Source organism: Drosophila takahashii, chromosome 3R, assembly GCF_030179915.1.
Source record: "Drosophila takahashii strain IR98-3 E-12201 chromosome 3R, DtakHiC1v2, whole genome shotgun sequence".
Classification (NCBI taxonomy): Eukaryota; Metazoa; Arthropoda; class Insecta; order Diptera; family Drosophilidae; genus Drosophila; species Drosophila takahashii.
In genome coordinates, this window is record NC_091681.1 from 23,305,097 (window position 1) to 23,434,158 (window position 129,062).

The 129,062-nt window shown below is 40.6% G+C and overlaps 3 protein-coding genes and 1 long non-coding RNA gene across 14 annotated transcripts; 2 read left to right on the forward strand and 2 right to left on the reverse strand.

Moving 5' to 3' along the window:
* Positions 1–9,710: 9,710 nt before the first annotated feature.
* Positions 9,711–34,306, reverse strand: abd-A (abdominal A). Of its 2 annotated transcripts, none has more exons than XM_017138076.3 (6): positions 33,531–34,306; positions 31,171–32,174; positions 29,915–30,171; positions 26,037–26,084; positions 12,803–13,026; positions 9,711–12,723 (listed from the first exon to the last, which is right to left on the reverse strand). In XM_017138076.3, the coding sequence occupies exons 2-6, from the start codon at positions 32,052–32,054 to the stop codon at positions 12,352–12,354; spliced, it is 1,785 nt and encodes a 594-aa protein (XP_016993565.2). In that variant the 5' UTR covers positions 32,055–32,174; positions 33,531–34,306; the 3' UTR covers positions 9,711–12,351. The 2 variants fall into 2 exon arrangements, with proteins under 2 accessions (XP_016993565.2, XP_016993549.2); XM_017138060.3 differs by having other exon boundaries at positions 33,100–34,301.
* A 1,173-nt stretch (positions 34,307–35,479) lies between these two features.
* LOC138913428 (uncharacterized) lies at positions 35,480–109,156 on the reverse strand. Of its 9 annotated transcripts, XM_070217170.1 has the most exons (7): positions 109,002–109,091; positions 102,721–102,776; positions 84,200–84,277; positions 68,479–68,516; positions 53,377–53,490; positions 39,802–39,824; positions 35,481–36,831 (listed from the first exon to the last, which is right to left on the reverse strand). In XM_070217170.1, the coding sequence occupies exons 3-7, from the start codon at positions 84,202–84,204 to the stop codon at positions 36,679–36,681; spliced, it is 333 nt and encodes a 110-aa protein (XP_070073271.1). In that variant the 5' UTR covers positions 84,205–84,277; positions 102,721–102,776; positions 109,002–109,091; the 3' UTR covers positions 35,481–36,678. The 9 variants fall into 9 exon arrangements, with proteins under 9 accessions (XP_070073277.1, XP_070073279.1, XP_070073271.1 ...); XM_070217176.1 differs by lacking the exon at positions 53,377–53,490 and having other exon boundaries at positions 35,480–36,831; positions 109,002–109,103; XM_070217171.1 differs by lacking the exon at positions 84,200–84,277 and having other exon boundaries at positions 109,002–109,065.
* Positions 39,938–40,839, forward strand: LOC108054961 (uncharacterized). 2 transcript variants are annotated; one of them, XM_070217168.1, is made up of 4 exons: positions 39,938–40,199; positions 40,252–40,475; positions 40,532–40,584; positions 40,669–40,839. In XM_070217168.1, exons 1-4 carry the CDS (start codon positions 40,008–40,010, stop codon positions 40,764–40,766), a joined length of 567 nt encoding a protein of 188 aa, XP_070073269.1. In that variant the 5' UTR covers positions 39,938–40,007; the 3' UTR covers positions 40,767–40,839. The 2 variants fall into 2 exon arrangements, with proteins under 2 accessions (XP_070073269.1, XP_016993590.2); XM_017138101.3 differs by having other exon boundaries at positions 39,941–40,199; positions 40,532–40,839.
* Positions 99,203–100,299, forward strand: LOC138913429 (uncharacterized). Its single transcript, XR_011419172.1, has 3 exons — positions 99,203–99,402; positions 99,782–99,883; positions 99,938–100,299. It is a non-coding gene; the product is annotated as an uncharacterized lncRNA (long non-coding RNA).
* Positions 109,157–129,062: the final 19,906 nt, after the last annotated feature.

Genomic DNA, 129,062 nt, shown 5'->3' on the forward strand with positions numbered 1-129,062 from the left:
AGTATATTTTGTAAGCGGCACTTGGGGACGACAAAGGTCGTAATTAACACAGAACATCGCGACAGCGACATTTTTAAAACCCCTCCACGCAATAATTAATTCCCAGCATTGCAACGTGTCAGCGACATTGTTGTCGGTTCTGTTGAAGTTGCCGTGTTGTGTTCATTAGTTCAGGTAGAAACCACTCCGACATCGCGATGATGAAGTTGACTACTGAAATTTATCGTCGGATCGAGCAGGTTAACTATCGCGTTCTATCTGATTCGGGCCAACATTTTTGAGTGGGCGGAAAGGTCTCGTTTTCGAGCTAATTACCAGCAGTCGCCTATTGTGCAATGCGCCGAGAACATGATCTTTTTAAATTAAGAGGTAGGCCAGCTTAATAATTTTCAAAAATTAAAATTATTAGTCTTAAATGCCAATTGTTTTAAAAAATAAATTACGAAATCGTCGGGATATGGCGATCCATTTTTGGACTATTTGTTGATTTGTTATAAACAAAACACTATTTTTTTGGCCTCGAAGTCATAAAACTTAAATATTTTGCTAAGTAAATGAATGAAAACATTTTAGAGATTTCAATTTGGCTCTACAAAATTTTTCATATTTACTTTCACTTTTTTTGCTCGAATAAATCACAATCACTGTTTTTGAATTAGGGCGCCATGCCATCTTCCGGTCTGGCAGCACTGGTTTCGATAATTGTTTTAGCCGAGACACGAACCATTTCGCTGCGTCAATTTCGGTGCGTGTCTCCGCTTAGCCGAGACACGAACCGTTTCGCTGCGTCAATTTCGGTGCGTGTCTCCGCTTAGCCGAAAGTGCTCTTCCGGTCTGGCAGCACTGTTTTGGAGAATTGTTTTTTTTCAGCCTAAAAGTATGCACAAAAAAGATATGACTTGGCTACCTTAACTGCTTTGTCACTGCTTGCGAAGTACACACACCCTTATGCGCCCTCTTTCGATCAGTAGCAGAACCCTTTCCTGGCTTTCCGCTCTACAGCTACCGGCCAAAAGGGTCGTCTGAGTCGATTGCGACATCTGTGTTTCGAGTTTAATCTGACTAATTTAACCCGATCTGGCAACGACCCGAAAATCGTGGAAGAGGAAGAGTGTTTGGCGCTTTAATTCAAATATTAAAAAAATAAATCGAAGAGAACGAAAACATCAGGAAATAAATGCATAGAATTGAAAAAACAATATTTAAAAGACCACCGAACATTTTTTTTCTGCTTTACGGAGATAATTAAATTAGGTAATTTGAACTAGTTCATCTAAATTATATTTTTAAAACCCCCACCACCGAGTTTTAAATGCGCTACTTACATATCCGTCAAAGTCAATCTCAAATTCAGATAGACATATTTTTAAAATTAGCTAAGCCATATACGAAAATAAAGAAGAAAACATGAAGTGAGTCAATTAAGATATCGCTTATCATCACTTGAAACACGGGTGTTTTCATTAAGTTACTTTGGAATTCAATTTGAGATGGGCACTCCCTGGCAAAAAAGAGTTAATTAGTCCGCCCCTTTAATATTTCCGAATTATGTATCAGCTCATCAAAACGTGCACTTTATGTGTCCGATTATAACCTCGGTGTCCATAAAATATTAATAAAACCCATATGGAGTCGTGAAATAAAATCATTTGAATTGCTTCGTTGATTGTATCTTGAAAATGCGCGAATTGCATTTGCTCAATTTTGCGACTTAATTTGTACCTCAATAATTTAAGTCAATTTAAATTGTTTATTTCCATTTCAGTAACCATGTATACAAAGTTTTGCTTCATTTGAAACTGGTTCTAGCGGGATGTGAATATTGAAAACCGCTTTGCCATTAGATATGGCTGAAGCGATGACTAAGGTCGAATTGGATTTTAAATTTAAAGGTATATACATACATAATAAATAAATAAATTTTTAAATTCGACATTTTTAATATGGTATAATTACCTAATTATTTAATTACGCTTATTATATGGCTTTTAATTAAGAAATATTTAAAATACCAATAAAAAATTGTAAAACATGCAAAATGTTGATTTAAATTTTATCTACTCTTGTTTCAAAAGCTGATTGACAAATCGTTTGAATGAACTATTCCCGCAGAGTCTAATAAAGCATTGAAAGTGGCGAGTGCCGAGCTGGAAGACAAAAGCCCGCAAAGATGCAAACAAGTTTGGCTTATCGGGAGAGATAAAGCTAATGGCTCCTACGACATTTTGCTTTCTTCGGATGTTTCTGCGGCCCAACTCGACCGCTCCCTCCATTTGTACCCGTCGGATGCTGATGCCAAGTTACAACGGCCAATCGAGACGACAGCTGGGGATGTGGGGCGAGTATCTCAGCGCTTTAAATGAGCTCCATAAAAATGATTCAATTGGCGGTTTGGCTGATATAAAAGCCGCCAACGGTTTTCAGTGTTGTTGGCTCGGAAACAAGTTTCCATTTCCATTTTAAACCAGGCCTTGCAGTTCGATTCTCTGTTTCTGTTTCGGTCTCGTTTCTCGCTAAATGCCGACTTATAAGTATAATGCGCCTTCGATAAAGACGGCGACAACGACTACGTCGATGCGAAATGTTAAAATAAAATAAATTTATGTTACAATTAATGGCAGCGATAAATTTGTGCCTACGACATGTTGCGGTCCATAAAAACACTGCAGAGAATCGAAATCGAGGGGCAGGGGCTTCGGGCTTTGGGGCTTTAAGGCCCAATAAGATTAACACATAATCAAGCTAACATGCGCGACATTTGCATATGGAATTGAATTAAATTTAATCCGAATTGAATACAGACTCACACGAACAGAGACGCGGACACGTCAGGAACAGTTACAGACGCGATTTAAAATTTTAATTAGTTCGAGCGCCGAGCGCAGGAAAACTTTTCCCCAGAATTTCGAAAACGAGCCCGGCCGCTTCCTCCGCAAAAGTAAAGGAAAGGGTTAAGAAGTGTAATCCGAAACCGCATGGCAAAAACTTTTGTGGCAACACTCACCCATACATTTAGCTGTATATACAAGGACGGCCAGGAGAACCGCGTTTCTGAGCCAGCAGTGACACAAAGTTGAGTCTGGGTTTCAGTTTGTGGTGCAAGTTTTCGGTTTGTGGCCATAAATTATCACAGACAAAGTCATTCGTTCCATTTCGAGTGAAGCGGGAAGAGTCAGGGGCTGATGACGAGGAATGGAGAGGGGTTAGCGGATGGGGACTTGGCACTGAGTTGAACAGGCTTAGTCGGGGTGCACAGAACCAAAAATTAAGCCCCAAAATCTTTTAATAAAATATACTTTTTAGTATTTCTAAAATTACACTTTTAACTCTTAAAAAAAATAAAAATTTCATTTTTTTTTTACCAATTAAAATATTAATTTAAATTATTTGCTAAAAAATATAACCCGTAAAAAAATCTTCAAAATATGTCAAAAGTTTTTCCCACCTTATAATAATTAAGATTTTTATCACAATTTTGTTTAGTTTATTACATTTGCAATATAGGATTCCTTCAATCTTAAAGGACTCGTGTCCGTGGAAAAACACTTTTTGAAAATGTTAAGTTTCAAATCATAAAAATTATTATAATCTAAAAATAATACAAATGATTTTTCTCGATGTAAGCATGTGGTCTGAGTCTTCGCCGCGGTCTCGTATCTTCGGAATCACCATTCCGTTTTAAATTAAAACCGAAACCGAACGCGTGGAGGCGCATAGCCAGAAACCCAAGAATCGATGCAGGGTGAAGGGAGAGGGGAGAAGGGGAGAAGGGGAGGAAACCGAATACAAAAGACCCCAGCGGACGAGACAATGGCCAAAAGCAAGATGGCCCATAAAGGGGCTACAAATAAGATAAATTGCGTCTTTGGGATCACACGCACAGGTAGAGAGGCTAGAGGCCCAAGCGTGGATACATAAAAATATGCACATGATGGCCGACTTCGGGGCAAAATGCGGGAGATTCTCGGCTCGAATTGCACGGGATTCCGCTGACAGGGCCCAGTAATCCGAGCAGATCCCACCAATGCGTGGAATTTGGTGTCACTCTATCTCGGAGCCGAAATCAACCTGCCATCGGTTCGGGTGAAAGAGTTATCCGACTATTATGCATGCATATCGTTCAATCGGCTTCATCGACCCATAGAAACCGGGCAATAGCCGCCGCCATATCTGTCTCGTTTAGTGCTTTTCTTTGTATCTTTTTCAAAGCTAATCTACATATCAAAATAAATACAAAGAAAGGAAAATAAACAGTGATAATATTCAATTTCAAACTGTGTTTGAAGAGTGTAAAAAGCGTTTATGAGCTTAGTAATTAGGTTATTTATTTATTATTTTTAAAAAGGGAAATACTTTTATTTTTATTCTAATGGCATTCCTTGGCCAAAAATAAAAACGGGGAAATATTGGAATTTCATGAGTAAAATTATTCGTTCAGTTAAAATAATAAGTTTTGACAAATATTATTGTGGTTTGAAAGGAATAAAGTCAGTAAATATCGAAAAGCATTCAAGAGAGATTATTATCAATTAGAGTTGGTTTTAATAACTTTAAAATTTTTTTTTTGTTAGTTTATATTACTTTTTTTTCGTCAGTACAAATATAAATTTTTGGAAATTGGGAGAAACTTTGTCAAACGAAATCTTGAACAAAGTTAAACGAAATAAAGTATTTGAATAAAATTAAAGCAAGTTTAAGTGGCGATGGTAATCAAATTACCCCTCTTCGTAATGATTAATTCTACAAATTGCATTTCGATGGGGTAATTTCTCCGGGGCACACGCGTCGGTAATGAAATCCCCGGACATAGGAGCATCTTCCAGTAGCGTGAGAGTTCATTTTATGAACTGTTTACCGCCGTAAAAGTCAGTTTAATGTGCCGTCCGCAGTCATAACTGTCGCCAGTGATGGCTGGCGCTGGGAAATAGCGGAAATTGCCGAGGTGCCGACCGAGATCTTCGCACAGGAACAGAAACAGAAATCGAAACAGAAGCAGAAGCTGGCCAGGATCAAATTCGAGAGGCGTTGCGTTCCCAAGGAAGCACTTGGGATCCGAGCTGCCGATGGATGGGCGACAGTTTATCTTCTGTTTACAGTCGTAAATGCCGTTCAATTGCCAGCCAGTCAGCGGATATGGGCATCTATGTATGAACGAAGCGGAATGTTTTTTTCAAATGTAAAATGCCCACGGCAGACAATTAAAATTATAACCAGTGGTGGGTCAGGGGTCAGGGTTTTCTCGCTCTTGGGAGTGGGGGTAGGTGAAGGGTAGAGCCAACCAACTGCCATGTTTGTGTGGAAGGCAGCACAATGGCCGTGTCTTGTTGTCATCCTCGCTCACCACACTTTACGACCTTTCCGTAATCTGACAGATACGTCACGGCCGCTCCCCGTATCTTTGCTATCCTCGCTGCGCAGCTCAGGTAACCGAATATCTCACAGTCTGGCCCCGAAACTCCAAACTCCTTATTAAATATGATTGTATTGGGTGAAAGTCAAGAAATTCGCGCTGACATCTGTTCAAGTGGCTGGTCGGTCGGTCGCCTTCAAAAAGGCCATCGGATCGCATAAAAATTATGAGAACGGTTAGTTGGCACAACAGAATCGATAACGGCCGGGGGATTAGATATGGAGGGGCAGGAGTTTTCCCGGGAAAAACGCCGCCGTAAATTGCCGCAGATCAAAACAATTGGAGTCGGTGCAGGGCGAAATGTTTATTGCGAGAGCAGTTGGCAAATTGCGCTCCCTGCTCCTCCAGCGACGAGATGGCGATAACCGAGGCAATTTTCAGCTCAGCAATATTATGCAATATAAATCAGCAAATGGCAGCGACACACTAACACCCACAAACCCACCAAAAATGGTGGCGGGTGGCCAAATCCACCCAACGGATAAGGCAAGGTGAAGGCCTCGGGAGCCGGGAAGGGCAACTTTAATTCGAAATGATAACAGAAGTTCCGAAAATGTAACAAGCCACCGTGAAAGCGAAGGGCAACGAAGCCGGGCGGCCGACCAGAAGGTACAGTGGTCCTTGCATGGTCATCACATGCCACTCGATGGGTTATGATATGGGTTATTTTGCAGACCATCAAGGACAGCACCCCACCATCCAATCAGGCAGTTAGGCGGGTTTCCAAGGACAAAATACATATTTTTTAGCACGGGATTTACAAAGAAAGTTACCAAAGGAAGCTAAAAATAGTTTTTTAGGAAACATCGTAAATATTATTGGCATAAAGAATTCTTTTGAAGGTTGTTTTAAACCTAAAAGTCGCTTGAAATGTAGTTTAATTTAACAAATCAATCAGTGATTGCGAGGTCTTACGAATTCAAAAGTAATGCCTTGAAGAAATGTAGTATATTGCATCCTTATTTATTATTTATTTATTTTTAAGGATATAGGTATCCTCTAAATATTTATTAAATTTCTTGCCAAAAAATCTAAAAAAAAGTCATTTATAAAAATGTATTTTGTAGACTAGATAAATATATTTATAATCCCCAAAATATCCCACTGTGCAGCCAACAAGGATGGCTGCGTTGTACCTGAAACCAATTCGGCCTCTCTCCTCGGCTACCAACATTCCATATAAATTAGTCTCGTGGGTGCAATTTTATTAAATCAACAAAAATTTGCAATGTTGGCAACGTGTTTCAGTTTCTGTCTCAGTTTCAGTCCTAGTTTCCCCGCCAGCCCTTGTCCCCGGAATCAGAGGGAGCACTAAGTAGCCGTTGTGAAAGTGCCAATGTCGAACTCAGGGTGGAAGGTTGGGCGGATGGGGATGTCTATGGGATTTGGGGTGTTTTCGGCTCTGGGGTGCTCGTATTAGAAAGATTGTGTTCCATTTGAATGCGGTGCACATTTGTCGGCTGGTTTCTTGGCGGATTATTATAATATATTGAAGATCGCTTAGTTGAAATTTAGTGTTAATGTCAATGGGGTCTTATGAGCGCAATAAGAGCAGCAAAATGACGGGGCAAATGGCGATGATTCACATTTTCTTACTTCTGGATAGTAATATGTCTGTTGGTTTTCTTTGACTTTTTTTATTTTTATAGGGTTGAACACGTTTGGAAATGACAATGGCCGTTTTAAAAGAAATAACCATTCTATGATTGGGTAATATACAAAGGTATATTTTCCTTTTTTTACAAATTATTTTTTAGGTTTTATTGAAATGGCCATAGACGCTGACAAAGATTAAGACTCATTTGAAATGAGAACTAGTCCTAAAATATTTATACTTTTAAATTTTATTATGGAGCCAGAAATTGTCAAAAAAAAAACAAACTTTCATAAAATCCATATAGTTTTAAACTAAAAATTAAAAAAAAGGGTTTTCTTGTGAGTTTTTATCTTAACATTTTATCTCGAAAACTACAAATGTTCAGCAAGCCGATACCTGAAACCCATTTGTCTAAGCAGCCATTTTTCCAGTTCCCGTTCACCATTTTCAATTAATCGAATTGAAAACTCCACTTTCCGATTTCCCCTGCCGCACTTTAAATTGAAATTGAAAAGCGAAAATTGTGATAAACGAGCGCCAGGGGCTTTAAACAGCGCCCGGCGAGTGTTGGGCACACGGAAAAAAAGGCAAAAACTCATTTCGCAGTGTTAATAAATTATGATGTAGCAGCGCGGCGGGATGTGCAATTTTGCAACAAAAGATAAAGGTGGAGAGCAGACAACAACAGCAGAGGCATCAGCCATATCCATTAAGGCCTACCCGGAGACATGGCCAATCTCTTCCGGCGGAGGCATGAAAAAGTGCCAGGGGATAAAATCAACCTGTGCATTCGCAATGAGCTGTGAGCTGGGAGAAGTGACATCTGTGGAGTGGGGATGGTTAGAGATACCAACGCATCTGATACGGATTGGGTTTGTGATTGGGACTGTGACCCTTTTTGCACTTGTTAGAATAAAAATCACCCTTCGCAATGGATTCTCCGGGGTGGGGACGCCATCGAACAGGGTGTTTTATGCCTTGTTTTATTTATGCAAAATTATGTTTCAATTAAACGCAACGCGCTTGGTAATTGGCCGCCATTTTGTCGGTCTGAAAGCCAGAAATCCTGAAATCCAGGACTCCGCGGATGGCAACATCTGCGATGCGCTGTAATTAGGCCTCGCATATGCCGCAGCATCCACAATTTCAGGCGCGGGGATGGAATGGAATTTAAAGTAGGATCAGCGTTTGCGGCTTTGTTTGCCCTGTCAAAATATTGTAATTCTTTTTTGGCCGGGCTCAGCCCGCGAACGAATTTGAATGCCATAAAGTTCCAGAGTTTATGTGCGATTCGGCATTAGAATTACACGGCCGACTAACGCCATCCGCGGATTTGCCGAATCGCGCAGTGCTGGATACACAGTGGAATAAAACATGAATAAAACATAGGCCAGGAATGGGTGTTTCAGGGCTATTAAATCATGGATAGCGGTAAACTGCTAGCTACAGTCCAAGTGTGTGATTATAAAATGACAACCAATTTTAATTAAAATTTATAAAATAAATAACAATTTTAAGGCTGACAAATATTTTTAAACATTTTATATTTATATAAATAAGAGTTACTGGAGTTGTTCAAACAGATATAGCAGCAAACGCTTGATTTTGCCTTTCTGCATATACTAATTATAGAATATTTATTAATCAGGGGACAGTTTGCACTAAATGGTTCTTGCCGAGCACATGAAATAAGAAATATATACCAAGCGCTGCCTTATCGCGTCGATGATCGCCTTTTGGGGCAGTTTGAGCGACGCAGGAAAACTTTTCCAATAACAGCATCCAAATGTGAACTTATGCCCGGCCCGTCTACGTGCTCGGAATGGCGAGCGGCGACATCCGCCGTGAACCCAATGGGAAAGCTAGGACCCAGCCTCACCCACATTCCCCCATCAATGGGACAATCTTTGGAACGCCATTTTGACGTTTTCGAAAGTTTCTTTTATTGCATACATGAGCCATTTGGGTGCCGGGGCTTCCGTTTCCGCTGCCGAGGACTCAGCTCGTTGACGCTGCCATTACGCTGTCGCAGCTCCGAAAACAGGATGAGTACATCGTCTGGCCTCCACCTCCGGCCGGGCTTCGAACCCAGGCCCTTCCTAGGTCCTTAGACCTTCGCTTCGGTCGCACATGTGGGCGTGCCGTAAATGGCGTCGTTATGTGTGCGCTTATTATCATAATCCGTTGAGTTGTTGGCGCATTAATTAAATTTAATTAAAGGCGTTTTGCAACATTTCCGGATACGTGGCCACGCTGCCAATTGCACATCTCAGGCGAAGAGGCCAGAATCTCCCCTTGGCGAACTGTAACCCCAATCGTCCCTGCCGACGAGGCATGAAATCAATTTGCGCAAAATGGCATTCGTTAATTAATATTTGCGGCAGCGGCATTAGCAAGTGGGAATTTATGCCCCCAAATAAGAATATATTAATCTATTGAATGGTCACGATACTAAACACATGCTCTGATATATGATGTGGATTATTAGGAAGAATGCATTAAATATATCACGCTTAAAATCAGTATACAAATTATACTGGGGAATATGTGAAAATATCTCTGGATGCATTTTTCATAATTAAGATCTTAAAAGCCTTTGTTAAAGGCAGATGTTTTCCATTCATTCCACATATTTCATATAAAAAGTAATCCAAGATGTAATTCACAAATGGTGCACCCAATACTCAATTAGTTTTAGACAAATTCCTTTGATTTTATTTATTTATTTATTCTTCACTGCAGTTGTTGGCTTATGCTAACGTTAATTTTCATTTTCTTTTTTTTTTGGGTTCGCTCATAGTTTCATATTTTATTAATCCCCTTGGCTGAAATCTGTTCGAACGCAAACGAATTGTGACCTCTAGATTTTTATCCAGTTTCTTAACATAAGTAGTTGTCATGCAGTTTTATGTACAAATACGATGGCAAATATTTGGGCGCCCCTCGATCGCTCTCTCTCTGCGATCGATCTAATACTAGGATCTGTTTAAAGTTCGAATATAATTCAGTTACGTATATGCGGGTTCTTGATCTATCGCAATGGCCGAATATGCTCGGCTGGGTGAGTAAACTTGGTTGGTTAGTAATAGTATCGACTTGATTCTACGTATATATGTTCGTTAGGCATTAGCTAATGTTTAGTTTGATTTGAAGTTTTTGGACCTCGTTGAAAAGGTCGGCGTATGGATGGGTTCTCGTTGCAGTTGCTTCCCAGTCGGAGTGAAACAAAGGTAAGTTTTAATTGTTTTCGCATTCATTTTAAAATCGCATAAAATTATATAATACACAATTCGTCACAACTAAACTTAAACTAAAATTAACAGAAGTTTTAGCATAATGGTTCAAACAAAATATAAATTTACGCGCTAATTTGCTAGGCCGTCCAAATGAGACTAAACATTAAACTTAAACTTAAACCAAAACAGAAACTGAAACGCAACAAAAACAGAAACGGAAGCGGGAACAGAAACAGAAAGCACTCGGTTTCCTTCAAGAAGGTCGTGAAACAAGGCAAAGGCTGTCACCACCCGGGAATATCACTCGAAACAGGGGGACTCGGAAAATATAGTATTCCCGTTGAGAATTCAGAACTGAGAATTGAGAAAAATATGTGCGCTGGGTGGGGATGCTGATTTTTGGTGGTGTCTGGCTTTTGGGCAAAACGTGACTTTAACTTTGACTCGACTGCTTTTTGTGTTAGCCATACTAGATACACATACATTTAGGTATTTATACATACACATATAAGTTCATAGTTGTATATATTTGTAATATATATTCATATATATTTTTGTCAATAATTGTTTATGTAAATACGCGCTGTGTAAGCCTTCCGCTCCGGTTGTGTATAATAAATAGATTTTGACTTTAGTTCAACTTGCAATCCGCGGGAGACTATGCTAGGTAAATTTAATTTGGGGAAGTTTGAAATCTACGTATATGGGTTCTGCCGCTCGTCCTCTCCATAACTATATATCTCCCCCTACTTTTTCTTCCTCGACAGTTTGTCTGTTGTTGCAACCTTAAGCTAATACGTATTTCAGAGTTTCCATTCTGTTTGTTATTCTTTTAGTTTTGTAGATCTGCAGGCCTTTCATTCGCCGCCTCGTACATTCCTCGCTTAATGGTAGTTAATTTAAAATTTTAGTCACTGGCAAACGACATTTAATTTCTCAGCTCCTCTTACTCCAATTTAGTTTCATGCTTCATTATTATTATTACGTATTTGAAATCGTGATTATGCTTTTGGGTATGTTGCATACCGTTTGTTCTTACAACTGGTATTTATGGAAATATTTGCGCAATTGTTTTGCTTACTTGTTTACTTGCTTTCGAATTAAGATTAATATGGCATTGAAGAAATCATTGTATTCAAGCGTTGGCATACAACGAAATACAGCAAACACACAGTAAACACATCACTTGAACAAAACATTGGAAGAGGGTTTTTTTTCGAAAAACATAAACATAAATTTCCAATAAATAGGTAGATACAAAACGTACGCTCTATAACTCTATAGGTAAGTATCTTTAATCTGTAAGCATATCCATATATTTATGTATTCATATACCGTTTAACATAGTCGAACGTGGCTCTAAATATCGAACTAGGTTATCCTACAGCAGTCGCAAATAATTTTACACTCGAACCCCGCGAGTCGCCTTCCCCCAAGAACCAATTCTCATGGAAATTAGTCGATGGCTGGCAACGGAGTTCTCTGACTATCAAAAATCGCTCATTTCGTCAATATTCATTTATATAGATCGCGTCTCCTGCTAACTCCTGCCTTAAGCATTTACCGCTATTCTAAGTAGTTCAAGTTATCCATTAATATTACCGAATTGGGCCCTTTGGCCCAGAGGCTCTGCACTGCTACTGGGGGTTGAATTGCCAATTTAGGGGTTGGACTGCGCCAAAAGGGAAAAGTATGGAAGAAATGCCGGATACACAAGTTCTCACTGGAGATCTGGAAGGGAATCACATGCGTTGCACTATCAAATAGGCCACTGCACTCGGGGAAACCTCAGAAAGCTTTGATCCTAGGCAATCCAACTCAAGTCCAGTGAATCGCCCCTGGGCCATCGAACTCACTCATTTGCGTGTATGTAGGTTTGTAGACTTATGCAACTATTTACTATGTAAAACTTTACGTATTTTAGTTATCGAGTTTATCTTCTGCTTGCTATCTCGCTCGCGTTACACAGACGAAGAGATGAAAAAGAACGCCGGACGCTGATCCTGGCGGTGGCTGCGGTGGTGGTGGTGGTGGTGCTAGTGGAGCTAGTGGTGCGGCTGGTGGAAGATTGGCTCGTTGGCTCGGCTGGGCGGCTGCGGTGGGTCAGCTTAGGAGTTGACCTTGCTGACCGCCTTCAGCAGGTCGTGATTGCTCTTGTCCAGGGCGCTCATCATGCCCAGATTGCCGCCCAGTCCACCGCCGATGCCCGGCCCAATGCCGCCCACTCCGACGCCCACGCCCATGCCAAGGCCGAGCTTGAGATCGTTTTGGCCCACCACCGAGTGGTGCAAGTGGCCCGGATTGTGTGCGATGATCGAGTGGTGGTCCTGCGGCTGTTGTTGCTGCTGCTGGTGCTGCTGTTGCTGCTGCTGTTGCTGTTGCTGCTGCTGTTGTTGCTGCTGCACTTGCTTGTTCTGCTGGGCGGATTTCATCGTCTCCTGGGCCTTCATCTTCTCCTGCTCCTCGCGATCGCGTCGAGCCTTAAAAAAACAGAGAAAGAGAGGGAGCAAGTCAGTATTGATTTTTTTGGCGCCCCCGGGGGGACCGAGACCAACTCACCTGTTCGTTTATTTCCTTGACGGCGCGCAACTCCTTCTTCAGCTTCATGCGCCGGTTCTGGAACCAGATCTTAATCTGTCGCTCGGTCAGGCAGAGGGCATGTGCGATCTCGATGCGCCGTCGCCGGGTCAAGTAGTGGTTGAAGTGGAACTCCTTCTCCAGCTCGAGGGTCTGGAAGCGAGTGTAGGTCTGGCGACCGCGTCTTCGGGGACAACCGTTGGGGCCTGCGGAGGAGGAGAAAACGGAGAAAGTCGCGTCAGATGTTGGTGATGGTTTCTTGTATTTTTTGGGCAACGCCTAATGAGCTGCAAAGTCTGGCTGTCAGCGGCAACACATGTCAGGCGTCGCCACATGATTTGTGCTGGGGGATGGCGGATTGGGGAGCTTCGCTGCACTGCGAATGTCTGCGAATGGCTGCAAATTATGAGCCAAACAAACAGTTTTTCCAAGGGGTAAGAAAGGGAGTGATCTGAGGCCACATCTGACGTCAGCAGCCGCCGCCCCAGGACATCGGCTCCCCGGGGTCCATTGCGGACCTGATTCCGCTGCGGATTGGCATCGCACGCAGTGCGTGGAAGGGTGAAGCAACCGGCACCGACTCGCCCAGCGGCAGGTCTCGCCCTGGTGGCCAGCCAGCGCTTTTCCCCGATTTTCCCTGCATTCCTTTCTCTACTTTTTTGTGTTGTTTCTTTTTATTTCCCTCTTGGTTTTTTTTAGCAATTTTCCATGCTACCTGTGCGAATTTTTTGCGCGACGGTGCGAAGATGCGCCTGGAATGGGCACAGGCTCCGTGTTTATGTTACGGAAATCAAAAATTCGCTATCTACAAATTGCTGTCCCAGTCCCAGCAGCCTCTCACTTTTACCCGCTTGCCGTTTTATGGCCACCGTGTCTCTCTTCTTTTTTGCCGCTGCTGCCTTTGTGTCGAGTTTTTCTGGTAAAAGGTTTTCACGTCAACGACAATTTTTTATGGTTTTCAAGTTGCGACTTTCCAACGGCAACCGGCAGACAAAATAAAAAAGGGACAATTTTTACGTAATATTATGAAAGGTGCAGATTTTGCAAATCTTCCACGGCTGCAGTTGTAAATCACTGGGGTTTTTTCCTAGTTTCCGTTGCATTTTTTATGAGATTGAGCAGTTGGCAAAATATTTACGAACGGATGAGTCCGTGACATTTGGAATTACCTGAGCCGATAGGCAGTTTAAATGACTCATGGGTGCAAAAATAAAAAACTCCCTTATCGGCACTTTTTAAAAAGATGCAAAAAGGTATGTTATGTACAAATCTGAATTGAATGAAAAAAATAAATTTGTGATTGGTAAAAGAGTTAAAGTTTCACTGTTGGTCAATAAATTTGGTCTAGATCTTTTGTTTTAAAATGGCTTTCAATTTACCTGACATAAACCCATTTTAGAAAAATTAAATTCAAATCAAATTACTTTAAATTAATTTCTTGTGCCACCAACGCTCTACTCTAGTTTTAATTTGAGGAGAGCAGCCATAAAATGAGAAAAGCATTGACTGCGTGGAGTGGTCGGAGAATAGAAGGAAAGGGGGCAAAAGCAATTTCAATTCTAATCAACCTCCTTTCCCGCCTCTCCCCTCGACTTGCGGTCCTGCGACCAGGAATACCAAACTAATCTAAATTATTTACACGCTACAATGAGCAGCTACAATTCGTCCCATAAATCACGACTCCCAGGACACACGCGCCCCTAAACAAGATTTACGACCCCCGCAATGGCCGCCGTGGCTGGGTGCAGGTGCGAGCGAGATGGCTGATCGCTCGCAGGACGGAGTGATGGAATCCAACATGGCTGCCGCAGAGTCTGCCTTTCACACAGGTAGACAGAGAGAGCGAAAGAGAGAGCGAGCGTCGGCATGGCAACGCCTGAGTTCTTTTTGTTAGTGTGAGTGGTGAGTCGGCGCAGCCAAACCGGAATTCCAAAGAGAGCACTCACACGTGGATTCGGAGTGGACTTGGGCGGAGAGGAAAGTAAAGGAGAACGTTTGACTCAACGGCTCTACTTTGTTATTGATTTTCCAACGCCACTGCATTTCCACTCAATGCACGAAAACTATTTAGAAAGCCTTAAATCCGCTTGGGAAAAATATACAATCGACAATTTCAATTCTGGTTTCGGATTTTTGAGTATGTCTGGGCAAAGCGGCTTTGTGGGGGTCTGTCAGGGTTCAATGATCTTTCCAAACAATGAGGAATTCATTAAAGTTATGGAGAACATTATTTATATTTTGAAAATATAATCGGAGTATTTAAAATATCATCGAGAGAAGAATTATAAAAAAAGAAAAAAATATTTGTATTTTCCAAGTTTAATTTAAAGATTGAATCCTTTTTTGATCATATGCTATGTGATTTTAATGTTCATTTAATTTCAATGTTACAGTAATGTTTATCTAAGGTTTTGTAAACAATCAAAATTGTGCAATCCAATTGATAGCACAAAGAAATAAATAAAATAAATAAATAAAATCAAATGTATTTATAATTTGAATTAATCATTAATTGCTAGTCATAAATCAACAACCAATTATTGGAATTCTCTGCCCATTTTATTTATTTACTCTACACTAGCGTGAGTCATTTTAGACCAGCTGAGTCAGCAACTTATTTTCTGCATACCATAAGATCGCATAACATAAAATCTCCCAAGATTTAGGGGGTTTGATGACTTTCAATTGCGCACTTGTCGATAAATTAGCTGTAAGCGCTTCGATAGATTTGACAAGCGCTAAGCGGCTATCTTAAGTTTATATTTTTTTTCAATTTGAGGTGGCCGGTCGAACCGGTCCGTTGCACAATTGCCAAGGAAAACCATTTTCCAATTAAAAATCAATTAGCGCACCATAAATCGCGGCTGCAATAGACTGAATCGGCGGTCGGGTAAACAAAACGGCATGGAAACGGTCTAGGGCCAGAAATCAGTTTCGGAATCGGAGGAAATTCCAGACGCGGTGGCGTTGGCGGGCCAAAATGGAGCGGATCCGAATGGGCCATTCCACTGTATATTCTACGGATTGGCCGAGGGAATCCGAGAGGTGACAAGACGGCCAGGAAAGCCGTCCCAAGGCGCCGCTGTCAACGGTGCAAATGGGCCTGGGAATGGTTATGTTATTCGAACGAGAATGGGAATGGAAATGGGAATGAGAATGGGAATGGTTATGGCCCAGACCCGGGGACAGCGTCTATAACAATGACATTAACAATTAAAAATATTAATAATCATAAACGTAATTGTTCAATAAACAGCGGCGCGTATAAATAAGCACAAAAACATACGAAAACGAGAAGCTGAACAAAAAAACACAGCGCAGACTGAAACTTATGATGACATAAAAATCATAAAAACAATTCAAAGCGTACAATAAAGATACACACACACACTCTCAAAGGGGCGGATGGGGGAGGGGGTTTTGGGCAAAAGCGCCATAGTTTGCCCAAGTATCTGGCTCTGTGTGCGTGAGTATCTGTGTGCGCATTCGAAAGTGGTTCCGTGGGGACGCTGACAAGTCTTCGAGTCTTGTTTATCAAGCGACACAAAATTGTACAATAAACAAACATTTTGCCGTACAAGTATTTCGTGTTTAGTGTTTGGCTCCTATTTTTTTGTCTGCCCATCCCTTTCTAACGTTCTTGCTTTCGTTTTTTGGTAAATAATAAACAAATTTACATATCACTTGACAAAGAACTTTGAAACATTGTGGCGTGCTCTAGCGCTTTGTTGTTTCAGTTGCCGGCAATTAGTTTGAATTTCAGTTTCTAGCTGGGTCAAATTGTTTGCCGGCAAATAAATTTCCTGATTTTGCTGCCGTTGACCATTCAAGTTTTCGGGGGTACTGGATAACTTTTCCCGCCTTCGAATTGTTTGTTGATTTTTGGCGCGCAAATTCCGTTGTGTATTTGTCTTCGAACGGAATTTGTGGAAATCTTGTGGGGCTTCGAACACTTTATGGGAGAGTCTGGGGAATATTTAAATATTGCCGATTCAGCTAAGCGGCCTTTTATTGCGGCCCGAGGGCATTTTACATTTTAATGCTCTTATTTGTGAACAGAAGAAGTTATGGGAATTAAAGATTATATAAATAGGCAGCTTACATTTTATAACTATATTTGATCAAAGTTTGACAATGAAAACAAGTTTTTAAAGTCCCTTGACAAAAGATAAACTATAATTGCGATCTACAAATTCAGCCAGTAGCCAATAAATGTAGAACATATTTAATAATATTAAGAAATTAACAAGAAAGGAAGCTACCTTCGGCCAGCCGAAGCTTATATACCCTTGTAGATAAAAGAATACTCACTCGGTGCAGTTCCAGGGATTCCAGATTCAGCGTTTCGATTTATTTCAATTTTGTTTTTAAGTAGTCAAGAATCAAAACGCCTACTTCCTACAAAGTTACAATGAATTTTCTTATATTTGTTTGGGAGCCTTAAGATATAGTGGTCCGATCCGGCTGGCTCCGACATATGTACTACCTGCAATAGAAAGAAGACCTTCGGGAAAGTTTCATAGCGATAGCTTTAAAACTGAGAGACTAGTTCGCATAGAAACGGACAGACGGACAGACGGACAGACGGACAGACGGACAGACGGACAGACGGACAGACGGACAGACGGACATGGCTAGATAGACTCGGCTATTGGTGCTGATCAAGAATATATATACTTTATGTGGTCGGAAACGTCTCCTTCACTGCGTTGCAAACATCTGACTGAAATTATAATACCCTCTACAAGGGTATAAAAATCCGAAATACATGCAAAACATTTTACTTTACATTTTTGTAATCTTTAATAGAAGACATTTGAAGACAAGACCCGAATAAGGAATAGGCATCCACAAATGTGTATGCATACTTATGCCGCCTTATATTTATTTCGTTCTTCTTTTTTGGGAGAGAAGAAATTTCACTGGCTGCGTATGTTTTATGCTGATTTGTTTATATTGGGTATGAATTTTCGAAACTAACTTCCCGGATGGCATGTTGAGAGATATATAAACAAAGGGCCGACATTTAACATGCCCGAAGATATAGCAACCAACCAACTCGTGGAAGTGAGGAATGTTTTGGGGTCGCGAGGATTGGGTGATGGCTCAACAAATTCTTCCCTCCGCCATTCGAGGGAGTTCATTGTATTGCGGAGACGATCTTTCGGGCATTTAGCGCAAATTGCAATGTTCCCCGGGTTAAATGACATCCCCGGGGACCTGTCCCCAGCCCCCATCCCCCTCAGCTCCTCTGACAGGGATATGCAAATGCGTGGCATTCTCCGAGCGTCGAAGACTAATTAAACTTTGAAAGAAAAGCCGCTTAAACGCTGTTCCGACAAGACTCACGGGCAACATCTGGTGCCTTTGTGTGGCTTTTAGCGAAAAGGGGGAGGGTGGGCTGGATGTTAAGGATGTTCAGGATGTACAGGATATTCGGGGGTGTGGCAGGTAAGCGCCGCCATTAAATTGCGCTCATGCTCGACTTTTTGGGGGTGGCTAAATGTGGCAGCAGCAGCAACTCCTGGCTGCCATTGCAAATAATTTATGTTTATTAAATTTATTTAAATTTAATCAGTCGCACAGGCATTTCGTACGCCGGAGGGCGAGGAAAAGTGGGTGGTGTCTCGTTTGCGGAAAAACCTGGCTGTGGAAAAGCCTGCGTTAGGGGGATGCTACTTCTTCTTCTTCTGCAATTTATGTGCAGCGCGTTGCCAATGTTGTTGTTTGTGCTATCAGATCTGCCACGCCCCCAACTCCCACTTCCCATTTCCCCTGCTAATTGTGTGCTTAATCTTGGAAAATATATGGCAAGCTGTCGCTGTCTGTTGTGCTCTGTTCTCCTCTGGCGAAAGCGGAGAAAATTCCTGGCAAATGTTGCAAATACACAGGCTCCTGAGGGATTAATATATTCTCATCAAATATTTCACGCCATTATTGGAATTACTCCTCGTTGTTGCCCTAGCTGAAAATGAAGGGATCGGCGATGTAAGGGAAGCGGACTATTTGAATTTGCAATTAAATTGGTACTCTCAATGGTGCTGTCGGAATAAAGGATTAAATGAAATGGAAAATAGTTTTAAAAAAACAATTAGACTATACGTCTTCCCCAAGAGTTAACATTTAAAGGCTTTAACTAAAAAGGAAAGGTCCATATAAGATAGGGATTTTTAAATCAGTGGTATGAAAAAATATTATTTTATAAATATTTTGCGAAATTTCTTTAATACATTTTCTGCGTTTTTTTGCAGCCATATGTTACTATCACTTAAATCTTGACAAAAGAATTCCTCACCGTTGCATTATCGAATGTAATGAATGTTCTCATATGTTTTTCCCATTATCTCGCCAGATAACCATTTGCAGGGCCGAACTCTCGGATATTCGCGCTGTATCCCTGAAAGTGCAGACAGCCCTTAATTCTCACTCAAACCAGGAACCATGGTAACTCGAGCCAACATGGTAACAGCCGGAGTTTTCCTTTTCCCGTTTTCCTTTTTTCGTTTAGCACACAGTCAGAAAGAGAGAGAGCGAGAGAGAACGAAAGGGAGAGAGAGAGCGCGAGTGGGATGGCAAATAACGGCAACGGCAGCCATTAGAGCCATTCACCCTTACTGTCTTTATGGCATTTTTAATCTCGTGGGTGGTTGGCGGCACAACCTTACCGCCCACCTCCCACCGCCCCTGGTATTTTTTGCACGCACTGCAAACACGAGGGTGTGATAAGACAAAATACCCGACATAAATGTGAAAAATATATGGCCAAAAGTGAAAAGGGAAAACGGAAGAAGCCAGCCGCAGAATGTGTGTGTGTGTAGGTTTGTGTGGGGTTGGCGGAAAGCCTTGCCAAAAGGAAACCGGAAAAATCAGACTCTTTCGGGCCTCTCCACCCCCTCCCCTTTAGAAACCATCTCTGCGAAGTGGTTCCAATAAATTTGTTGGGCCACCCGGAGCGAAAGAGAGGAGAAGAAGAGTTCCGGATGGGGAGCCCAACTAATTTTGGACGGACGGACAGCTGTGGAGCATTTGTAGCGATGGCCTATAAATGGCATTAGGCGTCTAGAATTGGTAATCCGCAAGATTTTTGCAAACGGCGTCTGTTCCAGGCGTTCTCTATTTTTTTCTTGTTCCGGGGGACACGTGTCGCCAACTGACCGCAACTCGAGCACCCTCATCGAATCCGTATCCGTATCCCCGACTATGTAGCTTACTGTTTCTGTATCTGTCGGCTTTTCTAGTCCCGTCTGTGCGCCGCAATTTAATTGCAAATGAAAGGCGTTTAATGTGCGCCGCCTGCGATTAAAATCGCCGCGAATCGATGCGACACAATCAACGGCCATTCAATGATCAAAATGAAGTGGCGCCAAAGCGACTGTCTCTCTGTATGTGAGTGAAATTAGCTGTCCGTATCTGTATCTGTATCTGGAAAAGTATTTGCATCGGTGGGTGGCCGGGTTCATCAACACTTTTGGGCTCCTTTGTTGGGGTTTCTTTTCGGTGGATAAACAAAGACAAAGGGCAATTGGTAACTACCACTAAGATTAAACCTTGTAAGGCCGTTGGAATACCCTTAAGATTTAAATTTAACAATTTAATCCATAATATTGTAATATGTACAAGTATTTTTTTACGAGTTTCCAAACTGGTCTTTCGAATAATTATTTTTATGAAGCTAATTTATATGGAACTACGAAATTTAATAGATAAATTCTCACTTAAAGTATGTCCCATAATGTAATTTATTATTCTGTAGAGCACACTGACCGATTGTATCTGTAGACCACCCAAATTTCAGATAGTGAAGATACCCCTTTGCCAAAGATGCAGGGTACCAAAAAGGTTCTGAAGCCGTAACCCAACTGCAATTGGCCTCGTCTTGCCCTTTGGACGGCTCATTGGCTTTGGCGTTTTGGGAAAGGCGAGGAAACTGAATTGAAATTGATTGCCTTCATTGGCTGCCACCGTCGGGTTTTTTCTTTCTCCTTTTTTGTTTCTGCGGCCGTTTCCAAGTTCATTTGGTCGTTCTATGAACCTTGGCAAGCATTATATCGACTTTTATTGAAAATACATATAAATTGAGCCAACTGCTTTCGACTGAGAACGCATTTTGGTATTGTTTTTTGGTGTTTTGTTTGCTTTGGTTGGGTTTTCCTTGCCTTTTTCGGGCCCGTTTTCCCAACTGCGTTCACGGCCCAGTGCACACGGGTCCAAGCACTCGGATATATATACCTATTCCTATTTGGTGAAAACAAACACGAACTCCGGATTCCTATTCCCATTCGAATGCAGAACTTGGGGGCAGATGTCGGCCATAACTTAGATTGCGTGGGCTGACTTGAAACGATGACGTATTAAAACGCCATTCGGGGAAGCACCCCCGCCCACACCCCTGGCATCTCTATCCCCCTCTAATCCCCCCGCCTACATGATTCCCCGCAAACGAGAACGTGACACTTAAATTCGTATAAAAAGCATCGATCGATCGATGCGGGTTCTATATTTACCTAGGCGTGCGCATAACTCATGCTTATCCCCCTCGGTTGGAAATTTCATTATAATACCCACAGAAAGAGAAACAGAAACCCCCTCGAAAAGGTGTGGTCCTGTGGGCTCCTGAGAACTTGATTGTTGTCGCCCTGTCTTCTCCGCAGACCACAGAGAACGCACCTCACCTATTAGTGTTTCCAATCTTGAACTTCCCCTGGAATTCTTCGTGGCTGACAAACTTGATTAATGGCTCACACACACTCGCACAGTTGGCCCTTTGTTAATGGCTGCACGAGAGTAATTTGAGAAAATGGTGGCTGCTGGGCTGCCATGATCCCAGATGAAAAGTCTTTTGTCACCGACAGGTTTTTATTTCCCCCATTGTTGTGCCCTTTCAAGTTTCTTCCTTTCTTCACAACTAGTGCATGCGAAGCTCTGGAGTAACTCCAATTACCTGAATTGCTTCATTAGGAGAAAGAGAGGGTCGAGGGAACGGAAGGATTCCCACAAAAGCCAACAACTGGAATAACGAGTTCCTTTAGGGGAGTATTCCAAAACACAATAGGCCTTTTATTCCTTAAGGGAAATCGAGGAAAATTTCTTTGGAATTGTAGCATTCAAAGGTGTCATAAATATTAAAAATGAAAACTCGAATTTCGAAAACGCTGAGATAAGATCCTACCAATAAAATTATTTAATTAATCGGATGAGGGAATGTCTAAATGCCTAAAGTAAACTATATTTCTTCTTAAATGCAACTACCTCGTTACCACTCTCATTACCCAATGATTATGGCGCATCAAAAGAGAACTGAGTGCATCGTAAACACTCTAATCTCGGCAATTAATCAGAAGAAATAATAAATTTAGCCGCAGGAATGGCACAAAGGAGTGCATTAACCGACACCGCCAGCGACTTGTTTAATTCCGCGATTAAATTAATATTAACTACGCTCTGTCTTCAAATTTATCACAACCGGAAAGTGGGGGGAAATGGTCACAGTCACGCATTGCACGCGATGAGGAAAATGGAAAATGTCGCACGCCAGAGCCAAGTTCTAAATAAAACTTTTGTGTAAATTAAATATTTAAGTTAATGGAAATGGGTGAAGTTTGCCTAGTGATGGTTTTGTTGGTTCTCACACATGTGCACTGGGAAAAAAATAAGTGTATGAAAATAATAAGGAACTTTAAAAAATATTTTAAAAAATTATTTAGGAAGGAAATATCAATTCCTCGAAAATATGTGGAGTCAGATAATTAGTATATATCTGATTGTATTTTAATACAATTGTGCTTTGACCCTATTTTTTCTGGCTGTGTGGCATGTTAGAGGGGAATAAACTTTGATTAAGCGCCGGCGGTGGGTGGGGATCGAGTCGGCAATTGTCTGTGGAACGTGTGCGCTTTTAATTTGATTTTGTCTGGGCCAAATTTACATGTCTGCCGGCCCATTCCAAGTGCCGAAAATCCGCGCCAGTCTGGCTGCCATTTTGTCCTTGTCTGTGGTTCTGTCAGCCTGTCGCCCATCGTAGTGCCCCGCGCCCCCGAATCCTTGTAATCCAAACCCCTTTTTTGCCAATTTGCGGCACTTGGGCATTAAAACCGCAGATTAACAGCCGCACGGGGTAGTTAAAAAAAGGAAAGCAACAACACTCGGAGAAACGTGTCATTTCGAATTTTCCGCTGCCGCAGGGCGAAATGAAAAAACCAAAAAAATAATACAACGACAGAAAACGTGCCGATAACACGGTGTCGCACACTGCCCCCTTCCCCCACCCCAACCTCATCAGAGGGAGATAGAAAGAGAAAGAGAGAGAGATGGAGAGCAAATGTAAATACAACAAGACCAAATAAAAAGAGGAAAACAGAAAACACAGGGAATCGGAAATTAAACAAAACCGAAACGAAATGGAATTCGCTTATCGCGCCTCATAAATTAACCCTTGCCAGCCGTCGTCCATGTTTCGAGCGAGATAGCAGCACAGATGCAGACAGAGAGGGATGCTAAGTGGGTGGGTGGGGGCGGCGGGTGCTGAGGGATCTTAACCCCACTGCGGGATCAACGTTTATCGGCGAGATGGCGGATCTTCGCGCCCCCAGAAACCCCTGCCAATGACATTGAGCTCGCCTCCACAATTGAATTTAAACATTGATATTGCATTGATTCCACGCGAGACGAGTTCAATCCCAAAGACAGTGCTTTGAATTCAGAAAGAGACGGCCAGTCGGGCGAAGAAAGAGACGGGGCTGCGATAGATAGAAAGGTCTTTGTGGCAATAACTCAATTCCCCGGCGGGCGAGCTTATCGCGAGCCGCAATTATGGCTTGTAAAATTAATAATAATAATATATTTTATTATTCCATTCGCGCCGTTATCGCTGTGCGGCGAATGCGAATAAATCATGCCATGAAGATAGATAGTCACTTTGTAGACTTTGAAAAAATCTAAGTGATTTGTTTTGAAAAACAGTCGGGTCATTAATTGTAAGTCTGTCTATGAAACTTGAGAAGAACATTTACATATTGTTGTACTATTCAAAACTGAATTATATTATTATAATTGTTTAGAGTAAGTTGTCATACTTAATATTACTTGGTTGAAATGTTTGTGCTTATGTTATTGAATGTTTGCATATTTTAATAAATCTATTTAGCAATTCTTGAATTCTTGTGAATAAAATATGATGACTGAAAAACAATAAAAATTTAACATAAATGCTCTTTTACCACGGTTTTACGGCATTTGTTTAAATAATTCGTATTTGTTATTACTTGTGTTCGAATGTTTATTATGTTTATGTTTATTTTTAAGGTACACATAAATTATTGAAATTGTTGAATATTTTTTAACCAAACAATTCGACACTTTAACAAACGTTTCGTATTGAAAACTAGCTGATTGTAATACTAAACCCAAACAAAAAAAACCACCACAGCAATTCTATGCAGAATGGCAACTGAAAGTCGGTGAGTTAATTACTTGTCAAACAGCGGCTGTTAGTGCTGTAAATTGCCCGAATGACTCCGCTCAACGCCAACGCCAGTGATTTATTTACAAAACAAACACCAGAGGATCGCCAGTGGCAAAGGGGAAGCCCGGGGGGCTTGAACCCGCTCGAATATCAAACGATCTGTGACGCCAAAAGCTGAGCCGTGGCACGTACTTCTGCGGCATCGAACTCCGGCACGAACGCTCCGATTTCATTCCAGGCCCAAAGACCAAATGCCAAAGACGAGGGACCAGAGGACCAGCAGGCCCTCAGACCGCCGGACCAAAGAAACCAGCAAACCAGACTATTGGGACATTGGCCGCAATGTTTGCCCAGTGGTCGAGCGCAATTAAACGGCTCGCAATTACATGCCACACCAAAAACAGGGGGTAGATTGCTAATGTCACCGGGGGGACCACTCTGCGTATGCGCAATGTACACAGCTAATGGCTGAATTCCATTTCCTAATCGATAAAACATCACTGTGATTTTTGAATAGTGATAAGGGAGGCTAAGGTATCATGAAATACATCAAAATAAATATAAATAATAGAAAGAATTATTAAATTCAAAATTATATCACTACCCTACATCTTGGCAATATAACGCTGTGTTCAATTAGCATTACAGTCAAAAACTAATTGTAAATTGCTTTTCGAAATTGTGGGACCCGCTTTAATCGCGGAAATAAACTAGGCAGTGAATTAATAAACACACTATGGCTCCCTATTGTTATTCGACTACATGCCTTATTCAAAAACCCCAACTAATGGGAAGCGCCATTAAGTCAAGTGAAATGTGAATGGGCATATAGATGGGATCGGAATTGGGATTGGGTATGTGAATGTGAATGCCGATTAATGACCGGCTATTGTAACCAGCAATTGACAGTGGCTACTCGTGTTTGCGGCTGCCCTTGTCGTTTGTCGAACTAATTAAACGCGGCGGTGATTCGCCAAACAATCAACGCCATTATCGGGCCCATAAAACTGGGATCGTACGGTAGTGGCCGCAACATTACGATCGTTATGCACGGCACAAGACCATGCGTAAAATCGTAAATAGATCATAAAACGCCCATAAAAAGCCGTTTAACGAGGCCCAGAACAACGGACCCATCGCAGATCGACGATCATACAAATCGATCAATCGACGAGTCCAGCTTTGAGTGAGTTTTTTTCTTTTACACCGACTCTTGCGACTCTTGAAGTATTCGAGTAATTGCTATGGCCACCAGCAGCTTGAATTTTGGGGGGCCCCAAACAATACGGATGGTGATTTACGATCTTGGACGAGTACTTGACCGGCATGGTTGAGTTACCGGTGCAACTTTCACGGAGCTGACTAAATTAACATAGAGAGTGAACAGCAGTTGCCGGATGCCCTCGGATATTTGCCAGAAAATGACTCCGATAAACAATGAAATTGCAGAATGAATGGGACAAAGGATGAGGGATTTATGACGGGACAGCGGGAGTCATGTGACGAATGAGTTCGGCAGATTGCAGGCTGCATTTTACACAGAAGGGTTCTTCTTTCGTTCGTTCGGCGGGTGAAAGTCGCCTCGCACCCAGCAGGTAAATCATATTTTTCAAGGCCATCGCGGCAGGCTCTAAAAAACGGCCCTTTCCGTCATATTCCACGGCTGGTTAGACCGATCACCCATAACCCATTGGCCCATGGCCATTCGGGATATTAACTTCAAGGGTTTCCGGTTAATTGCCTAATTGTACTTACCGTTGAAATCGCCGCAAACGACACGCTCGAAGGGGCTTCCCATCCAGTCTGAAATGAGAGAGAGAAGGAGGAAAACAATTAGCTTATGGATTTTCTAGCAGTTTTCATTTTTTACTACTTAGTTGGTAAGGAGTTGTGCTCCCCATATGTGAGCTGCTAATGCGAAATTCCGCACCAAACAGCCTTGAGCACATCCCGCTGAGTAATGGAGCGACGATCCCTCAAATCATATGTGTCCACTGGCCCCTCGGACATTTGTGCCACATGGCAGCTTTCATAAACCACTCAATCGGGTCGTTTTCAATTTAGTTGTCAGCGCCAGCCACAAAAAGCAGAATTAGCCGGGCCACTGCAGTCGGCAGACGGCAGTCAGCGGACCACCGGCCAAGTGAACCTCTGGCCAGTTGAACCGGCTCCGCTTTAAGTAGACCACGATGGGCGATTCGGAGGAGGAGATGGCGGAGATATGGAGGGAGATATGGAGAAAATACTGGGAAAGATGGAGGGTGGGGTGGGTAGAAAAGATGACTGCGAGCCAACGACCAGACCAGACCGACTCCTCCTAATTAATAAGCAGATGAAGCTGCTCGGCATCGTTGGCGCATTTTTAATTAAAATACACAAATTTCTGTGCATTCGCCTGTCGTTGTTGCCACTTTATTTGACACACGGACGGACGGGCAATCTCTAATATGTAAAAGATTCTGCAGATTCTGAGACTTCTTTGTCGCATTGATGATTGCACAATTTATGGGCCAGACGCTTCTTATCTTGCCAAGGCAGTGTTCTGGCTGCACATAGAGATTTCATAGGCATATGATAGTAATGAAAAGATTATAATAATATTAAAGGAGAAAATATTGAGGGAATCTATTTTCTGATTTTAACATTTAAAGAATGTCGCAATTAATTTTGTTAAACGAATTTTTGATTTTTTATTGAATATTCTATCTAGGTTTTATCAGATTCTTTCATCTATTTGTTCTGCAGAAAATGATATATTCTTTAAATAATAATAAAAAATATTAATATTATGTAATTTATTTAAGAGCCTAAAACTACGTCTTTATATCCCTCAGTGCAAATCTTTCCCCTTTTCTTTTCCTTTCCGCCCACAGCACGTGCTGAGTTTGCGAATTCGCAGAGTGGAAGACGATGGGAAATGCTTTCGCCATTTTCATGCTTTGTCGGGCTGCGCTTTTCCAGATAATTAAGAAAAGTTAACCTCTTTGCTTTCTTATCAGCATAATCAGGTGCAGGCGCGCCGCTCCACCCATTTTCCAGCTTTTCCCGCTTTTCCCTCATCTCGGCCCCTTCGGCAACATTGTTGATGTTGCTGCCGGAGTCGGTGCAACGATGTGAAAATGAAAATTCATTCAGACGCTTTGGCGTAAAATATTAAAATTCATTAGTTAAATTGCATTTGGCAAGCATTCAGCTGTAAAACGTTGCCGTTGTTGCAGCAGCAGCAGCAACAGCAACACCAACAGCAATAGCAATGTTTGTTGCAGTTGCTGTTGCAGTTGTTCATGTTGCTGGTGCGTCCGGGTCTGGGTCTTGGTCTTCGTCTCTGAGTTTTTTTGGGTGGGTTCGCAGGCTTGGCAAAGTGAAAGCCAAACGAACAGACTTTTCCGAAGGAGGAGAGGCGATTCTTGTGCGATTCACATGCAACTGCCGGGCTATAGCATATATATATATAGCTAAAGCTATATATGTGCAAATGTATATGAACATCTTTATGTATAGTGTGTGCATTTAAGGAGTGGAGGATGAGGGGGGCTGCGTCGACGTGTCGCGCACTTGGCTGCCATAATGGCGTCATGCTCGTATTTACTTTCATCGCCGCCAGTCGCGTCTCTATGATCTCGTTGACAATTTTATCGCCTTGGCGCTGTGAGCGGGAGATATGCAAAATATTTCATTGTGCGAAATACCGTTTATCTTCCCAACCGGCCGAAGCGGTGGGTTTTTTATTCAATTCTTTTTCGCGCCAACAGGTTTGTGTGTATCTATTTGCTTGCCGGCCAACTAGGTGTGTTAGCCACCTATGAATTCATATTCTAAGCGAAAGACCGCACTAAAATAGAGGAATTGATTTTTAATCTGCATAGATTAATAAGAGCGCTGGTTATCGATTTATTGACACCCAAATCTGGCTAATATGTAAATTGTATGTGCAAAAATAGATGTTCTAAGTTTTTGTTCTAAAATAAAATAAATGAAAATTCTTCAGTTTAACTTTTATCCCTTTTTCAACTGATAAGACATAATAATGCATAATAATTTTCTATGATTAATTCCTAACGATTAAAAATTACTCAGACTGCTTAATTAACATGCCTGTGCCGTAAATTCAAATGAAATCCCAGTGATTCCGAGTAAATCCATTGGCCGATCTTTTCTCTATTCCGGCGACCGATGTGCAGTCTATAACTCAGGCCAATTGACAGTCTATTCATATGGTGTCTGCCATTAATCAGGAGGCATTCAACCCGCGGGGCAGTGTGGAAAACTGAATTCGTTCAATTTCTTCTTGTGCACTGTGGAAATCGAGTGGCCAGCAGAGAAATGATAAATAAATCTGCTGTGCAAAAATGCGCGGAAAAAAGCGAGCGGATCGCGTAAATTAAACTGACCCACATAAATTTGAAGCGAGTTCGCTCGTACTACGTTAGCCGCATAAAAAGAGCGGCGTCCGCAAAGTATCTGTATCTCTTTATGTATCTGTATCTTGCGGCGGATATCTGGATTTCGTATGCGCGGGGCACATCCCAGTGGTTTTTTGGCTCTTGGTTTTTGTGTGGGGCAACCTTGAGGCTATTTAAATTACAAATCGACGCGCCAAACAGCACGACAGACAAGAGAAGCATTTTTCAAACTATTTTCATTTTTATTTACTGCCAACTTTTTAGCTCTTCGCTCATTTCGTTTTCGGATTCGAATCGCGCTGGAAGACTTATGCGAAATAAACGACTTGGAAGTGCCCCGCAAAGTGTTCATTATGGATTGGAATTGGAGGCGGAATGGCGGTGGAAATGGGAATGCTATTGGTAAATGTTTGCGCCACGTTTATCTATTGTTTATATGAGCCTGGGTAATTGGTACAGAGTAACCATTCACACCACTACACTTGGAATAAGCGTTTGAAAAATCGGAAAGAAAGCTTTAAAAACGATAAGTTTTAATACATAAATATAAATTTTAATCTGTTTAAATGTGCGATAATTACTCAACCGAAAATAAGAAAAATATACTAAAATATTTAAAAATATAACAATTATTTGTTTGCATTTAAATCATTTTTAAAATTTTCTTTATAACTTCTAAATTTGTTTTTCGTTTCAGTGTAAGTGGCCATGATTTATAAGTACACAAAATTCTAAGAGATCGTTTTGTTGATCGTGAAGCAAGTGTATTCTTTATTTAAGACGATATACATTCCTTGAAATACACGGTTTCTTTGGGTTTTTATTATGATTGGGATGATTTATTATACAAAATACTGAATAGATAGACCCTAGATTTTATATGCAGTTTGTTTGGGTCAGTGTAATAAATATTTATGTATGCTATTGAGTTATTCTTGACCTTAGATGCTTAAAGAAGCTTTAAAGATCGTTATTTATTTACAAAGGTCATTGATTTAATTCCAACAAATTTATTTATTGGTTATAACTGATTAAAATTGGACTTAGGAAATAAATGTTTGGGCTTCTAATGCAATAGATCACTTCTGTAAATGGTTAAAATATTTTTCTTCTTTTCCCTTGAAATTTCCGATCCAATATTGTATAGAATTTGTGATCTTGTTTTTGGATTTTAGGGAAGGGAAGGGCCCTTGCTTATTCATACTTTTTCCCCTGAGATCGTTGACTCACCTGTGAGCGTCATCCAGGGATATCTCGGCAGATCGGCGATACCGGCTCCGCCCGCTCCCCCTGCCCCCGGCATCACCCCGGAGGCGGGCTGTGTGCAGGCGTTGCCCAGCGAGTCGACTCCGATCGCTCCGGCACTGGCCGCCGATACCGCCGATGCGGCGGCGGTGGCGTGTTGATAGAACTGGGCAAACTGCGCGGAGGCCGAGGCAGGTACGCTCATCGACTGGTAGCTGTTCATCACGGTGTCCGTGTACCTGCTGCAGGTGAGAAAGAGATGGGTAAAAGTTGAAAGAGAGAAAAGGAACATGCATGTGATCCCTAGTTCTATAGAACCATTTCCAACTTCCTCTCGAAAGTCAAATGCTAATGAGCTGCCCATTTGCATTTACCCGCTTCCAACTGCGGTTAGCTCTAATTGCACACTAATCCCGAACACGCCCACGCACAGCAGGGTTCACTGTACATGCACAGTGGTACTAATATGCAAATGGCCACAGCGGAAGGTCAGCGTGCGTGCGAATCTCGTGGCAGGCGACAAATTGCCACCGGCCACCGCAGGCTGCTCTAATTTTCCGACTTTATGGCCATTCAATATGAATGGCCGATGGCCGAGGGCTAGAATAGCCTGGCCACGAGGACCCTGGTCCCCAGGACCCGATATTTAGAGCGCATTCGAAACGGATTTGCGGTTTTGCGGTATTTGCAGATTTTACCGAAGGTCTCGACAGGCATTTCCGTTTGCCAAAATGAGAGCATGCGAAATGGATTCTTGGAAGCTGACTCAATGTTCCTTGTTTTCCATTTTAAAGAAGGTTCTGTTGTAATTGCATTTTATATAACGTCAAGTTTGAGATGAATAATATTATTAAAACCTTGTGAAAAGGATCAAAGGGTGCTGTCAAAAGACAAGAAGATAAAAAAGAACAGTTGAAGAATTCTTTAAGTGGTCTCTATATACTTTAAAAATAATGCGGCGTGAGAGGCACTTTGAAATATGGCCGATAATCTATAAATTAAAATAAAATCAGCGAGGAAAGAAAATATTAAAAACAAATAGTGAGGACATCGAAATAAGAAGGTCTAGTTTCATGAATTATAAAACATGTTAGGATGCACTTACTTAACACTAAAGATAGACCGAAAATTTTAAAGATTTAAATGATCTCTCTTTAACTAATTTGTAATTCTTGCTTTATAGTACTTGGAAATGGTATTGGTAAGGGATAATATATTTACAATTCCTTCTTCTATCTCACCTGCAGGACTTGTCCTCCAATCCAGTGAAGCCGGCCATTCCGGAGAGTCCTCCGTGGCTGCTCGGGTGGTTCGACACGTACGGATACATCTTGCTGGTGGGGATGGCAAACGAGGAGCTGGCCGCAGCGGCGGCGGCGGCTGCAGCGGCGGCAACGGAACTGGCCGCGGATGCGGATGCCGAAGCGGATGCGGATCCGGGCGAGTTGTCGTTGAGACTCCGGTGCAGCGAGGAGCTGCCCGATGCGGAGGGCGACGGAGAGCAGCTGCTGTCGCCCGCTTGCGAATTTCCCGCCGACGGGGGCGTTAGCAGCAGTTGCTGGTGGGCGTGGCCGTGCGAGGCGACGGCAGCGGCGGCTAGCTTGCTGATGTGGTGCTGTTGCTGCTGCAACTGAAGGGCGGCCGAGAGCGAGGAGTACTGGTGGTGCTGCTGCTGCTGGTGGTGGTGGTGCAGTTGCTGCTGCTGCTGGTGGTTCAGGTGTTGCTGCTGCACCTGTGGGTGGTGCTGCTGGAAGGGCGACGACGAGGAGACCGGCGAGTGGGGCGATTGGCCTAGATGTTGGCTCAAATGGCTCGACGGCGAAAGGGATCCTCCGCTCAAGTTGAGATTACTGTTGTGGTTGCTGCTGCTGCTGGGACTACTGCTGCTGTTGTTGTTGTTGTTCGTGTTGCTGCCACTGGCGCTGTTGTTGTTGTTGTTGTTGCTGTTACTGCTGCTGCTGCTGGCTGAAACGCTGGCGGAGGCAGAGGCGGCGGCGGCGGCTAGGGCGGCGGCAACTGCTGCAGATGACGAATTCGGGGGGGTGGTGGTTAGGTGGTGCGAACTGATAAACGGCTGGAACTGTGGATACTTTGGCAGCATACTATCGAAAACAAATTTTGACATTGCACATATTTTGCTCTCTGGCCGAGGATCGGATCTTCGGAATTTTGTTTAGTCCACTTTTTGTTCTTTTTTCGTTTCTTCGAGTTCGATTTATTTATCTGAGTCGTTCGGTTAATATGGCTATATAGAGTATATCGTTTTTAGGATTTCAAGCATTCTCATTGTGTGGCTTTAACAAATTTTGTTTGAATTCAGCGTAGGAAAAGCGCTTTTAGTTATGATTTGACAAAAGTTTTGACTATTCGAAAAATCATTTTAAATTCAATCTTCTAAATATTTTAAAATAAGAATAGAAATGTGTTCTCTAATCAAGAATCTATTATTCAATGTTCTTCATATTCTTATAGTCCCTAAATTAGCAGGAAAAGTTCAACAGATTGTTTTACTTTAAACTTTCCCATAAATTTTACAGATTTATAACCCAATATAAAATGTATTTATGTCTAATGAAATATACTTTATTGGCAAATCAACTAACAAAACGGGTATTTCATACTCCCGTCTCGATTTGACTTTACTGCCCTATAATCCAATGCAAACTACAATAGAATCACTATATAAATCACTCCCCAAATTGATCGAATTAAAATGTACTAAAAGCAAAAATAAACTTGGCGTCAAATAAAAGCGCTGCATCAAATGTGATAAGCAAAATGAAACAAGGGAAAATAAAAAATATATACTGCTTAAAGAAATTGCTCGGAAAACATAAAAAAGAACATTAGCCAAATTGAATATGTTTAGATTGAACATAAATCTTTCGGGTAGCGCGATACAGAACTCAAGTGGAAAATATATATAGTCCTGATGTTTTATATATCTTTCAGCTAGATTTTCCTGCACAATGCCAAAGGGTTAGTATGGGAGCTATGTATGTACTTTTAAGGTTCTTTTGGTGTTAAACCCAAATTAGTAGACAAACTTGGTGGCAAATAGTTAGTAGCTTTTTAGATAGATTCAGTGAGATAGAGTTAGGAAACTTTGCCACCTGCCCGACTTTTTAGCTACTTTTCTCGATTCGGAGAAGTGAAATGCATTTCTTTACCTTTCTCGGGTTTTCTCTAGCGAACTTTTGGCGAGCAGTTTGTATTTGCAGCTTTTCTGTTTCTCTTTTTTCGCTCGAAGCTGGCGAATTCACAACGAAATTTGTTAAATTTGCATATGGTCTCGGGTTGCGTTGTTGTTGCAGCTGTGGCACAAGTGTGTGCGTGTGTGTGGGGTGTGTGTATATTTTATTTGTTGTAAAAGCAATTAAAAGGCGGCCATCAATTACGCGGAAATTCGAATGGACGTTGTGCCGGCGGGATTTCGTACGTGTGATTTATAGGCGCGCGATCTTTTTTAATGGCACTCTTGTATTTTTATGGCAGAGTGAGTTTCCCTGCGGCTTTTAACGACTTCTCAAGTGTGCGTGAGTGTGCGACAGTGTGTGTGTGGCCGGAGAAATGCTTTCTCCCTACGTTTTGCTTTAATTACTTTGTTTAAAATGCCATAAAACACTTTGCAGGTAGAACTATCGAACTCTGGAACAGCCGAACCTTTTACGATGTCAACTTTATGGCTTTTTAATTTTTATGCACCGCACACAGAGAGTTATAAACCGAGTGTTTTGACAGTTTCTTCGGTTTTTCGGTACGGATTTTTCACACAATATTATATACTTTATGCGCTCTATAACAGTTAAGTGACAATAAGCCGGCGGCCGAAACGGAACAATAAACACGGCGAATCGGAAACTGAATCGTTTGGTCGCACAGTCGTATAGCTGTATAGTCGTATAGTCGTATAATCGTATAATCCGAATCGGAATCGGAGGGCCGGGAATCCAAAGAGTGGAGAGCTGAGTTCCGCAGACACTACTGCGCGCCACGATAATAAATATTATAATAAAACGAAATTTTTAAAAGAGTATAAAAATTTCGTGTAATTGGTAATTCTTGCTGCCGGCGCGGGCAGCGAAGTCGGCAGAGGCAGCGGCTGAGGCAGCGACGGCGGCGCTTTGAGTCGTTGGAGACTTTGAGTTTTGTCTGTCTGCTGCGGGGGGTTTCTTTCTATATTTTTTTGTTGTATAATTTTGTTGTATTTTTTTTGTGTGTTTTGGGGAGACCGCTTTACGCGCGAGAAGAGAAGCGAAAGCGAAGGCCGCTGCGAAACGTCGAGCGTTGTGGCGTTACGAGCAGCGAAACGTTTATGGCGCAATACAAAAGCCATGCGAGCGTTCTTATGGGCAACTGGATGCTGAGTTTGTGACAATTCATTTTGGCTCACTCGTTGGGCGCCAAAAACACTCGACGTCGACGGCGGCAGCGGCGGCAATAAGAAAGATGGCAACGCAGCCGGATCGTATGTCCGTCCCGCTCTGGCGCGCTCTCCTCTCCGGCGGAGCATGGCCACTGCTCTCGCTCTTTCTCTCTCTTTCGCATGATGGCCGCCTCGCTGTGGCTTTGAGTGAGTTTTTTTTCGTCCCACTTTGAGTGCCTTTTAAGTGCTCTCCTAATTTGCCTCTTTATAACGTGAGAACGAGAGCCAGCCGAGTGAAACTATTTGAGCCCCGCTTTGAGTGCTATGCTTTTTTAAGTGTTTTATGCTTTGTTTGGCAAAATGTTATTGTTGATCAAATTACCCTGCATTATTCATGCTGAGTGCTGACTTTTGAGTGAGTGCTTTCCGATACAAATTAGCCGAAATTTGTATTTCATTTTTTATGTGCCCACCCTCTAGTGGCATTACGAAAAATCCATAAATTTCGGGAGATGAAAAACGCCGACTCTGCAAAAAGTCAGCTCTGCTTCTTCACTTTTTGTCGGCCGCCGCCTTTTGTCCGCCTTTCCTTTCTCTCTTTTCTTTTTGTCGCTGGAATTGCTGTTATGACATTTTTATGAAAAATTTCAAATTTACGATTGGAATTGGACAGCACACAAGCATTTCTCCCACCCCCTTCCCGTTGCTCTCTATCTCTCCTCCTCCTTCGTTGCGCAAATGTGTGCGGAAATAAAGTGAATCTGCAATTTCTTAACTTATCCACTTGGAGAACATTGCTATCTGACATTTTAAAGGATTTCGAATAGAGAGTGAGAGAGAGAAAAAGGGGATACAGATTGAGTGAAATGCTGTGTTATAATTTTTCGGATTTATAAAAAAATATTTATTACCAATCAGGAAACAAAATTATTATATGGTTTGGTTTAAACAATATTAAACAACAATATTTATTATTTTATAATTTTCATAAGGGTCACAAGTGTTCAAATTGGACGGTTTAGTAATTCAATATAAATTGTCAATGCTTTAAAAATAATATTTAAAATGTTTACTACATAATAGCATTGTGCATTTCCATCGTATAAACTGCCAAGAAAAAATTATTTACCTGAAAGAAAGATTATACACAACAAAAAAAAAAAACAATAAATATTTAATTTTATATTTTTATTTTTATTTATGTGTTTTATCTTTTTTTTCTAAAACTTCAACATATTAATATATTTTCGTATACAATCTACATTTACATATTCGTACAATACATTTTTATTCTTATTTAATAGTTTTTGTTGTTAAACAAATTTGCTTAAATTCCTTAGCTCCAGACAGATTAATGGGCTTCCTACCTAGCTGTTTAATCAACTAATTCTTTTATAATTGACTTTCGCGTAGTTTTATGGCTCTTGCTCGAATGCGCTTACCAAATCTTGGGCGATAACAATTGAATAATTGATCAATCATCGGATTGGCTAAACAATCAATTTTTGGCACACTGGCTTGTTAAATCTTTTATGGCCAAACGGCGTTAACGGCCGGGAGAGTGCTTTAAAATTAATTGCTCATAAATTCCAAATTAAACATTTTGCCACACTTTGGTTTATGTTTATGGGTCATACGGCGAGTGCGAATGAGTGGCCAGCACTGAGTGCACTAGAATCCACTCATGCAGTGAAAAAAATCATGATGAACCATAAATATTTTTATAAAACTAGAATGTTCGTGTTTTTTTTGTATTCTTTGGTAAGATTTTTTAAATATAATAGTAATTCTTAACACCTATTAATATATTTTAATAATTAATACAAATATTTAAAACTTTTTTTTATATTTTCCTAATCTAAGCTTAAAATATTTTGTAAAATCATACTTGTCTAGAGGAAATCAGATGTTTGCACAAGTTAGGACTAAATTGCTATAAACTATGTCACGATAGCTACCATACAATTATAGAGAGTTTCTTAAGTGAAGGATTGATATTTTTACAGTGTATTGCTGCCCAGATACTCAGCCACTCACAGCGGGCTGTGATTTACTGCCCTTGCCCCGGGGTTATGGGATATGGGCTATAAGCTGTGGGTCCGTGGCAGGTGGGCCGCCCAACGACCGGAAAAATGTAAAACGCCCATTTTGATAATCAAAACAAATAATAAAACAACTTCACACGTTAGTCTGACACAACTACTGGTGCAACAATAACAAAAACAGCATTAAACGATAATACTCGTAATAAACATATAAAAATTGAAACTGGGTGAGAGTGAGTGAGCAGCAGAAGTGCAGAAAAAAAAACAAAATAAATAAAAGAAGCGTAATTTTCAACAATAAAACACTATTTTGAGTTGCCGGGTGGGAGAGTCGACTTTCAGTTGAGTCGAGTTGTGCGTTGAGTCGGGTTTTCCTGACTTCGGTGGTTGATTGCGTGGGATTGCGTGTGATCCTCAGGACCGTTAAACAAAAGCGGAACAAACCATAAAAGAAACAGCTCCGTTGTAATCTCTCGAGTGACAGGTTGTATCTAAAACAAAATAGGCATAAAAAAGGGAAACACTTGTAAAAGAATAAAGGCCAAAATATTATAAATAATGGGTAAATTAACGGTAAGATAAAGAAGAAAACCTGGTTTTTTAGTTCAATTTTAACAGATTTGTTTTACGTTTCTTTATTTACATTAAAGTTTTTTTTACATGATTATGATATTACCTCTATTCATTTTTCTTTTGCTTATTTAAGACAGTTTTTATGGACTTATTTATTTCATTTTTTCGGGGCGATACATTGAACTACATCTTTAAAGAATTCTTACACTATCTACACCCAAAAAAAAATGATCATAGAAACTAAACTAATCGTACATTAAAAGTAAACTATTGAGTGTCAAAAATTTCTCAATACTCTGAGTATTAACCTAATGACTTCGAAAGTGTTAAAATGATACTTTTGGAAAATGTCAAGATTAAACTAACGAGTATACAGTTTATACTCACCCAGTGTACTGAAAATTGGGCTGGTAGTTTATTTTGTATACTATTTAGTGTAAACGGTACGCTATGTGGTCTCAGTTTTATACTATTTTGTGTACATATTATACTAATTTCGGGTGCTGTAGTATACGTATTAAACTATTTATCTAGATTGTTAGTGTACATTTGAAACTATTTCGTATAATACCTATACGATTTCCCCGCTACCTGTAGTATACAATTTATACTATTTAGTTTTTTGTGGTATACAATTTAATCCCAATAAAATCCCAATAAAATCTCGTTGTATAATGTTTTTCTTTTACTATTATTCAATATATTATTTTATTATTATTTGATAAATATTCTTAAATTAAAATAATTTTAATCTTACATAGGTTATAGTATTCTTATTATAACATTTAACAGGGGGACCTTGAAAAACACTTATATTATTAATTTTTAAAGAATTTTCTTTTGCACCAACTTTATAGGCTTGATAATGTTCATCAAAAGCCAAAATATCAAATTGATCACTTAAAATAAATAATTCTTCGTTATTATTAATTAAAATGTATCTTATTTTATGCAACTTCATTCATATATGAATATGAATACAAACATATACGTTTGTAACTCCTTTTCGTGCGCAAAATACTTGTTTCCATGAAAATACATACATTTACGCACAATGCTTGTAAGTGTAGATAAACACAGCGCACTTTTTCCATTTCAACCCCTGTTCCATGGAAACAAATATTTTGCGCAACACATACATATGTACATATATGTTTGGAACTCCTTCGCGTGCGCAAAGCACTTGTTTTCATGGAAGCAAGGGGTGGGTTTTTTTACACAACAAATGAAAATGAAATATTGCACTTTTTATTTTAAAATAAATATTTTACTTACATCTTGACTCGGCGCGAATTTCACAGGAATGCAGGACCAAACTCACACAGATGAATCATCATAATAATCACAAACGCGTCAAAAAACGCAAAATCTGGTATCACTTTTTGTGTTTCCATACTCGCTTTTGTCCTGGTTTTAAACCAAGGTATATGTAAAAATAAACGCTATCATCCTAGTTTCACACCATAAAAAATAATTTTTCGGTCAGTATAAAATGTATGCTACAGATTGTCACTCTTATAATAATTAGTGTAACCTTGAAACTATAAAGTGTAGGCATGAAACTATTTTGTAGTACTTTGAAACTACATTTTCTTTATACTACAAAAAGTTTTTTTTGAAACTACAAGTGTAAATAATAAACTAAGTAGTCGAATATAATTAGTTTACAAATTACACTAAAGGTTTACGACTTATACTCTTTGGTGTAGCACTTACAATACAAAGTTTACAGTTTAAACTAATTAGTGTTAATTTAATACTTACACTTTCATACTACCATTAGTATACTTTTAATACAACGCTCATTAAATGTAAACTATTGGTTTTTTTTTTGGGTGTAAGTGAACTGACGTGCCTAGCAGTATTTCGTAAAATTACATTATTGGAGATGGACATTATTAATTTGGAGCACGAATGAAGATTTTAGGTTTATTGTTTAATATTTATAAATGGACGTCGGATTAAATGTAACATATTATTTACTGCCTTACTGGTACAAGCCGATTTGTTACCTACTAACATTCTCTGGGCTATAAACACACATTCACGGCATAATACAGCCGAGCAAGTTGGTCAAATACTACACACTATTATGGTTGCATTCATGGCGCACTCGAAAATCCATTCGTTTAACAAGCTGCCAGCCAGTTTTCCTTTCGTTGGTTCCCACAACCTCGGGAACGGGAACTATTGCCATTGCGAGTGCAATTCGGCGTTGAGTGCGGATCGTAAAAGCCGCTAGAAGACAGGAGTAATTGCCCATAAAAAGACTGTAAAGTATTTCGGCTCAGAGGCGAGTGCAGGAGTGAGTAATGAGACCGGAATCAATTGTCACTCGCCATAAAATCAATGGCATTGAGTGAGACTCGCCCCGAGTGAAAAGTGCGGCTCAGTGGTGGAAATAAAAAGACTCCCCGTACATCAAGTTCGTTCCCTAATTTGATACACTTTTATAGCGTCGGTTTACGGCTTGTTTGGCCGTGGTTTCCCCGTCCCCGTTTCCCGCTTCCCGATCACCTTCATCTGACGAATGAGTTCTTTCGACGATTACTAAATGCCTTCTCACGCAATCATTTTTTAATCCCCGATGCGGTCGGGTTTATGGGTCACCCCGAATCTGGGTCTCCGTGTCATCGTCATCTGCGCGGCAGCGATCTCGAGCCACCTCCAAATTACTCAATAAAATTTATACGAGTGCACACACCTAATGACCGCTCGTCCGTCTGAGTGTGTTTTCCTCTACTTTTATTGCACTTTAATTGCACTAATGATACACTGCCTTGTAAATTGCGCCATCAATAAATATGTTTGTTTGTTACAGATTTTAATGCATGAAAGGGCGATTTATAGGACTTAAGGCTTAAAGAAGACAAAGATTTTTCACTCACCATTTTTGTAGATCGTTGGTAATCTAAAAATGAAAAATGAGATATTTATTGTAACGATTATAATAAATTTGGAAAATATTATAATATTCAATATTCTATAACAAGAACAAATATTTAAATATTAAATTTGTTTTGTTGCTTCCAAGAGTTTGTAGTCACACGCTAGATTTTCTGAATTTGTCACATAAAAAAGGAAAAATATACACATGAAGATTCACCATACAACCGAAAACTGGGGATTTAAAGAGTATAAGGTTGGGAAACAGTCGGGAAATGGTTTACTATACGACGAAAACAAGGACGAAGAAATGACTCCTCCGCCTCCGCATAGCGAAATACCAAGTGAAGGTCAATCAAATCACTGTGAGTTTAGCTGGAGGTATCTTATCATCGTGGCGGTTAGTATATATCATGACTTTTGGAATTATAATGCAACCCTTCTAAATACAGATCAGCCTGATATTAACTTTAACATCAACACTTTGGGGACTTTTCTATGAAGACCTATCATATACATCCACAAAAAATTATAGACCGCTTGTTGGCGCCTTAATTTTCATGTACGCAATTAATTTAATGATTTGCTTTGACACTCGAATATTTCGGAGGTCCTCGAGCAAAAACATTTTAATGGCCCTATATACGGCAGGCCTTTTGTGTACGCGCCCCTTTTGGTACGAAAGCCAATTTTTGTATATCTTCTCTTTTCACATTGCCAATTTTTTTTTAGCATTCCCCCTCTGCTCAACATTCAAAAAATGATCGATGGGCAATACGAAATGGGTGAATATACAATTGGTGCTCTGTGCCTGGGACAAGATATAATGTGCCTAAGTCTTTTCGTAATATCGCTGTGTATCACTATAGAAGCTAATGATGAGGATGATGGCGATGGCGATGATTCCGGTTCCGGTAGTTCCGGTGGTTCCGGTGGTTCTGGTGGCGGTAGTTCGGGCGGTTCGTAATGTTCTTAAACCGACTTTAAATTAGTTCCTGAACAGAATAATAAACAGAAGATTATTTCTCCTTGAAAACGAATCTATATTTAATTGTTAACTATTTTTATCCCAATTTCTAAAGGTCTACAAAATTTAATTCAAATTAATTTAGTATCTCCCAATTAATGCTTTCTTTGGCCGTGGCTAACTGAATGAAAATCGACATCCCAATCGCCGTGTTTTCGTCATCGCCCTGGATGACGAGCGTGTTTTATAGGCCTCAACAAGACATTAAAGCACACGCATACGCCCCGTTGGCGAGGGGAGGCCATTATGATACCTGCGGCGGTGGTTTTTCAGTTTTTCCGCTTTCCCCCAGCTGGAAAAGCGGCGGAAAAGCGAACTGCAGGGGGGTGGCTGCGAGGCGAGTGGGCCTCAGATGGCCGCTCTCTCGACTCGAAAGATGGGCGATGATGGGCTCGCTGCGAAAGGAGATTTCAATATCATAAAAAATCGTATTAAGAGAATCTCATATTGGGAATCGTAAAGTTTTTACGACCGTTTAATGGACTCTTGCAGTAAGCGTGAGTATTTACGCGCTGCTTAAAAGCGGTAAAATATGGCCAAGTGGTATTGTGGGACAGTAGAAACGCAGGCGCACGCACCGCTAAGGATGCGGATGTGGATACAGATGCGAAAATGCCGATGTTGCAGATGGAAAACTTAAATTAGAAACGAAAAGCGAGTTGGCTATCGCCATCCAATTACCGGGGAGAAGGCCAGTGCACAGGGGCGCCCTCTTTATGCCGTTTGCCGAAACGACCGCTAACCAGTTAACGCCCTCAGTCTTCAAGCAGTGCAAGCAGTGCACATGCGTCCTGACTAATTTCGCCGAGGGGGTGGGTCGGTAAGGCAGTCCAAAGGATATGAATTTGGCAACTCTGCAAAGACAGGGATATCTAAGGATTATCACCAGGCGAAAGAGAGATCCGATAACGATCGCTATTGCCAAAAACTGGGCGTGGCTAGTGATTTCGTCATTATTGGCTTAGAGGCAGCTGCAGGACATTCGGACCATCCTATTATTAGGTGGGCAAGTGAAATGGGAGTGGCACAGAAAAATCACAGTTATGGACGCCCAGTTCATTGAGTTATCAGTTTTTAGCCTCAGTTGCACAGCGGTTTAAGCAAAAACGGATTATCGGCTAACGTTCAAAGGTTAATTGAGAGAAACTATGATTATTTTCGGTGTATTTCTATGTTGTGCTAGTAAAAATAGAGTTATTATAAATGTAAGGAACTAAAATTAAATGATGGTCATTTTGAGTGTAGTTCTTTGTTGTAAAAATAGAAAATGGATTTTCATAACAAAACCCATTAAGGCCTTTAAGCGTTTCTTCGTTAAAGTTAATAAAATAGAATCCATCACTGAATTACCAGTAAACTTTCGACTTCATTCTTTTAAATAAATATCTGCGCTGGTTTGATGCATAGGAAATAACCACAGTGATGTGATGTGGCGAAGGAAAACAGCAGTGTGCCCTATTAGCTACAACCATTATATTAATCATTACTTTCCGTATTCAAACGCAGACAGTGCAATCGATTCGATGAATCTAGTTGGTGGAAATCTCAGCCCATGTCACCAAGTGACAGCTCGTCTATCTGGGCTCATTGGATGCCATTCGTAGGTGCAGTCACGTATGGCGATCTATAGACTTTGGGCCCAAACAAATGGTGGAAGTATGGTGACAACGACCCGACGACTTCATTAGACGCGGCCATCCATCAGCCGGTGGAAAGAGTTATGTGACTGCTGGAAAGGATTTCCTACGATTTCCACCACTCGGATAAATCATATGCCCAATCCCTCTTTGTGCACTGTGAGGAAATATCACAAACATCTCAAATGTGTATGTTAAAACGTAAAATATTATGAATATTAATGTTCAAACCATTGGTAGATCTCTTTAGCAATAAAAGGTTCCTAACTTTATCAGTAACTCTCTTAGGGTTTCGTATTCTAACGATTTTTCTCTCCCTGTAGACAGTCGAGTAAATCAGAAAGTTCGAGCAGTGCCGCTCGTAAAACGGATTCCGCCGAATGTTTGTTAATTATGGTTTTGCGTAACTCTCGCATTTGTTGGCCCCGGGTCAGAACCACTCGTGAGTGATTTGTATTTGGGCTCGTTAAAGTGTCCAGCGGAATGAAGTGCTGGCCAATGAGTTTCTTCTCAAATGCGGCGGCACGATCGCCGAGCATCTTCGCCCATTCCCGCAATCCCGTGGCTGCATCTCCGGGAAAAGGCACGTTTTCAAACGTAATTTGCAACAATTTAAAGATTTTTGCGCCAGCTCCAATGGTCGATAGTCGAATTGCCAGAGATTGCCTCGACTGGTGATGGCCTCGTTAAAAGGGGATGTGCCCAGGGGCGTTGGTAAAACAGGGAGTGGCGCTAATTGGGGGGAAATTGAGAAGCGGAGAATCGAAAGCGCCGCATCTGGTTGCGAAATGCGAGCGATTCTAGAGTTCAACTGGCGTCTACAGAGGGAACATGAATTTTCTCGTAATCTGCTGGATTACAATCCGATGGGCGAGCAAATATGAACGCAACTTGGGGCTTTATTATCTACTTTGGGATTTAGGAACTGACGATTTTCCAGAATTCCTAATCATAGAAAATTTAAGTTCTCTTAAGCACTGGAATAATATGCACAGAAACAAATTATAATGTTTAGTTTCATTTCAAATATTTAATTTGTTTTTATTATTTAAAATTAAAGTTGCAAGTTCAAATATTCTTTATAAAATTCTTATTTTATCAGTGTTATTGGTGTAATATATTATTTGCAGTTAATTATTATTTAGTATTTATTTCAAAATTTGCAAGCCACCTTTGAACTAAAACTTTCAAATTGCCCTCGTAAGCCATTGCATTATAAAATTTTAAAGCTTCAAAGAATAACTTGACATCTCATTTAATGCAATTAAAGTAATGGAAATTCTCTAACCATATCAATTAGTTTAATTGGCTGTAAAGTGCGCCTGCAACTGTTCCATAAAACATGTTCCATTACAAGGGGACTAATTGGGCGCATAAGTTGAGTTAATTTTCTATAATGTAGGCATTTAGAGCGAATTGAACACCGTGACGCTAATTGCTGAACTCAATGCGATGTTATTTGCATGTTTCGGTTTCAAATTATTTCCGAATCGATTGTACTAAGTGGGCATAAATAATGGGAGGACGGCACTGGGACCTCCGCTTTATAAGTCCGGTGGGGCAGAGTCACTCAGGTGACCTTTGGCCCCGCAATGAGTCTCCGAAGAGCCAGCAACAGATTCACACGAGCGGAGAGTGGTTTCTGGGGATTGGAGAGGGGATTCCGTAAACCGGATCAACCACTTTGGCGGTGCAATGGCGGAGGCAAATGGCCGTGATAAGAGCACCGCCTCTGCACCGCCATCGTTTGGCTTGTCTCAAAGACTTTTGGTTTTCATAAATAGATTGAAATGAGCCTTTGCCAGGGCGCATTCCATTTCATCCCCTCGACTGCGCACATCTTCTTTCTCTCCCTGCGCATTTCTCCTGGGCTCACTTTCTTTGTCTGGCTGAAAACCCTAAAACCCGTTTCCACACTGTTCATAAATTTAATTTGTTATTAATATACATATTCTAGATTTCATTGAAAATGTATATATTTAATATATTATTTTATATTTTAGTGTACTACTTTAAAGAGGAAAATTGTACCTTATCAAGGAAAATATTAAAAAATGGAATTTAGATTAAGTTTGAAAATTTTTTTTTCATTCAAAAATATTGTAAACTTTTTTTCCCAGTGCATTCTATGTTTTGACTCATCCATGCGGTCAATGCGGAGGTCGAACTCTTGCCAGCCCTAATGCGTTGTTTTTGTCATTTAATGCCTGGGTCATAGTCATCCGATTATCGATTGACCGACTTATTGCTGGGCTGCCCGAGAAATCGGAGAAATTCAATTGGAGAATTGAATTCCAATGGGTGACAAAGTGTCGAATAAATAGTCGAAAGATTAAACATGGTGCATCTTACCGAAATGGTAGCATCCCACACAGCGACTATTTATCCCTCTAGCATAAACTCTATAAAACCATGGCTAATAACCCCTGGGAACAGCGGACAAGGTTCCCTAATTTCTCCGACTTGCTGGCGAATTTACGTGACGCTGACACTTGCTATCTGGACCCATAAACTCGGGGGCCTTATCATCGCCGGCGGCCATTAAAAGGGAGTTTTACTGTAGGACTGGATGCGACTTTAAAGCGGACGCACAACAATTATACGCACAGCCGGACATAGCGACTGTCCCCCCACTGCACATAGCAAAAATGGATCGAATAAAATCAAGTTAAAGCTATCTTTTGGCTAATTCTTGGGCTTTTCTTAAGATTAGGGTTCTGGGCTTATGGCCAAACAAGAACTTTTCTGGGTGTTTTTTTCTCGTAAATTGACTGAATTGATTTCCTCAGATATAAAAAACATTTTTGACTACATTTTGAATTTTTTACAGGGGTTACATTTCATTTTTTTGCACCAAATTTTTAAAAATTAAAGTTTTATGGTAAATGTTAATTGATTGGGAACGCATAATGACATTTCATATTTGGATAATTTGTTGCAAAATATGAACAAAATATTCTGAAGAAATTAAACTGGAGATCTTAGGTTTTTTTCAAGTGTAACTTCTTGGACATTGTCCGTTGGCTGCCAGGCGGAACAGGAAATTTATGGGGGCCGCGACATGGCCACATGGATCGAGTCTGGCTCCCAGTGCAATTATGCGGCGGATTATCTTGGCGAAAATAAATTGGCCAACGCTCGCGGCGAAACAAAGTCTGCCACTGGATAATGGCACCTCCGTTTTTGGCGGCCACATCGCGTGCCACACATCGAGACGTGATTACGCCCCGCCAGCAATTCAGATGGCCACATTATGCATATGCAAGTGGAGGAGGGCGCATCACTTAACTCACCTGAACGGCCATTCGGCATACTTTACAGGTGCTTTGCGGAGCGATTGAGACGTCTCACATAGGCGGCGGAGAGCTTTCAAGACTCGGGGACAAACAAAAAGATTTAACAAGGAAATTAGCTTATCGTGTAGTTTAAAATTTTAGGTTAGATAAAAAAGCTTAAATTCTTTTCCTTTAATTTTCCTTAATATTCGTAAGGAATTTCTTCAATTAAAAATGTTTTGGAAATATGTTCCTTTGAATTTATAGCCTATGCTGAGAATCTGCATTAGAAACTTTAAAGCCGGGTGCACATTCAGCAAAATCTGAGAAAAATATGTCGAGGTCACCAAAAAGTTCTGGGACTTATGGCAAAATGCAAATGAAATGCTCTCTTTGTGAGATATGATGGTGAATTTAAGGCATGTTTGAGCTTTGCCATGTCAGCAGTTTCATTTTGTGGTGTGCAACTCGTTTTCATATTCATTAGATATGCCCAGATTTATATCCATTGGTGTACGATGTACATACATTTGTTTAAAGGATATCTGCGCCTTGGCTTCTGCGCCTTGAAATTATCTTTTATTCACACAACAATTGCGCGGAATTGCGTGTTTTCACTCTCGGTTTCCGGTTATTCTCGACCCATAAATCACAATCAAAAGGAGCAGAACCACGAAACGTGTGTACGCCTTTCGTGGCCGAGGGAGTGAAGGAATCCAGATGGACTTCCGAGTCCTTTTCCACCGCCGCCGAAGGGTTAAACTGTCCAATTGCGAAAAGGGTCGTAAAATGCCGGATTTTCGTTTCGGGAACCCCTTGCCTCGAGTAGTGACAATAAAAATGGCAAACAAAAGTCGCTGGGTGACCAGTTCTCGAAACCCCTTGCCCAGGATATGGTAAAAATATGGAAGCGGGCAGGCTCGACAGAATGTCACACCATGTTGTCGCGTTTTACGACCGTCGCTCACCTTTTGTTTGCCGAGTTTATGGCCTCCAGACCTGCGACTTTCTGACAAACCTTTCCAGCCCAAGCCCGCCATTTAACCGCTTCACTTTCGGTGCAAAAAAACAACTCGATACGCAGCTGAAAACATGGCCAGAAGAACCTTTGGAACTCCGGCCAAGCTGGCAGATTTTTTTAATTTATCAATTCGCAAAAGTGTCGTTTTTTATCATTTTAAAGCCAGAACGAGTCGAGAACTTGTTCACCTTGGCCACAGCCATTAAGAATCTTAAGCGGTTGCAGTTTTTTGGCAAATGATTATTAATAGACTTGACCTTCAGCGACGCTGGCTGCGTAAAAAACTGCATCCGGAGAAAGGATATTCCCTGGAAAAAGGCTAACAGGTAGAATGGCCGACAGCTGTGCGTAAAAAACACAAACGCCCGTCTAATTGCGCAACTCAAGGACTTTAAGACGCGGCAGGACTTGTACTGTCTGTAATACAGCCTGTGCAAATCGCATAACCCTTAAGGTAACCCGGTAAAGGACAAGAGAGTGTCCTTGAAACTAAATTCGATTCGATCGTAAGAGATCCTAAACCTCTTTGGGTAAAGGAACCGGCGAATATTAATAAAAATTTAAGAGACTATACAGCTAAATAAAAAACTATTAAGATTATAAGATTAAGATTAAGATCGTTCTTTGTTTCGAAATTTCTGTGGCATCTCAAAATTTAAATAAATAAAATAATTTCAAGACAACTATTTGAAAATTAAACTAATTTATATTGAGTAAAAAAATTACTGAAAAGTTCAAATTAATATTGCTTGTTCGATCAGAATCATACGGCAATAAATTTTTATAACTTGTTCTGCGAAACCAAACCAACTGCCCAATTAAGTCCAATCAAAATGGAAACAACCGTAAAAATACAAATAATAACGAACGTAAATGCGTTATTGGGCAATTCTACGAGATCGTCACAGCTGAAGAGCCGATCGGCCATCTGAAATCGGATTCTGAATATAATTTCGGTCGGCTCGTTGACAACGCCTCACTGTCCGCCAAATCATTCATAATTCATTTTGTATGCCGCATAAATGTTTTTACTATCAATAAAAGCGCAATCAAATTAACATTAAACTTATTTCGCTGAGGTGGCTCCTCGCCGGGATCGAAAAGCACGTAATTATTTTAAAATATTCCGCCATTCAGCTGGGCCATCGCATTCTTTCACTCGGCTGCGTCTGCCATGATTTCTGTTTTCATCGTTTGTTTTGTCAAAAAGCTCGGAAATCGTCACATAAAAATAGAAATTGGCTGTGATCTGTGTGGTCACCATCGTCTGTCGCCTCTTTCCTAGTGATTTTGGGGTTTTCGCATTTGTTTTAATTTAAATCGCAAATGTGTCGACGCCACGGAGCTTGTTGACATTTTATTTACAATAGCAGAAATGTGCAATAAAATTTAATGAACGGCTTATGTAAATGCCCCGTAATTGCGGACGGACATTTGGTGAGAAAAGCACGGCGAAACGAGCGTTTCGGCCATTTTCCATTCGGCCGGGCCCTGGAAATGTGTTTTCCTAATTAGTCGTTCAGTAAGGAACAATTTCTATTTTTATGCCAGTCACATGCCCGTCTAAATGGGCTAACAAATGGTGCACTTCGCCTGCGGCAAAGGGTGATCATCTAGAATTTTAATTATTTATAGAAGTGCCACATAAATCTGCTGCGGACAGGGGGAGAACAGAATTAATTTTTCCTTTTTGTTCTCTTATGTTATTTTCCATTTGCATCTTCTCAAGGAATTTTTAATTTAATCAGTGCACTGTTGAGGAATTTCAAGTTTAATCAGAACATTTTTAAGGTGTCGAAGTGGATTTGGTTCGTAAATCGTTAATAATCGTATTAAACAATTACAAATGCCTACAAATTATATCCAAATTTATAACAGAAGTAAGCTAAGTCTTAAGTGATATGATGATACGGTTTCTTTACTTCCTTTATACAAATTTTCCAAAGGAGTATACGTCACACAATAATATCCCAATATTCTGAATTTCTTTGTCCCGAGAAAGGCCATTCCAATTATAATCCAATCGAGAACCACATCTGCAGGTGATTAAGTGGAGCATCCCGATCAGTCGGCGTTCCTCCATTACGATGAACGCAGTAGCAATGGAACGGCCAACTATATAGACGGGTTGCCTTCATGGACAAGTGCATATGGCATTGGCATTGGCAGGGGACTCGGACTGGAACGACGGGTGGGCGGGGAAACACCTCCACTTGAGCCAGTTGCTCATTACACTCGACTGGATAATTACGAGCATTTCAATAAACAAGCACAAGAATCGTGTGCTCGAACTTGGCTCGAGCTTGGCATTATGAACTGTTTCCGAACTGCGCGCACATAATACCATATTTCAAATTTCAATTAAGTCCAAGTGCTGAGAGAGCCTTCCCCCTTCATCCTCTTTTCCCCCTCGAATCTGCCCACCAATGGCAGCTTTCGGTCTGTTGATCTTTACGTTGCCTATTTGACTTTTGACTTCTCGAAATATAAACATTTTGTTTTATGGCTTTCGATCGATTTCCCCCAGTTTCGGCCTAAAAGGGACTCAAGTGCAGTTCCACTTGGCCCGCTGCATTGCCAAATCCCCTCGATATAGTGTGCTCCTCCCATCCCCCATCTTCATCTTCTTATATGGATCCCCATCTCTTTTCCCTGGGAGCCAGCGAATTAGATTTTAATTAAAAACTAGTTTTCGCTCTGCATTCAAAACGATCAGCGGGATTGAAGCTGAATCGGATATTTTTTTAATAAACCATAAAAACGTTTCTAAAGTGTCACACTCAAAATTTGGGCTGTCACATAAATTTCGATGCCTTAAAACAAATTCCAGCGATTAAAATCTGAAAACGGACAACTTTGACCACCTTGGGCATTAGAGGCCCGATTGAAAAACCCGAAATTGAAACCCAGTCTTGAGGCTGAGTGGTCTGTGTGTTCGTTCGTATCTGTGGGATACAGATACCAGCCGGATTACATTAGGCAACACTTGGGGCCCGGCGATACGCAGGGCAAAAAGCATTTTAGAATACAAAAAATCCAGAAAGCCAACCGCTCGGTGGCCCTTTTGCGACAGAGAAAACAAAGAAAACGCTGTTCAAATTTACATTCCATTCCGAAAGAGTTTCTGGAATGGATTGGGGGTTAGCCGAATCTCCCTGTTGACTTAGGCGGATCCCGGTTCCACTAGCTCCCCGGTTCAAACAATATTTTGCATATTCCATCGATTTTTCGACTCCGAAAACGAGTGCGCATAATGAGCGTGCGAGAGAGATGGTCGAGCGCAGAGAGAGATGGCATTTTCTGGGTGTGTCTCCGCCAAGGAAAAGAGATGGACACGGGTGGGTGAGGAGGGGAGAAGAAAATAGAAGGAAGTTTGTCGCCAAAGAGGATAATTTAGTATCGATTCCACATCATATCCATGTCCCCGCCGCAATTTCAAGTCGCTTTCCTAGCGAATCTAAGGCCCCGGCGCATAAATCTCGCTAATTTATGAAGGATGCGTGCGAAATGCCAACAAACTAACTCGCCCACGCCCACCCACCGCAACCACTCTGCACCGCCTCACCCTGCACCACAATCCACTCCGCGGTTCGACTGTCACGCGAGTGGCTGTTCTGCATATCAAACCGAAACTCGAGAATGCCACAATGCGACTGCACAGAGAGAAACTATTTAATTAAATCCAAGGCCTAAAAATACAACGCTAATTCTTTAGAATTGTTTACAAAAAATGTAATCTTAAAATATTGCGGTGTTAAATTTTTTTTTGGTTTCTTTGTGTGTTCTAAAAAATGTAGGAAAACTCTGGTAGGTATTTTTTTTTTTTTAAATAACTTGTGTATTTCAGAAAAGTTTTTTTTCAAGTTTCGGAATGGTAAATACGTTGTATAGAAATAAGAAATTTTTTAATAAAATTGAATTTATTAATTTATTTATATTATATTATGTTTATACATATTTTATTGGGATACTTTTTTTTCTGTGTTTTGAAGTGCATGTCCGCGTCCAAGACTGAATCCTAATCCAAGTCCCTGGCCATGTTTTGGTTCCAAGTTTGGCTCTTGTCTCGCTGACATCTCTCGATTTATTTAACTGTCCATTTCTGTCGCACTTCGACTAACGATTTTCTAGTCAAGTATGCGTTCGGTGAGCAAATTTATTTGACTTGCCCGACATTCCAGCGATCAGCGGACAATTTATGCAAATGTCTGGCATATTGATACTGTTATGCTTTTGTAATGGAAATGCCTGCAATTACCACTTGAAGCTTCATTGTGTACTGGCGCTGTGGAGGGCAATTAACGCAAATTAGTTTGTTAAGTTTTCCTCTTTCGAGAGGAAAAACTAAACAAAGCGCCCAAGGGAAAATAAGTTTGTTCTCTCTGCTGAAGCATAGTCAAGTGGCTTAATTATTTTAAAGTAGGCTATTATTCATTATTACAGACAGGTCATTTAGTTGAAGGTGTTCTCAAAAGGAAATTTAGATGAATACCATATTAAATGACTTAAGTTTCGATACTAAATTAAAACCCCGGAATTTTATTTGCATTGAAATATAGCCAAAAATAACCAGAAATCGCTGAAAAACGTCAAAGGTTATTTCTAAATACCAAATAAACTATTCTAAGTTCAGTTTAAATCGTATTTTTCGACATATATAATACGAGCGCCTGGTCTTGGAATAAATAACTCAAAAATCATTCTTTCATCCACAGGCCACATTATCAGCATCATTATTCTGTTCGTCTTTGCAGTAAATAATAATACTGTAATTACGGAGCGTAATGAGCTCATATGCGGGTGCAAATGTCATTGATTACTTATAATGAGCGATTATTATTTATATAGATGGGTGTTTTTGTACTTCTCTCGCTGCCGAAGTGACATAGACCTGCCAGCAACTACGATTGCCGACGCTGCGCTCGTCCACAAATGAAATGAAGTCATAAAATTATTTAAATCTGTACTTAAGTGACAATAAAGCACATTATGTACATTTAACGATAAGCGTCCATTGCAGATGACGATTTGTGGAGGCGATTTTCAGTCATTATCAGGCTGACTTCAACTCGAAATAAATAAGTAATATATAGCAAGTGTAGGAATTAGCCCCTGTATTGTATACGACCCTGATAAAAAATAAAATGTACTGCCTTTTGGGTTTCACGTTATCCGCACCTGTCAACCAAAAATTTTTAATTGGCGCAAATGCTTTTAGTGCTCGATTGTTCACATTTATAATTTATTTAATATTTTGAATGTTTCTCGATCGGATTACAAGCTTTTAGAGTGCTTTGGGCCCGGCTTAAATGACGCAGGTGCGGCTAATGCATGGAGTTAATCAGTGGGCAGTAGGGTCACTCGATAATGTATTAAACAACTATGATTTTAAAAAATTAAAAAAAAAAGTTTAATTTTACCCACGAGCATAAACAACATTTTCTAAAATTTTAAACGCATTTTAAACACTTTAATTAATCTTAAGATTCAAAATTTTGTATTCAAAATATAAAAAGTTTTATGAAATTTTATATCAATGGGAAATTGGTTACCCAACTTTTCTGATATCCATCTGAAGTGCATCGCCCTAATGCCATGCGGACATATCCAACTGTTGTTGCTTTTGTGAGTCTTGAGATCCCCAATAAAAATGCGTGATTACGAGCATTTAATGCAATATATTAATTACTTCGCCTTCGCAATCCGATGGCGATGTCGGATTCTCCCGGTCCGCCCCCCGTCGCCGGCCAATTGAGCAGATTAAAAACTGGAATAACGTCTTTGTCAGTGTCTTCTTGGATGTGGATGTGGGTTCTGGCAGATATTCGAGTGAAGGCTCCGCCAATCGAGCGGCCTGAACTCTGCAACTTTTGGCGGCAAGGTGGGCCGGCAAAGGGAGCATTTCGGCCGGGGTCGAGACGACACATTCGTTAGCCAATTTATGGGCGACTAATGGCAATAACGAATACACTTTATGGCCTCATCCATAATCGAATCGCAATGAAAACTGCACAAATCGTGCAATTTCTGGGCGACAGTGCAGCAGCGGTCGCTGGGAATCATGTTTATACGGTCACCATTGCTTTTCGAGTGACCATTTTGAAGCCATTCGCAGAGCAGTTGCCAAATTAAATCATAAAATCGGGACCAACAAAAGCGAAAACAAAGGCATGCCTCGTAAAGTTTTATGCATACTTTGGTGAAGAATTCCCATTTAATGGTCGACGAAGCTGAGCTTGAAAGCAGAACTGGCGCACTCGAGTTTCGGTATTGGTCGAAATCCCGACGGCCTGATGGACTTATGGACTTATGGTCATGTTAATGGCTTTTTAAAGCGATTATGCGAGAAATTTTAATGGATTGTCCGAGCGGAATTATGATCGATTCATGCACCGGAGCCGCCGGTCGGGATTAAATCATTATGCAATTAGGTTTCGCCTTTGGACTCTTCGCTTAGACAAAAGACTTTACGACTTCGGTGGCTGGGCTCGCCATAAAGCGAATTTATTTAAAATGCTGCCTGATTTATGCATCTTTGATTTAATCCCCGGCTCCGCTCGAATTCGTATTAATATCAAATGGCAATAAAAGGCAAATATTTAAATTCGTATACCAACCCTTTGTTGTATAGTAGCTGGGTGCCCTCCGCTGGCTCCGCGGTGAGGTGTAGTTTTTATAGGCGTAATCCACAAATGTTATAAAAACACACAAACACACGCGAAGACACAGAGCTGGAAAGAGAAGAGAGGGGGATATTGTTAAGTCAGTCGGTTTTTAAACACATATAATTGGTTTTCAGATTTGGGTAAAATTGGTTTGCATTAAATGGTAGAAACGCCCACAGAAGGTAATAAAATGGCTTAAAATATTTACAATTTATGCAATTATCAAGATTTTTTTATTCAATTAAATCTTAATATCCAAAATTAGTTTTTTATTCAATCAAGGTACAAAAACATACTTTGGGTTTTAAAAAAAAAAATAATTTTTATAAATATGAAAAATAAACAAAAAAAACCTTCGGCACCTAAATCTTTTTTTTTTTTAACTGTAAGTTTTCACTAATTTTTAAGCTTATTACAAATTTTTCAAAATAATAATGTGACCTCCGAATAAATATTTCTAGAACTGTAAATTTGCCAATTGCTTTTCCGAATAGCCCACAATTAATAATTTACAATTTGTTCCGCTCAAAGGAAGGTTGCCCTGAAATAATTTAAATTTTGGGATTTTCAAATGAGACTTTCAGGCTTTCCGAACGAGCAAAATTGCCATTTGGTGGCAACTAATTGAACGCAACCCAATTCGAGCCAAACAGCTGCCATTCGCCAGGTCGTCAGGTGTGCCCAACGACAAGTCCCCAGTTGAAATTCGTTTTTTCCACTTTAATAACAAAAAGCGAAGATGTCGAGTTTGGAAAATCAATTCCAACAATGTGTTGCAGGTCTTTTGGAGCGGCTTTTCCCCGGGGACCTCGGTCCGAGTTTCACTCGAAGCGTTTTCGCTCAACGGCGGAACGAGTTCTCCCCCGGCGACCGCTCGCAGTTTTTTCCTTGCTTATTTTCTTTTTTTTATTTCTGTGGTTTTCTCTGCAGCTCCAAGATTCCGACACACACATCCCGCGAAAAAGTCTCCAACGCTGACCGCTGAGCAAAAGCAGCCAGCAGCAGCGGCGACATAAGCTGCAGTCGCTGCTGACGTTGCCGTCGCCGTCGACGCCTGCGCTGCGCTGCTCGCCGTCTCGCTCCCACCAAAATGGCCGCTCTCGCCTCCTCTCGCTCGCACTCACAGCGGCCTGGCCGGCGTGCGAGGAGATCGGAGAGATCTGACGGCCGTGTGCGCAACAGGGCGCACACTATGCTGCTCCCCAAAGTGCCACGCCCACGCGCCCCCAAAGCGCTGGCTCCAAGAAACCGCCGACAGTCGGGCGGCGGCGGTCCGCTCGCACCGCTAAACGCCCGCGTTTGCCGTCGCGATTGCTGATGTTGCTGTCGGGCCTCGATGTTGCTGGTGTAGCTGCTGCTGTTGCTGTTGTACTCGATGTTGTTGCCGCTGTGCCTCAAGTAGTTGCTGTTTGTAAATTGTTTTTTGTGGCTGCAGTGTCTCTTGTTGCTGGTTTAACTTGAGTTGTCGCTGATGTTGCTTATCTGGTTGCAGCTCGAACATCAAGTTATGTTGCCGTTGTTGCTGTTTGCCTTTTGTTGTTAACTTTGCTGCTGTTTCCGCTGATATTGCTGCTGTATATTGTGCTTTATGAATTTTTTTAAAGCAACTGCTTTGTGATGTAGCTGCTGGCATTGTTGTCGCTTTTTTGTAGTTAATGTTGCTAGGACTGATATGAAATTTAATATATTGGTGCTTTTTTTATTGCACTCATAAAAATAATTTTCTACATTTTAGAAAATCGCCCTAAAAAATTGTTCGCCTTTGAACTGAGAAAAATTTTCTATTTTTACGACAAATTTGCCATAAATTTAAGGCAGGTGACCATAAAAAAATATTTTTAGGGTTAATTTTTCTATTTTTCTAATATTTAGGGCGATTTTTTTCGATTTGCTTCGTTTTGACCTTTTCTAAATCCAACGGCGAATTGCCCTAATTTTTTTTCTAAAATTTTTCTAAATACAAGGGCGATTCGCCTTAAAAATCACTCCAAAAGTGTGAAATTCGGTAGCCCAGCGGTCTAATCACTTGCGCTTTCAACTTTGCTATATGAGGACTAAGGTCGTGGGGTTGTGGGTTCGAACCCTGTGTGATTCAACTTGATTTTTATGTTTTTTTTTTTGTTTGTAAACATTATAATACTGAGGACATTTTTTCGTCCGAATTTTAAATTAAAGTAGTCTTTAAACCTTAAAAACGTATGGGAGTTCTGAGTTAAAAGCATACTTTGTGTTTGCGGGCAAGAAAACGGGAACAGTCGTCAGGAAAAAAAATATACGGTTTAGTTGCCTTTAGTCATATTATAACGTAGACCTCAAGAAAATAAGATGTGTGCAGAGTTTGTTCGTCGTCTTGCGCGAGGGGTCTGTGGTGCAGCGGTAGGACGTTAGACTCTAAACCGAGAGGTCGTGGGTTCGATTCTCGCAATGACCAAAAAAAGTAAGTTGTTTTTTCTCCTCATATTTATTTCCCTAATTAATTTACAAACATGATTTTTCAGTTCTAACGGCTGTGCTGTATAGATCGGGCCCCCCTCTTAACGCGGCTCCCATATAAGCTACACACCAATGCAATAATATGAAACGGTGTCCTCCGCCGGTGCTGTTTAATTAAAGCAGTCCCAGTTCCCAGAATATAGACGATTAAAAAAAAAACATGCTTCCCAAATTCAGTTAAGCATGCTCAAACACGATTTTTTTTAATTTGTCTAATTTTTTAGGGCATTCGCCTATAAAAACAGAAAATTCGCCCTTAATTTTAGAAAAATACACCTTAAAATTAGGGCAAATCACCCTAAAAACAGGAAAATATTTCTTATTTCAAGAAAAATCACCCTAAATTAAACCAAATTTCCATCGGGATTTTTTAGAAAATTTTTCTAAATACACGGGCGAATCGCCAGCGGATACGATTTATGGGCGATTTTCTAAATCCACGGGCGAAAAGTCAGTTTTTTAGGGCGATTTAGGGTAAAAATTTCTATGAGTGTGTTAATGCAGCATTTTTAAATTATTTTTGGCGATATTTATCATAATGTGCTGCGCTTTTACTGTTAAAAATGGAATATATTAGTTTAGCCTGCCATTTCTATATCGGTTTTTGATATATTTAATATAGTTGCTTGTATATCTTATGTTGCTGATATTTTTGAAGTCCCTGTTGTTGCTGATCGCTTAATGTTGCATTGTCTTAGGTTGCTGCTGCTGTTTTTACACTTTGCTTCTATAGTTGTTGTTGCTGTTGCATCTGAAGTCTGATGTCGCTGCTGTTGTATCTGTTATCAATTCTAATGCCCATAGGGAGCTGGCAGCGCACTTATCTCGCAGCTCGGCAATTTCCAGTTGATTGGCTGCACTTCTTGAGATTTTCGTTTATGCCATGACGAGGGAATTTGCATGCAGAAAAGGATGCTTTTCGCCAGCCAGGACACTTACAGCCAAGCAGAGCCAGGAGCAGCTGCAGCTTGGCCATCTCCGTCAGTTGGCCGTATGGTGCAAATGGCCCTGGCTTGGCGATGCGAAAAGTGAAAATGCAGTTTCGCATAATTTGATCCCTCCCCAACCCCCTGGTATATCGCTCTTTGCTGCTGCTGATAGTTCTGGTGTCTGGGTTCTGTGCTCTCAGTTCTGGGACCTCAGAGAGTCCCGAGTCCTTCGTCCTGCTGGCTGGTGGCAAGACAATGCCCGTTCTAATCGTAATCATGGTTGCAATGTAATGGCAAAATGCCAAGAGCCTTCCTCCGCAGCGCTCACCTCTCGCATTTCTGCTTCGGTGGTTGTCGGTTGTCCTTCGCTTGAATTGCACTTTTTTATGGCATTGCAATTAGGGGTAAGCGCATCGATGCACACACACACATTCAGATACCGAGGTAAGGGTGCAAAGGCAGCTCGCAGCTAAGGGTTGTTAATTATCTACCGAGGGGTGAACAGCAAGAACCCATACCAAGCCAACAATTATCTGACAAATCCATATTGCAGTTCCCCAGAATGCCAAACAAATAGTTTCTGCAATAGCACGGTGCAATGCGTTTGAAAACAAGTATTTAAAGACAACGAGATGAGTTGACAGGATTTTCATGAACTTGTTAAAGCTCTTTTTAAGTTCAGGACTTTATTTGTTTCCTATATTCTTAAATACAATATATTTTAATGAACTAATGATTTATCTTTAATTTTCTTTCCTTATAAAAATGTTCTAATCTATTTAAATATTACAAAGAAATTTTATGTTAACTTATGCCAAGAACTAGTGAATTTATTAGTCTGCACTAGATGTAAAAAAATTGTGAAAAGAATTAAGAATTTAAGAATGATTAAGAATTTAAATATTAAGATACAAATTTTCACATTTAATAAATGTTCAACGGTAGGACATTGAAATGAGCTTTTCAAGGGCGTTTGTAATAAAACGCCTGCAAACTATTCCCGAGAATTTTTAATATAAGTCGAGTGCCAAAATGTGTTATCAACAAACGATTTATGAAATGAGAAAACCCACAATAAAATCCCCAGGCCCAGTTGCGATGCGAAGTCAAAGAGGAAGGCGTAGGTGAGGGGGCACCGTTTTTAGATGGGTCGACTGGTCCATTGTCGTTGTATTTGCGCATTGTGCAGAAAAGTCGTAAAAATTTCTGCTGTCTACGTTCGAAATGAATGGGGAAAATGAGAAAAGGCCGCCGCGCTGTTGGCATTTCTTCTTATTTTTTTCGGGGCAGCCCGGCGAAGAGTTCTTGTAAAGTTTACGAGCGCAAATATAATTCAAATGGTCGTTAATTGCAACAACAGCGAAGGAGGCTCATAAATGGATTGGATACCCGCTCGGAAAAGTGTGGGCGGGGTTATATACTAACTTTCCCCACCCCACCCACCGGCGGGCAACAACAAAAAGCTGAAGCAGCTGGGCGAGCTTTTTTGCAGCGCGGAAAAGCACAGAAGCAAAACAATGGCCCAAGCACGTGGTGGGGATATTTCGGTGGATATATTTCGAAATTTCCCAATTTCGATTCAGTAAGCGGTAACTGGCTTGGCCCAAAAAGTACCAAAGAGGTTAGATTTCTGGGATGTGTGTGTGTGTGATTGCCCCAGGGAAATTTCGAAGCACGTGCGTGTGAGTTGCGCATGAACGCAAACTAATACTTGGGCCGAAAAAAACCCCTCTCACAGATACTGCTCACACAGATACTCCGGCCTGCTGGGGCTACGATATCTGTGAGATACGCACAGATACAGCGGCCGCTCTGCCGGCGTCGCAGTCGGCGTCGCTGCCGGCGTTTTTAGAGACCGAGCGGCGTGCAAGAAATCGTCGGGCAACGGCTTCAAATGAACGCAAAACGTTGGAAAGCAAACAACCGCAAAAAAAGCCATCAGCTAAAAATAAAACTGCAACTTCCCAAGTGAAACCATCGAAAATAGTGCCTAAATTTTTGTGTCCAGTGTTAATTTTATTATTATTTCTAATTTTATTTCGCAGACAAGTTATGATTTTCGGTTTTGTTTATCCGTTCAAACTCATCGCGGAACTGGTTTTGCATTTTGTATCTTTTTATCGCTGCAGCTCCGTATCTGTGTGGGTGAGTATCTGTGTGCGTGAGTGGCGGCCTGCAGTTGCAAACCAGTTTTAAGTATTTCCCCCCACCCACATCTATTCCATCTCTTTTTGCAGATCTAATGTGAATGAAAGCCTGACGTTTAAACGCCGCCATAAACACCAAATAACAAATTTTCTGGCAAACATGGCATGTCAAGGTCCCATTGAACGTTGAAAATCAGCCCAGAAGTCAGCACGACAACTTTTTCGACTGTCCCCGAAAGCAAATAGAGAGTGTGTCTGTGTGTGCGTGCCATTGACATTGACTTATAGCCATGGGTGGTAGTGAAGGGGGGTTGGGGAGCTTAAGGGGGTCTCGACCCTTTGACAAAAACTTGGATTCTCTCGTTTCTTTTTCGTCTTTCGTCTTCCACGCACATTTATGGTTTGTTTTGCTCACACACACTCAAACACACTCACACATAAAAGCCTACGCAGCGGTAGAAAGAGAGGGCATGAGTGGCGTAGAAAGAGAGGGGACTAGTCTCGGATGATAAACGCCTCTTGCCCTTTTTGGCGGGTCCATGAATGAAACAATTGCCCCGAATGACTGACTGCCAGACAGATAGCTACAAAATGCCCATTCCGGGGGGTAAAATTGGGGCTTTTGGGGGTCTGAGGGCCTGAGGGGAACTGGGGGGAACTGAGGACCTGAGCGCCCGGAAAGCCGATAGCAATAAACACTGTGCTACGACAAAAGTCTGATGAGACAGGCCATCATGAAGTTCATCATCGTCGGCGATAATAATGATTTTCATTTGCGCATTCCACCCATCTCGCCGCTTGCCGGCTCCTCAGTTGGCCCAGCCTCAGTTTGCATTCAGTGGGGCAGGTTATTTATGGCACTTTTCCTATCGCCACTCACTGGGGTAATCGATTTTTATTGGATTAATATTGCTTTCCGCATGATTTGGCCCTCTCTTCGTTATCACTTAGCAGGTTTCTTCGCGGACTGAGGACTGGACCAAGAACAAGTCGACTGGAAGTGCCGGTAAGTTTTTAATGTACTTTATAGAGAAATATTATCGAGATTAAAAATAAGCAGATCTAGTTTAAAATGGGGCTTAATAGTTTGGAGTTTGCTATGATCATATGCTTAATTTTTTAGTTATTCAAGAAAAGCTTGTATTTTGAATCGAGGTAATAGTCCATTACATTTATCGAAATTTTCATTTCAAGTTTTCTTTATAGCCCTGCGAAGAAGTTATTCTAGTTAAATATAATTGACTTGCTTAGTTTTGATTTTTATTTCTGGGTCATATAGTTCTGCATTTTGCTTTAATTAACATTTGCCTTGCCATGAAGTTCCGAGAAACATTCTGGCCTCGCCCTCTGCAGCATTTCCCCATTGTTCCCATGGCGAATGGGGCGTATGCGCAATATGTCTGCGCATCGGGTATTCGGCCAGAAATCGGTCAAACTGCCAACTGGATACTTATTAGCGGCACTAAATCAAACCAGCCAGCCCGGACAGACAGATTTTACGAGCGGTGCGCCAGTTACGAAGCTGCATTTTTCACATGCGTATAAATCAATCAAAATAGCTCCGACTTCGGGCCTCAGGCTCTCGGGCCAAAAGGTTCGAAATTCAGAGGTTCGAATTCAGAGGTCGTTTCCTGAACTGAGATCAGTTACAAGCTGCACCGGCAATGGACGAGCAGACGACAGCCATAAAGTTTAGTTTTACGACTGCCAAACGCATAATTACGCACTCTCACCTCCACGAACGCATTTGCCAGGGGCGGTTTTTGGGTTTTGGGTCTCAGACACATAAACACACACACACACATACATGTGAGGAACCACCCCCTGAGAGGATGGCAGGAAAATGGCAAACAACCCGCTTGATTTTTTCCCCATTTATACGAATTTTGATTGTGATATTCGGGATTTCTTCTGATGCGAACAGATGCAGGCGTGAAGCTTCAAAGGTGGCACATGCGAACATATGTAAGGGCAAGCAGTCTTTACTCGCTTAAATGAATGATACACAGCATTTAATAAATTTATAAAATTTTGTGAGACCAGATAGGATTTTTGTGTCTGCCATTTTTTATACAATCACATTCTAATTTAAATTACAAAAATATTTTAAAAGTTAACTGCTTCTAAAATGGCAAAACAAGACTACCAGACAAAAGAGTTTTCGTTTTAACAGTCGTTTTGATTTAGGTCTTTAAAGAAGATTTAAATCTTTTAAATAAGTTCAACAGTTATATTTTATTAGTGCTGTCTGTATGTACAGCAAAGATGGCCAGACAATATGGCATTTGATTAATTTTTGCGAGATTATCACCCGCCACTGCTGATATCAGGGGTTGCTCTTTTTGATTATCTGGTTGGACCATTGCCCCGCACCCTAATGATGCTGCAGAAATGCCAGAGATGCGGAGAATTTACATGTGTGGCTAACGCCCCGAACATTAAATTAAATGCCACCTCAGTCCGTCTGGCCTTGTGAATTATCAAATGGTCGAGCTTGTCTTGAACCTTGGTTGTCGCCGCTCAGACTTTGAATGCATAAATTGCCAGACTTCGCCGGCAGACAGACAGTCGAGCTGTGGGGTCGTCTAATTTGGCCATTCAAATTGCAGCTCAGACAAGAGGCAATAGTTAAGGCAGCTGCTGCTCCATGGAGCATAAATTGCACACTAATTGTGTCCATTTCAGGGCGTCGCTTTGTATTCCTCCCTCCAGCCCACCCACAGCCACCCACTTGGCCGCCCATTAGTCGTTTTAATAAAACAAAATAAACTAAAATACAGTGGCGAACTCTGTGCGCAAGTGTCGTGGCCATCTTCAACCTCAGACTGAGTCCAAGTCTGGATTCCAGTCCCTGTCTCTGTCATTTCCCATCCCCCTGTCCCCCTGAATTTTCCGCTGCCTTGGCTGTCGCCATCGCCTCGTGTTTAGTTTGGGTGTGAAATCTAATTTGAAAAGTTTGTGTAGTCATTTTGATGCCGGAGCGCACTCAGCAGCATATGCTACCCACCGCTCGGGTTTTCTTTTCTAATTTTGTTTGCAAGTCATTGACGCAATATTGCCCGGTTCCTCCAAACCCAAAACCCGAAGCCCTCCTCCTGACTCCAAACAGCTCTGTCCACCGGCTGCGACTCGTGAATTTTATAAGAACCGCACCGACCACATTTGCCAGACTTTGAACGTGAGCATTCAGAAATTTAAATTAGAGTTCCATCGCATAGTTTTGAATCAGGCTCATGGCAAAAGGGAAAGCCTTTCGCAAAGTTGCTGCAAAATATTTTTATGATCAGAATACAAATGTGGGTTTGAGGATAAATAGTAAGCAAAAAGCACTAAAAACTTAAATTAAATGAAGTATTTTTTTAAAGCATTTTAAAACTGGAAAAATGTTAAAATTAAACAGTTGACATATTTTAAAATAACTATGAGCTGAAGGTGTAAAAAGTTTTAAGTTATTACTCCCAATCTTTTCCCTTTTAAAGTCAAAGCCAGTATTCCAAACGCTCTTGGTCTCGCCGCAAAGTCAATTCGAGGTGAAACAAATTTGAAAACTAAATTAAACTTCAATTCCTGAGACATAATCCCCAATGGGTGATAAAGAAATATACTTCACGAAGGGAAAAGAATGGAATAGAACAGAGCAGAATAATTGAGAAGACAGAACACAAAAAAAGGTGGAAAAGAAATGAAAACTCATTTGGAAACTACGCCCCAGAGGTGGTGAATGCTCCCTGAAAAGTTTACAATTGTGCAGGGTTTCCATGCGTGGATGAGGATGCGGATAAGGATGAGGATTGGTATAGGATGTGGGGGCGGCTGCTGTGGAGCGTGGAAACAATCAACTGAAAGCGTTGATGGTGACGACTGCTCCTTTTTGTGGTCCATGGCAGGTATAACCGCAGGAGGAGCTGGGATGCGGGATGTGGAATGCGTCTGCTGGCAACAATGGCACAATGGCGTCTGTAATTCCGAGCAATTGTTTCCGTTCTCCCGCGACGCTTTTGTCTGTCCCTTTCTCTGTTTTTTTTTTTTTTTTGATTTTTCCCGCCCAGCGAAGCGTGCATTTAACACCACATGCCACCGAGGACTCATCTGCAGCTCCAATGCCAGCATTTTGGCACCTTTGGCCAGGATGGCAACGATTTGCCATAAAGTTACGTACCTTGCTATCGGGCGATTTGGCGAACAAGGATTTCTGGCAATGGTCGAGCATCCCTCGGCTCGTTGGCTCGCCAAATTGTCGCACATTCTTAGGGGAGTTCCCTTGCGGATCCCGAATATCTTGAATATCCCCAGGAAAAACCTGAGACCAAGTCCGCCCTCGACGCTCGTTATGCGGGCGGATGGCCGTCTGTTTAGTACATTTCACTGTCCGTCCGCTGGGAGTCGGCGTTTTGCATTGGAATTTGCTTTGCCAAATGCCGCCATTTAGGGTTGTGCCAATAAAAAAATGATATTTATGGTTGTAACGGCCGTTTTGTGTGTACGCCCACCCCCCACTTCGAACACCGCCCTAACATCACCCTCCCCGAGCGTCTGACAGGCCCATCCGAAAACTGCCGGCCGAAGTATGCAAAGACATATAGACACGGGCCTAGGCACAGTGGGATTTAATTTGGAGAATTTATTAGGAAATTCCTAAGGTTTTTAATGAATAATATAATATCTATAAAACCTATCACAGAATTTTATAATTAAGTAGTAAGGAAAAACATTACTTAGCCTTAGTTAGTATACTCACTGAAAATACTGAAATCAAGAAGATTCGTTCTTGATTTTTTTGTTCTCAAGTTCTCTCAGTGTAGCCTTAAAGTGTGTTTGAAGTTTTTTTTTTGTATTTTATTAGAATTTCCAATGATTAACATAAGTCAATTATTGACAAGCAGATACTAAAATATTTTTTAATTTTTTAAATATTTCAGAGGAGACAGTAAAAAAAATATTTTTTCAATTTAGCTAAAATCAAAAAAGGTAAAATATGATCCGACCAAACTATTTATGAATATTTCTAAAGAAATTGGCAGTATTGAATGGGTATTTCTAAATATTTAATTTCTTATTTTTCCACCTGAAAGCTTGTTAGTGGCCCACTGTCTCCGGGGGTTGCCTCGGCGCACAAATGAAATCTCGCAGGCATAACGAGCTCATGACTCTTTGCTGGCAAGGGTTGGGCAGGAAAAAAGGAACTCTAGCAGGAGCAGGAGCCAGAACTCTCACACACACACAAGGGCACTGACATAGGCAAATATATAGTGGCTGAGACTTGGGCACATACACATAGAAAAATATGGCACGTACTCCCCGAGAGCCATAAGTTTACGTTTTATATCGGGCAAACTGTGCAATATTATAAATTTTGAATTTTATCTTGGGCATTAGATTGCCAGTGAGTTGCCTGGTTGGCTGCGAACCTCTCTGCCTTTCTTCCCGCGCCATATTTCCCAGACTTTGTGTGAGTTGGGCCGAGAGGATGGCCGACCGCCCCTTTCTTGCTGGGGATTAAACGAAAGGACGTGCTCGAGGGCGCAAGTAGGAGCTCCTGGCGGATGGGGGCAGGTGGGTAATGGATGGCAACAAAGGGTGATTATCGCGATTGGCGAAATAGTTGAGCGTGAGCAAGGGGCTGGGTATATTAATGCCAGAGGTATCTGGGAACTTTGTGCGTTGTCGTAACTTCTTCAACTTACTGTTCTCCCTTTTGTTCTTTCCCTTTGATATTTTCCAGGACAGGACCAAGGACATCCCATATATAGCGCGGTATAAAGACACGTCTTATGTGACAAGTGCTGGCTAAACGTCTGAGGTTATCGCAATCATTTTCGATTCTCTGCGCCTTTGCCCATCCTTGCCACCGTCCCCAGGAAAAGCAAACCATCCGGACAGCAGCAACCACCGAACAGGACGACCGGAAGTGAGGAAAACGCTTGTAAAATCGGGAACACACGAGTGCGAGCGAGACACGAGCGAATGGGCCGAAAGGAAACGACAATTACGAGGACATGCCGGCTTGCTTTTCTGCTTTTCCTGTCTGCTCCTTTCAGTTGCGGCCGTGCAATCGTCGGGTCAACAACGCCGCGTGTCCGATTCGGATCTACAAAATATATCCAAAATGTATTGCACTCTGGATTTAGCTTCATCTTTATCTGCAACTGGAACTGCAGCGGCGCATCCTTCCTTGGCACTTTTGGATTATGGTGATTCTGTGCGACCTCGTAAACGTATACTGAATGTATCCTGAGTGTATCCTATCCGGTATACCTTCAGTATACGTAACACGAGGAAGCACGAGCAACGTGGGATGTGAAACACTTTTTTTTTTAACACTCCACGAAACGGAACACTTTGTGATTTAATTTGTTCACTATTTTACACTCTTAGTCTTAAAAATACACACTTTGTTAATAAAATAATTAAATAAATGTCTGTTTAAAAATTATATAACACACGTTTATGGATTTTATTGGAGATGGCTGGGAAGACTCTCGATACCGCAACCTGTTGCTTTTCCTTTTGGGAGCAGATGGATGAACAGCTGACTCGAACTTCCCCGAAGGGAAACAATCATGGAACAATGTTGATGGATTACAAAAGAAACTAATAAATGAAAAATTTAAATAAAAATAACAATAATACGCCTTTTTTTAATAAAACAGAGTTGAATGTTACACAGAAGCCATTTCAGTTGACTTAACTCGCAAAGCGCAATATTTTAATAAACGTAATTAATTTTATAGGTCGTAAAGATATCTTTTTTGTCATAAAATCACATTTAATATACACATTCAAAATCTTTATTTGGCCTCATCATGTATTTTTCAACACACAATAAACAATTTAAGGCGTGCAATAAATTTGGCTTGCACTCGACAATTTAATCTTTAAAAATATTTAAAAGTTAATTCGGAATTGCTTTTTTAAATAGATATAAAGTATTCCAGAAAAACGAATCCTTTTAGTATAAGTTTATTAAAAATAATTCAGAAAACACTGTACACCAAGAATTTTATTTTTAAAGCCAACTACACAAAAGTTAACCAATACCAAAAAAAAATATTAACAGTTTGGTGTAGGAATTTATTAACAAATACATGAAATAGGAACACATAATATTTAAAAATTTATTTCTATTTGTAAAACACATAAAAAAAACATTTTTAGTATTCCTAAAATATTATTATATTTTAATTTAAAATTTATTTAAGTCAAAGAAAAAACAAATCATAAATTAAGTAAACGAATAATCATATATTGCCGGAATTCACAAGATTGCTTTATTTTATTAGCGACACTGACGGCCAGTTGGTGAATCAAGCATAACGCCCTCTTTTGCGTTACTCCCGTACCAGTATCTTACAGTGCGCATACTCGACTTCAAAGGGAATCCGGGGTTGAAATAGGGTTTCTTATAAGAATAAAATTGCAAGTAATTTTTTATTTGCGCAAAAATAGGCACCACTGATTTCAAATTTATGTATTTTCTGTTGAAAATAATTGCGGTAATTGATGAGCTAAAATAAACAAGAAAGAGCATATGGCTGGGGCTATGACTCAATTCAGAGCATAAGTAGATTTTCAATATTTATTTCTGGCCTTACTTTTCCCCTTCTCTTCTTATACCCTTGCTGAGGGTAGATCCATTTTGTTACCATTTGCGAAAGGCACTGGTGTAGTTTTCCCTTGCATCCTCTAGGTACGTATTTTTTTCTGATTGTCTAGGGATTTTTACAAATGTTTATAAATTTATGCCTATCATGGCTAAGCAAATTTTAGGAATTTAATTTTTCTATAAAAAAAAGTGTTAGTTTCCCTTACACTGTTAATTTAATTTAGTTAGCTATATATATATATAATATTTCTTAGAGTATAATAAAATCGTGTTTTTTCTACAACGAATCTCCCAGTTGCCGGTGTCCAAGCCGTTGAACCTCAGCTGGCTGGCAACTAGCGCTCAAGTCGAGCATACAAAGTATCTCGAAGATACCTCACCATGCTGATAAAGAGGGGGAGAACGGAGGAAAGGAAGAAGAGGACGAGGGGACGACCGCAACGAAGGAGATAACGCAACCAAAAACGAAACTCGCTCGACAACAACAAGCAAATGAATTTATGAGCATGCCCGGCTCTCGTTCTCTCTCTCTCTCCCTCTCTGTAGTTTCGTGTCCCCCCATCCCACCTCCTCTTGCGCTGTCCCGTTGCCATAGCAACAATGGCCGCTGCGAAGGAGCGAGCAAAGCGGAGAGCGAGAACATTTAATTCGGCCATATTTGATTTTGGACATGCTGTCATTGCTCTCGATTTTCGGGGTGGGTTTTCGGTATCTTTCAGTGCGTCTGCTCCGTTCATCTTTGTATCTTTTGTACGGTTGTATCCGAATCTGTATCTACAGCCGGTTCCGCCGGCAAAATGAGATAGCTTTAACTTTAACCTTTGGCGCAATTTCCCGGCTCATGGCTTCTTTGAGCACAATCATGGCATGCTAATCCCTTATTAATTTTACGATCTCGCAACTGGGGAGCTGTGGCCCGAACACGTCTTTAAAGGCAAATAAATCAATTTGATGTCGTCTGAAATGGAACCCACCTATTGTATACATACATAAATTTCCCAAAATTAATATGCAACGAGAGGCTTATTGGGCCTAAAAGGCCATCGATTAACTATAAAATTGGCGATTTACGATTGCGACCATAAAATCTTGATTCGAGTTGGAGTAGCGAATGGCAAACGGAATCGGGTTGGATTCTTTTCTGGCGCTGGGAGCACATTATCTATAAATATAGCTAGTGGAATTTATGGGCGAGTCTAAAGCTGTCGAAAATTGATTTACGACCCATGAGTCGACAGCGCTAACCATGCCGATCCCAGCCAAGTGAGTAAGATATTGGCGGAATGTCTCACAAAATACCACCCGTCCCATACACCTGTCCTCAGGATGATTGAGGCTCCATTAGCTTTCCAAACAAGTGGACATAAAACATATACATTTGTATTTATAATGCCTTCATAACGTTCACAGCAGAGCTAAGAAGCCGTTTACCATATGGGCAAACAAATTCACTAGGGTAGGTGTGAATAAATATATTGCATCCATAAAATGATCGCACAAGTATATCAAGAGCAAGGAGAGAAATAAACATAAATTATGGCTGTTAAATTAATGAAGGAATCCAAATAAATAGTTAGAACCTTTTTCGTTTTACTCAGAGATTTCTAATGATACGGCATTTCCTTTCATAACTCGTAATTAGATGGGAAAATAAAAGCCTTTCTTGGGTTTCACTTCAAAGACCTGCTCTCGAACCAAGCCATTGCAAAATATAATCATGATTGTCTCGATAACTCCAAGGGGACATTTCACATAGGTTCGCCTCTTTATGACGCCGTCAAATCTTAATGAAAATCAATAAAAACGCTGGCTTGGTTCCCATATTCAGATGGCTAATAAAGCGATTACTTATCGGCTGTTTGTATCATTTGGCATTACTTACGAGTGCCCAGAGTATCCATCTGCGAGTCCCTCGAAGAACTGCAAAGAGAGAAAGAAAGGAGGAGATGGCATTAAAAATCTTCGCAGGGCTGTAAAATGATTCGAATTGAAAATTGTCAATTAATGCACTTATTTCCAGCAAGACTTTGGCTGATAAGGCGCAATGAACCCGGGGGACTGGCATTAATTTCAATAACTCGAAGGCGGAGATTTTTAGGCAGTCCCGCCGGGGACGGGGTAATTTATGCATTCTTTGTTCTGTCTACATGCTACACTCGTGATATTTCATTTAAAAAACGAAAAACAACAAGGCAAACAGCTCGCAGTCATATATAGTATGTATATAAACAAACAAGCTAAACGTGCACTTGGCATGACAGACAACGAAGGAAAAAGAACACGAAAAGCGAGGGAAATGGGCTTGGGATTGGGATGGGGTCTGGGATTGCGATTGCGGTTGCGATTGCCGAGTGACCACAGCGTTCCGAATATGTAAATGCAGTCGCCCATAAGACATTCGAAATTGCCATAAATAAGCAGCCCAGTGACAGGCGTCATTTTCGAATTCCTGCGGAGACGATTCCGATTCCACATCCAATTTCACTTCCAATTCCCTACCCGGCGGATAGGATGCGTCATTAGCCCCTAGATTGTATGCTGCTGGCCGGGCCAAGAATAGCCAAAACACTCACGTCATGCTGGAAATCGGGGGTAGCGCATATAGGGGCTTTACTTTTTTGCGACCTCGAAATCATAATTCAGGATTTTATGGCCTTTTAAGTGCCATTAAGTCAACTCTTTCCTCGCCCGCGGCGTTCTGCCGAGGCCACTTTCGCTTTTCCTTGAACATTCGCTGCCGGCAATTAAACATTTTGTAATTGCAACTCTTTGACGTAGCGGAACGGAACCGAAACGAAGCGATCCCAAAGAACGGAACGGAACCATCCCAGGCGATTTGCGATTTTTTAGATTTTCACTCTATTTGCGGTGCTGCGCCCACACAGATACTGCGATAGGAAGGCAGCAGCAAATTCAAGGCACTGCGTCCATTAAAACTGCTTTATGGTCCCTAAAAACGAAAGCGAGAGTCGAGTCGAGTCTCTCGATGAAGAAGGAACATGTGTAGGGGTTTGTTTTCCCATTTCCATTGCCGTTTTCCTCGCCCGGCCACGCGGCGGAAGGATTAATATTTTTATGGAACACTTTTCTGGCTGTTTGCTAAATTTTGCAACAAATTGTTTTACGGCCCTTGGACGGTTGAGCTACAATATCTGGAAATTCTGTAGTCGATTGAACAAAAATTCTTCATGTAAGGATATTTGTGGCCTAACATGTCGTAACCCTTTAATTAAAACTATTGTTTACATTGCATTAATAACGCTTAGACTAATATTATAAAACGAGTTTAGCTAAATCTTTTTTGGGATCTAAGATCTTAAAATATTACACCTTTCCCCTTATAGCGTTTTAAATAATCATTATCTATATTCAAAAACAGCCAGTATTTCTATTTTGTATTTTTCTAATGATGATTAGGCCGTTTAATGATGAAACCCGATATGACAAACATTCGGCAAAGTGTCAAGCCAAATGGAAATTTATAAACATAAGGCAGATCTTCTAAAACAATTTGTAGATTACCTGACGCAATCTCATTAGCAGACGAATTTCAATGTTAACTGTGCGATTTCTATGCAAAATCGGTTTTTGAAAGTGTGAAATAATACGCAGTCGAACAAAAGAAACATCAGATATCGAATTCTGCTTCTCACAAGAGCTGAATCTGACTTATTTTCTGCTCACCTGTTCGTTCACCTGAGTTTTGGGGCCAGTTCTAGGAGAGCCCCGTTTATAGAGCCCCCTCAGCCCGTTTGGAACCCCTTCTTCGGCACAATTTCGATCTCCCTCGGCGACTGGGAACGGCTGCCATTTATGTGCGGTTCGAAAGCGCCTAAAGTAAACATTTAATTGCGCCATTAATTGCGCGGTAAGTGTGCCAGATGCACATGCTCGTGCTGAAGGGGCAGTGGGGGCGGGGCTAAGAAAACAAACAAATTCCTTTTGGTTTGGTTAAGTGCCCAGCGGTGCACTCGAGAAAAAGAACTCCACTCCACTCCGCTGCTCTGGAAGACCCCAACCCGCTGACTTTTACGAGCATTGGGGGTTCCATTAAGGCGTTCCGGAGTCGCTTCCCCGCTTTCTCCGGTCCTGATCCTCCATTTTCCCCATTCTTTCAGCCAGTCTCAATTTTTCTCCACACTTCACAAAAAATCCTTAACTATACTTAACTCAACGTTTTCAATAATTTCCTAACTTTTAAAAATTTATCGATTTTACAACTTTAACTTGTTTTTTAAGAAAAGTTAAAAAATCATAATCAATCATTTTTTCCCAGTGTAACTGGTCTTCCACCTTGCCACCCGAGCAACAGTCGCTCGGCAACTTCTGGCGCATTAACTTTGTGTGTTTAATGCGGAAAATTATTGTCAATACAATCACATTTTTATGATGCTTAAGTTGACAGTTTTTGTAGCTGTTCCTGTTTTAATATTTGCCCTTTTGGCATTTCCTCTGATCACGGGTTTCTGTTGATCGGGGTTCCACTGTAGTCTCATTTGCTTAATTATGACTCAATTAATGAAGAGTAAATAAACAGCGTTTCAAGTTGAGGCTGCTACTGCCCAAATTTAAGTAGTGTTTATGGTAAAGCCTATATTCGCGGAAATAACCCTAATTAGGTTGTTATTCGGATCAAACAAAAAGTATATGAATTATACAAAATATTTAATGGGCTTTAAACCCTTTAAGTATCCAACCATCTAAAGGTTGTAAATAAAAGTTAAATATTTTTCTGAGAACACTTCATTTAACACATTTTAAAAGAGATGTTTGTATAATATTTTTTCGTTCATTTGTTTTATTTATAAATATGATCGAAATGTTTTAATTCCTTTTTAATTGTATCATCCTCACGCAACGCATTTCTGGGACTAAACAAATTGAAACTAGAGAAATAAAATGACAATGTGTAGATAGCAGGTGTAAAGCCCCAAAGCAGCTATTTGCGTTAAGATCAAGCCCGATTAAAGAGAATTCCATTTGCCAAAAATGAAACGACGCACGACGCGCCGCCTGGCGCCATTAACTTAATCGAACAGAAAACCAAACAAAAGCCGCAATTAACATTAAGCCCTTCGTCAGTCTGGCTTTGGGCTTTGGGTTTTGTGCTTATGGGAACTGTTTCGGGTCTCTGGGCTCGGGTTCCTCAGCCGGGTTCCCTTCGATCTGGCGATGAATGCCCCAGAAAACCTGCACAACCCATGGGAATGTTGACTGCGTGTGTGTTTGCTAATTTGAAATTCTGTGGCGTAAGCACAGGAACCCCCGATTCGCCACCAGCACCATCCCCATTTACCGGGCGAACTACATTAAATTTTAGAAAACACAAAATGCCGCTTTCCGTGTTCCCTGCTTGGCAAACAATTTCACATAAATTTACGTTGAATTACAACCAACAATGTGTACAAATGCACCGGGGGAGTGGCAGTGGCCGGGTGCTGAGAAGGGGGCCTCTTGCCAAAGTTGTGACTCGGTCTTGTATTCTGCCATCTTTTTGGCAAGCCAGAAAATGTATTCCAGACACGCATCGGGCCATTTTGCAAACGTGCCACCGAATGAGGCTCAGCTCCGGTCCCCCGAATACCCGTATCCCCTGGAACTGAGCAAACACAAACACACAACCGCAACGACATCCGCCCACCCACTCAAAGGACCCCGAAACTTTCCGGCTGACTTTGCTTTTATTTTCCAGGCCCGCTTTTCCCCATCCTTAAATCACAAACGGAAAGAAGGACAAACTTTTCGCCGTTTTTCTTTTTTTTTTGCGAAAATAAGTAAAGTTTGAATTTGGCAGAAATAAATTACTTTTGGGGGTCCCCTTCGCAACCAGGGCTCCTAACTTAAAATGGAGCACTTAAACCAAAAATATAAACATTTTTCTGGACGTTTTCTGGTATATTTCAATAACCTCAAAGTTTTAATATTTTTAAAAAATATTATAAAAATGTAACAATTAGCTAGGACAAATAAATCACGACCATATAATTTTCTTTTGCAATCTAATGTTATTTAACATATTTTTAAGACGTTTAGATCATAATGTTTAATTCATATTTAATTTCTTAGCAAAAAAACGGAAGACAGAAAATTGTTTTCCTTTAAAAAGAAAATAGATCTGACTCGAGAAAAACGTGCTATAGCACCAAGCCAATAGAGAGAAATCCAATGCCTCCCTAAGGGCACGAACATAGTTTTCCATATTTTTTCCTTCCTCGCTTTTTTGTACATTTTATAATCGCCTCCGCTGCAAAATATATGAAATAAATAAATAATAAAATACACTGGCTGGGAGGAGTGGCAACGGCAAAGGCAATGGCAAGTGGGCGTGGAGTGGGTGTGGCCCAGAAATGCCATTTGCTTGCCTCCCAAAAGTTTTGCTCTTATTGCAGCTGTCGGACTCGAGATACTTTGCGTTGGTAACTTATGGATACGACGAAGCAGAGGGAGCAGAAAGGTGAGCAAATTGCCAAACGGGGGATGCGGATGCTGCCCACCTTGGGTAGCTGGCGTGTAATTTGTATCTAATCTTGCCTCATGTTTATATAAAAGCAACGACAGCAGGGCAAACTACTAGCTCCACACAATTCCTGCAATATGGCGATGGCTCTGCCAGGAGGGTGAACGCCTCCCCTCGTCCTTGTCCAACTTGGAAGACTGACTTGGGCCGGAGTCTAAGTGGAACTACATACATATATTCATGGGCAACTGGGGCTGTGGCTGCCACAAGGAGCCAACCGAAGGGCGGGTGGGTTTTTGGAATTTTAATAAAATTGCTGCATTGCCAACTAAAGATAGATACTTTTCGTGTAATTTACGATGATGGTAGAACAGCAATGATGGCGAACGATAGCAAAACGTCAAAACTATTTTACGAAGAAGAAGAAGTTGCTGGGGGAACTCACCAACCAAGGTTGCCAGAATGAAGTCTTGCCAAGAAATCAGCAATGAAAATCAGCTTTAAGCATTGAATTTCATGGAAACGTGTCAATATGTTACTTAAATGATTGTCATTGTCATAAATAATACTTAAAAGGAATATAATATTGTTATTAAGATGTAAGAATGTTGAATGTTTAATATATTAAGTGAAGGAAAGAATTTTTAAACGACTGGAATACGATAACTCATCCTTGGATAAAATATTTACAAAGTAATCCCCTAATTTCGGGACTTTAAAACTTTTATAGTAGTTGTTTTCAAAGTCCTGTATTATAATAATTATTTTCTGATTTGTTTATGATAATCTTACCTATATCAGGATAAAAACCGTTTATCAAGCGATTCCCCATTATCATTATGAAAGTTGTCCCCATTTCCGGTAACCCCTATTATCCCAATTTAAGGCCTCCCTCGCTGGCAATTTCCCCATGTGGCAGAGTCGCATTTAATCAGCCAACTTATGTCGTATAGCACTCAGCTCAACCGAACTGGAGTCATGTCCCTGTTCCACAGTTTTGGCTTATTTATTGATGAATCCAACGGCACGTTGACACGAAACCCCACCGAAAACTAAGTGGGCGGGGGCCGCACCAAAGTGCCTCCTTAATTTTACCCAATTGATCAATTTCCTCCTGCCGACTGGACGGCTGCATATATGCAGATGTATGTGGATGTGTTTGCCGTTGATTGGGCCACTAAATCGAGTCGAATGGCCACGGGGTCCTGGTCCCAAGTTAATGTAATTGCAGGGCGGTAATTGCCCGTGGGTGGCTTCATTTGCGCCAAATTGGAAGTCCATCAAGCGACGCACTTTTAATTACGCGTGCGGCGAATAAATGGGATATCGACTTAGGCGGACACTTTCCAATTTCACTTGATTGCATTGCCATGGCAATAGGTACATGGAGATGGAAAAAGAAAGTTCCCTCGGGTACCTGCATCAGGTGCCCAGCCGCGAGAACGAGTTGAGACCGCCGAGGCTGCGAGACCCTTTCCCGAAATTCCTCAAATTGCGAGGCGTAAAATTGTTGTTTTTAACCAAACAGACACATCTTTTTGCACGGAACGGAGGCGCATGATATGCGGCATAAATGGATTTCAAAATGCTGCCAAACAGGCAGCTGAGACGCATTGTCTTTTGAGACTTTGAGACCCTTTCAGGTCCCCTTGCCTTTCCCTTTTCCTTCAATGGAACCCCGTCTACGTCTCGTCAGGTTGGCAGACAAAGGGTTGCAGCTAGATGACAATTGTTGCGATTTCCCGGCACAGGATCGTAAAAAGTAGAGGCCGTAAATCAAAATCAGAGTTAGTTCTGCGCGAAAAGTGAAAGTCGGGAGCATTTCACCGCCCCTTTCCTTCTTTTCGAAGGGCTGCCATATTGGAAATGGCCACCCCGTTCACCTGGTGCCCCGGAAGGATGCGGTCGCTTCTGGGGTGGATTTGGCCCCTTAGCCCCGGCATGTAAATGTTTCGTTTAATCCTTGTAATGGCAACAGTTGCCGCTGCTCCCATGGAAATCGGTCCTTCATCAGATAAACCACAACAAAAGGATCCGGCCAGAGCCGCCCATTTTGTTGTTTACCTATTTATGAAATGCGTTTTACTTTCATTCCACTTAATCACGGGTTGCCATTTATTTTGAAATACCTTCAATTGAAATTCCTCTTCCCCTTTATTTTCGAGGGCGTGTCCAGGGTTACAGCTTTAAGAAATTGCTCAGGAAATGTAAACATTTGTAAAAAGCCTTTATAATATTTCCAACAAAAAATAACTGAAGGAATTAAATTGCCTTTCTTAGTTTCAGGGGTTGTAAAATGGGTGAAATTAATTTGAATGAAAGGAAATATTGATTTCCTAGCTTATTGTAACCATTTAAATTAATTTCTATATATTTAACAAAGAACTAAAAATAACAAAAAATTATAGAAAATATCAACCTGCCGCTTATGGTAATATCATTTTGTTATATTACAAACAGAAAGATCCGATTAATTTTACCATTCGGTCAATTTCATATTATTTTACCATAGCGACAACCATCGATTTGACTTTTAAATTCCAATTCGAAACCTTAAAATACCTTGAAATTGTCAGGCGAGACATTTAATAAAATATACAGCCCGATCGGATATCGACGATATCGTTGGGGACTCGGCTTCGGAGAAGTGGCAGAGTCCCTGATTGATTTACTGCACTGTCCAAAGTGGCTGGGCGATAACCGAAATGGATGCGGTGCATTCCCAATGGCCGAAGTGCCAAGAGAAATATTAAAATTCAATGCATTTGAGGCGGGACAGAAAGCGAACCGAACCGCTTCATAAATTCCCCTGTGCAGCTCCCCAGAGAAAGAAGGGGGTATATACGTATATATATATGCCTTGAATCTGTTAACGCTAGCGGAACATGTGTTAATTTTGGTATCGTTAAAATTGTGCCACAAGATATGACGATGATGAGGACACAGATTGAGTTCGGTTTTTTCTGGGCTGGCATAAATATTTACCCGATTCCGAATGGAGAATATAACAAAAAACACCAAACAAAGCATCGGACAAAGTAAATAATTTATTTATTTTGAATTTCTCAAGTCACGGTGTTCGGGAAAGATAAGAGAGACAAGGGAGTCGGGTTAGGTCACTGTCAGCTTGGAATTTAGTTACTAAAATACGAGCTGGAAATATGAAAATGAACGACCAGAGAGACCTGACCACCGGCAACAACAATGCCATCGAAATGGTTTTGAAAATATTGAAAAACCAGTTTTCCGCCGAATTTCAGTGGTGTCTGATTTTTCTCTCCTTGTGTTTTGGGCTCCGGCCACTTGAGTCTCAAGTTGACTTTAGCATGCCGTCCCCCTTGCAATTAGATCAGAGACATCGCTCATTCTGAAGTGATTTTCCTTTGGGGGCGGGGAGGGCAGACATAAAACTGTTTCAAAACGAAACGAAATGAAAAATGGTGCTATACGAGTGGCATATTTATGCCCATTTCGATGTTGGGAATATCAACGAGGAGGAGAAGGAGAAGGAGTTGTTCCCAAGCACCAAAACCGACGAATGCAGCAAGTTTGCGTTTTGAATTTCAATGGCGGACATATCCCAGCAATGGGTGTCCAGGGAAAAAGATATATCGCAGATAGAGAGAGTCCCATATCGGATCGATGTACTTATAACAAGAGTCAAGTGCGGGCCCCATTCCCAGCCCCATCGCATCGCACTGCGTCGCCCATTTTAATGCGTTCCTTCGACAGGCCATGAAAATATGCCGGAGATTTTTAAAACGTTTTAATTGAAGCCCCGCACAGCAGACGAAATGTCTGTTTTTTTCGTTCCCGAGATGCAAAAGTGGCCCGAGACAATTAACATTCTGAACGCATTCAATTTACTTGAAACTCTTTATGTTATCTGCCTCCAGTCTTTTCCTCCAAGAATCTCGTACACTGAAAATGGCGACGGCAAAACGATCGAACGATAGATTCGAATAATACCCATATGAATTCGTATTCCAAAGGTTGGAATACGTGCGAAATATGGGCAAATAACGAATTGGATATTAAAATAGTTTATGCGAGGAAGCGGAACAATAACCACGTTTTATCGCCTTTTAATCTGTGAGAAAAACATTTACGATGTTTTCTTTCTACTCGCGCTTGTAGAGATTTGTTGACGTTGACATAAATAAAACACTAGACTGGAGTTTAGCTGGGAAAAGTTCTAACAGCAATACTAGAGTCGTAAAGTTTAAAACCCTAAACATCTCAAAAGTTTCTTTGTTGCCGGGACTGGTTATTGCACTTTAAGGAGCGTATTATTCAAAATCAGTTCAGACCATGGACCAAAAGTGCGGCGACAACGTTTTGAATTCTATTCGGAAGGGGAACAAGTTCTATAGCTTACTGTGTAAATCGGATTAAAGTTTGATTGTCCACTTGATTTATGGGACGGCAACTATAATAATAAAACTTTGAAATAAATGTTTATTTTATTCATTTAAAGACGTCATTTTTATTAGATAAGCGCTTCGGAAGTGCACATTTCAGGAAATTGTCTTTGTTGTGAGGGGTATAAAATAAACAAATTAGTATTATTATTAAAGTAAAACTAAATATATTGTTAGACATTTAAAAACGCATTAAAGAAATGTAATTATTTTATAAACCAAAATTCGTTTATTTTAAAACCTTTAAAAAATGTATATAATTTAATAGCTTTAATTAATCCAAAAAGTATTCGTATCACATCATAATTAATAATTCATAAAATAAATTCAGCAATTAAATTATGTAAATTATCTTGTCAAACCTTTTTTAATAACCAATTAAAATTAATAATAATTAGTATTTAAAAGGCGATGTTGACCGATTTGACGTCTGGTTAAAATAAACATGACGCACCTCACGCAAATGAGTGCGCATTGTCATTAGCCGAATAAAGGCAGTTGAAGCCATTGTTGCGTTTAAAATACAAATTATAACAATTAAATAACCATTTTTCAGCGTTTGCCCGACACTTGGCGGGGAAAAAATGATTTCGAAATGGCTTATGAAATATAATTGGCTAATTAGCCGAGCTTCGGTATAAAGTAAAAACATTCAATTTACGACCTGAGTCAGACGGAATCGAACCTGCATTATTCGCCGGAGATAACGAATGGCGACTGCAGAACGTCCTTTAGCGGAGTGCTCTGCCAACAGGTTCGCGATAAGGCGGGGCCATTAAGAGGCACCTGTCAGTGCGACCCCACCCCGCCCACCATTGTCGCCATAAAGCGCCGAGTTTATGCCGAAAATTGAAATTAATATGCCGTTCGATGGCTCGATTAAAATGCGCTAAATGAAGCCGGCAAGTACGGGCCAAGTGTGGTTGGTTTAAGTATATGAATTCGGATCAGGGCGTGGCACTCCTGAAATGCTGTAAAAGTAAGCTGCAGACTTAAATTGATTTAAAGTTTTTGCTGCCTCTTCAATGGCAGTTCAAATGCAAATTGGCTGGGCGGCCGGTCGTTTTGCGTTTTATTGCGAATATTAAATGAAATTAATGAAATTTTCTGCGCCATAATCCTTTGCAAAACGCATAAATTTGCTCATTAAGTGTGCGCAAATATTGTATGTATTCGCTTCGCCAAGGCGTAAGGTATGTACATATTTACAGCGCCCTTCCGCCCACTATATATATTTATATTGATTTTTATCTCGCCGGCATCGGGGGATGTTGTTGCCAGGCCCCAGGCCCAATTACATATATTATTGGGCCTTGAGTGTGCAGAAAATAAGCTCACCAGTACATAAGCGACGCCCAAAAGGCCAAGCTTTGAGCTTACTTTTTCGAAATCGAACAAAAGTGGCGGCTGCAAAGTTGGGCTTTTCAAGGGGAAAAATAATGTGGAAATTACATTTTATGACTTAAAAAATGTGCCACATATTTTTAATGTTTTTTTAACAACTAATTATAAAATTAATTTTATTATTTTAATTTTTTTAAATAATTTTAAGTAAATATTTTAGCTAATACTCAAACCTTTGGCTCTGGCGCCCCCTTTTGTTTTTCTTGCGAAACTGCGGCTTCACTGTTTCTTCCAGCAGAGGGCGCCAGCTGTGTGCCACCCACTTACGCACACATGCAACATGAAATTTTCTTTGTGTGAGTGCATAAGTGGAAGAGAGACAGCAGGATGGTTTATCTAGTCCTCTCGCTCACGCAATCCGCATGGCCGACGCCTCCTCAAAAGATTTGCCATTTTTCAACGATTTTTCGCTGTTAAATCGATTAAATTTAGTTTTTAGAATTTAAGTGGATAGGTTTATTGTTACTTAGGATCCTCTGTTGATATGTATCTAATATGTATTGAATTTAGTCGATGTTTCCCCTTATGTGCAACAGAGATGGCAACATTGATGGCTGCCGCAAAAATAAATATGGCCTCTTTTTCAGACTTTGTATCTGTGTGAAGTTCAGCTGCTTTTGGCTGCATGTATGGGTAAAATTATCTTCTAGGTTGGCAACGAATTTGTTGTCAACTATTTCTGCGCTGTGTTTCCCCTGAAAATATCAGCTCATGCGCAGTCGGCAGATGCTAGATTTCTTCTACATTTTTTTTTCTGCTTTGCAAACCAGTTTATTGGACCGTAGTTAAAACTCGGTTGCAATCTTTAATGCGGGAAAATGAGAATGCAAATTTCTGTGAAATCTCTTTGGCTTCGGCATCCACCAAAATCCAAGTCCCAAGTTACTTCTTACTTGCCCAAAAGCCAAACTTGATTTCAGCCATATGCGTGACACGTCCGCATAATGCTGTCGAAAATTGTCCCATAAATCAATCATATTTATACAAATGCCCCTGATATCCGAACCGCCCGTCGCCAGTTGTTGACAATATGCTAATTTACTTTGTCTTTGGCTTGGCTTTTTGTCTTGCCTTTTTGTCTGGCCATGCCCACGATAAGCAGTCGCTGAAAACGTGTTTTGGCATTTGATTAGTTGCGATATGCGGCGGCAGCAAAAGTTCCAGGGAGCCACGAAGCGGGTCCAAGGCATTTCAAAACATGGCAGGGAGTTCTGCCGGCTAACGACTGACAGCCATGTCATTGGTCGCAGGTTGGTGAGCGTATCTCTCCAAAACGCATGATGTGGAATTCAAAACGTGGGCATACGGACTTAGGCATTTGCAGGTGTTAAATGGCGACCGCAGTTCGAGAGCGCAAGTGGAATATTCAATTGCTAGAGCCTCGAAGACTGGAGGAGTAATGGTATTCATAAATTTATTAACAACAAAAATGTGGTTTTTTAATGAAGGATTTTTATAATAAAAATATCGCACACATAAATATATTTTCTATCATATTTTTAGAGTGCTTTAAATATGCAAAGAAAATTATGTGTAATAATTGGTTTTTAAGCATATTTTGAATTTATATAAATGTCGTAATAAAGTTGATTAAAAATGACAAGAGCTTAAGTACAATTGTCAAATATTATTAACAATTAAGATTTCATTTTTAAAATATATATCTTTATTGACTCTTAGGCGTTTTAAGAACTTTACGCTTTTAATTTAAGGTTAATATGTTTAACAGGCTCCCACACTGCATTTTAAATAATGCAATAATGCAATAAAAGTAATTTTAGAGTAATCTGTAAACAAAAGTCGTCAGGACAATGTCGGAATTGCGGTGCAAGTGGTTGTCTGTCTTGACAGTGGTGCAAAATGCGACATTAAGCCAATAAAATACCGCTAAAAAAGCCACAAAAAGCGAGTGGCGTAGAGGCAGCGCTTTCATTCATAAAAACGCAGCCGCAAGACGCGCCTTTTTCCACGAAGGGGGTGTCGGGGGGCGTGGCCAACTCGCGTGTTAGTCGCGCGCCTTACTTTTATGAGAACCAGACTCTGAAAAAATCCAGAGGAGTCGAAGACCAAAGACTCTGGGCAAGGCCAGTGCGTCTTAAGCCCACGCCTCGGATGTAGAAAAAAAGCAGAGACTCGGAATGAGACTGCGACTGAGATACAGATACAGATACAGCTTCCGGCAGCGACTTGAGTTTAATGGCGGCCATAATAATGCTTTATTTTTACTGTCTCATGTGTGAGTGTGCCAAAGTGTGTCTAGGTGTCTGGCGCTCGTCTACAGCTGACCGTAAAATTTTAATATGCCCGTTGACGGTGCGTTTGCACCACTTCTCCACTTCCCCAGTCAACCTGCTCATCTGCGCGGCGGTCTAAATCAATCTGCGGCACCTTTATGGCCGTTTTATGTGGCACACTTTTCACCTTGACATTGACCAGGTCTGCCCTTTCTTCTCCGCCGCCAAAAGAAGACCAAAGAAGACCAAGACCTGCCCCAACGTGTCCCACATGGAAAGTGTCGTAAAACATTAAGTGAGTGATGAGCGTGGCTGCGGTAGCGGAGCATAATCCATCATAAACATTTTTATGGCCACTCGCATTTGGCCCACTTCGGCCCCCACCCTCCCCCTCGATTTGCCCTGCCCTCGACTGCCGGCTTTTGTTGGCGGTAGTAAAATTCGTTAAATGCCCAACAAATTGTTTATTATAGCAGTTTGGCAATAAATGCGGCCATTAACTCATTTTAGGTGTTGCCACCGCACTTTTCTGTTTGCGCTTGGGAGGTCCAAGGAACGCGGCTCAAGTGACGCCGATGGAGGAGTGCCCCCGGAATTTTGGAGCGGGGATTGGCGGATAGAACAATTATTGCCATTATTCATCGCCAAACAGGTAGCACTGAAAGTGAAATTACCCATTGGTTCATCAATATTTATAGATTGTTGTCGTTACTGCGCACAATGTATTCTTCGAACATTGATCACAAATATAATAATAAAGCAAATGGAAATATTGGAGACCATACCTACAAATATCCCAATTTATCTTTGTAATATTGATTTATAGGCAAGTCTTTTCTTGCTTGTACAAGTTTTACGATTATAATTACAATGAATAATTGCAAAAATTCGATTATCTGGCTATAATATTCTGAATATACTCTCTAATTAAAACAGCGCTATTTAAATATTTCTACGACAAACAACTTGTTGGATTAGGAGATTACTGCTCTTTCAATGACAGGGCCAAACTCGTGGTCCCCTAAATTACGACCACGACAGTTGTATTCATTAGCTTGCTTTGATGTCATACACTGAATGTATTTATATATTTGCCTGAAGATATTTTCTCCCCCTCAACGGAGAATGCCAAAAATATAAATGTACATTTTCAGATATGCCACAAAAGCGTGTGGGTGTGTGTGCGCCAGAGATACTCATATCTCGTGGATACAAAAATGTGTATGAATAAGTATATCTTTTGTCCGTAGATGTTTAATCCCAGCGGAATCTGCTGTCCCCTTTCGAAATTACGTTCCTTCTCTGACCCATTCGAAGGCAAACTTGGGAACTTTTGGACTGGCAGAGGGACCCCATTATAGGGAAGTTGAATGGGGCCATTTCTGAATGGGTTCCACGAGCGAAGTCACATCCGCACAAACGATACACACAATTTGGCAGGCGAGCTGCCCCAAATGAGATGGAGATGGCCATCCTCCTCCTTGGGAACCAAAAAAAGGCGGTCCAGCCTTCCGAAGTATGCGTGTTTATTTATATCCCCGGCGTAATGTGCCCGGCGATGTGTCACTGCCCACGCCCCCCGCCCCTTGACCTAGTTGCCAGATTTTTGGCTCACTGCGGATGCGTATGTATGTGCCACGTTGTTTATGGGGCAGAACGCACAACTAATTGCGTCGTCGCCATCCGTGTCTTAGCCTCGTAATTAATTCTATTGGCTCTGATTGGACTAAATTAAAACGATCGTCGCACAGGCCGGGCCATGTCAAGTCGCTCAGATCGCGTCGATCGATAGACGAGCCAAGTGTAAATGCTAATGATGCAGGCCATCGAGTGCTACGTAGGCCAATCGCCACTGCACCTTGGGCCTTGAATAGCAGGACAAGGTGAAATCTTATAAACTAAAATTATTTGCATACTTGTAAGACAACAAAAAACATACTTAAATAATTTAATTGATTTATACAACGCATTTGATTTAAAATAAATAAATAAATATTTTTAAGGCTTAAGAACTTTTATGTTATTAGTGAAAAAATTATGATCAGTCAATTAGGGTTTATTTGTTTATTTTAATAAAAATTTATTTGCGTAAGGACAGTCTATTTTATTATTATTACAACAAAATGGGAATTACATTAAAATGCTATATTTTACAAAACAAAGACATTTGCCCTTCGAAACTCTCGATAAGGTTATCAGTGCTATAGAAAACTTAAAGTGCAGGTAAGAAATCCACTTATTGGGCCCACTGTGCGACCAAGAGTTAGAGAAAAACAAGAATGAAAAAATCAAACGGAGGGAAAGACCTCTGAGCAGACTAATGGCCCTGGAGCTTTGGGTTTGCCTTTGGCATGGCGGCATAATTTCTGGCAGTTTTATCGAATTGTGGTTCTGGTTCTGCCTCTGCCTCGAATCGGATCGGATCGGGACGGGTCTTTCCCCTCCTCGCACTTGGGTTTGGGCCTTCGTCGAGCAGCAAACTCATTTAAATTCAATTCGAATGTGACATTTTTGTGTTTTCTTTTTATTTTCTTGGCTTTGTTGCTGTTGCTGTGTTCGCTGGCATTTCGGGACTTTGATAAATGTCGCAAAGCTGCTCGGGGGAGGAGGGCAGAGTCACTGAACGCTTAAATCGAATTCCGATTCCACCTTTTCCAGCATATTTCTTTTTGTTTTTCCTGTTTCGGGCGATGTTGTTGTTTGTTCTTTGTTAGCTTCCATTGTTATCCAAAATGGCTGCATTATTTGTACAGACTTTTTCATTTGTTTCCCCGCTCACAGACACCCGTCCATGTGTTGTTGTTTGTTGGCCCTTTTTGGGAACTCGGTCTGAAAACGCTCAGGACGTGATTCATGTGTGTGGCTGCTGCCGCTGTAAATGTCGTTTATATTGATGGGGTGTATTTTATTTTATCGTGCATTCCTGTTGTGAACACTACAGGAGCGTTCCAGGACCAGGAGCATTCGGCGAAAGCTGCTGGTCGGATCGCTCTGCCCCGTTTGGTTATCGTTTCTGTCTGATTGTTGGCCATTTTCATAAACACACTAAATAAAATTCATGGGTTTCGCGCTTATTGTTTAGCTTACCTCATTCGCTTAAATAACCAAAATATTGAATATGCTTAGAGCAGCTTAAACGGTTCAGATGGCTTATGTCGTATTTACCTGAAATTGAAAGGAAAATGGGAAAGTAGTAAGTAATCACATGGAATTTTAATATATTTTTCTTAAAGTCGTACAAGTTTATCCTATTCTTATCTTCTCGCTTTTAATATTTCAAGGGGTTTTTAAGATAATAAGGAAACATCTATAAATGACTAAATACATTAAATGTAGTGTAACTTTGTCGAATCGTTTAAAAAAATGTTCCCATCTTTCCAAATTATTTATCTATTTCTTCTTTTCATTATTAGATCTTAATTTTAATTTTAATTTTTTTAATTTTATTGTTTTCCTATCCTAGCACAACAAGCGTGAAACTTATTTTTACTGCACTAGTCACTAGTCTTAATAACTTACATACCATGCTATTCTTTTGCATAATTCAGCCATAGCTTCAAATATCATAAATTCCTTAAGCAAAAACACAGAAAGCATCTCATTACATTATACATAATTATAATTGTGCCCTCACTCTTTGGAAAAAGATCATAATATGCAAATGCAGCTGGTGTCTTGACTATAAAAATCCATTAAACAGCGAGGTCCAGACGAAGAAAACCACTCAGTCCGTCTAAAAATCCTTTTCATTTAATCCTCGAATTCCCCAGCGAAATAAACAGAACGAAAAAATCCACCGAAAAAACGGGAGGAAAATATAAAATTAGTTCTAGTCGAGATTTAAAGTAAAATGAATGTGAAATGCAGAGCTGTGTCTGGACTCGGACTCGTAATCCCCCGATAACTCAAAAGCGGGGAAAAAAGGGAATTCATTTGTATAATTTAATTAAGGTCCGTTCACCGAGTGGAAAGACTCGCCACTGAGAGTGAAGTAATGCAAAACGAGCAAAGAGTTGAGATACCCGCTTATCCACTGACGTTTTTATATTGCTCCTCGGTAAGAGAAATTAATTTTTATTTAAAAGAGACATGCAACTCAAGCAGATGCATTAAAAGTATATACTTTAATATATTTAAAAAGGGAGCATGAAATTGCACTTCCCCCTTTATCAGAAATCTCTCAAATGACTAAGACAAAGGTCCCGCAGACGACGAAAAAATCTGGCCAATAATGGCCCAAGGTATTGCACCTCATTTCACCTCCTGGCCAGAAAAACAGGACCCAGCACAACAAAATGGCAACAAATTTGCGACTGCCAGGGGCAACAAAGACGTAGCAGAAAAAAGATTCAACGCAGGAGTGGAAAAATGCCAGACAAATTTTATATAAATAATTCATTGTTGTAACGTGCAAAGCTCGTCGAGAGCATTTCAGTTAATTAATGAAACGCATCCGAGCCCCGAAAGACAAAGACTGGAACTGAAGCTGATTGCGAGTCTGAGACCGAGACGCAATTGGGGCTAAATGGCCCCAGGCGGCGGGAGTTTCGGAGGAGCAGGAAAATTAATAACAGAGCCCAGAAAACCCCCAGCAAGGACGCAGGATAAAGAGTTTTCGGGGGGCAATGTACAAACAACGTGAGCTCCTGACCCTCCTGAGGTGGTAGTTGCAGCTCCATTTCCACCACCATTAAACGTGGCTCGCAGACTCAGATTCGGATACAGATACACACATGGCAGCCAGGCAGCACCTGCCCCGCCCCCTAAAGGACCTTGGTGGTTGCTTGCCAAGCGCGAAATAAGCCAAGCGATATTCAAATTTTCTGCACAAACTTTACGAAGCGCATCAGCAGCAACAGGACTGCGGTTGGGGTTGTATTCGGATTTGGTTAGGGGGTTAGAGAAGTGGAAGTGGTTGGGGGTGGCGTGAGTGTGGGAGGGCGAAGGTTGCAAGGGGGCGGAGACGAGGGCGCGGCACGTCACGAATTGCGGCTCAGGCATTAGCTAATAGTCAGGCAGCGGAAAAGTTGAAGCTAACACAAAAATAATATCACTATGGGGTATTATATTCGACGAAATTCAGATACTCTACAAACTGTCGTAACTTAAAAAGAATAATAGGAAATGAGCAATATATAATAATTTAATTCAGTTATTCAAACTTTTGAGAATTGCTTTTTAGAATTATAACTAATTTTAAATTCTGAAATTTATTTAAAAAATATTATAATTTTTATAACTCTGAAAAACAGTGTAGGTCTATTATTACAAACTTTTTTTAATTTTCTAAAATCTCTAAATGGTTTAAAAAACTTTAAAAAAATTATGCCTGATATGCGGACTACCCCTACTCCGTAAGAGTATAATGAACAATCCCACTTCTCTGTTCATTACACAAAATTTGCATTTAGACGCAAACAACACGGCATTGGGAGGAGGTAAGAATGGCAAAGTGGGAGGCTTCCCGCGAAGGCAGCCCAAAAAGTGCACTTAACCATAACTCACGCTCGTGACATCGCGAAATTCTTCCATTAGTTTCTGCCAGATCTCCCCTCTATCAACGTGGGAACTTTGGTTGCATACGAAATTTCTGGGACCCATCAGGGGCATTGTTCCATCGGCATTATCGAAGCATCATCATCAGCATTATCATCGATGGGGAGATGAGATTTAAGTGGCTGCCAGCGTTCGTTTACGAGGAAATCGAGGGGACGCGGGGAGACGTCACTTGGTGGCTAATAAACTCATCGTCTGCTGAATTTATCGCATGCCAAGATTCAGACAGCGGCTGACTGATTTGCGAGCTATTGGAATGCAAATTGCAACCGAAGTCGAACAGAGAAATGGCTTAATTAGACCGTTCGATTCTTGATTCACCTGCTGGCTGGGGCGCAGTTAAATATGCTAATTAATTCGTTTTCGTTTTAATTTTATTTATGGATGGCCATACAAAAAAGCACACAAGTCACCCTGTGGGTTTCCCCTCTTCTCTAAGACTGAGAAAGAGAGCCCCGAATTCTCTCTTTCGCTCTGCTTTCTCTCTTAAATATTTTTAGCTCGTGGGGTGGCGGGAATTTCGGGGGTTAAATAATATGAACAGCTGTCGTAGGGGGTTGTTTTTGTTTTTTGTTTGCTTCGCATTACTGTATTTTGTATTTTGTAAATTAAACTAAAATTTCACATGATTTCTGGAAATGTAATTTTTAGATTATCTTATCAACCTCATCAATCATTTAATATTTTATCAACGGTTGAAATCTTAAGAACAAGGCAAATTAAAAATAAATAAATAAAATAAATAAATAAACACTTTTAGTTGCATCTTCAAGTATTTTAGTGTAAATATTTAGTTACAAAGAAAATTAGCTTCTGAGTTACTGTTCATTTATCCACATCCCTTCATATCATTTGCTCCTTTTTCCTTCGATTGCTGCAAATCGAATTGAATTTCTCGAAATGCTTTCATGGATTGAATGTCGCTGCAAGCTTCGCATCGGATTCCTTTCATGGGGCGAAGCAATTTTTCGATTCAATTATTCCGAATGGGAGGGACAGCACCGGGGTGTGAGGGAATGCGAATTCAAAATGCACACCCCGATTTGGCAGCCAGCTGAAACGTGCAATCAGTGGAGGAATTTCCCACCGTTTCGTGCTCGCAACCATTTTTGTTAAATGCAGGGAAACGTCTGCGAGAAATACTTGTAATCAAAATGGTCGTTACTCCGATCCAGAAGGTGTGGATAATTCATCCCGCTGCAGTGACGAGTGCGTTGGCCCTGGATGGATGAATGGACCTGTCTGGACCTGGACCCCAATCCTTGCCCCTCCCTCATCGGCAAGCTCAATTGAACTTAATTCCATCAAACGAAAGCAGAACCGAAACGCGTTTAAGCCAGGATCCGAGTTGGCCAGCACCAGACGCAGGAACGTGTTCAATTTGCGCTCATGAATGTTTCAGCATATAGTTATTGGATTTAGTTTCGGCACTTGCCACTAAGCATTTCTGCCATCTTCGCCTTATTCCGCTCCAAAATTTTCTGCCAGCTTGCGGAGCGTGCACGAAATTCGCAAATAAGGCAAAAGTTTCATAAGGCATCGAGTGTGTGATTGCGATATGAAAGCCAGGCGAATATATTAAATATTTTATGCGCAACGAGAAAAGTTTTTGATTTTCCTTAATAAACGGAAAGTATTTGGCAAGTTTCGGGACACAAGAGTCGCTTTTTAAGATGCTAAAGTTGGGATTGAATTTTTTATAAGCCGTCTTGATGTCCTTTAAATGTATAATGACATTTCCTCCTAATCCCATATTGAGTACATATTAAATAAAAACTATTTTTAGTCCTTTTTACCAAAAAAAGTTTCGTTTAAAGTCAATATTATGGTAAATCATTTTATGTATTTAAAAGGATATTTTTAATGGAATTAAATTTGCATCCCATCGTCATCGTTAAATACAAAATTTGTATAGTAAATATTTAAATTCCTTTTTCGATATAATTTTAGCCACTGCTGTGAGCCGCGAGTTCGTTGAACTCCGTCATGCAAATGGGCCATCAATAAACCGATTGATCCAATTGCCCAGGTATCTGTATCTCCAGACAAATTGGGTCAGTCGATGGCGATGACGATGAGGATGACGATGCCGATTACGCTGGCCATGGCCATGAAGTGGGAGCCGCAGCAGCAGCTAGGCCATAAAAGTGACATAAAATTCCCTGCGACGACCTTGAGAAGCAGTAAAATTTTTAATGACTCTCACTTTTTACGGCCAACTCTCGTAGACCGTAAAACTTGGAACTGTGACGGGCACACACACACTCTCAATCGAGCATCGTATCGTGGAAGAAAGAAAGCGAGAGCAGATCGCCCCGGTCTTTTTAGCCACAAAACTGACAATGGGCCCACTGTGCGGCCTTAATGCGAGGACTTAACGGGGTGTGTGTGTGTGTGTGAACCCTTGTGGGTGGCAAACCCTTGCCCTTGTGACTCGTTTTTTATGCCCGACCTTGTTTTATGGCCTCGAGAGCCGCGGGTACGGCTAACTGACATTGAATAGAACCAGAAATCCAGAACCCAGAGCCCAACCCTTTTGTCTAACTCAACCCTTTGCAACACTGCGAGCAGGAAAATAACTAACGATAATTGCACGCAGGTTGCGCCTAATTTAGTTTCAAGGTCCGCTGTTTTTCCGGAAATTATCATTTCATACTTTATTGCAGCAATGTGGCATAGGCAAGGCTCATTTTCGTAATTGGCTCTTAAAAACTGGAAATAATCACACTCAAGGCAGAGCCAAGAAATGTGTTGGCCTTGAGATCTCTGAGAAAAGTAAAAGGTGGCTCAAAGATCAATCCATTAGAAACACTTTCTATTACAGTTGAAACCAGTTAAGATATTTCTTAGCAAGAATTTATTATAAGATTAATTTTATTAAATAATATAATATTTTTATCAAATATTAAGTTGAAAATATTTTGTGTATAAGGTTTCCTTTCCTTGGTGTGTCTTCCATAACTTGTACATATTTATTGATAGCAAGATAATCCAAAATGACTATCCCCCCTCCAGCCAAGCTCTTATTAATTAAGCCACCCATATTTCATTACATCCGATTAAGCTGTCAGACACCTGTCTTCCGATTTTCGTGGCCGCCACATTGGCTTTGTGCATTCGCCGCCTTCCGCTCACCAAGTTCGTTATTGGAATGGCTTCTGTCTGCTGATAAGAATGTTTGTTGAGACAACAAAATTTCGAAAACTTTTAATGAGAAATGTCGCCAGTGCATGCGGTGCGGTGCGGTGCGGTGCGGTTCCATTTCCATTTCTCCCTGGATACTGGATACCGCCTCCAGAAGCCAGCGCACATCCGCTCCTTTTATCCCATCGGCGTTTTGGCGAACTCGACAATTTTCGTTACGAGCGAGCATCTTGCAAAAATGAGAAAACTTTTGCCAACACCAAACGTGTCGACGTCCCGAAATGTAGGAACGCAGATGGAGTTGGCCAACGGAGGGGCAACCCCTGCCCCGCGATTCGTTACTATGCGGGCCACCACGTCACCAGCAGTGGCCAAAAGTAAATCTCTTTCGAGTGGCTGCAATCCCCGTGGACGTTGTAGGTGTCGTCTGCGTCTCTCCGCCTTCCCATTATTTGCACAGCAGTTGCAACGAGTCGGGAATCTGGATAAGGATGCCGACACGGACAGTGAGTCCTGAATCCGGAATCCTTAGGAGTACACACCCCCAGGAAAAACTACCCGAACTGGGATCGTATAGGCACTTATTCTCCACCCGTGCTCTGACTTTTCCTTTATTTGTGCACAAGGCAACGATTCGGAAGAATGGCTTCGCTCCCATTCCGCATGGTTTTTCTGAATTTGTTGGGGGCGGAAAGGAAAGGAAGTCCCAACAGTCTGCTGGTTGGCTTTTCCTGATGACAGTCGTTGCATTTGGAGCAAGTGACGTTCCACGGATGTACACTAACAGAAATCACTTGGCTCTTTATTATCAGAGAGTTGAAAATTCTTAACAATATCAAAAACGTCAAAAACATATTTAAACATTTTGGATTCTCTAAAGTTGTAATTAATAATTTAACACTTTTGAAAAGATATTAATTTTTTTAAGTTTGAAAGTCAAATTTAAGTCTGACATCAAAAATATGTTTAACAAGCAGAAATATATACATATTTTTTGAATGTTTAATATTAAACAGTATGCAACAAAAAATTTTTCTAAAATACTGTTAATTTATTTTATTACAAATCTGATAAAATCTGCTTTTAAAAATTTCTAAAGCTTAAACAAAGTTGTAATTGGTGTTTTTTAAAAAGTATTTACAAATGTATTATAATTTTTAGGGGAATAATAAAAGGTTTTACTGTAGCATCTTATCTAATTTTCTTTAATATTAATATTTTATTGAAAGGCCAACTTTTAACTTGCCGCCTTGCGTGTTTTTGTCTCGTCAGTTCTCCACTCAGATTTCCCACAGTGCAGCAAGAAAGATTCGTTTCGTATTTAAGTGCCTCAATTGCCTGGATGTTGACTTCTATTTCGGCTGGAAGAACACACCTAAGTGTACCCACGAAAGCGAGGCAAACAAAGCAACCCAAATAAGCCCGGCAAATATGAAAATATGAAGCTATATATATGGTACCTATATTTGCCATCCCACTCCGTCTGTGCCTGTTTGTTTTCGTATACCGAACTCGGTGAATGTCATGGCCCGAGACTAAATATAAATTGGCCTGGGCCCCGGGAACGGGGCTTAAAGGTGACTAAACTCGAGGCACTTGAGCCGGCATTTCTTTTTAATTTGGCCGACGAAAGTGTTGGCCAATATTTTCGGCAAAGTTTGGTTTTATATCCCCAGCAGATTCCGTCCGTTCTCGGTGACATTTTGTCAGTTTATCTAATGAAATTCGTCTCCTCGGCCATATTGCCATATTGCCGAACTTTGGCTCTTTTAATTATTTCCGGTGTTCGGGGTGTGTGGCAGCTGTGGGGGCCAAATCGACTTATCAAGTCGTTAGGGAGGGGACGCAAAGTGCATGCTGGGATGCGAATCGGACAGGAACTGGATTCTCCGGGGTCTCTGTAAATCGGCGGGCAGAACGGACGAGGAAAGCCAAAGGCAATCGGATGTAAATCGAACACTTAATGGACTCACCTGCTGTGCTGGGTATGGATACCCCCTATACCATTCCCCCCGCTTTTCCTGGGGGTGATAAATTTGCATGCATTATGAGCACGATATAAGTTACGAACTTTATTCGTGAATTAAACGTGAATGAATTAACGTGACTGAAATATTCCATCTTGGCCAAGAGGAGCCCGGACATGATGGAGTCGCAGGGAGGAGTAAGAGTCGGGGCATTTGCATAAATGGCTCTTGTAATTCCAGCTTTATCCCTCCTCGGAAACCCAGAGAGTGGCTGTGTGTGAGTGCATATAAAGAAGTACGTTTTATGCAATGCCTGAATTAAAATAAATTCTGCATTTCAGTTATGCAAATTAAGCTGCGTTTATTTTCGAATGGAGATACGCAAACATGGCCACTCGCCGGGCAACTCTTGAAGACTTAAACATGAACGAAAAACTTAAATTCGTGGCTTGAATAAATTCTGGACACCGCCAATTGTCGCCTCAATTAGTCAAGGCTGCGAGGCTCCATTAGAATGGGTCTTTGGCATTAGCCATTAGCATTTGTTCGCTAATTGTCAATTAGCTGGTGCCAGTGTGTGGTCCCGCTGAATGGCAATTTGCATAAATGCCACCGAACTGCGGAGCGGCACTGAAGCGAGGGAATTTCTAAGCGAGCCGTCAAGTGCCGTCGGCATGTTGATAACTCATTTTGATTGCCTTAAAAGTTATTGGTTCTATATTGATGACTTGGACATTTATTATTTAAAAAAAGAAAAACAATCAATTAAAAACACCAGAAAAATTAAAAACAAAAATTAAATTTTAGGAATCAAAATATTTAAAGAAAAATTTGTATTTTACAAAAGCCAAAAACAATAATATTAGGTTTTAATAATAATAACTGATTTGGAGGCTTGGATTTTTATATAATTTTAAAATGTGAAGGTCATTTATTCTAAAAAATTTCAGGCTTGGTGTTGATTGACTTTAGACGACAAGTATTTTGCTTATTTCTTAATACCTCATGTTGTGCATGTGCCAATTTCGTATGCTTTTAAATTGTATTACTTAATGAATTGTTGAGTTGATTTTGAATTCTTGACTAGACAACATAGATGAAAAGTACTATTGATTGAATTCAGTTCCCTATAAAATTCGTCTATTCCGAGGCCCAGGGAGTTACCTATGAGTCTAAAATTCCCCGGTTTTGAGTTCCGAAGAGGACAAGTGTGTTTCGATAAATAAGTTAGGTTTTTTCTCTGCAACTATGGGTGCTGAGACCCGTTCTCAAAGGTGCGGGGGCTGCGGGGCGGTACGCTTTGCGCTGGTATTTGTGCGTGCAGTGGTGTGCGTGGGCGGCGCAGTTGCCGCTGCTGCCGACGTCGACTTTGCCACGCCTGAAACGCTGGGGACACAGCTACGCGCATGTGCGAGAAAAGGACGCACAGCGCTTCGAAAGTATCTGACAAATGCGCGCTTGCCAGATAAATCCAAGATGGCCGACCGACAGATAAACCCGATTTGCCGCAGCCATCGAAAGATAAACGCTCACGAGCGCCCCCTGGCGGAACGCCTTAATCGGCCGATTGGAATTCGTCTCCCGAGGCTGCAGTTGCAGCTGAAGGACAATATCAATGTATCTGAGTATCTTTGTATCTCCCAGTAGACAGCTTCACGGTTCGCCCGCCAGGCGTCGCCCGTGTGCCGGTCCCATTGGAGTTGCGTCAGATACATTTATACATCTCTTATTAGAACCATGGTTTCAATGGCCGACAAAGCGAGTGGTGGGGTATGCGAAATCTGGTTAACAATCTTGTTTGTCACTCGACAATTACGAGTATCGGGGAGGCGATTGAAACCGTCGACTGAGAAAACATTTCTCATGACGATAATTGTCTTGAGTTGTGGAAATGTTCTTCGAAGCTATTTTCCTTGAGGCTTATCCAGAAGGGCGGGCACTGCATATATAACTCTGAGGAGCGTATGGTGATACTTGGACATAACTTGAGATGTGTCAAGAATCGATGGGTTTTGTGGGGTTTGGTAAGGAATAAAATCTACAATTTATTTTAATCTGTAAGCACAAAAAGGTGAATCGATCCTAAATTTACCAATATCAAAATATTTTTTTTAATCAAAGAGTTTTTTAAGTTTTTTACAACATTTTTAAGTTTATTTAACCAAATATTATTGAAATTTTGGTTTGTTTGCATTGGAGAATTGGGAACATTTAAAATTTAAAATATACACATTTTATAAAATTTCAGCTGTCTTTTTTCTTGAATGGGAATAAAATCATAAGTTTTGCTTAAATTCTTTATTGTTGAATAATACCGACTACTAGTTTAACACAAAGAAGTTATTAAAGTGGTAAGCATTAAGATTAACCAGAAACTCGACCTAAGAGCTGATATCGAGAATTTCTTAGAGGCCCGTGAAAGCCTACACCAATTTGTGATGCGGGAATCACACGAAAAAGGTAAAAATACAAATGGGTTTATTTGAAATCAGAATCCTAAAATGTATCTAATGGCTACATTTTTTTCTTGGTCCATGTCAAATTGACTAAGATTAAAATTAGGGGGACAAATAAATAATTGAAAATTATTTCATTCTGATAACTTTTAAAGGTTTATTTCAAAGCAGTGACCAGGGCGTAGTAAATCATCCAATAAGCTCTGTCAGAGGACATCGTATATAGTAAACAGCAATCAGTAATCAGGCACGGAGGCCTGCGCCCAACTGCTGAAGGGGCAATACAAATAATTTGTAATCAGTGGCGTTAACAATGCGACCCATAAATTTCTATTGACCTCTGTACCCCCGCCAGGGGGAGTGGATCCACAGCGACGGCAACCCTGCAGCGATGTGAATTATGCAAGTGGAGCGATAAAAGCAAAGCCAGGCGAACTGAATTTATTGGATGCCATCCACTCATTAGCATCCAAATGCGGAGCGCGAAGACGAACGAACTCATTAACGGCCTCAGTGTCAGGGCTTCAACTCACATCTTCCAGGCCCGCGGAGTCTGCTTCGACATCCACGTCCACATCCCCATTCACCGAAATCCAAGTCCAGACCTGCTCCATGGCGCTGAATAAATAACAAAGTGACAACCACAAAAAACGACCACGGCCAAGGTGGAGCGGGAAAGCCAGGGGAAGTGGAAGTGGAGGAGGGCGGGCAAGACAAGAAAATGTACTATAATTGAGCTCACAAATCACCCGGCTGAGCAGGGACACAGAGAAAAAATCGCAGAATTTTTTATAGTGTTATCTAAAAAATATTTAGTAATTCCCTTTATTTATAAATCATTTAGGGGAATTTTTTGTAGCTCAAAAAGCCTTAAAAATAAATTGTAGGAACCATAGATTCAATGTCCACCGGCTTAGATTCCCATAGTTTTGATATTTGGGTTTTTATAGTAAATTTCTTTCAGTTAGAAAAATGTACAATCCAATTAAAATATAAAATAATATCAAAACTTTTAAGCGGACAAAATCGTAACAAAACAGAATAATATATCAAAAGTTTGCAGTGCACAGAATCGTAGAATCGAAAAGACAGAGAAGACGAGGCGAGTTCTTGCAGCAGCCGGCACACAAATGAGCACGGACCAAGTAAATTGAGATTCTTTAAATTTATGCACATATTTTTTTCAGCAGCAGTACGTGGAGCCACTTAAGCTCCTCGACGGCCACTGCCCCGCCCCCGCCCCTAGGGGCACCATCGAGGGAAGAAGGGACGGAAAAGGGGCGGAAAATCTGGATAGGGAGTGCAGAGCCACCCAACCACATCCGCATCCGTCTGCCATTCTGGTTGGTTCCCTGTGCTTGGCCATTTGGCTGGATGTGGCCAAAGGCGGGGATGTGGTTGTGGTTTTGGCCAGGCTGGATGTGTGCGGCTTGGCATATTGATGAACCGCAACAAATTGGCTCCACGGTGGCAGTGCCAACTGCCGGAGCCACCGCAGCAGAAGCCGTATGTCAAGCGCCGCACAGTGGGATTGGGTAAAAGAACATCTCAAAATTTTAAATAAAAATATAAATGAAAAAAAGTATTTATAGGTCAAACTAGAAATTATAACTGAAATTATATACAATAATTATACTCATCATTAATGCTTTAAAATGTTTATTTTGTAAATTATAAATAATTTAAATCTAATAAATACTACATTAATTTTTTTATACATTTTAAAATTATAAAACATAAAACATTAAATTTGAATTAATTGTTAAACAAAATATATAAAGTTCCCACCACTGTCCAGATTCTTAGCCCCTCGTGGATGGCGCAACTTTTTCTAGCCATTATACTCGAGAGAAAAAAAGTAGAAAATTGTAAAAAACAACCGAAAAAAAGAGAAAAATGTTGGAAAATAAAAGAATGGCAATGGAGACACAGACACACTAAAAAGCATGTTGCCAAGCCCAGAACTCACAGCCAGTGCCATTTGAATCCGTATCTATCCCCCGCCGTTTTGTAGTTGCAGCTTGGCAATCTGCCATCATTTGGCATAAATCCCCCTGATAAGGCCCCTCGATTGCTCCCCGAAGTCGGTGGTGCGCACTAAGCCACGCAATTTTTCTCTCGACGCAGGGGGCGTGGACTGGGTAGTGGTACATAGTTCATAGTTTGTGCCCGCAACTACTTACAAATAATATGAATTTTTCAAAAAGTTTGCGCACTCCCTACACTCAAAAAATTTTTTTTCCTAAATTTTAGAAAATCGCCATAAAATGAAATTTTTTCTTAATTTTAGAAAGTTTTCTGAATTTTAGAAATTGTTTTCTTGAATCTAGGAAAAAAGACCATAAAAACAGAATTTTATGAAAAACCTTTCTAAAATTTAGAAAAATGATTTTTTTTCTTAAATCAATGGTGTTTTTTCCTAGTTTGCTCTCCAAAAGTTTTCTTAAATTAATGGCGATTTCGCCATTAAATTAAGAAAAAATGTACTTCACCCCTTCCTATAATCTAGAAAGTCGCCATAAAAAATACGGTACATTTTTCTAAATTTTAAGAATTTTTCTGAATTAAAAAAAAATGTTTTCTTGAAAACAAAAAAGTAGAATTAGAAAATCACCATAGATTTAAGAAAAACTTTTTGTATTTCTTTTATGCTTTTCACTCTTTCTTCGAAACGAAAAAGAAGAAGACAAGGGGTTAGTCCGCGGCGCGTTGCGACGACAGTTTTGGCGTATGTATGTATATGTTTATGTGTGTTTGTGCGTATGATCGAGAATTTTCTTGTGCGTAGCTGTAACTTTTATTGCGTTGTTGTTTTGGAAATGCAGTCTCTCGCGAGAGAGTTGCTTGCGTTGCGCTGCATTTTGAACCCTTGTGCTCAGTTTTGGATGAGCATTCAAAGTAATAAGTTTGTGTTGAGCCCATTTAAGAAAGTTAAAGTGCGATCCCTCTAAGAGGCAATTAATAGGTAAGCAATTTAAATAAATTTAAATATAAATTTGGTAAGTGTGTGAAAATTTATGGTAAGCAAAGGCCATACTATTGCAGGCCGCAAATACTATCCTTCTCTAATATTAATTTTTATTTTCGATTGCAGGAATAATTTCAATTTCAGGTATTGTTGATAATTTGGCAGTAAGTAAATTTTAATAATAGGTAATATATTAAATACCTACTTAATATTAATATTAATAATTTTTATCTTTTTGTTTTCTTTTCTTTTTTCTTTTTTGTTTAGGAAATATTTATAATGTAATTTTTATCTTTTTTGTTTTCTTTTCTCTTTTTTCTTTAGGAAATATTTATTATCTTATTTTTATCTTTTTTGTTTTGTTTTCCTTTTTTGTTTAGGAAATATTACTAATTTTCTTTTCATCCTTTTTATTTTCTTTTCTCTTTCTTGTTTAGGAAATAAAATAGTAAAATAAATAGGTATACATTTTATTAAAATAAATAAAATTTTCTGAAAATAAAAAAAGTCCTTTCTTATTTTAAGAAAAAAATTCTATTTTCAAGAAAAGTACTTTCTGGATTTAAGGAAATTTTTCGCAATTTTATGGCAATTTTTCTTGATTTTAGAAAAGTATTTCTGCTTTTCAGAAATTTTTTTCTAAATTTTAGAAAATTCCTTTCTAAAAAATACGGTAAATCGCCATCGACTGAAATTCATGGCGAATTTCTTGATTTAATGGCAGTTTCGGGCTGTTTTTTTTTTGAGTGTACGGGCTGCGCGAGTTTCTGGCCATATAACCAGAGACTAACTTGGATTGCCACTCGAAATGTAGCCATTTCTATGCGAGCATCTCGCTCGGAGAGGTCGTGAGTTCTGGGTTCAACGCTCGACTCCCCATCCCCTGCATTGTGAGCTCCATTCTAATCGCAATCTTCTCTCCACGCAGATTGGCAGACATTACGCTGCAGCACCGCAAGTTAATTGCCCCTGCAACAAGGGTCATCATTCATATTTTATGGTCTTTGTGGGGAGAAATGCCACAACTTTGGTGGCACAAAAATTCGGGGAGCACTGAATGGAAACGACTGAATGAAAACGATAATCAAATATTTTACCATTTCAAATATTGGCGTATAAAAATATTAATTAATTGAATATTCATTATTATAATATTTAATATTAATAATATATGCTTCAAATATTTTTTAAAGTATAGCACAAAATTACAGAATTATATTTCACTTATAATCACTGAATCCATATTTTAAATAACCTCACAATTCTTAATAAAATGTATTTATTAAATATATTGACAAAATGGATCGTTTATAATGAGAATAAAAATATTCAAAAACCTGGTTTAATTAGGACAGGTTTTATATTAAAAATATAATCAATTTAGGTTAATAAATAATTTTTAAAAGTGTTATTCGCTATTTATAAACACATAATTGTGTCACAATAATTTATGAATTTGCTTTAACAAAGAAATTCCTCATGTATTATGTCCCTATAAATTAAAGTAATTTTATCTTTAATCGTTAAAAAATTATGTCGTATAAATCTAGACAAACATAAGTTTCTGTCGAGGAATATTTGGTGGCAAAGTTGTGCCCACTTAAAAACAAATAAACCAGCGCTGCAAAATAAAAATGAGAAGAAAACTTGTTTGTGCTTTGTTTTCTTTATTGGGTGCATTAAAAAATGTAAATAAATGTGCCCCAGCACGCATATACAAAAATAATATACCGAATGTGGTTCTCTATGGTGAGTCACAAACAAACACAATTGTATGCAGTCGAGACCCAAACAAATTTCAGTTTTTTTTCTACATTTATCTACTGGCTCTGTGAGGGTCGCAAAGAAGGGTGGGGGTGTGGTGTGTCTCTGGTCCCAGCCTAGAATATAAATTTAATTCCGAAAACAACAGATTTTTGCCTCGATTCAGGCTCAAGTCAATTTCAGGTTACGTGAGTGTGCGAGGGATTTTTGTTTTTCTTTTTTGTTTTGCGCAGTTCAGTTCTCGACGAGGATGACAAGGAGGAGGAGGGGAGGCGAAATGGCCGCCAGTTTCAATGGCCGCCGCATCAGGAGTCGCCCTACCTGTGTGTGTGTGAGTGCGACAGAGACGCAGCATGCGCAGGGGTCAGAGGAAGGGAGATAGAGCTAGACTCCCATAGTGGTTGCTACTTTACTTGTGCCCACTGTGGTTGCTACGTGAGTTTTCGATTCGATTTCAGATGGCATAGGTTGGTAGCTAACGGTACTTTGCCCAATCCACTCGGAAAAAAAACAAAACACCACCCTTTCAATATTAAAAGCTTCAAAAATAGATTTTTAAAAAGAACGTATTTTTTCAAAAAATTAGTGTTGTCAAATTATAATAGCAAAAGTATTAAATATTAATTTTTTTAGAAAATATTAAATGTATGTAGAAAAATATGATAGTAAGCCTTTTCTATTAAACAAAAATGTTTTTTGAAATTAAATTTATGGAATATGTGTTCAGTACGGTTTTCTTTAAAAAATGAATGAGAGTATTAAAGATTCGATTACTTTATTTATTTAAATTGTAACTTATAATAATTTTCGCCAGTGCAAATTCCGAAATAGCTTCTACATTCAACTTGAACCCGTTTGGTGTGCAGCTGTTTATGGCTGCCCTCACCCACCACCCACAGCAGTCGAGCCGGCAAAAGTTTGTTTACGATTCCTAGCTGATTCGACTTTTGTTGATGCTGATCCACTGTAGGTGTAGGTGCTGCTGGTCTTTGGTTGTTTAATTAGCCGCGGCCTTCGAAATTCTGACGCAAATAAATCAATGGCAACAACAGAAAAGTATTTTGCCCCAAAAATTGAGGAATGTCCGAATCCAGGGAATTAACAAAAAAAACAAATGCACTTGGAAAAAAAAGATTTACAAAGTCATCGATAAAAATGTTACGTGAGGGAATTTATGCAAATTTGTTTTTGTCTATTAAATTTTTTATTTATTAAAATATAATTTTTTTTTAACATTTTTCCAGTGACAGTTTAAAGATGGTTTCATAATTTCCTCAGTTCTTTCTTTCCACCAACCATTAATATTTCACTTGGGGCACAGCTCTTCAACTAATCCCCCACCCAGAAAACCCGAAACAGGTGAAGGAAGGGCCAAAGGCTGTTGGCAGCTCAAAATTGGCAACAGCTTCTAGCACTTAATGAAGCCCCATGCCCAACCCTTTGCCCAAGTGGCCATTCATCTGGGCAACCCTTACCATTATCCCGCCGGACTGTCTCTGCAAATTGACTGGGCCCTTCTAATTGCGCATCTTTAATGTAATCAAGTCGCTCCCAGAAAGCGGAAAGGCCGCAGAGAAGCTTGTTCCATGCAAATGTATCTAAGAAATTAGTTAAATTAATTCAATTTGGCCGCGCAATTGGAATTTGCAGCACGAAGCGCTGATTAAAATTTCAAATGAACTCCGTCTACTGAGGAAACAGAGCCACTTACATGAATTTGTCTGGTGCAGACGTTATTTCATTATTTATTTAGAGCCTTTCAGACATGGCAACACAAATAGAGGATTCACCCAGACCTCATCTGTAAAATGTGCCTTGAATTTGTGTTCGATTACGTTTAAACAAAAGTTTTGTATAAACAGAATGAATATGAGCAAATACTCTGAAATCAAGAGAGAATTTAATTATATTTTTTTGGGACAACAATTCATTTGTAGAGTTTACTATTTCTAATTAAATTTAAACTAAAACCATTACCCCAGATAATATTAAACTTTCTCTGGTTTCATTGGAATTTTTACCTGCATCGTTTTAAGTTTTATTTTATTCCTGCTATAACTTTTCAAGTCTAATTGCTGCCTTATCTATTTCCACCTGCCACAACTAAAGTTTTATTATTTTCATTTTGGCCCAAGTAAACAATATGCCGGCTAAGTTCACTCCTTCGAAACGATCTGGGGACCATTTAATTAGGTTTGGCAATGGCTTCGATGACTGCGCAGGTAGGGCCAACGGCAAAACGGGGAAGAACACATTTAATTAAAAAGCACAAAAGGCTGGCAAATTGCAGCCACAAATAAAGCAACCAATTGAAGCGAGTGTGGCAGGCGCTTAATGAAGCAGGAACAGGAAAAGTAGGGGAAAATAAACGAGGTATTTATGTGGCGTCTCAAGACATCAGCCCCAATCCCCAGCAACCAGACCAGGTCCAAGTCGGGTCTTAAGTGAGAATGTGGAGCTTGAGGGGGGTGGTTGGGGGTTCTTTTGGGGCGTAGCAACATACATAATTGACTGACGGGATAATTTACTTCCGTGCACTTGCGTGTTTATTAAATTTCTGGGTTTGTCTCGGGGCATTGATTCCTCGAATGGAACTGTGTGACTGTGCCAAAGTTGCGGGGCGGGATTCCTAGTAGTGCGACAATGCCACGAGCTGAAGCCAAATTTCTGATATTGCGTAACCACATGTAATTACGTGTATTCCTCATTAGTTTGGAAGCGTGACTGACTTTGGCTGGCTTCCTCGATTGAAGAATCAAGGCAATGGCACAGTGGAATACACAGCTAGGATCTTTGACAGCTAAATTATAAAATGAATTTTAAAATATTAAATATTTCACCAGAATTACAGCTTTAATAAATTCTAAGAATAATCCATTATTAAATCTTAAAGTTTACTGTCCAAATACTTATTTTTATTATCTGTTTTGTTAAATCTATTCTAATTTTTCAAAAGAAAATAAATGTGGGATTTAAATTTTAAAATCCCTTTCAGTATTTAAAGATTGTTTATTTTTCCATAGTGCAGCCATTGCTAATATATCTCTAGCTGGAGGAGACATGTGCTCTAAATAACCGAAGGCAAGGGCAGGGAGTTATAGATGGAGATGGGGGTGGGGGCCAGGCCAAGTCACGTTCGTGGGCCAACCCATTTACTTAGCTAAGCGATGAGGGTTGTAGTTGTACCTGCCCGCGCATCTACCGCCTGCCCAGAATTCAGGACTTCGAAGGACCCACCACTCCCTTTTGGAGATTCGCACAACTTGTTACTCGCCCGCCTTTTCCTATTCCTATTGCGATTTCGATTCCGATTCGACTTGATGGAAATCTTTGAGCTACACGTTTCCGTTCTTATCGCTGGAATATGGAAATTTCGCCATTTATTTGATCAACTTTTGCCTTTTTCATATCGAATATATCGAACAGGGCGGGGATCTGTAGGCGGATGTGAAAAATAAATGGCAAAAGGTACAATCTTTGGGTCCCAACTATTTCATATGCCGCACACACACGCAAGCTGTTCTGTATTTTTTTGGGAATGTAATTTAGCAAAAATCATGTTGGCAAATAAAAATTTAAGCTGGCGGGCGAATTTTCCCCCAACATTTCGCTGACTTTTAAGTTGCACCTGCGACCCAATTCAATTGGATAGTTCCACGGTCGGCAGATGGAGTTTTATGCCGCGAACCCATTATTATAAATTTTATTTGGCATGCATATATATATATTAAAAACGCTAAGATGGAGACTCACCTGAAGCAGCTGGCGTCGGGTTAAGTCCTCGCCCCAGGGGTAGATGCGTAATCAAACTGGAATGATATAGAAAAATATATGTTTTATTAAATTACATTTTTAATTTTTTTTAATATATTAAAAATTGTAAAATTTTTTAAGACAAGGTTTAAATATTTATTTATTTAAATTTTTAAAAGTACTTTCAAGTAGATAAGGGCAAGGGTTACTCCTGCTCATGTGAGAGTTTTCCTTTTGGATACACTCCATTTCCCGGCTTATGCAAGCGGACTCACATGTAAAACACTTTTCACAGCCGATTACATGGATTACACAACGCAAATGGCCAGCCGGGACCCAAATACTCCAACCCATCTGCGAGTTGGCAAAGAAGGACCAACCGATTTATGCCGGAACACGCTCCTCATTATTATTTCACGCTTATCATTTTATTTCAATTCATTTCGGCCCACCGCCCACCGAACCCCAACCCATTACCTCCCCCCTTCCATCGCAGAGTGCGCTTTCGTGTTTGCGGAAAGCAGGAATACAATAAATATATAGTTGCTTCCCGGGGATTGGACTCCCACTTCCACGCACAAAGGTCCCAGTTCCATCGAGGGATATTTATATGGAGATGCTCGAGATGCATTCATATTCCATGGGGTCCAGTTGCGGGTCTCGGTCTTTCGTGCGCCCCATTACCCTTCGCTCATTCGATTATGCCGACATCGATGCTTCATATATGCTATATGTGTTCGTTTTTATGCTCATATAGGTCGTGTGCCCTTTGCCACGCCCCCTCCCCCAGAAGCTCGCCATTTTACGCCCACCGGAGTCTGTTGAGTCGAGTGTCCATGGTGTTTGTTTGTTTTTCCCATCAGCCATCTGCCCCTGTTCCCATCAATTTGGTTTTTTTTTTCTCCTCCCAGTCTGTGTGTGCTTTTTGCGAAAACTTTTTAGTTTCCTTGTTTGATAGACAAACAGACGGCAATCGACCGACCTCGAATTCCCCAATGGAATATGCTCGTGTGCATAAATTCTGGCCGAGTACATGGCTTCCTGCGAAACTGCTTTCATTTTCATAATGAGCCGCCGGAGACGGAGCCATTTTCCCGCAGAGTGGCTGCCTCCGGCGGTCCTCAAAGTAATTGGCCGCGCAACTTGTAAATGACAAACATGTCCAGGCCAAAGTGAATGGAGTTTTCCTCGAGTTTTTCCCGGCCAGCGAGTGTCTGTCTGTCAGTATCGAAATTCCATAAAAGAGAAACTTTGGCTCATTAATATTTTTCGTTTTCAGAAGATTAGCTGCGCGCGGCAAATGTAGAAAGAAAACTGTTTTATAGTATATATGTATTAATTTCCCCGCCCTTGGCGTGTTGATTTGTTGAATTCACTCGTGTTTCGATTTATTTATGTGGCTCGTTGTTATCGTAACAAGGGTCACGATTGAACAAATCTCGGGAGAAAGTGGAAAACTTTAAAAGGGAGGTGTCATCTGAAATGCTAGGGAAGAACCTGAACATGAAGAAACAACAGTTTCAATCAGGTCATGTACCTAATGGATCTGAACTTAAAAATGACAGGGAACAGCCACTTAGGCTATCAAAACTTTTACCGAACAGACAAGGTAACTTAGAACAGTGGCTATAAATATGTCGCTGAGGTTCTATAAAAATATTTTCCTATTAATTTAAATAAATCAAATTTATAAATGTTTTTTACTCTCTATTAAAAAATTGGGATAGTAAAAAATATAAAAGTAATTTTGTATTATACAACCAAATTTCTCTAAATACTTAAATATATTTCAAAATTTTTTTTTATGAAAATGTGAAAAATCTGAAACATCCTAATATCCTGCCGCCTGCTGCGGAAATGGAACGTCGGAGGCGATCTCCGGCTGTGAGCCCAGCGGTCGAAGTCGCGACATTGGGAAGGGGTTTTACGACCCCGGGGTTCAAAGGTATATACCCTGGGACCTGCGAGTGCTACGCTCTGAATGCAATTACCGAAAAAAAAAAAACAGAGACACATTTTTTGGTCAAAATATGAAGCGTCCCTAATTTTCCCGGAAAAGTGAAAGTGCTGCAGTCCCTGTGTTTATGGCAGCCATATAAATTGCAATTTTCAGCGTTCTCTATTTTTTGTTATTTTCTGTTGCCTTGTTGTTGTTACATCGAACGGGTTGGGCATATGGGTCTGTGATCCGTATCTATATCTGTAGATATGTATGTAGACTCGATGCCACATGCCGACAGGCAGCACAAATATTTGCCCTCGTAAAGCAATCTGAATCCGCCTCAGCTGCCTCCGGAGTCTCTAAACGGACTGGACTGTCTGTTATGACAATTGATTCCGCGCCGTCTTGCGATGCGCTGCATTATAATAGTTCCCCAGTTGACCATCTCGGATGAGGATGGGTGGATGAGTGGATGGGTTGGGAGTGTCCAGGGTCGTAAAAGTTATGGAAACCAAATGCGAATCCCGGACACTTGATGGCGGCGCATGGCGGCCATTCGAATGGATCAACGAACCCAAAAATAAAACAGATGCAAGATGCAGCGATACGATCGAACAATTATCAATTGTGATTACTTCATTCGCCTCGAAATGGAGCCTCCGTTTGGTTTTGGGACTGCGTCTCCGAAAGTCGTCAAACTGGTTAACTGATGCAACTTGGCCTGCCGCTGGGCATAAATTGCAATTTACGGTAAGCGGCTCGGCTTTGGCTAAATAATTCCCTATCCACAATCGACGGAGGGAAGGAACGGGTTTCGGCAGTAAGTTTATATATTTTATTCGCATTATTACCGGAATAACGAGTAACTTTCTTGCACGCAGTCGTGACACATGCACCTGAGCATTAGTTTCTTAATTACATAAAATGCCGACGGTTTAAATACTCGTTAAACTAATTTTCTTAAGTGAAGTGAGTTGTACGGTAGCTGAAGTGCATCTACAAAACACGAATATGGGAAGCCATTTTTATTTGCATTTATTTTTTTATTCAAATTGTTCCAGTTTCTATTTATGGGTTCTGGCTTATTAATAAAGAGGATCTAAGAATTATATTTAAAATGCGATCTTATCAATATCAAATGGATTTACACAGAGAGAAAGACTGATAAAATTAATCAAGTTTGATAACTTTAAATATTTTTAAAATTATCAGACAGTTTCATATTTTATTAAAATTTAATAATGCGCTAAAAAAATATTTTGTGATCTCAAAAACGGAAAATATTATTTCGTTATCCTCAAATATTAAATTATAATAATTTATTTAATTATACACAAAAAATGTTGGTTAAGGAATTATTTATTTATTTAAGGAATCATTTTTCTTCCCCTGTTTGGAGGACACATTTGGCAAAAATAACAAGTATCCTGCCTTTCCAAGAGGTAATTTAGCATATTGGCAAACAGCCTTTTTAGTGGATTGCAAATTCAGCCTTTATCAGGCATCGCGTGTGGCCTGAACCCAAAACCAGTTTCGTTTGCCCCACTCGACCGACAGCACGTCCACATTCCAACCACCCATTTGCCCACTGTAAATGGCCCACTGTGCGCATGTGCGGGCTTTCGGGCTGCCACGACCCCCGGGGAAATCGCTCGCTTTTCCACCGCCCAGGGAAAATTCTGGTACATGACGCCACACCGAAAGTTCTCCCCAGAATCCACACCATATGGCAATGGCAGCACGATGCACATGTGGCCTTTGAATATACATACGTATCTGTATCTGCCCGCGAGTATCTGTATCTGAGACTGTGTGTATCTTTGGCCGGTCGCAAGGAGTTGAATGCAACGCGGTGGCCATATCATATCATGGCGACCCAGTCGTCGACTTCATCATCTACGGGTTATGGCAAAGACATTTCTTTAGCTACAGTGGATTGAGGAGGGCGAAATGCAGCTTCGGTTGCTGGATCACTTGCTTTTATACTCCAGAAGATAAGCAGCAGCTCAGAAAAATTTCAACTTTCGTCAGGCGTCGTCCGTCAGTCTGTCACTCAGCCAATCAGTCCGTCATAATTTTCCCTCCGCTGAGCTTTCGCTCGCTTCTCAGCTAGATTAAACTAATGCAAATACTTTCAAAACTAAATAAAGTCGATGGCCCCAGTGCGAGAGCAAAATATTTAGCTCGCTGCCAGAAAGAAATATATTTTCTTATCGCCTCAATTATTGGGTGCGTTCAGCGGGGTATTCAGATTATTGATTAGAGATTTATTATTTGGGATTGCTTATAATGATTGTATTTCAATGAATGGCTGAACACAAAAACAGAACACAACAATTTTAATAATTCTTTGACAATAAATAATTATGTTATGTCCATTCGATATTTTAATGGCTAAACGAGTGTTGAAATTTTCTGTTGGGAGCGCCCATTGTTTTCATGTTCTTACTTATAATTTGTGTTTTTTTTTCATCTTGACACGCTTCAATTTGTTAAAATATTACGGCGTCACATAATTCAATTTGGTAATCTGATCTTTTATTATATGACATCTTTATTTGCTTTTATATTATTGTTTTAAAGACACTGATAAAACGACAAAAGCGACAGAAATATATTAATTGACTTTGCTTTCGGAAAGGCAATCGTATTAATTTATTTTTTAATTTTACTTTTATTCGTGTTTTACTTTAGATGGATTGTGTTATTATTATAATGGTAAATTCTCCATTTAAGTTGATATTATTCTGCTAGAGTAACGACTGTAAAATTGTAAACTTAGTTAAATAGAACGAAGAGGTTCTTTACCGTAAACTAAAGCGATTTACGTTGGGCAGATCAGCATTAGTTGCTGCATTGAATTAATGGCCGATAAATGGAATCGGTGAGCTCGGGAGCTTGGTAAATGGCCAAGAACACGTAACGGAAATCTGAAGTTTTCCCCCTCGCCACCCCTCGTTTATCGGCGCGTGCTTTGCTTACAGCACATTTGAAAAGTCCCCAGTTGAAGTGGGGCCTTGGAGACCAATTTATATATATCTAGAGAGGAGGTTGGCCCCCAACTAAATACGAAACACGAACTATGTGGGCGTTCCGACCGGTTGAGTTGGCCAAAAAAGATGGTAGGGGGCTAGAAGCCATCCCAAGGAATTCGCAGCTCCTTTCTCCACTTCCGAGGAACGTGATTTTCAATGCCGTTTTCCTTTTGTTGTCGTCGAACGGAAAATTATGATGCGAAACGAAAATGCGAAGGAGGCGAGTACGAATACGAGTTAAGAATGAGTGAGAAGGTGTACCGGGGGAATAAAGGGGGCTGCCAAGAAATGAAACAAAAATTGGCAAAAGGAAAATAAGGAAAACAAAAAGAAAACACAATGGTCGACCAATGATGATGATATCTACACAGTCAAAAATATTTTAAATTAAAATTCATTTTCTTTTATATGTCCTTATGAATGTTGGGGAGACCCAAATAATATTTATAAGAAGCTAAAAACTTGTATATTTATTTCCTTGGTAGAAAAACAGTGATAGAGATAAAAATAACTTTTAGATAACTTTTTTTTTTGATTATTTTTCAGAGTGTACTGGCGTTCTTGCTGCGAAGGAATGGCAATAGAAATGGAAAAACTCAACGAAATCAAAGAATATAAAATAGAGGGGCAAACAACAAAGAGCTGCAGGCAGAATGCCAGAACCAGAAACGAAAACTAAAGTTGAAACGCTTTTAGACATTTCAGAGATACACACGCACACGAGAAACACAGACAAATATTTCAAGTTTCCTAGCCTCGATTTTCCGTTATTTTTTCTTCGACGTTAAAATATTTCATTTTGTCAAAAAAAAGAATGGCGCAAGGAATGCACCGAAAAAAAACGAAAGCGGAAAATGGGGAAACGAGAGCAGCTGCCAAAGCTTTTAGGTAAATTAAATAATTTTCCCGTCTCTCCTGTCATTTGAGTCGGAATGAAAAATTGCTGGGGCAGCACGAATAGTTTAGTTTATTTTAGCCAGCGCTCAAAAATGACAGCAGGAGCAATCCATCAAGGAACTACAGAAGCATTCTTGCTTAATTTATTGCTTAATAAACCCAGTATCTCTCGCTGCGGGACACCAATGTTAATCAGATATTCCCGGCGCAGAAGCTTCAAGACACATCGATTGAAATATGGCCGCGGCGGAAATGCTAAATGGGATTGGGCCCAGAGCTATGGGTATTCCAGACCCATGCCTGGAATGGGAATGCATTACCCATTTACCAATTACCATTCCCGGCATTGCATGTGCACCGGATAATGTCAATCAGCGAACATTCTTCATTTTTGTTTACTCACTCACCTTGGGGCGTTCTCCATGCTGCGGCCGCTTGTTTGCTTTCAAATTTCCTGCCTGCTGGCCATTTTATTTATTCAAGGAGCGGGTTACCGAGCCCAGACTTCAGACCCAGAGTTAAAAGCGGGCACCGCGCACTTCGAGTGGAGATTGACTTTCAAATAAACACTACTTCTGCCCGATAGAACTGGGCTGCTGGCTTTTGGCCTGGTCGGCGGGCAATCGATTGGCCAGGGCGCATTTGATTCGGCCCCGATCAATCAGGGGCCATAAATCATAATTGCCAGGCAATTTGTCTTGGCCATGGAAATTGACTCTGGCGCGCGATTGCCGTTGGGCGCAAATTCATTTGCCATAGAGTGCTCTTAATTGAGATAAGAAAATCATTCTGCTCTGGCAATTCGTAGCTAATTTGTTGCGAATGGAACTGAGGCTGTTTTTTATTTCTTATTAATAAATAATATTACATAAAATATTTAAATTGTAATGGGTTACGTTTTCCTCTATGAAATTAAAGTTTGAAGTAAGTGGGATGTTTGAAGTAATTAATCAAAATTAATACCAAAAATAATTTTTTGTGATTGCTATTTTAAACAATAAGGGCAAATTTTAATAATTGAAATGATCATAATTTTTTGATTTTTAGACTTTTATAAAACACAAATCTTTTTATGGATTAAAATATTTTTATAAAAATGTTGTTAAAAATATACCAATTTATTTGTATAAAACATATGACTTGTGTAGTATTCTTGTCATTTTCTTAGTACCTTATTAACTAAACATGTTTATAATTCTGAATATCTTTCTCTCCTCTTCCTCCCCCTTTTTTGGCCATAAATCCTCGTCGATGTCTCCATTTTCGTGTACATCCATTGGACGGCCATTACAACCACAATTGACACAGTGATTTACGGCAATGAAAATTATTCACCTGCACAACCAGCCAGCACACACACATGCGAATCGGAGGACAGCACACCTGGGCGGTGAAGTGGAGGCGGGGGAGTGGAGGAGGGGAGACCGCAGGCGACGCTTTGTCATAAAAAATAAAACGAAATTGTCGTCACTTTTATGACTCCCTACCGTGGGCCCGGTTAAGATTCAGATTCCTGCTTTCCTGCTTTCCAGGCAGTGGGAAGTCGTATTTTAGGCAGCTCCTTAAAAAGTCACTTGAACGGAAAACGCAATATACGCGATACAGAAGCCGGCGAACGGTAAAGCTTCTTGGGGCTTTTTGTGGACTTTTTTAATGAGCTGTCAGAATTATCATAAAGCAATTAAACGCATTTCACACTCATAACCGTAGGCAAGTATTCAATCCACACGCAGTGGCATTGCCTGTGCCACGCCCCCAGCCAATACAACGCCCCTGCCGGCGAGCCGTGTCTTTGCCACTGACACTAATTGGTTGCTTTATGGCCCAGTTAAATCGTAAAACTCAAATTTTATGCTTTGTCACTGAAACGATTATGACGTCCGCTGCTGACGTCCTCGGCCTCGTCCTCCCAAGATTCCGCCGTCAATCCGGGAATCCCGTCAAGTGGCTTCATCTCCGGCGTCCGTTCCCTTAATGCCCCCTGATTTATGTCCTTGCCCGAGTTATTTGCGCCAATTTACAGATTGATTTCGGTCTTAAGTTTTTACTGTCCCCTGTGTTTATTCATCGCCTTTTGCACCTACTTAATGTTGCTCTGCTTCTGAAGTTATGCTTTATTGCTGTTACCGAATCGGGGAAACTAGGTATATATGTTTACTCAGGGCTAAAACGAAACCAGTTGGCTTAATCACTGTTTGCACATGGGTGATAACACCCGATTTTGAACCCATAAAAATTAAACGGCGCCTTAAAAGTTAATATAAACAACTGTTGAATGGTCCTTATTAATTATTAAGCAGTTAAGGTAGTTAAGGTGGGAGGTTAATATTTTTAATAATGTTTTATATTTTATCATATCTTTATGTAAACTTTATTTACTGAATTATTTTTTAATCGGTAATTGTTTATTTATTTGAGTAATAAAATGTATAGTATAGTACAAAATAATTTCTACAACCCGTGAAGGTCATGCATAAATTTGACCTCTCTATTCAAATGTGCGAAGTAAACAAAATAAAAATAAGAAGAAAAGACGAGAAATAAATGTTTGTGTTCGGCTTCAATGTGTAGGCGCATTGTTTCAACAACAAACAATGCGATATATTTAAACGGTTCCACATGCGAGTGTGGCTATGGGTGTATTTTCCGATCCGATTGATTTGTTTATGTGGGTAAAGGCGCGAAACTGTGACGAATGGAGCGGCAATCGGGAATGGAAATGATAATTAACCGCACCTTATCACGAAACGCTGCCCTCGATTGGATGCTCCCTACACTCGCCCTTGTCCCTGTACTTTTATTATAATAATTTGTATTAAAATGAATGGGATCGATAGGTACATCTTTCGAGAACTTTGACCTTAAATAAATTCCAATTGCATCCAAGACACGAACCTCTGGGGATGCAAAATCCAATTGCGACAACATTGTTGTTGTGCCGCCAATCATTCTTATCAGCAAAAAGCAGAGCTCTGGCATTGTTTGATATTTGCCACCCACAATGCATCCAACTTTGTTGCCAAGTGAGCGAAAAACTTATTATATTCCGCCCGCGCAACCCCCTCAAAAAATGAATGCAAGCCCAAAAAAAGGCGAGAAAAAATAACAGGACGAGTGGGAATAGCAGGAAAAGCTGTCGAGGCAGCGAAAATCGTAAAAAAAGGAAATTGCATTTCCCCAAAGCAGCGAAACTTGCGCAGGACTTTTGAGATTCTATTAAATTCTAACAAGATTTCAAGCTGTGTGGCGCGGGAAGAGGAAGAGCGCGGAAAGTGCAGCGTCCAATAAGCAAATGGCAGCTGTCACTGTGGGAAAAGAGAGAGAGCGCGGAGAAAGGGGAGAAAATCAAACAAAAACATTGAAGCCCCAAAAGCAACGCGCCAAAAAGAAAAACAAGAAGAGTAAAGGAGAGAGCCCCAAAGAGCGCCACTTGAACAGGTGCAGCTAAAATAAAGAGAATCGAAAAGAGCATTCGTTAAGAGCGCCAGCTCACCAATACATATGCAATTTAAGAGAGCTCAGCTAAGAGAATCCGCACGCACACAAAGACAAAATCCAATCGGAAGAGAGCGACTGTTTAAGTGTATTGGTAAACAAGAGAGCAGCACCGCTAAGACTTGAATGTTTTGGAATTTAGTTAAAATTTTAGAAATTTTAACAGACGACAGAGTTTAATAATTTGGGAATAACCTAAAAAAAATTAAAATTTTATAAAAAAATTAGAATATTTTTGAAAATGTTAAACTCCAACTGGTTTTTGAAAATTAATTCTAATTGGACCAACAAGTTTCTAAATTTAGTGGCGACCTTCACCTTTTGGTTTGTGTATTGTCTAAGCCTCGGCATTTCTGCGCATCCTTTTTTCAAAGTATATCCCTCTCGCTCTAAGCAACCCCTAAACACCGTTACTTACCCTGGGCAACTTCTTTTGGTTTTCGGTCTTTGTTTCTGCATTTTAGTTTTTTCTTTTTGGTTGACGACGCAGACGCAGAAACTCCCGCGAAATTCTTCCGCCCCCTCTCGCTCGCAATCCTGTTTTTTGAGCCTCTGGTTTTTCGGGGGCTCCGAATTTCGGTCGCTCACGTCGCAAGAACTTCACAACAGCCGACGTCGCAGGTGAGTGGCGAGCAGAGCAGCATGGCCGCCTCGGAATACCGCACCGCCCGTTGGCACGAGCGAGAGAGGAAGAGGGACGGCGGAGAGCCGCTCTCTTTCACATCCATGATGGCTGCCGCTGTCGCTAGGCAACCATTGAAATGCGGAGGCAGCGCTGTCGGCGTCGCAGTCGACGCAGCCCAATTCTCTCGCATTCCAACGGCATTCCGCTCTTTCCTCCTCTTCTTTTTTCATTTGGCTCGGCCATCATGGCGCTCCATTAAATCCACTTCTTCTTCGCCGCGAATTCATATGGCCGACATTTTCGATTCAGCCGACGGCATTTTGATAGTGGATTTTTGAGGCTAAAAGAAAACATTAATAACAAAATTAAATTAACTAAAATAAAAAATGGTATTGTTTCTTTATAAAAATCGTTTTTAACTTCTGTTTACCCTAAACATAAATTAATATTTTATAAGCAATAGAAAAATATTTTATTCTAGGCAGTATATTTAGGCGTAGCATAATGTAAGAATATTGCTTCAATTTGATTAATGCGGTCATAAAAATGTAGCTAAAAAGACTTTGAGAAATAACACAATCTGCAACCCCACCTAAATTAGAAAAATCCACATAGAATGCTATCTTGAAGACTCAGGTCCAATTGGGTTATTAAATTACGAATACAAAATAATTTTTTTATTAAAATGTACTTTTTTATAGGTTTAAAATAAACGAAAAAACTTCTAATTAGAATTAAAGATTTTTTTGTAAATTACGTTTGTTACCTTAGATAACATGACATAAACATATTCCAAAATCAAATATCTTTGGTTTTAAAAAGCAATATGCAGCCAAACTTCAAGCACAGCAATCATTACCGTCTTCCGAGAATTTTACAATTTAAACTTTAAACTTGTATCGAAAACAATTTGAAATGAATCAGCGTTCAGTTTTAATGGGGGGACCGAAATACATTAGCGAAACTATTTCATTGGGCTGGCAATGGCAATAAACTGAGAGACGAGGACCCTTGCCAGAATTAAAAGTGTCCAATTTGATTTCCATCGCGGGTGAACAAAGGAAGCGACGCCTCGTTGACATTTGCCAATAAAAATAAATAAAATACCATTTGTTCAGGAATCCGACATGGGATCCCCACATCTCTTGCCCAAGTTCCATAGACTTTTGGCCACGCTCACCGGCGGCGACTAAAAATAAATGCCGTCTTTTAGTTGATGCGTTCAGGGAACACTTTTGGAGGCGTGGGGCGGCTCCCAGGGGGAGGGAGTGGGTGTGGGCGTGGGTGGGTGAGGCGTGTTAGTGTGCGTTGCGCATTTTAATACAATTTAATGCGCCACCTCGACCTCCACCACGAGTAAATGTGCGACTATGTATATCCCCTAGTCCACCCATCAACAATCGAACGCGATAGCATCAATATTGGACCTGGAGCTGGAATTGGGATCGAGATTGCCGGGATTCCTGGGCCTGCCAAAAACCGAATTTCCGGGGCACTAGTAAAGCCTTATTTTTATTGGAAATCGTTTATCCCGGCAGCAAAGTCCCAGCAGAGCACGTTGTGAAAATATCAACGAAAAACTAGGCTACAGTGGACTGAGACTCACAGCGAAAGAAATCAGTATAATGAGAAAACAATGATATTTAAGATTGTAATTCCTGTAAACCAGTTTCATTTAGCGTAATTGCTTTAACTTTAAATTTATGAATAATAAGTTATTTTATTTTATTTTTAATGTTATTCCCACTTTACGATTTATTAAAGTGATGAATACAATAAATTATTTAATTTATAAATATTTATATGGATCTTTCTGTTTCTGCTTGGTCGACCGAGTCTGAAAGCTAGTTATACTTTCATAGCGTTTTATACATAAGTTAAGTTATAGTGTTGGTAATCAAACTTTAATGAATGAATAATGACTTAAGAAATGCTGCCAGAGTAAGCACACGAATCAAAAAGCTTTTGTTTTATTAATGGACACTGCACAAGTATTTAAATTAATTTAAAAGGAAACTACCTAATGACTTTAGCTGCAGAAGCATCGCCTCTGTTTAAATCAGGTTTCTTTGGAAGAGCTCCGAAATGTTTTTAAGCTAATTAAGTTTCCCCCACACCCAAACCACTGTGTAGAGTGTGCCCTAACACTCCCCAACTCGCTTTTGTTTTCGGCCTTGCCATTTAAGTCACAAATGGCGGAATTAGTTTTCCGTTTCGTTGGCATTTCAGATGCCGGGCATTATTCCGGGCCCATCCTCCCTCGCATTGATATGCGTCCCCATCTATCTATACCATTCCCCATCCCCGTCTTCTCATCATTATGCGCTTCAGAGCTTTTCGGGATTTTCTACTTCATTGCTATTATCGGAGCCCAGCGGAATAGATGGTATGGGGTTATGCCGGGTCTCATCTGGAATCGCACTAATTTGGCTCGGGACTGGCCCCGCCCACCTTTCAACGCCCACCGCCCACCGAGGCGTGTGTAGTTGTCGTTGCCCCGATTTTATGATGATGAGTTCAGAGTTCGGGCATGTTCTGCATTAATCGCATCACTTTATGTGGAGCGAGAGCTCTCCGGGCACTTGGCAACCTGATTTCCAGCTGGGCAAAGAGTTCGATCTACGGCGGATTCCCAGGGATTCCATAATGTCCTCACATAACAGCGATAGGCCGTAAAAAAAGAGGTCAAGCCAACACGACCCTGGAACAGATTTCGGATGAAAACGAGAGCAGTTTGATCAAATTTATTGCTGCCGGGTGACCTTCGGAATTCCGAATTCGGGATGTGGAACTCGGGACTCAGGATTCAAATTTCATATTTCACGGCCTTAACTGGAGCGACAGGATTCCTTATCCCTCGGTCTGTTCTGGGCCAATAAAAGCATTAATGACCATAACAAACGCCTTTTTGCCGCAGTTGCAGCGGTTGCCCTCGAGGTCGTCTATCCCGCTGCGTATTTGGTGCGCGCAACTCGTTCGGGATAATACTATACAACGGACCGAAACTATTTGTACTCCTGTGCTCCTACACATTATCGATGCCCGTTTATAAGGCCTGCTAAGGCCCTTTTTTATCTTCTTGTGCACAGAGAAAAAGATTTCTAGTAACAGTATTATTTGTTTTGTAAAAATTCGAAAAAAAATATTTGTTATAGTTATTTTATTATAATCAGCGATAATGTCTTTGAATATATTAGATTTTTTTTTAAATCGATCAAAACTGAAGTTTTTAGATTTAAACGTCAATCGACTAAGAATTTTATTACGAACTCACCGCGATGTGTCATTCCACATTTGGACAATTTGATTCTTTGTTTTGGAAAATATACAACTTTTTTTTTGAAAAATAAGAATAATAGATTTATTCCAAAAACAAAATTTTCTCTTCTAAAATATCTGACTATTCTTTAGTCTAAAAACTTTAAATAGAACTGATATTAACTGATAATAAAGATTTTTCTTAAGTAATGTTAAATTTTTTAAACAACAAGAAAGGAAGCTACCTTCGGCCAGCCGAAGCTTATATACCCTTGTAGATAAAAGAATACTCACTCGGTGCAGTTCCAGGGATTCCAGATTCAGCGTTTCGATTTATTTCAATTTTGTTTTTAAGTAGTCAAGAATCAAAACGCCTACTTCCTACAAAGTTACAATGAATTTTCTTATATTTGTTTGGGAGCCTTAAGATATAGTGGTCCGATCCGGCTGGCTCCGACATATGTACTACCTGCAATAGAAAGAAGGCTTTCGGGAAAGTTTCATCGCGATAGCTTTAAAACTGAGAGACTAGTTCGCATAGAAACGGACAGACGGACAGACGGACAGACGGACAGACGGACATGGCTAGATAGACTCGGCTATTGGTGCTGATCAAGAATATATATACTTTATGTGGTCGGAAACGTCTCCTTCACTGCGTTGCAAACATCTGAATGAAATTATAATACCCTCTACAAGGGTATAAAAATATTTAGTTTTTGGTGTGTTTTTGTCTTTAAATATTATTGTATATTTATTCTCTGTGTGGCGTTCCCTTTCTCTGTATCGAATCGTATATGTTTCTCGATTCTTTCGCCGGGCCTCATAACGGACCTTGAGTTATGCGAGGCTGGGACTGGGAGCCGAGATAAACCCGTTCTCCCTCCCTCGCTCCCGACTTGAACTCATTTAATCCATGAAATGGGAATGCTTTAAGTCGCTGCTCGCTGGTTAGAAATTCTATTTTATGCTTGGGTTCCCATCTCCATCGCCATCGCCATGGACGTTGCCGTTGCCATCGTCTGCCAGCGATTCAGCCATCCAAATGGCGATGGCATCTTGCCATGCAATTCGAGCCGGGGGGCGTGGATGTGGCTTTGCTTGTGGATGAGGATGAGAATGAGGATGAGGATGTGCCTGCCAGTGGGTGTGGCAATGGAGCTGAAGCCCCTTGAATCCTGTTTGCTCGCCTGAATCGCGCTGGGTTTCTAAGTTTTTTCGCCGACAATTTTATGCATGCGCTACACTGCACAAAGTTTTTTCAAAATTATTAAATAAATAAAAATTATTAAAATTAAAACAAACAAAAAAATAAATTTACCAATTAACAATTAATAAATGTTACCTATAAGTTGAAAATAAGATTCCTATACCATAAGTTCCTCCAATAAAATTTACGTATTAAAATTTATGAACGATTATTTTTTGAAATCCAAAAGTTATAAGAAAACTGTTAGCACTTGTGTTTCTTTCAAGGCTAAGAGTTTTCTTCAGTGTATTTGTAATTTAAGGCAGAGAGCCAAATGTGAAAAACTGAAAAAGGGCAAAAATGTAAAAGGAGAAAAGAAGAAAAGAAAGGAGAAAAAATAAAAGCTGCTGCTCGACGACGTCGACATAAAACTTGCAAAATAAGTTTCGCATGTTTCAGCCAACCCAGGTAAGGAAAAAAGGTTGGAAAAAGGGCGGAAAAGCCGAGGGCTGGCGTGGATTTGCCAAAGGGCGGATGAGTGGGAGAGGGGCAGCAAAGGGCATTCGGTGCCTTGAATATGCAGCAAATATTCTTCAAACGGCTCTGACGTCGGCTCCATTTTATATGCGCAGTGCTCGAGAGGCGGGGTGGGGTCCACCCACCTTAACAGCTCACTCCCTGCCATGCGCCCCAACCCCAAAACCATCCAGGTAAATGAAAAGATGGTCGCCGGCAAGCCGAAGGGGGCGAAGCACGAAATGTACTCCAATTTAATCAAGAATTCTATTCTGTAAATTACTTGCACAAAAACACGACGGAAGGTCGAGCGAGGCCAAAAGGGTGGGAAGCGGACTCACCGCCTTCTTTTCACAGCGCGAATTTCCATTTCATGTTACAGCAGCGTAAGAAGCTATGGAATTACCTGTAGTTGGAGCCGTAAAGCTTCCTCATGGAAGGGAAAATAAGGTTTTTTTCTAAGAAAAGAAATGTAAGTGCCTTGCTCAAATGGAACTTAGTCATCTTGTCGGAATAGGTTTCTTAAGGAATATATACTCGTATAGTAAACAAACAACCTTGATTTTTTTCATAAACCAAACCTTTAAGATTTCTCCACGCATATTTATTTTCCAACACACAAAATGTAAATTTAAAGAAACTTTTCTTGGAGCTAAACTGAATACAATAAATACTAAACTAATGTTCATAATCAGGTTGATAATTATAATTGAAGGTGACATTTTGGGTTTCCATTAAATAAACATGAACATAAGCGACATAGATCGAACAATGGGATAGCAGGTGGAAACAACTGTTTCCAAGCCCCCTTTTTTAAGATTCACACTTCTCGGGCAAACTAAGCTCTTTAAAATCAATTCCCCAGCTTGGGTTTCTTTGGCCTCGAAAGAAACACTTTCCCCCAAAGAGCATTCCGTCGAAAACTGTAAAAATATGCCTGCTCCCCAGTTCTCGAGATGCATAAATTGATATTCGAATACTTATGCATTCGGTCCTCCGCCTCTTAACGACTCAAACACAAGGCGGGCCCATACAAATAACCCAGACACAAGATGAAGTCACAAGGGAAAACGAGTCCAGAAGAAGATGGATGGGAGTGGGAAATGGGGAGGGAGATGGATGGCCGGCGTTGTTATTGAAATAAATTATTATAAATAAATACGCCAGTCGAATTTATGAAGTCGTAGTTGTCGGCTATGACGTTATGGTGTTTTTCCTTCCCTGTCCGTTCGGTTTGTCCGTTTGTCCGTTGTGGAGAATCCATTGGCAGGGTGCCATTATTTTTGTTTATGTCCGCCGGTGGAGAGGCCGGTCCAAAAACAACGTGGAGCGCCGTTAAAACAAACAGCTTATTGCCCCAAAAGGGAGTTGATGTTGATGGACAACGTACTGTCCGCCATATATATCTGAGTCTGGGGCGCCAATGACTGACATTGATAACTGAAGAAGTAGAGAATTTGTGGGGAGGGGGCTGACTTTTGAATTTGTTTATCTTTCGTTTGTCAACATCATGTCGATTCCAGTCCATAGCCAGCTTGTTTATTTGTTTGTCTTCGATGCCTGTAAACATTGCGCTGCCAATTGAATTCGTTTCAATTTATTTACTGCACGAGAAATGAAAGGAAACTTTGTTTGCGCCAGGGGCGTGGGTCTGAACTTTTATGGCAGGGCTAAAAAGAAGAAAATGGGGGAGTAGCTAGCTGCTAGGAGGTGACAGTTCAATTAGAAAGCGGAATAGGCTGGATGCCAAAACACATTCAATCGAAACGAGGAGGGCCAGCTGCCGTTCGTTGTCTTGGCCAGGCGCCTTTGGACTCCATGTTGCCAGGACTGAATAGGGGGGAAATTAATTGCGACTGGGGACAGGGACAGGGGCTGGGCAATCATTCGGTCCCCCCGCTTTTATGGCACAGAGATTCAAATAGTTTTGAACTTTTCGCATCTCGCAGGATTCTTGATGCTGAGCCAAAACTAGAAACTCGCATAAGAAAGTTTACGATGCGAGCAGGGCGCATATGTAAATACACAGTGGCGAATCGGAGGTGGAGTTGTGGGTCCAAGGGGAACCGGAACCGTGGACAAATGTTCTCGAGTGCGCTGGAGCTCAATTAAAGGCCTCTTAATTGCGAGGCCCATGGGGGGAATTCTCTGGGTGGAAAGAGGGTTTCCAGCAAATTTACTTGGAATTTAATCAGCAATCGCAATGGGGCGAGAATGACATCTTGACAAGTGTTTTTTCTTTTGCGGAATGGCCTTTCTAATCTCCCAACTTTGTCTTGGCCTCCGAGAGGTTTGTGATTTTAATGTGCCCTCTATATTGAGTTTTTCCCAGTGCAACATTGCAAAGGGCTCGCTTGCGTTGGCAACATTTCGCCACGCTTCCTTGGCAGCCGGAATTGCTTTGCCCAATAACGCGCGGCGAAATTCGCTTGGCTCCAACAGCGCTGTCAGCGATCTGTGGCTTTTACGAGGACCTCCCTCTGCCCTCCACCCCGGTTTCCTGCGCCAGTCCTTGTTCGCGTTTTAAGCGTCGAGGCAACAAAACTGGAAATGCAACCAGCGCGAAATTGCAGCAGCAACAGCAGAAGCAAGGAGCCAACTGGGGAGTGGCCAGAACATCGGCTTGGAAGGGAGGTTGAGAATGAGACTAAGGATGAGGACGAGTTGCAGCGGGAACTCGACCAGAGGCGCCAGTTGGCTAAGCACATATAAAAAAGTTTAGCTGGTTTAAGGTGGGGCTCCAATGAAATCATTTACAGCTGCAGCCAAAGGAGCTGCCGAACCCAGCGATGAGTTTCAGCCACACTGGACAACAGAGTTTGGAAAGCAAAGGTAGCAAGGGATTTTTTTAAATTTCAAAACCTTTTTTAGACATTCAAATATTCAAATTTTCCATTCAAAACCTTGTGATTTACTATAAAAATCAAAAAAATTTTGTAAAAAGGTAGGGTTTCTATTTCTAGCATCTTTCAGGCTTAATTCTTCAATAGCTATTTTGAAAATTCTTAAAGCGAAGAACAAGAAATCCACCTTGCTGGTTTATAGAAACCATCACTTGTTACACAGTGCTAAGCCCACTGGCGAATCGATGGCAAAAATAAAGCCAGATAGAAGGAAAAACTGTGGGTTGAAAGAGAGTTAGATGTCGTTGACAAAACGGGGATATATTATATGAGTGTGTGTGTTTCTGCATTGGGCATGGGCGGTGGTGGGTCTGTGGGCGTGGCATTTGTCGTGACTCGGTGACTTATTACTTTTCATGCTGCTCTCGTTCCCTTTCCGCTGGAAGTTGTTGGCTGTGGGATGTTGGATGCTGTCAAATGAAGTCGTAAAAAGATTGGGCAAAAGAACTTTTTTGTGGGCCACTCGCAGAAATACATGCATATAAAAATGGCAAAGTTGGGATTAGTTTCATCAAGGATAAGCCAAATGGCTGGACATGCCAGTGGGCAGCCGAGCAGCCAGGCAGCCGGGCAGCATATAAACGAGCCAAGGACTAAGGACTCGGGCATCCGTATCCCGTGTCCTGCCAAACCATTTTGCTATTTGCGCGGAAAACTTTTTATGCAGTTGCTGTGTGTCGTTGTTGATGCTGGTAGTATTCTGGCCAGCATTACGTAAATGAATCCCCCTTCAAGACCCCGCCCTCCCCCAAAAAAAAAACCAGAGGGTATGTGTGCTTGTGCTACCTTTATGGACGCACCATCTCGGCCCCGGGAAAATGTCATCTAAGCACGTTTGCAGGATCTGCATAATTTATGTTTGCATGTAGGTACGGCTGCTGGGGCGGATTACCCTAGAAAATTAGGTTTCCCATTTGATGGAGGACGCGGAGAGTGTCGCTCGTATAAAAACCCGGCACGACCTGGCCGCCATCTTCATAACTCCGGGTGGAGTGGTGCGACACGTGGAGAGGTGGTTGGACTGGGTGGTTGGGTGGTTGGGCGGTTCGGCTGCATGCCCAAATGAATTTATATGCACACATATATATCAGAGAGCTGCAACGAGTCAATCATTTTCTGGTACACCCGATCATTTACTCGTATCCGTTTTGATTAATCGCTTCGGGTGAGCGAAATGAAATGAGCGGTGAGCGAATGCGATCGTGCCATGAATGATCGTTTGTGATCGTTCAAGTGTGTGATCTGATCGTGTGTGAACGTTCGGCTTGAAGATTTTACCCGTTTGTGATCGAATATTTTGTGCAATCGATTGGTGTGATCGTGCTTCGCGCCTATCGGTGTGACAATGCAGTTCGTGTTATTGCTTTATATTTGGCACAACATATTTTTATATTTGCACAAAAGGACAACAAGTAATAGATTTTAAAAGCGTTTTAGAACTAATATCAAATGGAAGCTACACGTTGTCAGGCCACCGGAAAGGAAAAAGTTTCATATGGAATAAATATTTCTCAATAAACATATATGTTCACACAAAAAAAACTTGGTAAAATCAACTGTAATAATTGTCAAACAGGCCCCAACCAGCAAAATTGTCAATTCTACTAAATAAATAGTCATTTCACAACAACAAAATACACACAATTAGCAAAGACACAAACCCAAAGCAAAAACAAAATACACGTAACCATTTTAATAGTTACGTAACTATCTTTGTTGGTCAATTTTACCAAGTTTTTTTTTTGTGTGTAATACATTGAAGTGCACTCTCCATCTATTTTATTTCGTCGTCACAAGAAATCATATTAATCCGTTCACAATCTATTTATGTACAACTGACTCGAGGTCGCAATCATCGGGAACGATTGAGCGCTTCGGAACGATCATTTTGTTCACCTACACCCGAAGTTCAAAATCACATCATTGATCGTTACGAAGCGAGTCGGGTAGTTGATCGGATCGTACTTTGGCTTTCGGGTTTGTTCGTGATTATTCGTTGCCGAGTGAGTTTACCGGATTAAACGAAAATGATCGCGCGATGATCGATCGTACTCGATCATACTCGTTGCAGCTCTCTGATATATATATATATATATTTGTGTGCGCTCGTTTTATGACTAATATCTCGGAATATCTCTGGCCAAATGACTGGGGGACTCTGGCTGACTGGCACTATCCGCCACCTATAGCCCCCCATCTTCACCACGTGCACACACGGTGGCATATTTTGCAGCGCTGTGAAAAATAAAACAGCAAAATAAACCCGGCCAGCCAACAGGAATAAAAACAACAACAACGAAAAAAGAGGGAAAACATCGAGAAAACAAGTATAAAAATTTGTTTTTCCAACATTTGTCAACGATGGCGCGATGGCGATGAGGATGACACGAGCTGACGCAAACCAAGGCTGTCACTGGGCGTCCATTTCCATCCCGCCGACAGTTCCCAATTGCCATTGCCAGTGCCCGATCCCCTGATCCCTGGGACCCTCCGCCCCCAGAAAAATCTCTATATCCCCACGGCGTGTCATTGTCGTTGTTTGCATGTGACGAACTCTCCGAGTGCTCGTTGCCACCGCCGCCCCTTCGCGACCGTTTCAGGTGCCCCTGAGTCGTATCACACCCGCACGGTGGAATAAATAAATAATAATGATTTATTAAAGTCCAAAAAATATTTATTTAATATTTTCTGTCTAAATCAAAAATAAATTGATCATTTAAGAACTGACAACCTTTTTATTACAATTTAAAAAATTTAATTTTTCCAGCAATATAATTTTAGGCAACAAAAAACAGACAATGTTACATTGTTGTAAAATGACTATTCATTTTGGATAGGCTAGAAATTTTTTTTAGTAAAGTTAGCTGGGTTTGTAAAACCTGGTTCGCTGTAAATTTGACTGTAAGCTCTGAATTCCCATATGCTTCCGAGGTTTTATCCGCTCCATAAATTTAACAAAGCCAAAAATATATTTATCATTTAATCGAAACTACATCTGTTATAACTTAAAATATTTAATTAAATTAAATTATATTAATTTGATTTTTTAACAATTATTTATTTTCGTCTTTTAAAGTTTTAAAAGGCAAGTCTGTCGCTTTTGCCCCACTGTATTTCCCTCGGCAGCGTTTTGGGACTGAAGCGGACCGCCGCACAAGTTGCAGCTTTGTAGACACCACGTATACGGGTTTCTGCCTCGCTCCGGTTGGTCTGGCACTTGGCACTTGGAACTGGGAACTGCGAACTGGGAACTTGGGCATTGGGACTTGGACTCGGACGGAGCTCTTTGCTTATGCATGTCGCATGAGCAATAACAATATTTCCTTCGCTGTCGCAGTCGCTGCTTATTCTTTTCGATTTGCTTATTCGCATTTGGGTTCTTAGCTTCTTTTTTTTTTGGTTCAGTGTGCTTGTTTTTTACGTTTCTCATTCGCTTATTTGCAGGGATCATGATATGCAGGGACTCGGGGGAGTGAGAGTGGGAATGGGAACACATGTATTTTGCCTTACAGCGGGGGAAAAAAATGAGAAGAACGAAATTTAAAATTTATGTACATATATTCCCATTCCTTATTCGCATCCAGACATGTGTGGGCCGGCAGTATCTGTATCTGTATCTGTATCTGTATCTGCAAATGCGACTGTGACTGAATATGTATCTTGAATCTCTGGGCCTTTGCACTCCGTGCATATAGCCCCTTCCCCAGCCCCCCGAAATGATATTCCACTCCTCTTCTAGATGATGGAATATCATAACTTTCTGCCCCATTCTGTTCTGTTTGCCATAAATGAAATCCACGCGAACGCGACACGTTTTTCTGATGTTCGATGTTCGTAAATTGAAAACAACAAAAGCAAAATATTGAAATTTCCGTTGTGCCCTGAATATTGAGTTTGGTTTCCAGAAAATATTACATTTGATACGGAGCGACCATCAAAGTTCGCTGTAAACTTGCCAACTGCGGTGGCCACCGGAAATGGAAAATACAGATGACGCTAGTCATTGGCTACAAACTTGCTGACGTGTCAAAGAGATTTACTTCCAGTCGTATGTTAAATTCAATTGGGATTGGGTGAAGACTTAAATCTCGTAGAATTTTGAACAGCATTTGTAGTACAAGCGTTAGTTACATATTCTTTGTTTAAAAAATATTAAATATTATTTGGGATATCTAAGCAAAATATATTACTTTAAATACCAAGCAACTTAAAATTTCGATGTAAATATAATATTTCTTTTTCTCGATGACGAATTGAATTGTTTCCAAAGGGCACTACATTTTTCTTGATTTTTCTTATGGGTGTTTTCGTTTAGATATTACACCACTCGATGTCTACGATGCCGGCACTCTGATTCTGAGTCAATAATCCCCGGCATTTAGGCGTTACATCAGCTGCCCGCATTTCGGAACCCCATCACGCACTGGAACCTCACTCCCTATAAAAGGCCCCCACTTCGCCATTATCGCAACCCTTTGATATGTGAGAAGCGATTGGCGCAGACCGCTTATAGAAGCGAATGTCCCGCTAATTGAGCGCTTAGCCGATTGCATTCGATTCCCATTAAGAGGCCGCTGTCGCAGAGCCGAGAGCCGCGCTCGAATTAAAATTGAATCATTATTGAAATTCGTTTGTCCTCGTTCTGTTCGGTTCGATCGGACCGGCTTAGCACATTAAAATGGTTAGCGATGGCCGTTAAGCGGACGCCGCGCAGCGGAGGGTTAAAGCCGCTGGCCAATGGCGGCTGAGGCTGAGTGTGTATTTGCATTTGGCAAATTGTAAAAATTTAATTCGCATATCATGCGCGATAATCAGCGACGTGCATTATAAACCCATAAAATCGCAAAGCGCTGCCATAAATGTGTGCGTTCGGCGGGGCGGAGGCGGGGAAATGCCATGCCAATTGTCGCATTCAACGGGCAGCGTCGATAAATATCCGTTTATATGGTAATTGTCACTGTGAGCTCGCTTCTAACTTTCTGCTCGTCTGTCTGCAATTTGCATTTCTGCACAGCTGCGAATGACGAACTGAATATTATGCAGCCGCGATGGCAATGGCATATTTATTTTATTGCCCCGGTATCGGTATTCTATAGCCCATATACCATGGCACCGGCCCAGCCCTTCTTTAAATTTCGCATTAAATCTAGGACCAAAATGGCGGATTGGAGGCATAAAATAAATGCACAGGGAAAAAAGAAAGATAAACTTATGTGCTTCTTAAAATTCTTTTTATTTAAAATACCACAAATTGATTCTGAATTAATTTAATATGTTTTTAAAATATTTCCTTATGTACTTGAATATTTAAATTAAAAGAAATACATTTTAGAAGACTGTTTTTTCCAAGTGCCTTTAGACGAAAGGTGGATTTTCGGTTTAATTTTCATGTCCATTAACCAAGCAAAATGGAAACGTTCGCCAACGAGCGAAAGGATAAGCGAACCGGCCAGGCATGTCCTGAATTTTGATAGACCGAAAACTGGGGGGCAGGGCTTGGGGTTCGGAGCTGGAGCCAATGCGGGTATAAATTCAAATAAAGTTTAACGAAGCCCATCCGCCGTGGGGAAGGAGTAGGTAGGAGTTCTTGGGACTGGGACTCAAATTCGGATTCGAATTGGGTTTGGGGGCACGACGGTAGGCGGAGGCGGCCATGAAAATTATCAAAGCGTGTTATTACGGGCAGCCAAGCGCAACGCGATGCCAACTCAAGTGGCTGCCTTCGAGAGGATAAACACGGAGCTGCAAATGGATCTGGATGTGGATGTGGATGCGGATCGAAAATGGAGAGGACGTGAGGGTGAGCAGCAGCCACTTGTGGTGGCTCGGGCATAAATTTGTATTTCCTTTGCTTTTTCGGGCCCATCACGCACGCAAATAATCAAACGGAACGCATCAAACTGGTGAAAGGGATAAAAAAAAAACAAAATGGTCTTCGATTTTTAATAATACCCTTTTGCTTCAATCCCATTTCCCCCAGCCACTTCCGCCCACTTTAGATTTTTCGTTGAGTCAGCCCACGAAACTTAGGGCTAAATTGTTGCTCAGGTTCTTCCTGAATGCAATCGGGAAATCGGAAAAATCTCAATTGCCATTCTAGCATGCACAGTGGAGCTTTTACTTCCACTTTTTAGGAAATTAAATAATATCCACAAAATGGATTTAGTACTGCCTCTTTTAGTTCAAATTAATTTATTTTTATTGCCCATAAAGTGTTTCCGTTATTACTAAACTTTTATTTCAGTTTAGAATTATTACTAGACTTTTATTTCAGTTTAGAATATAATTTTTATATTTACAAAAATTGTATATTGTATTTGATTTTAGAATGAATTTAGAAAGCTGATTATATTTTTACTAAGCACGACCCACTGTTTCCAACTTTCTACCATTTTTCACGGCCCAACTGAATATTGCTCAAAATGCACGCCCATCTAATAGGCCGAAACGGTCGGAAATCCACGTGGAGCAGGGTACTCTGCTGTATCAACTGGAAAGTGGGTACGAGTGGTGACCCCGACAAACTCCGTGAACTCCATGCATGCACGGATGAGAGCTCCTTACGTGCTGGAGATGGAAAAAATAACGGGGCGTTGGGTTTCAATTTATCGCTCAGCCATCGCCGGGTAAATCCCCGGAGCGGTTTTGGGGATTTCTAAAATAAAATTTACGGATTAAGTTATTGTGCGACGCATGTATGATGCTCGACTCAAATGTGAACTCCTGGGAAAAACATTGAGGAGGGGGCGTGACGGTGAGGTCGATTACGTTTTACAGCGCAGCATAAAAGTTGATTGAAAATGCTTATTAGATGCAAGATTAGATGCGATATGCATCGCAGACCGACGGACCCGGGCAATCCTATTCGGGAATCAGAGGCGAGCATAAAAGTCTGCAGGAGCTGCGACGTGAGCAAATTTGGCTCCGGATTTTATACTCCCTGCATTTTGGGGAGACGGGGCGAACTTAATTGAAATGTCGCGGCAGAAACTGTAAAGTTTCGAAAACCAAAGGCGAAGGAAGGCCAAAAGGTGCGAACGCAAAAATTAAGTCCACAAAAATTTACAGCCGTCAGGTAATCTCATTAAGCCCGGATAATATTCCCACTCGGCGTGCGTCAGGCCCAAATTGAACATTCATTTCTAGACCCAAGATCCCTTCTTAAAAAAAAATAAATAACCTCGACAGGGCAGAAGGGAAACGAAAAAATCATTTAGCCCCCGACGAAGTCTACAAAAAAGTTGCTTTTGATAACATGGCTCATCAAAAATTCAGCTACAAGAAAAAACTTTTTAAAACAACAAATTTAAAAGAAAAAGCCACACACAGCGTCCTCCTCGAATGAGTCGACCCCAAACGAAGGCCTTCAGGCCCCAAGAAAACTCATCTAAATGGTGAGTCGACGAAATATTTATTGGGGAGTAAGTGAGAATGTGGCGAAGTTTGGTTACTCTATAAACAAAAAGAATAAAATGGTATTGCAGTACAAAAATATTTAATTGTATAAATATGCATAACTGTAGGGGCTAATACCTGTTCAATTACAATTTCTTGATTTAATTTTGCTGTAAAAATCCTACGCTTTTCAGAGTGTTTATTTCAGTCTTCCGACGAAGAGCCGAACCTCGTGCCTTGAAAATTTCATGAAAGATTCATAGCAAACAGCCGACGCAACTACCAAAACAGAGCAGAACAACACGAAATTGGGCAGATCCCACAAAAAGCTGAAAAACAGGCATCAATTTAAGGCCCGAAAAGCGAAAAAGATTCTTCTTTCCAGTTAGTTCGTTAGTCGGGCTGCTGCCTGTATTGCGGCTTCCATCAGCAGTTAATAAAAAATGGACCGTTTCGGGGCAGCGGGATCCGAGCGAAAAGTTAAATGGGAAAAGTTTCCGGCCTAACTAAAAGTGCGAGTTTATTAACCGCAAGCAATTTCCACAGAAATTTCAGAAAGGAAACGTACCGAATATTTCAGTTGCGGAATCGTAATACAAAAATTCTTTAACTAACAAAACAACTGAAGCTAACTTCCAAAATTGTGTTAGAGCCCATCCCTAAATATTTTGCCTTATCGTAGAAACCTTAATCCCTGCATTGAATGCCTAATTTCAATTTTTTTTAGTAATAAGTAATTAACATGTATGCACAAACACTGGAGGTGTGACTTGACATATCATTAGACCATTAAACAGAAATAAAATGTATTTACCAATTAATTTAAAACAACGCCAATTTTATGATATTATCGTATGAAGGCAATATTCAATAACTGATGGGCTACATACTAAATATTTTTTATAGCACTTAAAGCCACTACATACTCTACACTGAAAGAAATATAATTTGAAAAAAAGTTTTATTGCAACTTTACATATTCCGCGCACTTAAAAAACATTTTGGTATGTTATTTTCATTCTGTTTAGTCTGCACAAATTTTATTAGAATATTATTAATAAATATTAAAAATTGTTTATGCTAACAA

Excerpts from the sequence above, each read along its gene's own strand:
- LOC138913428 (XM_070217169.1), bottom strand. Across the intron at positions 53,491-102,720 it reads CCCGACGCCAGCTGCTTCAG|CTCTGTGTCTTCGCGTGTGT; the intron begins GTGAGTCTCCAT and ends TTCTCTTTCCAG. Across the intron at positions 36,832-39,801 it reads ACCAACGATCTACAAAAATG|ATACAACCTGTCACTCGAGA; the intron begins GTGAGTGAAAAA and ends ATTTTGTTTTAG.
- abd-A (XM_017138076.3), bottom strand. The coding sequence starts at position 32,054 with ATGTCAAAATTTGTTTTCGATAGTATGCTGCCAAAGTATCCACAGTTC. Across the intron at positions 26,085-29,914 it reads TCCCTGGATGACGCTCACAG|ACTGGATGGGAAGCCCCTTC; the intron begins GTGAGTCAACGA and ends CTCTCATTTCAG. Across the intron at positions 13,027-26,036 it reads CGTTTGCGGCGATTTCAACG|GCCCCAACGGTTGTCCCCGA; the intron begins GTAAGTACAATT and ends CCTCCTCCGCAG.
- LOC108054961 (XM_017138101.3), top strand. The coding sequence starts at position 40,008 with ATGAAGATTCACCATACAACCGAAAACTGGGGATTTAAAGAGTATAAG. Across the intron at positions 40,200-40,251 it reads GGTATCTTATCATCGTGGCG|ATCAGCCTGATATTAACTTT; the intron begins GTTAGTATATAT and ends TTCTAAATACAG. Across the intron at positions 40,476-40,531 it reads TTGTGTACGCGCCCCTTTTG|CATTCCCCCTCTGCTCAACA; the intron begins GTACGAAAGCCA and ends ATTTTTTTTTAG.